Source organism: Ziziphus jujuba, chromosome 11, assembly GCF_031755915.1.
Source record: "Ziziphus jujuba cultivar Dongzao chromosome 11, ASM3175591v1".
Classification (NCBI taxonomy): Eukaryota; Viridiplantae; Streptophyta; class Magnoliopsida; order Rosales; family Rhamnaceae; genus Ziziphus; species Ziziphus jujuba.
Genome location: NC_083389.1, coordinates 17,131,916 through 17,276,094, shown reverse-complemented (window position 1 = coordinate 17,276,094; position 144,179 = coordinate 17,131,916). Strand labels below are relative to the sequence as shown.

Below are 144,179 nucleotides of genomic sequence, written 5' to 3'. Positions count from 1 at the left end.
TCTCCGGCGCACTTTCCCGGCCGTTTTCCGCCGGAAAAAATACTTTCTCTATCTCCACTAATCGATCTTTCGCTCACCGAGTTTTTCTTTTTCAGGTCCGTTTGACAAAATGCTTTTTTTTTTTCTTTTTTTTTTTTTTTTCCCACTTCTCAATGTTACAGTGCCTTAGGGTTCGGGGGTCTAAGCTTGTTTTAAGTGTTTGTTTGGTTCTTAAGAAAATAATATTTTTCATTAAAAAAATGAATAGGAACATTTTGCTATAACTAGGTTTGTAATTTTTATTTTTTATTTTTTATTTTTAATTAATATACGTTTAAACCGTACATTTTAACGTATTGGATTGTACTTACGCATGCGGAATCTCTGTTAGATTATTAACATTCTTCTATTCTCCTACATTTTCTCCTTTACCAACCACAGTGTGTAACATTAATGGTGAAATTTATAGGTGTGTGATGCTTTGGTATTTTGCTTTCTGTTTGCTAGCAGAGGACTTTTTCGTCTTGATTGGGCATTGCGAGAGATATATCTGTGTGTAAAATATTTATGTACCTGTGATTGGAAAATCAATGTGCTGTCTTTATGCAAAGAATTTTATTTTGAAGGGTGTGAATGGTTATTTACCTCGATCATTGGATTGGATAAGAAGTGGAAAAGCCTTATCGGAGGGGACTTTTGGAGTAAAGCACTAAAAATGGTATGTTTTTGAAATTTCTTCACTGGATGTGGTTGAGCTTTTCAATGTGGTTTAGGATTATGAAACTGAGTTTTTTTTTTTCTATTTTTCTTTTTTCTTTTTTCTTTTTCTCTTTCTGTTTCTGTTTTTGAAGATTCTTAGTGCCCAGTAGCTTTTAGGTTATAGAAAGTAAATAAAGTGACATTTTTTCTGGAGAATGAAAGAATGGCCAGGTGAATTTTAATGTGTTGCTGTAGATCAGGGAAGGCCAGGCTCTTGAAGTTCATGTAAACATGCTGGAAGGGATGCAAGAAATAAAAGGAAAAAAATATAATAAGCTTGTAAATTAGGAAACTGCATTCGATTATTTTCCTTCTGTTTTCTAGAAAGTAAGATCTTCAGTGAAATTTAAATAGTCCTCTGTTGGCTAAATATGTCCTTGGATTTTGTGTTTGATTAACTTTGCTAAATTCCTTATTTATTCCATAAATGCCTTTACTTTGTTTGCTCTTTTGTATAACTGTGTTTTCCAATGCAAAGATCACTGGAAGAATTCCTTAATAAAATGCTCCTTTTCCAACCTTTGAGGTCTATTGGTCAAACCCATCTACATCATTCTTGTAATCAGAAGCTTAATTATGAGCTTGTCTATATATATACATATAAGGATTTAAATCCAAGCTTTTTTCTTGTTAAGTTTATTTGGTTCAAATATGCATGGTCATCTGCTCGTGTTAAATTTACATGGTCATCTGCTCATCTGGTCGTGTATTTTTAGCTGTTCCATGTGTATATAATTACTGTATTTGGATTTGTTTTCGTCGTTTAGTAACTTTGTTAGATGGTAGGTATGAGTACTAGTAACCCAAGATGTAGATTAGTGAAGAATAATTACAAAATAAAAGATAGCTGTTAGAACTTAAATGATGCTGAGATGGCATATCATCTGTTGTTTATAATAAATTGCATAAAAGAAAATGTTGAGTTTTCTTATCGATATTAGGTTCCTTGTACCCTTTGCATAAGATTTTCATACCGCTGTGAAATAGGTTACAAAATTGCTACGAGTATGGCTATTGGACACTCCAAAGACAAGGGAAAAGTTTTGAAATAAATGATCTTCATGACTTGAAACCATTACCAGTATCTGTTTGACTGTGTCCATGTAACATACCTTATGAATATTTTGTATGCTGAAGACATTTTTCTTTTTTGATAAGAATGGTGAAGGCTCATTTCTAAATATATATTTATATATTTTTTGACAGTCTTTCCCAAATCAGGGCTTTTGGATGGCAAAAGGTAGTAATGGGTGTTTAAATGATGGTGAGATGGCATATGATAATTCTAGAATAGAGCCAAAGCGTTCTCATCAGTGGTTCATGGATGGTCCTGAGGTAGAGCTATTTCCCAACAAGAAGCAGGCTGTAGAAGTTCCAAACAACAATCTATTTTCAGCGATGTTAAACTCAAATGTTTCTCCATGGGGAGGTGGTCCCAGTTTCCACTCATTTTCTGGCCATTTCACTGAACGTCTGTTTGATTCTGAGACGGCCAGGACTATGAATTTTGATGAGAGAAACATTTCGTCAGTTGATGCAGAAAAAATGAATTTGGGGAGAAAAGTTAATGAGAATCCATTTGGAAATGATTCCTCATTTGGTTTATCTATGTCCCATACGCTTGAAGATCCTGGATCAGGTCTTGCTTATGGTGGGTTTAGAAAAGTCAAAGTTAGCGAGGTTAAGGACTCTGAGAATCTCATATCTGTATCAATGGGACATCCTTATAATAGTAATGACAACACCATGTCAACTAGTCATGCTTACAACAAGGCAGATGACAATTCAATATCCATGGGTCTCACTTATAACAAGGGGGATGATAACTTCATATCTGTGGGTGATACATATGACAGGGCAGATAACAACTTTATATCAATGGGACAGCCCTTCAACAAGGCCGATGAAAGCATATCGATTGGTCAAACATTTAAAGAGAATAACAGTACCATGTCAGCGGTGCAGACATTTAGCAAGGGGGACAACAGTGTCATTTCTGTTGGTCAAACGTACAATAAGATAGGTGACAATGCCATATCAACTGGTCAGATCTACAGTAAAGGGCAAGAGAGTACTGTATCAATAGGTCAAGCCTACAACAAGAGTGATAATAATATTTTATCAATTGGTCACTCCTATAACAAGGGAGAAAGTACTATCATATCATTTGGTGGCTGTGATGATGATGATGACACAAATACATCAGGAAGACTCTTATCCAATTATGAATTATTGATGGGTCAAACTTCCGTTAAAAAATCAGAAGTAAATGAGAGAGAGTTCGTTAACTCAAATATTGACACACTTGTAAATATTTCCCATATAACTGCTTCAGGATCTGAGACTGTTTCAAAAAAGAAAGATGATCAAAAAATGTCCAAGAAGGTTCCACCAAACAACTTCCCTTCGAATGTCCGAAGTTTGCTGTCAACTGGTATGCTGGATGGTGTTCCCGTAAAGTATACTGCCTGGTCGCGGGAGGTAAATCCTTGTTCTCATGTGTTCATCTTTTAGATTAGCTAGTGGTTGGTGACATGTCTGGTTCTTCCTACGTATGTTAGAAGGAGCTCCGAGGTGTCATAAAAGGTTCTGGATATTTATGCGGTTGTCAATCATGTAATTTCTCTAAGGTGAGTTCGTTTAGTTCTACTTTCTATATCGGAGAAAGTTATGGGCCCAAGCTGTGGAGTAGAATAATGAACTGTTTTTGTAGGTGATCAATGCGTATGAATTTGAGCGTCATGCTGGTTGCAAAACAAAACACCCAAACAATCACATATATTTTGAGAATGGAAAGACTATTTATGGAATCGTGCAAGAGCTTAGGAGCACACCTCAGAATATGTTGTTTGAAGTCATTCAGACAATAACTGGTTCACCTATCAATCAAAAGTCATTCCGACTTTGGAAAGGTGATGCGAATTACCTGATTGGTTATTGTCGCTGATTTTAGACATTTAGAGATTCCAGCATTCTCCATCTTCTTTTCACTAAACTATAATCATTATGTATATCTTCTTCTCATGTATGCTTGCGTTCCCTCTTTTCAGAATCATTTTTGGCCGCAACACGTGAACTTCAGCGAATATATGGAAAAGATGAAGGGAAGCAATTGTCCTAATCAAAACTCATTGAAATTGTGAGGTTGGATCATTCGTTGTTTTGTGCATAGAAGTGCATGTTTTTGGCTATACCATCTACTTAATGGTGGTGATTGCACAACCAACTTGTGGGTTTGGATACCCATCCGATCTGAACACGAGGAATGATGGAATCATGAAATGAGCTTTACGCTTGAGTTGGACCTGTTTATCGGGTTGTGAGATGTATGATAACAGGGCATGGTTTGTGGCCAGTAGAAGGGAAAATTGAAATCTTACATTTGTCTTGTTATCAAAGGAAATTTTCGGTCTCCTTTTTAATGCATTACAATATTTCTTATATATCTTTGATCTCCATTGGTCTTTTGCACTTTTTGACTCAACTGTTGTTGCACCAAGATGTAGATATTGAGCGTCCATTGGATTTTTCCAATCGGCCCAAGTTACAACCTTGAGGAGTAGCTAAGTAAGCTATATCACAATTCTATTTCAACCTGAAGAGTGTTGAATAGATTAGACCTAGTTGATGTAGTGTGTAGCTTAGATGGATATGTATTGCTATTATTAATCATGCTAATACATGTGTAGGCAAGCTTAACTGCATGGTATATTCACTTATATTCAACCGTTTAAAGTTCCTTGTCCTTTCTTGACTATTTTTTCTACCTGTATACAATGCGCGGTTAGCCTATTTCACTCTGTTTGAAGCCTTCTTCCAGTTTAAGTTATTAAATTCGACATCTTAGTAATTGAGCTAGGGGTTGATGTGATGTGAACTAATCTCCTTTTTCTAGTTCATTCCATGTTTTATTATTATTTTGGTGAATAATTCAATCCATGTTTTAGAACCATAGTTTTGTTTTGTTGTTATGGTGGAAGGAGAGATTCCAAATGGCTGTATGTTCTGGCTGTAAGAGATGACATGGTCATCATGAATATATAGTGCCAAGATTTGCAAAGATGGTGATAATGCAGTCATTATCCATTATTAATGATGGACAGTGGATCCATTAACATATGTGGTTATCTTTTGTGCTTCTGTTTATCCATTAACTTTAACATTTGACACTTTTGCAAATATTCTATTCTATTATTCTTCCTCATATATCCTTAGTCAAGTTCAGCGGTTTTTTTTTTTTTTTTCCATAAAATAAAATATATATCTATCAGTGTTTTATTTATTTATTTATTTTTAAAATTCAAAAAAGTAATAAGAATAATAAAAACACTTATTCAAACTTAGTTTCTTAGTTTGATTTGTTATAAATACATCCACATATATAAAATGGACATTGGATGAGATGTGAAATTTATCAGCCATCTCTATATTTTTCCTGAGAAAACTCTTGTTTCCATATGTCATACACTGGGACAAACTTTGACACTCAAGGAAATTCTTTAACAAAATTTTTACATATCATTGAAGTTTGCTCCACAGCTTGGGATGATTCAACACCGATGTTAACTAAAATTGTGGATAATGTGGGGGAGAGCAATTGAGAGAAAGTTATTTAGACAAATAATGGGTCTTTTTTTTTTTGTTTTTTGTTTTTTGTTTTTTTTTTTTTGTTTTTTTTTTTTCCCTTAAAAACCACCCATTATTTTTTCATGTTTGCTTCACTTCCTTCAACAGTTTCATCCATAGTGATGACCTCATGATTAGAATTCTCTTTTCCAATGCAACTTGCATTTAATATTTGTTTATTTGGTCCGCTTTCCTCATCAGTTATTGGGGTTGTTGATATATGGTCATTGCTTTTGCCCCACACAACAAGATATAGCCCCACAACAATGATAGTAGCTCCAATTACCCTGTAAAATATTCATCAAAATTAGCCCTTAAATTTCAGAGTTTTGTGGTTATGGTAAAAGCAAGATTTATAGATAGACATTTATATACCTTCCAAGGAACAATTGCTCTCCCAAAATGAAAGAGCTCATGATGGCAACAAAAACCATACTCAGGGGACTAAAAGCTGTAACAAAAACAGGGCCTCTTTCTTTCATAACTATTCCTTGAATGTAATAAGCTAGTCCTGAACAGACTACTCCCTGCATGCGATTTGTTGTCAGAATAATTATTAAAGAGCTAAAGATTAATGTAGTGCTTAGTGACTTAAAGACAGCTTTTTCTTTCGAAAAAAGAAAATATCTTTCATCAGTGGAGGAATAAATTTTAAAATATGTCTTGAGTTTTTTTCCAACTCTGAGAAGGATGTCTTATATGTCCCTTTTGTTGGAGAAAGATAATTACAAAACAATTTTTGGTGTCATTATAATAATAATGAAAGAAAATCAACATGGCAATGACAACCTTTGGATTGATTAAGCTCGAATAATTGGTTCATGAGAATCAACCATTCAAAAAACACAGATTCTCAAATTATCTTAAATTAAGGTTAGAATTTACTTCTATTTTATTATTATCAATGGTGTATTCTATGCTATCTCTTTCTCTTCTTCACACACCCCCAGCCCACCCCCCACTCCTTTCTCTCTATTTGATCTGATTCCAGCAGCTGACATATATCCAATAGGCCTTTGCTTTTCATAGTTCAATTAATAAATAAATTGATTTTTTTTTTTCCCCCCTCTGTTCCATTACCATCTTTAACATAACTTCATTTCCAAACGTTATTAAAATTGGTATGTAGTTTGAATATGATTTCTTACGCTGTAGAGAGATGCAGCTAATTTCATATCCCACTTTACAGCCCAAGCAGCTTGATTTCCTCTCTCCATAACAAGAGCCACAGCAGTTCCCTCCAATGTTCCCAAAAGGCATACCCAAGCTGTTAAAGAGAGCTCAGCTGGGTATGTTTTTAGTGTAATTGCCTAAATACACAAAACAACAACCATATCAATTTATTCACCCAAAAAAAAAAAAAAAAAAACAACCATATCAATTTTATTACTATGTTTATTTATTGATTAATTAATAATACAAAGATATCAAACTTTTACGTCGGAAGTAATCTACATGCACATATACGATGCCTAATTACATATAATTTGCAACTATATATAATTTGGATATTATTATGTCCTACAATGGGCGTAAGACAAAATTACCTGAAGAACCATGAAACAGGCCCAGCTAAAGCAGCCAATCGTGATCATGAGGGCACCTTTAATGGAATGAGAAAGACTAGTCCCCCCGGCGGATTGGTGTTGGTGGGTAGTTGAAACTGCTTTTGTCCAAAACAGCTCCAAAAGTGGACCTTTCATCAATGTCATAATCATGGCTCCTCCAACTGTTGCTGCTGTTCCTATAATCTTTGCTTGGCTCCTAATGCTCTTACATTTTACTTTCTCAAGTCTACACATGCATATAGACAAAAAGATTAATATTGTCTCTCTGATGATATACATATATCATCAACACCCTTTAAGACAATCATTTCAAGGGGTTTACATGCATAAATAAATATATATATATATATATATTACCTGAGAACCCAAGCCATTATAAAAGTAATGGCAGGAAGAATATTGCACATAGCAGCTGCAAACGTTGCTGTTGTATACCTCAACCCAATGAAATAAAAGTTTTGGTCAATAACTGGCCTGGTCAATTGACAACAAAGAGTCAGTAAATGAAATGAATACCAATAGAAACTCTTATATATATACATATATATCATTCAGTTCAGGTAATTACTCCAGCAAGCTGAGCACCATTAGCTTGATGAAGATTTGAAGCGTCATCTTCGGCCTTACTTTTCTGTCAAGCAAGAAGATAAGAGGAAAAACAAGTACCTTTTTAGTCATTTCTATATAATATAATATATATATATATATATATATATATAGATATACATCGCGAGAGAGAGAGAGAGAGAGAGAGAGGAGTGGGGATTAGTATTACTTATCCAGAAACACAGCAAAAGGAGTCATGACAATGGTGGCAACGGCATGGCGATAGACGACGAGTACATAATTGCTAACGCCCTCGTTCAATGCAGCCTTGCAGAGAATATCCATTCCTGAGAATCCAAACTGCAAGAAAACGACTGCAATGAATGGCTTTGCTCTTTCATATAATCCATGTCCCTTCGTCTCCATCTTTGCTTAGATATCTTTCTTTCTTTCTTTTCTTTCTTTCTAACTTGCTTTGAAACTGCTATACTTGACTGTTTATATAGGAGAGGTTGTTGTTTTTTAAATAACTATAATTTGTATATAACATTATACCCCCTACTTTTTATGTAATTTTTTTTTTTATGGGATACAAATGAAATTTATATACATATTAATTTAATTTAATTTAATTAAATCTACTTACTAATCAATGAGTGAAAGAGGTTGATCAAAAACTTGTAAACTTTTTATAAAAAAACATTTTAATGTCTCAGTTTTTTCAAAAAAACTTCTTAAAAAGTTATACTTTATTAGTTTTTTTCTAAATAATTATTAAATTTAAAAGTTATTTGTTACTTTCTAATTTTAAAAACGAAAAATAGCATTTTACAAGCCATATGTCAAATAGAATATAATTGTTCAATTCAAAAATTACGAACTACTTTTCAATTTTAAAAACAAAAATAGCATTTTAAAAATCATATCAAATTTAATGGATTCCAATCTTATGATATATTTTAGTACTTCGAATCTTCTTACAAAGCCTTTTGTGGGCACCTCTAAAGATGTTATATCTCAATAATTGCTTGGTCTCTGCATGGCCATGAAATAGTGTGCTTGAAGATTTGTCGAATATCCTTCTCATGCCCATAAACAAAAGATAGGAAAAAAGTCTCAATTATTTACTTTTCGATTCTCTTTTCATGATCAAACTAAAATTGAAAAATAATTGACATAAATCTTCAAATCTCGGTGGCCTCCAATATTTTTTAATCAATTAACTCCATTTTGGTATTTTCTTTCAAAGTTTGCAATTTAAACCCTCAGTTTTTCGATTTAGTAATTTAGGCACTTGATATTTTAATTTGTCACAATTTTGGCCTTATTTGGTTTTTGATTTCAAAGTTTAACAATCTTCTCATGTGATTGCAATTAAACTATATCAATTTTCAAATTATAAAATATTAAAGTGCAAAATTTGACATTTTGTTGTCTGGAAAAAAAAAAAAAGTTGTGCAAGTTGTGATATTATTATCCAATATCTAACTAGAAAATATTAAAAATGCATATTTTTAGAATTGGTTTTAAAATTATAGACTTTAGAAACTTATATATCAAAATTTAATGCGATTTAACATCAATTATCTAAAATGGTTGTTAAATATTATCAAGTTAAAAGCGAAAAATGTTTGAATTATAACAAATTAAAAAATTAAGAAACTAAATTACTGAGTTGATAAATCAAAAATATAAATTGCAAAACTCTAATATTGAAGGCACGAAAATGCATTAACCCTTTTTTTAATTGTATATTCGGGGTGCCTTCCGTGTGCCTTTGTGAGTTTGAAGATCATTGGCTCAGTGGAATTGATATACCTTTAATGGATTCTCTTTTTAGTTAATGATTCATGGATTCTCTTGATCAGAGTTGAAGTTGTTTTAGAATATTATTCTGGAATCATTCTCTATTTACACGCAAGTTCTGCATATTTTGGAAGACATAAGGTTATTAAATGGTTATTATTTATTATTATGATTATCTTTTTTCCAAAAAAGATACCTGTCATATTAAATTAAGGAATTGAAACTTTAACATCAGGTAGGAGTGGAACACTAAGCCAATAGGGCCTTTCTTTCATCCATATTAAAGATTATTACAAAGCAAACCATGTCTCGTTAAATTTTTATTACAAAGAAAACCACGTCTTGCTAGACCATGGGTTACCTTGTTGTGTTCTCACTCAGTGTGAAAATCACCTCAACCTTTTGAAAATAGCTTAATAGATGCAACTGTTAAAGTGAAAGGTTATTAAATGGTTATTGATTATATAGTGAAAAATATTATAAAAAAATTTTATAATGACTTCAACTATAATTCATTATTATACAAACACATATTTAAACACACAAAAAAAAAACATGTAGGAATTATAGATTTTATAGCTCTTATTTATTTTATTATTATTATTTTATAGTTTTTGTTTTTGTAACTGAAGTCCTTATAAATGCAAAGCGATCATCTGTTTAGACAATAAATTTTCTTGGCTTTGTAATAAATCATTTAATATCAAGAGCAATTAATATTATATTTTACGTAAATATAAGAATTCTTTGGTAAGGACCAAACCTAATCGCAAAACTATGAACACATTTTTTATCAATCTTCTTTAGCTTTTTTTTTAAAAATGAAATTATAAATACTCACCAGTGGTTTGTTACTTACCCAGTCTCTTATCACGTATTAGAACATCTTTAATAAGATTTCGTATTACTGAATTTTTTTTGTCACATATAAATATAAACACCTATTTTGAAAAATAATTCCCAATGCAACTGTCAAACTCTTTCAAGTTGATATGCTAAAATAAATAAACACTCTAAATGTGACAATTTTATAACAAACTTTAAAAATTAAAGGGCATCTTATATATAAACCTTTTAATTATTCATCAAAAAGCAAGCCCTTTTAACTTCTGCAGCCATATAGATAGCAATTCATATTCCCATTGTAGATGTTCTTATGCTAAATATCTATCAAATCAACTTTTCAGATTTAGTTTTAAAATAGACATAGTCCAAGCAAATTCATCAGTTGTAATTAATGACCTTAGTATAATATTATCATATACATCAAAAACTTGTTGTATTTTACACTTACAGGATTTTATCAGTAGTTTATAAAACTTGTATGGGTCACTAATTCATTGTTAAATTTTAACCATTTGAAGATATCCAAAGCTAATAAAAGGATTGAAAACAAAAGTATAAGATGCTCTGATAGGAAAATTATTTAAAAATATATGATAAATAATAATTATGAGTTTGGATATAGTTTTGCAATGTTTCTATCATTATTATCTCTTTTATCAGTTCTTGATTTGTTCAAAAGATTAAAATTTAAAAATGTATTAAAGTTATGCATTGTTAAATCTTAACTTTTAAACAATCCAAAAATTGATAAAAGAGGTTCTAATGGTATTTTGGTAGGAAAATTATGGATTATAAGGTGGTTTTGGATATGGTTTTGTAATATTTCTCATATTTTGTGTCCCTTGTATTGTAACTTAGTTAAGCTAACTGGCTAGGATAGTCAAAACAGGAAGAATGAAGTGCAGGCTCCGATAGTGAAACGTATATTAAAGGCAGACATAGAGATTTAAAAGGGAAATCATAATGCAGAATAGGAAAAAGTTAAATCTATTTGGTTGATGGAGAGTGACATATAAAGTAAAGCTGGTACTTGGCAAGCAAAAGTATGTTACGGTCAAAACTAATCTTGAAGCTCAGCACCCAAATTCCCACTATCCTAGTGTACACTTTGATATTTGCTTTTGTTTCCTTATACTTTATAATGCTAGTATAGGCTAACCCACCCTCCAATCTGGAATCCATTCATTCTTGTAGTTCTGACTGTGGGACCCATGAATAATGCAAAATGTTGCCTGTGATCATAGGGTTTATGCACCTTCTGAGGTCCCTAATTATATATTTATGCATATATAAAGTCTAATTAGCAAAAACAAAAAATAAATAAAGACTAATGTACAAAGTTTTCCGATTGCCACTTACCGGTACAGTGACAAAGTCATTATTACAAAAATTCGGAGTTTGAATGGCTCAAAAACAAAATTATGGTGTCAGCGACAAATCATATCAGCATCGGATGGTATGGTTTAAAACTCCTTGCTCTCGACCCTTAACATCAAATCACACTCTTTTGGTTCAACCCCTCCGTATATTTGATTTTATATTGATTTATTTACTTAATTTTGTTCAAGAAATGTTATTATTATTATTATCATCATCATCATCATTGAAAAAAAGAAAAAAAAAAGAAAAAAAGAAAAAGGAGTTGTATTGGGTTCAAAATAACGGTATGCATGTAGATGAAAGCATGGCCAATGGAAGAGAAACGAAAGAAACAAATTTAGAAAGAAGAAGCATATGAGAGAGCCATAATGGTGAGTCAAGTCAATTTATTTATCCAAATTCCAGAGACCAAAAAGGAAGAAAGGAGATTCCTGCTGGATAGAAAAAAATATTATTGATGGATAGGACAAGAAAATGTAGCTTTAGGACTACCGATTGGCTCTCAAAAAACTAATCAAATTGGTGACACTTACTGTCTCTTTTTCATATCGCCTTTGCACGAATGCATACTTTGATTATGGTATTATACATTAAAGGACTACTGGTTGGCTCTCACACAATTAATTTAGTTGGTGACAGTTACTGTCTATTTTTCATGTCACCTTTGTATGAATGCATTCTTTGATTATGGTATTATACATTAATTACCATTTTTTTTTTATAAATAATGTATTGATACTTAATTGTTGTGGTGGGAGATGAATTTTATTTATTAGTACTCCCCAACTATATTTTTATTTTATTTTTTTGTCAATATTAAAAAAAAAATCTAATTTAAAAAAGAGGGAGCAATGACTCGAATCCACGACTTCAAGAGTAAATGTGAGGGGAGGCGTATCACTAGGCCAACCTCATTCGTCCTTCCCAAGCTGTATTTGCTCTACCAAAATGAGAAATAAAACTGTTTTTGGAATGGATTTTGATATTTAAAAATAGCTTTTGAGTTTTTGAAATTTTATCTAAAAGAGCTTTAGATTTTCAAAAGAAAGCAACTACTATGAAATGTATCTTATAGAGATTTTTATTTTTCAGAAAAAGAAGATGCAAAAATAAAATTAACCTAAAAATTATTTGTAAAATCCCATAATTTGTGAAAAATTAATTTCAAAAAACTAATTCTCAGGAATACATAATTTTAAAATTTTGACACTTTCGAACACCATAACTTCCTCCAATATAAGAACAACTGATTCCTTCCGTGCATTTTCTTCCTCGAAAAACTTAATCACACACCCAGAAAACTTCATTTTCCCCCAAGATCTCATATTCTCACTAAATTTGACAAGATTTAAAAAGAGCCTTAAATGTAAAATTTTATTGCCTCAACATGTTGTTTGTTAGAAACTTTATACAAGAGTGAAAGGTTTATTAAATTCATGCTAGAGACGTGCTGAAACCATACTGCCTTTTTTTGTTTTTAGGGGTTGTTATTATGCTAAAGTCAACTCCACATCAGATCAACGTGATAGTTTTAATATAATATTTTTCATTATTAGTCTATTAAATATTAAAATTTAATATTTAATTATTGATCAAATATTATAGATTCAATGAGATACTAAAACCATATTTAAAAAAAGTAAACATTATAGAGATCCAAATAATTATAAATCTAATTTTAAATATTAGCTAAAAAATGAAAATCTTGATAGTAAACAGTTAGAACACCATCTTCAATGGTAATTGTGGATTGATGGTGCCTGGAACTTGGATTTTGATGCATGAATGTTCAACAAGCGAGTATCAAAATGCGACATGGAACACATCTTTAGAGCACCGATGCTTAAGCAGATGCGAAATTCTATATTGGGATGAGTATATAGAATTAAAATTGGCACTTGGTAACAATCTCTACGTTGTTCAATAAAGATCTATAAGAAATTATTAGTCATAATACTTTTCATGTCTGTATGATACAGGAATTGATATTATCTAAATTTAAATAGCATAAATATATAATTAATTTTAAAAAAGTTTTTCAACAGTAATATGCAGAAAGCTATTTATAGCTATTAATTAATTATATATATTTTATTAATTTGTTTTCCTTTTGACAAAAAAAAAAAAAAATTTAAGGGAAACGTTGCTTTTTAGGAAACTGCACAATATAAGAGCCTTTAGAAGTAGAAAATTGCCTTGACAGTGTCTAATTTTTTTTAACCATAGCAGATTAATAGGGTATTTAGATATGCTAATTAGAGAGGTTTTTTTGAATGGCTATCTATGTTTCTAATGTGGCAAAAAAATATAAGTATAGACAAAATTATTGAAAATGGTTTTAAGTCAATTTGTTGGAAGTCAAGTTATACACATATATATATATATATATAGTAAGGCTCATATCAGAACGATATAATAATTTTAACATCAGTTCTTTTTTTATTAGTATTTAGATCACATTAAAAGTTAGAATTTAAAATTTATAAAAATAGTCAAATATGATTTTAGTGACATACTAAAACTGTATTTAAGAAAAATAAACCATGTTAGAACTCACTGATTAATATATACGATTTAAAATTTTTATTTTTAATATTATCTAAGGGTTGAAAAATGAAATACTGATGCTAATCCTAATGTTAAAGACCCCATTTGAGTCCAATCATATACATATATATATATATATATATATAGTCATCCTATTAAGATATATTGATTTTGTAATGTTAGGATATAATACAAATGACCATTTTACCCTGACTAATTTGCACTATATCAATGATTTCATGAAATTAACATATTTAAGGGTGTATATATTTAAAATAATTACGATACAAAATATTATAATTTATAAAATTAAGATCTCGTCTGAATAAATTAAATTGCAATATAAATGACCAATCTACACTCTACTTTATCTAGATAGGATTAAAATTGTATATATATATATATATAATCAGTAATTCTCTTGTTTATGATTCTTACATTACATAGATGAATATTTTAATATATGGTTTAAAAAAGAAAAAAGAAAAATTGAATGTGTATACGGCAAATATTTGTTATCAATTGGATATAACAATCATTAGCACTTGCCACGTAAGTATAGCATATTTAATAAATAAAGTCAAAGATTGTCCAACAAGAGAGAAAAATCACATATATCACATAGATCATCACGTTTTCAGTTAATCACAAACACAACTATCATATACAAAAGCCGACAAGTGTTAGACAATATCTTCCCCATTATCCAAGCGGCCCCGTGAGCATATGATCAACTTGGCATGTAGTACATTACAAACCTAATTAACAATATTAAAAATACATATTTCGGATAAACATGCAATAACCTCAAAGCCAAACACGTGGCAATTTTCTTCTACTTTGTTTTTTATGATTAAAGCGTTCAGTAAAATCGAAGAAATTAATTCTACAAATAAAAAGAATCAGAAAGAGCTTATATTATTTCTCAAAATAATAATAATAATAATAATAAAGAAAGAGCTTATATTAATGGTGAGGATGGACATTTTATTTTCAGGTCTTTTGCTTTTCGTGATGCTTACTTGAAAGGATGTACAAATGACGATATTTTTAAATGAAAGAGAGAAAAGAGACTGAGACTTTAACGGCAATGCTGCAAAATGAGAATTTCTCAAAACAATAATAATAATAATAATAATAATAAAGAAAGAGCTTATATTAATGGTGAAGATGGACATTTTATTTTCAGGTCTTCTGCTTTTCGTGATGCTTACTTGAAAGGATGTACAAATGACGATATTTTTAAATGAAAGAGAGAAAAGAGACTGAGACTTTAACGGCAATGCTGCAAAATGAGAATAACCAAGGACATGTCCATACACTACTCTTATTGGAAAAATTAAAGCTACCGAGATAGCTTGAATAAATTCTTTTGGCAAAGTTTTTTGGTCTTCCACTTTTTTTTATTTTTTTTATTTTTTTATTTATTTGTAGGTTTATAACATGGAGAGGTTAAGAGTTTCGTCGACAAACACGCAACTTCTCGTGGGATTCCCACTTTGAAAATTTGTGAATACAGATTCATTTGTGAAAGAGAACTCCGACTTTTCTCTTCCTTTTTGGGAAAATATCAAGAAGGTCTTGTTAACGTGCTGTGTTGTATAATATGTAAATTGACTGGTACAATTTCAATGGGGAAAAAATAGAGGGAAAAAAAAAAAAAGGAACACCATTATTATCAATTTTCCAAATAAATTAAACTATCTATATATACACCCTTATCATCATTTTCATTTTAGCTTTATCACAAGGCTTTTTATAATGACTAGCTCGAATTGACGACAATGTGCCTCTCTCCACCATTATTAAACCAGCACCAAAGAGAAAGTAATTTTCCTTTTTGTATTAAAAACGTTTTGCTGAATCGTAAAATATTAGGCATTATTACTAACAATGACCGCTAAAATATCACACATCTTTGTTAGGCATTGATCACGATTAGGAGTTAGATAGAATTAGCGTCACTTTAATCAAACTATTCTACTTACACAACCAAAATATCTCCTAAAATTTCTTAAAGTTTGCCAGAGAAATGGACGCCTAAACTTTAGTAATTGCTGAAGCAGTGAAATCAATTCCCTTTTTTCTTTTTTCTTTTTTTTTTTTAATCTTTTTTCCTGATGCAGTGAGATCAATTCGATAATACTTTTTGGAACCCATAATTCTCCTCCTTATCAAATAAGACGGTACGACCCAAAAATTTAAAAAAAAAAAAAAATGGTAGGACAATATAACAACTATTTATCATGATTTAGGTTTGGTCCTGTTAATAACCTTTTTTCTTTTTGGTCAAAAAAGAGAAAACACCACAGAAAAAACAACCCCTTGTAACAACATCTCGACAAATGCGAGTGGAACATGTGAAACAAAGGCCTACCAATTTGGCTCTCTTTGTTTCTTTATTTTTTATTTATTATTATTATTATTATTATTTGGTGGGTTTCAATTTCATGGGATGAGAGGCTACAAATATCAAGCAAACCTTTTTGTTTTTATTTAAATTCTTTAATGCAGTAGGTTATATCAGGCGCTATTGAAGTGGAACTTTAGCACCGGCTTTTTGATGCACTATAATAATTTCTATTTTAAAAGGTAAAAGGCATTGTCTCAAAAGAGACAGGGTATGCTTTGAACAATTAACATTAAAAGTATCAATATCAATTTTTAAATCAAGCTAATCGAGCTCATGGAAGCTAATGCACTAGAGAACTTTCCATTCCAAATGAGACGAGCAAAATGCACGTTAATGGTTTCTCGTAGCAGTTCTAAGCTTTTGGCCTGAACCCGAATGGAACCAAATTTTCCAGATTTGACTATTAATGTAATGAAAGTGACAAAATAGCTCAACAGCATAATTGGTCCGTTAATGCACTAGATATTTTGAGGTTCTTTCGCACTATCAAAATCGAGATAAAGTACCATCCTTCAAATATAGGGCTAAGGACAATTAAGAAAGAAAACGTAAAAAGAAAAATTCTTCACATCTAAAAATGAGCCACCAATGCCGGCAAATTGTCTGCCTAATTCTCTATTCCAACTCTTCCAACTCTGAGTTCAGAATGCTGCTAAGCAGTATTCCACACTATCGACTTTAATTAACCTTTTTACCTACATAGTTTGGATCACAAAACAGAACTAGGGAAAGGGCAGGAATTCTTCAACTGTTTAATAAAGAAAGACAAATTATTCACTTTTTCGTCCCATTATTCGTCAATGGGAAGATGTAATAAAGTTAAGCCTTAAACAAATCATTAGCTCTCATTTATCAAGAGACATGACAACACCAGATAAAACTAAAGCAATTCGAATGAGGGTTAGCAAGTAAAGAAAGACTGCTTGGTACCTAACTTAAATACCAGAAAGGAAATGAAGGTATTGAGTTATCAAAGTCCTTTTCAAGCTCAGAAGATAAATTTCAGGGAAAATCAACTAATATATAATTAATTTTTCAGAATATGAGGATCTACCTTTCACACCCAAATGAGCAGTAACTGACAAACTGTAAAATAATGATAGCGGAAACAATATAAGCACCACTGACATAGTTGTAGCAAAATCAGTTTTTTCCCACCAAAATGGTTGCCTTGAGAAGTTACCCATTATCTTCATTTTCCAAATGGTTTGTTTAAGAACCGCAACAAGCTGATCTTTGAGTTGCTTGAGCAGCCCCTGCTCCCTGGTCTGGTTGGTTAATCCTGATTGTCTGAGGCTGCAAAAGATCCAACCAAAAAGCAGATCGGTATATGAAAAACCACAAAAGGAAATTCATATATGGACTAGGATTTGATCAAGACTCTTCCTCATGCACCCCAAAATAACTTCTTCTTTTTTTCCTTTTTTTTTTTTTTTTTTTTTTAACTATTAGTAGAGCAACAAAGAATAAGAATCATTCTAGACGAAAAATTTATCATTTAAGAGATAAAGCAAGTAACGTATACCAGGAAAAAAAAAAAAAAAAGAAAAAAAAAAAGGATGTAATAGATATTTTCACATGATAAAAGGCATTAGTATATTTGTATATTTGTATAGAAGGAGATAGCAACTTACTAAGCCTGAAAAACAAAAGTTGATAATTTAATCATACGTCCACACTGAAATATAAGTAGGAAAGAAGGCAGCAATAACTGATGAATCCAATATTCAAATAAACATGTACCTCAGTCCTCGAGTCAGTATCTGCAAGCCTTTGCTTGATATCCCTAGCTATTGAAAAGAAAACCTCCTCCACATTTAAATTTGTCTTTGCACTCTGTAATACACAGTATCTTCAGCAAATATTAAAATCCATAACGTTCTAAGTAATTACAGTTCGCAAAAACTCACAGTCTCAAAGAACTTAATGCCATATTCATCAGCAAGAGCTTGGCCCTTTGAGGTGGGTACAGCCTGAAAAAGAATACTTGTCAAGAGAACATTGAGGATCACCTGGTTGTATAACACAAAGAGATGCATGCAGTCAAAGAAATGAGGGTACAAACCCTTTTGCTTTCATCCATGTCAGCCTTGTTTCCCACAAGGATCTTGTTAACATTATCAGAAGCATGCTGTTCTATGTTACGTATCCAATTCCTGATGTCTGAATACATGAAGAAAACAGTTGTCCTACCATTAATAAGGATGTGAAACTTTAGACAATCCACCAATGGTGGATAAAACACCATATAACAACAGTAGCTCCTCAAAATTCTAAGTGTAAATTGTAAGTAATAACATCATGAAAAATAGAGTCACATAACAAACCAAAAAAGGAGCTACCAAATTCAATAGATTCAATTAAATTTAACCAATACAAGAAAACAAAAATGAACTTACTGTTGAAAGATGACTCATCAGTGACATCATACACAAGCAAAATACCCATGGCTCCACGATAGTAAGCTGAAAAGGAGGAAAAGTCAATTAGAAAAAGAATAAAAGCGTTCTAACAACATATGAGACAAGATTCCACAAAGCAATCAGCTCAATAGAGGAAACAGGATAAACTATCCTCTTCCACCCTTTATACAATACCATGATCCTAGAAAACACACACACACAAACATGGATGAGCCCACCAAATAAATGACCGTAGGTTATAACCTATAAATCAATTCCTACACATTTCAAATTGGAACCCTTATTTTTTTTTTATTTTTTTATTTTTTTATGGTAAAGTTCAATTTGAGACCCTTAGAAATGCATAGCAGACAAGGTGCGAAAGATAAGTAGGCTCACAGGGGAACGTACATATGAAGAGTGAGATAGTTAATCTTAAATTGTTAATGATTAATACTCTGTAAGAGAATCTTTAAAATACCAACACTGGAAGCATTTTAAAAACTTCACATCCAAGGATATATAAGCAACCACTACAAAAAGATATCTTGAGCTAGACCAGACAGCAGCAACAAGTTTCTGAAAAATCATTAATGTAAGCATAAGTGTAGCTATACCGATTAGCATATAACAAGACTTGGTACATCTACTTTTTGTTTTGTTTATACCTTCTGAATTGTTGTCAACATGTGTTATCATAATGTTAAAAAGTTTATCATGTATTGTAATGTAACGCGTATCAATGATATTCTTTCTAACTATAATATGTTGAAAATTATATACTTTTCTGTGCATAATGGTCATGTATAGTTATAAGCGTTTATGGTGATCCCAAAGAATCCCTCTCCCAGTACTTGAATGATATACATCTTAAACACATACAAAAACATCAAAGGGTCGAGAAACTCAACGCCATTATTCTTGAACAACTTGGAGTCGGGCCTTCTTTTCGCACTATTATGGATACGAAAATAATGGGAAAAATTAGATTCAATTGTCAACTATTCCTATCGGAAATAGGATTGACTATGGATTCGAGCTATGCAACACATATTTAAACTAAACTTAGACAATTTTACACAAGATGGCATTGTTTTGTTATATTCTCACATATCACATGAATCGGTGTATCCAATGTATCAATACAAAATGCATTGCGCATCAGATGGTACAGTGCAATTTCCAATACACTTAAGATACCTATTGTTTTCTGTTTGTAACAATACGTACCATATGTATCTTAACATACATCATACAATACTAACAACTATGTTTCTGACAGCTTCAAGATATTGGATTTTACTTCCTCTAACATTCTAAAAAACTGGAAATGCAATTTTTCCTGAAAATATGTTCATGCGAACATCAAAGTTTAAGATTAAAACAAAGGGAGGTTGAGGAGGCATAATTATTTAAGCCAATCCTAATTAACAACACCTTAAAGACAAGATACTAACCAGTTGTAATAGTTCGAAAACGCTCCTGACCAGCAGTATCCCAGATTTGCAACTTGATTCGTTTTCCGTCAAGCTCTATAGTTCTTATCTTAAAATCAATGCTGTTAAGAAAAATCCAATACTATGAGATTAGAAGCAGTTGAATAGAAAAGGCAAAGTAAACCGCTGCAAAAATAACACCTACCCAATGGTTGTAATAAAACTAGTTGTAAAGGAACCATCAGAGAAACGTAAAAGAAGGCAACTTTTACCCACACCTGCTCAGTCATTAAACCAGGAAACAAGAGTTCAGAGTCCAATTTCACAAATAGGATTGCAGTAGTGAAAAACATAGACATCTGCAGATGCACATATCAGTGTTTGAAGACATTAAATTGATCTAGTAGCGATTACAACAACCAAATTGTTTCCAGTCCCATATACGAAAACTGATTCAACTAATGTGACTTATGTTGTTGTGCAATTGTCATGCATCATGTAATTCATCGATTAATTAAGACAAGAGACTCCATATATAAAAATAAAAAAATAAAAAAATAAAAAATCAGTAATATCTTCAATATTTATCGAGAGATGCCGTCCACAATACAACAAGCACACAACGAATTAAAGTTCACATAAATCTACAAAATAACTAACTCATCAGCATGCATGCTTGCTAATCTAGTGAGAAGCGTAACCCACCAACACTTGCTAAAATGAATACAATTAAAAACGTATTTATCATCTGAAAGCCATTATTAAGAGAATTATGCAGAGTTACTAAAAATAATCAAACTTCACTTCCAATAGAACTCTATAAATACATTTCTGACAACCCAAGAACCAAACAGTTTATGATAACATGACAACAAGTCATTTAGAATGAACCTGATTCAATATTTCAACAAATGCTGTCTCAAACAAACCTCAAAATAAACAAAAACAATAGAAACAAAATCACCAAATAGCAATTCAACCACATTCATACGTCACCATATCATTCCCCAAAAAAACATAATCTATAATGCACATTGCATATCGTATCCAGCAGCAACAATTACAACTGAAAAAAAATAAATAAATAAAATAGACAAAATGTGAAAATTTAGCTCGAATAGCATAAATTGAACCGCACTTGAAAATTGCATAATCCAAATCCGAGACAATCATCCATTCATAAGCTAATAAAGAAACAAGATGACATTGTAAATTTTGTAATTCCAAAATAGATAACACAAAAGAATAAAAACGTCGAAGGATAGAAAAGTAAAATCGTACCGCTATCGCCGATCAGAAGGAGCTTTATGAGGTAATCGTAGTCGGCTCGAGCTCTTGCAGGTGGAGCAGCCATTGTTGGAAAAGCAATATCACTAAGATCCAAAAAATAAAAAACCAAATTGAACCCTAGAGATTGAAAATTCTTTTTTCCGTGAAAAAATAAACATAAAATTAAGCAAACAAAAAATTTAAGAAAAACAAATAAATGAATAAAAGAGTGAAATAGAGGGAGAGAAATACCAGATCAGCGAAGGAGAAGAGTGAGATCTGAAAGGACACGAGACAAACAGGGGAGGGAAGCTGAGTCCCTGTGCACGTCACCACCCGTCGGCCGTTGAAATTTTTTTTGTTTAAAGATTTAAAAAAAATAAAAAATAAAAAAAAGGAAGAGAAAAAAAAATTTAAGAGAGAAGGAAAAAAAAAAAAAAGTATTTTATTCAAAAAAGAAATTATTATTATTACGACGTTGTAGAGAGATATTAGCCGTTGGATCTAATGCCTCATTGTGTTCTGCGTCCATCCAATGCCTGCTATTTTAACTCTTGATAAAGCGTCGGAGATGAAATGACTTGTTTTTTAACTGCCGAGGAAAAAAATAAGAAACGGCAGCGTTTGGTGAATTCTCTTTGTCTGCGTTTCAATTTTCTTCAGGATTTCCTCAAAAAGAGGAAAAAGAAAAGAAAAAAAAAAATTTTGTTAGGATAAACCTTATATATGCCTTTTAAGGTTTCTTTCTTTTTTTTCTTTTTTTTACATTTTGAATATTGCTAAAAATACCAAGATGTTTTATAAAGGATGAAATATCATTGTTTAATTAAGTTATATTTAATTATACTTATTTTTTTAACATTTATTTATCAATATTTAAATTTTTTTAAGCAACAAAAAAAAAATTATACAATTGATTTTTCTTCAAAAAACAATTTTTTGACAGTAAAAAAAAAAAATTATAGGAAAGCTTTGTAGAGGGAATAACTTGGAACTTAGAGGCAAAACAATTATATGATAACATATTTTTTATTTATTTTTGTGGAATATATGGTAACATATACTGACTGTGGCATTTGAGCTACTTCGGTGCATAATTTGGAAGAAACCTTATGAAAACCTTCAATTATACATGTGACCAACTTTTATGGTTTTTCTTATTAATATGACTCCATTCCGATCTTTTAATGGTAATTTTCATTTTTCCACACCCCCATTGTGCATTTCACTATAAAATTAACTCAAATTTGTTTTTTATTTTTTTATTAGTAAATTCATGAATAATATGCTAATATGTGTATATTCATATTTTTTTTAAAAAAAAATTTCTGTTTTCCCTATTGATTTCAATTATACAAAAAAATATATATGTTTTTTTGAAATGAAATGTTTAAAAAAGTATTAAACGCATTGATGTATTATACAAGTGAAAAAAACATTTATTTTTACAAAATATATATATATATATATATTTAATTATTTTACAACATAAACAAATGTTTATAAAAAAGACTTCTTATTTTATTCTTTTATTCTTTTAATTATTCACTATTTTAGATATTTTTAATATATAATTAGTATATCTTTTTATTAATTATATTTTTATCATGCACATTAAAAATAACTGATTTTAATATATGTTCAACATCCATATTTTTTTATTTTATAGTATATTATATTTTTTGACTGAACTTTTCTCTACATTTTTAAATAATTAAAAATGATTTATGCAGTTGTTTATCTTTTACATATTTTTGTTATTCTGTATTTAACTAACTATGATTAATCTTTAATATTTCTTCTTTTTGGTAAAGATTTATTAATTTCTAATCTAGTGCACTTTCACTATTTGAGCACATAAGATAGAAGTATAATTCATAATTCCTTTGGTGATAACCTTTGCCACTATTTCTTGGTAATTTTCTTTAGTTATAATTTCTCCCCCAAATATAATAAAAAAAATAAATATTAGATAAATAAATATAACAGTAAAATATTATAAACCTTGAATGGCAATTGGAAATTTCCAATTCTTTTTCGGATATTGGTATTGTTGCACTCTAAACTATATCAAGTCTAGCACTTTGCACCTTTAATTTTTATTTTTATTTTTGTTTTTTTTTTTTATATTTTGCATTCTCAACTTTACTTTCTTTCTTTTTTTTAACTCCTATCTTCTTTTTTCTATTAACTTTGTAATAAAATTAGCATATGAATGGCACTTGGGGAGAAAAGTGTAATTTGTTTTTATATTTTTTTTTTTTGATATTTTGCATTCTCAACTTTACTTTCTTTCTTTTTTTTAACTCCTATCTTCTTTTTTCTATTAACTTTGTAATAAAATTAGTATATGAATGGCACTTGGGGAGAAAAGTGAGGGTTCAAAGTACAGTTATATAGTTTAGCGTGCAAAGCACAAAAATTTTTAAATAAACAATAAACTTTTTTATTAAAAATAATTATTAATAAATTAGTAAAATATTAAAAAGAAAAAATATAATTTTTCAAAAAGTAAAAATAATTAGTGATACATGTAAGAGAGTCTTTTGTACAAACCATCATTTTTGAATGTATTATTGAAAATGTTTTTTTCAAAAATTACTGTCTTTGTGATATCAGGACTCATATAATGACTATATTTATATATATATATATATTATTTTAATACTTTTTTTGGAAAAGTACAGATTTTATTTTAAAAAAATTCATACTAGAAATCTTAAAAGTATTTTTTTAAAAAAATAAATATAAAACATAAAAAATACATGTAATACATTAAAATAATATATTTTCTAAAAATAATTTATCAAATTTCTTTTAGATTTTATAAATAATTTATCACTATTTTTATAGGTCTTTATTTTTTTGTTTATTTATTCTGAATCTTTATAGTATCTACATATTATTCTTTTTATTTTTTGTAAATTACATTTTCATTTTTTTAATACTTTACTAATATATTAAAAGAATAATGATTGTCTTTAATAAAAAAAAGGTTATTATATTTCATTAATTTTTTTTTGGGAAATTTTTATACTTAATTTGCACCTTAAACTGTATAAAATTGCACATTTTACCTTTTATTGTTTGCCCTATGTACCATTCGTGTGACAATTCTCTTAAGAAGTTAACAAAAAAATATAAGAAGAGTGCAACGATGCAGAAAAAGAAAAATAAATAAAATAAAGTAATGGAAAAAAAAGTAAAGTAATGTGCAAAGTGCAAAAGGCTTGAAAAAAGTTTAAGGTACAAAATATCCAACCCCATATAATTTAGGGTGCATTAGTGTCAATTTTTTTTTTTTTTAAATGGTATCACAATTACAAAACGATAGAAATCTTCAATAAGACAAAACCTTATTTGCAAATTACATCCAAGGATATATTTATAACAATACTACTAGTCTAAATAAAAGATTAGATGACACTAACATAATATTTAGAAATTTTATGGTTTTTTATTAAGCATGTGGTATTACTATTTTTCGCTCACTCTGAAATGGATATAATATTGTTTGAGATCTTTTTATTTAATATCGTCTCCTATATGTTAAGATTTTCATTCATGATGAAAGAATTTGTTAGTGTTACCAATCTTCCTCATCTTTATGATAGTTCTCCTTTTCTCTTACTCCATTTTCATTTTGCAGTTTAGAATATTTTTTATGTTGTAAAAGGTTATAATTTATTTCAAAATTTGTATTGGTTTTTTGCTTTTTCAATTTATAGGTTGGTAATTAATCTTCTTACTTCCTTTTCTTTTTTTTAATTATTTCCTGCCTTATAGTTTCTTCATATCTTGTGTGATTTGGTTCCTCTTAATATTTTTCTTTTTAATGTTTATTATTTTCTTAGGCATTTTAGCTTGGTAGATAATATAGTAAACATGGAATTTTGAAGGCTTTGTCTAAATAACTATGATTATATAAAAATGTTGGTAATACTTTTGTTGAATTCAAAGACTTTAGATTAGCAATAGTACTCATTTGGTAGGAAAACAAGGAAAATGAAATATACATCATGATTCTAATTTTAGTATTGCATAATTATTGGTCAAGTTTGCACAATAATTTTGAGTAATATGCACTTAGTCTTTTTGCTATATGAAATTGTTGTTTACTTCTTAATTTGTTTCTTTTTAATTTAATATATTTTCTCATAATTGGTTAGCATGATACTCATATCCTTTGTTTTTGGTTAAATTGCATAAAAAGATACTTAATGGGCTAGATTTTAAATTTACAAACTTTTATGGTAAGTGCATATATATATATATATATATATGTGTGTGTGTGTGTGTGTGTGTGTGTGTGTGTGTAATTTGTTCAATATTTGGGATTTCGTTTCAGGTGTATTTAATTTTACACATTAAGAGAAAATTTGAAAGAGAATGACAAAGAAGAGAGAAAAAAAAGATATTTTTGTCAAAGCATGAAAGTTTTGTTTTAATATATTTTAATTTTCTCAAGCTTTTCAAACTTAATTATTTGATTACCTTTTGGTTTGATAACATTTTCCTTTTTCTTGAAAAAACTATGAATATAACTTCTTCTAACTTTTATATATTTAAAATTATATTTTGACAGTGAGTTGTTTAGAAAAAAAAAATTAAGAAAAAAACCAATTGTGAAAGGAATAAAAGCATGATAAATCTGCAAATTTCAGGATTGAAGTTTGTATAATATTTAACTTTTTGTATTATTTATACAAACTTTTAGTTTTGTTATTATTTTCAAAATCACACTATTTTTAGTAATTCAGTATTTTAGACTTTATTGATTATTTTAGTATATAATATATTAAGGATATTGGCTTAATAGGAAATAACTATATTTCGATAGAAGTAATCGATCTCATTTATACATGTTGGTAATGTTTCATCTATAAGGATTTTTAAATTTTAGAGAAAGATAAGATAAGGAGAGGATTTTTCTCCTTTTTATTTTTTTATTTTTTTTAAAGCTTCTATATGATGCAATTTATAGGCTTTGGGATAGATTGTGATAGAACAATGAAATACTTGCTTGTATAGTAATAGAACTACTTATGAGTTTAATTTGAGTATTTATTACCTACAGTACATTTGTAATTTTAATTTTCACCAATAATATTAATTGAATTTGTTTCATATAATTGATTAATCAACTACTAAACCTTCTTTACATTTTAAATAAATTTTAAAAATAACAAAATTAATGTGATTAAAAAATTAATTATTCCTTTACATTTTAAATAATTTTTTTAAAAATAACAAAATTAATGTGATTAAAAAAACGATTATACTTAATTGATTGTGAATGCATATTACTTTTGGTAAGAAGCATAACAATAGTGACAAATCATATCATCCTCATGATACTATGGACAAAGACACAATAACACATAATTAATCAATATTTAAGTTTTCAAGACAAATATACACACACTTAAGTTTTCAAAAGTTAATTCATTGGCATATTTTGACAAATAACATCAACTTGAGGGCAATTGCATTAACACAGTCGCTACTTTGATAATGTGCTTCTTCATAATTATTTTATTTGCATATTTAACAATTACATCCACATCATTGCAACTTGGTACACGTGCCAAGCACATTGCCGTGTCTAGTTATTCTATACATTCAAATATTTGGAAATTTTCGTTCTTGCTATCACACTTAAACTTAGATTCTTGCCTCCACAAACTTTTGTGAGGAAAACAACATGGTATTTTTGTTAAAAAGATTTTCAGGTTTCACCATGTACTATTTTAGTTTTTTATTTTTTTTATTATTATTATTTTTTTGGGTGGGGGGAGTGTCTCAGTTACTAAAACCCTGTTGTCCTCATCAATTTTCTTTAATCACCTTTACAGACCAACTTCTTCCAATGTTAAAAAAATAATAATAAAAGAAAAGAAAAGACAAACTTCTTTTTGTTATTTTGGTATTTTTTTTACTAGGATTTTTTTTTTTTTTCTTTGGGGCAGTGTCTCTTTTTAGCTAAAGAAAAAAAAAAAATCCTAGTAAAAAAAAAATCCTAGGACCGGTGACCGGTGTTGAACACCATGATGTTCGCACCTTTCCTCATTCTAGGAAATCTTCTTGTCCAGTTTCAGAACTGTGGTACCATGTTCTTCGTTCACTTTTAGTTGAACTAGAAATGGGCTCCAGTGAAATTCAACTGTGCAATTGAATTGCCGTGAGAGAAAAATTAAAACAGTATTGCAAAATTTTGGTTTAAAAAAAAAAAAAAACAAATAAACAAACAACATATTGATACAGAGCATTAAGTTATTTACCTTGGATTTTAAAACCTTATAGGAATTAATTGCTTTTTGCATAAACATGAGTCTGAGAGGGAGATAAAGAAAAGTAAAGAAGGCACGCAGAAGATTCCCATTGGTTTTTGTTCAGTGAATCTAATCTTTAATATAAGGATTAATGTTAATTCTCACTGTTAGATTATATCAAAAAGTAATAGATTTCAATAATATTTATTTTTGTTTTAATATGTAATTAAAATTATATTTTATTATTTTTAAATTTAAAATTTTAACTTTGATCATATCAAAGATTAATAAAAGAAAATTTTATATAGTCCGTATACAGGTCTATTTATATATAAGTCTAGTTATATATATATATAGTATAATATGTTATTAAAAATATATATAATATATGAATATATATATATATGTGGAATGAAGATACAAATAAAAAAAAATAAACAAAAAAGATTGGAACCTGTATTTTTCTAGATTTGATTTGCTTGTTGAAATATTGGTCTGAAGTCTGTGTGGTACCACAGTATCCTTAAGACTATTTCCGTCCCACCGGTACTAGTGTTTTCCGACGGCAGTCTCCCAGAATACAACAGATTCGAAATCTCAGATAAAACACCACCTGGATTTCCCTCGAACTTTCAGAGTACCTGATCTTTACCACACTCACTAACCAAAATCTGCAGAAAACTAATTTTTCTTTTTTTTTCTTCTTTTCAAATTGATTCTCCCATTGAGAATTATTATTCCAAAAACTTGTTTTTTACTAAAAATTCATCCATTAAGTCAAAACCCACGTTTGGAAAGTTAAAAGGCCACAAATAATGCACCTAAAGGCCCATTAAAGTCCATTAATTCAAAATCATTCGAAATCAAGAAAACATTGCAAACGTTACAATCCTCCACATAAATGATTTGACTACTATGTAAGACTCTAATGGTAAAGATCTGCAGTTGGAATCTGCATAGGATAGGTAGATGTTACTCTTTAAACCTTCCCTTGTGAGACTATATCTTCTTTACTGACTAATGGTAAATGCGATATCTTTGAACCATTTCATCGTTTCTGTAAATGACAACATAATTCACACAGAATCCTTCCTGGTACACTTCAGTTCTCACTGTTGTATTCATTTTGGCCTTGAACACCTGCCTGGTTCTACAAGAGTTTTTAGAGAATTATGCCCTTAATAATTCTCCTTTGAAGCGGCCACTCTTCTCTCTCACATAGGTGATTCATTTTCCAATGTAATCAGCATCACTATGTAAAGATTACTATACACATTTATAGGAATCATTAAAAGCATACATTATGTTTAACCTCTTTCTATCACTGTTTCATCACAGGAATGGGCAGAGGATTAACCTCCACAGTGAAACATACTAGTCTTTACAATTGCGTTGTTCTATTGAACCTAAATCTTGGGATCTCCAGTCAACTAGATTGGGTTTCCATCGTATCAACTTTACTCACGGGCTTTAATCCCATTCCTCTCGATGATTTTTCAACTAATTCTCTATTTAACCCTTTGGTTAGCGGTTCCGCAATGTTATCTTTTGACTTTATATAGTCTATCGAGATAACTCCAGTTGAGATTAGTTGTCTAATAGAATTATGTTTACGACGAATATGTCTAGACTTTCCATTATACATAATATTTTGTGCTCTGCCAATAGCAGATTGATTATCGCAATGTATACTTATTGCTGGCACAGATTTAGGCCACCTTGGAATGTCTTCCAAAAATTGCCATAGCCATTTCGCCTCTTCACCACATTTATCTAATGAGATAAACTCAGATTCCATCATGGATCGAGCTATTACTGTCTGTTTAGAGGATTTCCATGTTACGGTTGCACCCAGTAATGTAAATACGTAGCTGCTAGTGGATTTTGAATATTTGATATCTGATATCCAATTTGCATTACTGTATCCTTCTAATCCAGACGGATATCTCGTATAATGCAATCCATATTAACGAGTATATCGTAAATATCTTAATATTCTAACGATTCATTTCCAATGATCATCATTTGGATTGCTCGTGTATCTACTTAGTCTACTTATAGCGTAGGTTAAGTCTGGTCTTGTACAATTCATTAAGTACATCAAACTTCCAATCACCATTGCATACTCGACTTGAGATACACTATTTCTTTTATTCTTGGATAAGTGTAAATTCACATCTATGGATGTTCTGGCTATATTAGTATCGTCTTTACTAAACTTAGCCAATATTTTATCCACATAATGCATTTGACTAAGAATGATTCTATTCGAAGTCCTTGTGATTTTTATTTCTAAAATTACATCAGCAAGTCCCATGTCTTTCATATCAAATTTAGAATTTAATATGGCTTTCGTAGTTCGGATCATATGGTCGTCACTACCCACAATAACTATGTCATCTACATACAAACAAAGAATGACATATCCATTCTCTGTATCCTTTACATAGATACACTTGTCACACTCATTTATCTTAAATCCATCACTTAGCATGGCATTATCAAATTTTTGATACCATTGCTTAGGAGCTTGTTTAAGTCCATACAAGGACTTCACCAAACTTTCTTTTCTTATCCTAGAGCGGAAAAACCCTTGGGTTGCTCCATGTAGATCTCTTCATCTAGATCTCCATTAAGAAATGGTGTTTTCACATCCATTTAATATACTTCTAGATCTCGCAATGCAGCGATCACTAGTACCATCCTTATGGAATTTATTCTCGTTACTGGAGAATAAGTGTCAAAGTAATTAAGACCTTCTTGTTGCTTGTATCCTTCCTTTAATTACAAGCTTTGTCTTGTATTTGTCTATAGTTCCATCTGCATTCATCTTCCTTTTAAAAATCCATTTGTAACCTAAAGGTTTACAACCTAGAGGAAGATCTACTAACTCCCAAGTGTGATTTTGTAAAATAAAATCTATTTCACTTTTCACAGCTTCTTTCCATAAATTCCCTTCAGGAGAATTTATAGCCTCTTGAAAGCTTTGAGGTTCACTTTCTAGCATATACGTAAGAAAATCTGGACCATAGGATTTTTCCATTCTTACTCCCTTGCAACATCTAAGTGCAACCTCCGTCTCAACATCAGTTTCTTGTTCTTGATCACTATCAGTTTCGAACTCAGTCCTTCTTCCACTTTATAAGGAAAAATATGTTCGAAAAATGATGCATTTCTCGATTCCATAATCGTATTCTTGTGTATATCAGAAATTTCTGATCTATACACGAGAAACCGATATGCATTACTATTTTGTGCATATCCTATGAAAATGCAATCAACTGTTTTAGGACCTATCTTCACTCTCTTTGGAGTGGGTACTACAACTTTAGCTAGACACCCCCACACTCATATCTAAGTTATAGGAAGGTTGTCTTCCTTTCCATAATTCATAGGGTGTCTTTACTTGGTCCTTTCAGGACATCTTATTTAAAAGGTCGTTTGCCGATAAAACGGCTTCCCCCACAAGTTCTGAGGTACTCCAGAACTTATCAATATTGCATTCATCATTTCTTTTAAAGTTCTATTTTTCCGTTCAGCCACACCATTTGATTGTAGTGAGTATGGTGGAGTAACTTCATGTATTATGCCATGTTGAGCACAATACACTCCAAATGGAGTCACATACTCTCCACCACGATCACTTCTGATTACTTTAATTTTTCGTGTGAGTTGATTTTCAACTTCCATTTTATAGAGAATAAATTTCACTATAGCCTCATCCTTGCTCTTAAGCAAGTACATATAGCAATATTTTGTGCTATCATCAATAAAGGTGATAAAATACTTATTACCACCTCTAGTTGGTGTAAACTTTAAATCACATACATCACTATGTATTAAATCCAAAGATTCATTATTATTTTTAATTGTTTGATATGATAATCTCGTTAATTTTGCCTCTATACAAGTTTCACACTTCTGTGTGGTATCAGTGGGAATATGATTCAAGTTAATTAACTTTCACAGAGAATTATAATTAACATGACCTAGTCTACCATGCTACAAAATAGAAGACTCAAGCAAGTAAACGGAAGAAGTACTAGCTTTATTATTAATATTCTTTGGCATTATAGTCATTATATTCGATTTGAACATACCATTGACTACATAGCCCTTTCCCACAAACATCCCATACTTGGACAAGATAACCTTGTCTGACTCAAACACTAAGCGATAACCATGTTTGCTTAGCAACGATCCAGATACCAAATTCTTACAAATATTTGGAACATATAGTACATTATTCAAAGTCAGATCCTTCCCAGAGTTTATCTTCAGGACAATCTTGCCTTCCCCTTGGATTTCTAAATATGCAGAATTCCCCATAAACAATTTTTCCCCATTTGCCTTTGGTTCGAAGGAGGTGAACATGCTTCTATCTACACACACGTGATGGGTTGTACCTGTGTCTATCCACCACTCTCTTGGGTTAGAACCCACTAGGTTCACCTCAGAGACAACAGCGCTTAGGTCAATTTCATCAACCTCTCTTGTGATGTACTCCATCATCGTTATCTCTATGTTCCTCTTTCTCTTCGGCAGTCTACAATCCGCTGCTCTGTGACCCATCTTGTCACAATTGAAACATTTTCCCTGGAACTTGGCCTTCTTGGCGATGCCTCCTTTAGGCCCTAACTTGGAACTCTTTCCAGGTTTCTTCTTATTCTTGGAGCTACTACCATGTTCTACAACATTAGCCCTTATTCCAGCCTTCATGGATCTTCTATCAGACCTCCTATTGTCATCTTCTATTCGAAGCTTTCTAATTAAAGCCTCCATATCCGTTTCCTTTCTCTTGTGCTTAAGATAATTTCTGAAGTCTCCCCAATTAGGAGACAGCTTCTCAATCATTGCAGCAACTTGAAAGGCTTCATTAATGAACATCCCTTCGGCAAGAAGTTCTTGGATGAGCATTTGCAGCTCATGTACTTGACTCATCAGTGGCTTGGTATCCACCATCATATAGTCCAAGAATTTGCCTACCCCAAACTTTTCGGACCCTGCATTCTCAGTCTTGTATTTCCGATCCAGAGTTTATCACAGCTCTTTTGCTGATTTCGTGCCACAATACACTCCGTACAAGGCATCAAATAGGCCATTCAGGACATAATTCCGACATAAATAATCAAAATTCTTCCACGCATCCATCGCCATCAGAGTTTCTTTGTCACTCTTTTCATCACTTGGTGGTTCGTCCTCAATTAGGAACCTCGCAAGGCCCAGAGTAGTTAAGTAGAACAGCATTTTCTGTTGCCACCTCTTAAAATTTACTCCATCGAACTTCTCAGGTCTTTCTACATGGCCTGCAGGTGGAGGCACTTGAAAAACAGGAGTTTATGAAGGCACTTGTGCAGCAGGCACATCTTCACTAGCCATTCCTGTATTTTTCACAAAAACAGAAGTCAATTAGTTGTTATTTCTATTTTAACAAACTAATTTAAACCAATTTCCAAAAGGAAATTACACAAAAATATGATTTTTAAGATTTTTGTATACACCACAAAAATTATTGTATACACCCACAAAATTACTGTTCACGTGTCGCTATTCACGCGTACTGTTCATTGTCGCTGTTCACTACCACATGTCACCATGTCATATTGCCATCTATCGCACTGAAGACCGACACGTGCCACACTCTTGAACGACCACGTGTCATCTGTTACAGATCGACACGTGGATCATCCTTAGCATAACATGTGGCTTGCTTTGAATGTGACACGTGTTACCTGGAACAGGTCGACATGTGGCACTAGCAAAGGCCAACACGTGGAGATGTGGTGACCGACACGTGGCATCATTACTGTACGACACGTGGCCTCGCCGCGGTGAGCCATGTGTTGTCGTTTCATATTGCCACGTGGAGCTCTCTTACAGAGACACGTGGCATATCTAGTCGGGTCGAATTCCATTGGGCCTGGGTCTAGACTGGGCTTAGACTAAACAATAGCTTGTTCTAACCACGGGCTGGGCTTTGAAACTGGGCCAGGTCCATTAAAATTTAAAATTCAGGCCCACTGACCCAGAAACCTATCCAAACCCCTTTTTCTGACCCATCTTCAACCTTCAGTGGGTTTTTTCAATCCGTTTCAATGGTAAACGGATTTTTTGATCCGGTTCACTATTTTTCTTGCTTTTTACACTATTCCAGCACCGGAAAATTGCCGGAAAAACAACAAAAGGTTTAGAATTTCATGGGCAACTCAATTTTACGAAAAAATTTTGATTTAAAGCAAAACTAAACATTGCCCAAAAAATTCCAAACCCACGAGAAACAAATTTTTTTTTTTTCCATTTTTCAAACCCAATACACAAAAATTTGAAAACCAAGCAACATATATCAAAAATATACATAATATATGAATATATATGTGGAATGAACATACAAATAAAAATACAGAAACATGATCAAATAAAAAAAATAAATAAATAAAAAAGATTGGGAACCTGTATTTTTCTAGATTTGATCTGCTTGTTGAAATATTAGTCTGAGGCCTGTGTAGTACCACAATGTTCTTAAGACTATTTCCGTCCCACCGGTACTGATGTTTTCCGATGGCAGTCTCCCAGGATACAACAGATTCAAAATCTCAGACAAAACACCACCTGGATTTCCCTCGAACTTTCAGAGTACCTGATCTTTACCACACTCACTAATCAAAATGTGCAGAAAACTAATTTTTCTCTTTTTCTTCTTTCCAATTTGATTCTCCCATTGGGAATTCTTATTCCAAAAACTTATTTTTTACTAAAAATTCATCCATCAAGTCAAAACCCACATTTGGAAAGTTAAAAGGCCACAAATAATGCACATAAAGGCCCATTAAAGTCCATTAATTCAAAATCATTCAAAATCAAAAAAATGTTGCAAACGTTACAATACCCCACATGAATGATTTGACTACTATACAAGACTCTGGTGGTAAAGCTCTGCAGTTGAAACCTATATAGGATAGGTAGATGTTACTCTTTGAACATTCTCTTGTGAGATTATATCTTCTTTATTGACTAATGGTAGATGCGATATCTTTGAACCATTTCGTCGTTTCTGTAAATGACAACATAGTTCACACAGAATCCTTCCTAGTACACTTCAGTTCTCACTGTTGTGTTCATTTTGGCCTTGAACACCTGTCTGGTTCTGCGAGAGTTTTTAGAGAATTGTGCCCTTAATAATTCTCCTTTGCAGCAGCCACTCTTCTCTCTTACATAGATAATTCCTTTTCCAATGTAATCAGCATCACTATGCAAAAATTACTATACACACACTTATAGAAATCATTAAAAGCATACTTTATGCTTAACCTCTTTCTATCACTGTTTCATCACAGGAATTGGTAGAGGATTAACCCCCACAGTAAAACATACTAGTCTTTACAATTGCGTTGTCCCATTGAACCTAGATCTTAGGATCTCCAGTCAACTAGATTGGGTTTCCATCGTATCAACTTTACTCACGAGCTTTAATCCCATTCCTCTCGATGATTTTTCAACTAATTCTCTATTTAACCCTTTGGTTAGCGAATCCGCAATGTTATCTTTTGACTTTATATAGTCTATCGAGATAACTCCAGTTGAGATTAGTTGTCTAATAGAATTATGTTTACGACGAATATGTCTAGACTTTCCATTATACATAATATTTTGTGCTCTGCCAATAGCAGATTGACTATCACAATGTATACTTATTGCTGGCACAGGTTTAGGCCACCTTGGAATGTCTTCCAAAAATTGGCGTAGCCATTCCACCTCTTCACCATATTTATCTAATGCGATGAACTCAGATTTTATCGTGGATCAAGCTATTACTGTCTATTTAGAGGATTTCCATGTTATAGCTGCACCCACTAATGTAAATACATAGCCGCTAGTGGATTTTGAATCATTGATATCTGATATTCAATTTGCATCACTGTATCATTCTAATACAGACGGATATCTCATATAGTGCAATCCATATTCACGAGTATATCGTAAGTATCTTAATACTCTAACGATTACTTTCCAATGATTATCATTTGGATTACTCGTGTATCTACTTAGTCTACTTATAGCATAGGCTAAGTCTGGTCTTGTACAATTCATTAAGTACATCAGACTTACAATCACCTTTGTATACTCAACTTCAGATACACTATCTCCTTTATTCTTGGATAAGTGTAAACTCACATCTATGGGTGTTCTGGCTATATTAGTATCGTCTTTACTAAACTTAACCAATATTTTATCCACATAATGCGTTTGACTAAGAATGATTCCATTCGAAGTCCTTGTGATTTTTATTTCTAAAATTACAGCAACAAGTCCCATGTCTTTCATATCAAATTTAGAATTTAACATGCCTTTTGTAGTTCGGATCATATGGTCGTCACTACCCACAATGAGTATGTCATCTACATACAAATAAAGAATGACATATCCATTCTTTGTATCCTTTACGTAGATGCACTTGTCACACTCATTTATCTTAAATCCATCACGTAGCATGGCATTATCAAATTTTTGATGCCATTGCTTTGGAGTATGTTTAAGTCTATACATGAACTTCACCAATCTACAGACTTTCTTTTCTTGTCCTAAAGTGGAGAAGCCCTTGGGTTGCTCCATATAGATCTCTTCATCTAGATCTCCATTAAGAAATGTTGTTTTCACATCCATTTGATGTACTTCTAGATCCCGCAGTGCAACAATCGCTAATACCATCCTTATGGAATTTATTCTCGTTACTGGAGAATAAGTGTCAGAGTAATCAAGACCTTCTTGTTGTTAATATCCTTTCATTACAAGCCTTGCCTTGTATTTGTCTATAGTTCCATCTGTGTTCATCTTCCTTTTAAAAATCCATTTGTAACCTAAAGGTTTACAACCTGGAGGAAGATCTACTAACTCCCAAGTGTGATTTTGTAAAATAGAATCTATATCACTTTTCACAGCTTCTTTCCATAAATTCCCTTAAGAAGAATTTATAGCCTCTTGGAAGTTTTGAGGTTCACTTTCTAGCATATACGTAAGAAAATTCGGACCATAGGATTTTTCCATTCTTACTCTCTTGCTACGTCTAAGTGCAACCTCTGTCTTAACATCAGTTTCTTGTTCTTAATCACTATCATGATTATCTTCATCAATAGTATCATAAGTTCGATTGTAACGTGTGCAACGTTTTTTTGATTTTGAATGATTTTGAATTAATGGACTTTAATGGGCCTTTATGTGCATTATTTGTGGCCTTTTAACTTTCCAAACATGGGTTTTGACTTGATGAATGAATTTTTAGTAAAAACAAGTTTTTGGAATAAGAATTCCCAACGGAAGAATCAAATTGGAAAGAAGAAAAAGAGAAAAATTAATTTTCTGCACATTTTGATTAGTGAGTGGTATATTAAAAAAAAAACAAAAACAAATGCACATAAAGGCCCATTAAAGTCCATTAATTCAAAATCATTCAAAATTAAAAAAACGTTGCAAACGTTACATAATATAATATGTATAAATATGTATATATATATATGCATGCACCTGGTGGATCCAGAAAAAAATTTTCAATTGAGGGCATTCATTGTATAGTGGCTAAGTTTGCCAGTTCGTACGAAGGTTCCAAGTGAAAATTTCCATATATATAATTAAGAAAACATAAAATAAACTCTTGATAAAATACATAAATAATAATCAACAAAAAAATCAATATTTGTCTATATTGTTTGAGGTTTTTCTTTTCATATTGATTTTCTTTTTAAAAGACTATTTTCAATGAAAATTCGCAACGAATTTAAACCAAAAAATATGTATACACAAAATGGTTAATTTTGTCAGCAATTTTCACTTAAATAATGAATTAATTATGAAATATGTTTGGTTTTATTTGAAACTATTCTTTCAAACCATAAAATTATCTAAACAATCTAAACTAATAAAAAAAAATTTAAATTTTACTCAGTAATATTTGTTAGTTATAATTTTATTCTTAGTTAGTAAAATTAGTGAATAATACAAGAATAATATGCATACGTGCATAATTTTTCTTTCAATTTCATTGTTAGTATTCATTTCAAATGTATTGAAAAATACTTTTTTTAAAAAAAGAAAAAAGTTTAAAATCACGGACTAGACATATTATCATATTGTACAAGTGAAAAAAAAAAAAAACGTATTTTTGAAAAATAGATCATTTTAATTTGTTTTTCTCTTTTACAACAATATAAAAAATATGTATAGGAAAGATTTTTTTTTTATTTTATTCTTTTAGTTTATTACTATTTTTATTTTTAGATATATTAAACTATTATTATGATACTAATAGTTATATATTTATCATATATATTAAACATAGCTAATTTTACTGTATATTTAATATCCATATTTTTTTCTGTATTTTTTAATTTATAATGTATTATACATGCGTATGTGTCAAATTTATAAACTCTTTGTTTATGTATTTTTTGGCTGAATTTTTTCCAAAATTTTAAATAAATATAACTATTTATATACATATGTATTGTTTACTGTTTACGTACTTTTACTATCTCGTATTTAACTAACTATGATTTTATTTATTAAAAAAAAGTTGTAGCTTTAAAACAAATTAAAATAAGAAGAATTAATTAAGATGATGAAATTTTAATGAGAGAGAAAGGCAAAAATATTTCAATGAAAAGTTAATAAGAGATTTAGGGGGGGCGCTTTAGTATTCTTGAGGGTTGAAAAGTAAAGAAGTAAACGAAAACATTAATATTTTTTATTTTTTATTTTTTGGACTGTGAAAATATTAAAAAGTTAAACAAAAGAAATTGAGGGGCGGCACATGCTCCCCCATGTCCTATCTGGTTCCATTAGTGTATGTATAGCTTAATTTAACTTGGAATCTCACACTTCCCAACTCCTTTTCCAATAGTTAGAATCGAATCTGGACGTTCATTTCTTTGGCAGTTAACTTGGTCATGAGAAATGGACATTGTGCTTCATCATATAAAGGACTTCCTTTTGGATCATAAGCCCATTTTCCTTCAAATATGTTGCAGTTGCCTTTTTCTTTTTTCTTTTTTTCTTGGTAATGTGGGTTGGAGAATTCCAACGTAGCCTCTTTGATCCATTTTGCATTTTCAAAGAATTGACTGGATGGTAAGATAAGACTAATTATGTGTTGTAATTATCTCAGAATCTACATTGATAGGATCTTTAAAAGATTTGATATGCACATTTATTATCCGAGAGATGTACCAACCATAAATGGTAAAATGGTTTCTAAGAACAAGTCTCCCAAGAACGATAAAGAAAGGATGGTGATGAAAGATATCCATTATTTATCTACAATTGGTAGTTTAATGTATGCTTAGTAAATTTATGAGCAAATTCGATTCTATTTATTACCAAGTAGTTAAAAAGTCTTTAAGTACCTTTAGAATACTAAAAATTATATGTTGACATATTAATTGCACCAACTATCTTGATATAGTTGGATATAGTGATGCAAATTATAAATGTTGTGTGAATGATAAGAAATCTATCACTAATTATATTTATCATACATGTTAGTAGGAGTTGTGTCTTTGTAGAGTGCTAGGCAATATATGACAGTATCCTCAAATATAGAGGCAAAATATGTGTGGTATGTTATAAGACAACTTGTCATACAATTTAGCTTTGGAATTTTATTCCTGATTTGAGAGTGATTTAACTCCATTGAGAGTCTTATCATGATATACTGTGATAATCTTGTAGGAGGATTTTCTCCAACAATTTAAAAGGTATCTCTGGAACAAAATAAATCAATGTAAAATATTTTATAGTAAATGAAAAAGTTGAAGAGAACCTCTCATTACTATTATTTACATGCCGACAGATCTATTAACCAAGACCTTACTAATAGGTATATTTGAGGTGCATATATCTCTCATAGGATTGTTGAGTAGTTAAGACTATTGTGGATCAATGAGAGTTTAATATGTAATATGCAATAATGTCCATATTAAGTATATTTCTTTAAGTATTGTATTGTTTAGCAATACATTAATGTATGTGGATCATTATTTATTTATAAGGTATTTATTACAAATATTGTTTATCCTTAAATGTACAAGCTTATTCTGAGATTCTTAGTCTATATATGTGTATATTGATCCACAGATATCAAGATAAGTCCTTACTACCTTATTTGAGTATGTTATTATATTAAGTCTATATACAGGCTGCTAAAATAAAATAGTATCATGTATTGGGAGACTATAAGTGATAAGGTAAATCTCTACTAATTAGAATGAGTTTATGGTATGCAAAGTACTCATTTGAAATTGTATATTATTGTGTCATATCAACATGCTATATATTTAGATAAAATGGTATTTTATTTTGGGAGATTCTATAGTAAATAGGTCTATTGTTATATGTGATAATTATATGGTCCAAGTAGAAGAAAGTTAGATGTATTATATGGACTAGCCATAATTAATAACTCATTTATATAATTTATTTATGCCAGTAATGAAACTAATTTATTTATCAAGTTATGTAGTAAAACTTTTAAATCACTTTATGTATTTAGTTGAATTGTTGGTTTAGAGGATCAATTCTTTTTAAAAGCTTATTTAACTTATCCATATTTTATGATTATTATATAATATTATTAAATTATTATTTTGTTGTGTGTTAAAATAAATATATAAGCCATGTGAATTTCAGCTATTAAAAGAGTGAGGCTTTGTTAATAGAGAAAGTTTGTGAGAATACATACAATCTACGGGAAAGTTTACGTTTGAAAACAATGAAACGGTATCCGGGGAATTGTTCTTTAACATGAATTTGATTCAGAACAAAGTACTTTTAAAAAATTCTTGCTAAACAAATTTTAGTTGACACCAAATCAAACTTTCTTTTTTTTTTTTTTTTTTTGGGGATGCATATAACAGTATATTAACTCGATATTGTAATAAACTGAAAATAAAATAATATTTTTTTATAATAAATAAAAAAAAGAAAAGAAAATGGGCGTCGCTTGCACTACACTGCTGCGATATTCCCCAGTAGGAGGCCTGTCACCTTCTCCAAGATGGGCATGCAACGCATGGCTTGAAATCTTTCTTATTATATATATTATATGCATAAATATATACATATATATAATTGTAAGTTGTATATATATATATATATTTATTTATTTATTGTTATAGAATTTAAAAACAAATTATATAAAAGTGATTAAGATACTTCGTCTAAAATTAGAAATGATACAAATGTCAGTCAGTTGCGGTATATACAGGTTGTCTTCAGACATAAGGCACATATGGTCGATCTGTCATATTTATTCTATGTTTTTGTCACGTATAATTTACATGTTCCTCTAAAAAATCCAACCAAAAAAACAAGATTTACAAGACAAAGGGTATAAAAGAAACATTTTGTCAACTTTTTTTCTAGATCAACCAAAGTAGCTAGCTTTATTAGTGTTTTCATTTTTATTTATACTAGGATAGAAAATTTAAATTATTGTCTAAACAAACCTAGTACAAATGAGTTATCATCCGTTTAAATGGTAATAACCATTATGTTAATTTCGTGTTCGATCAGATTGATCGAATCTGGCATGCCGGATTAAAAATCCGATTATTGTTTTTAAAGAATTCCCATTGCAAAGGAGGAATGCCTTGAAAAACAAGGGAGCAACCAAATCATGAGCGGTTTTTACCCCCCAAAAAAAAAAAACAAAATCAAAAATCAGAAATAAATAAATAAATCATGAGTGGTTATGTTAATCTATTTTACATTTTATTTAAATAGTATTTATAGGGATGAAGGCCAAGAGAGACCCTTTTTTTCTTATTAATTTTTTATAATAATAGAATGCCAAGAAAGTCTTGTTCACTTTTACTTCCTACTCTAAGCTCAATTATGGGTTTTCTGAGTGGTTTTGGTGGGTTTGAATTTGAGTTTGGGGCTTGATTTTAGTTTGAAAATAGGAATTTGTGCAAATTATTGTTGGTTTTGCAGCCTCACCACCGTAAAAAATGGCATTTAGTGTCATCAGTGAGTTTTGAAGGAAGGAGAAGGAGATTAAAACTATTTCCCTTTTTCTTTTTTTAAACCCTTCTAATCTTTGTTGGACAGACCCCACTCTCAATTGAAATTTTAAAGGCGATAATCATGGAATCCTACTAAAAAGAAAGTCCACAGTTTTAAGGAAAATAGTAGAGAATAATGAAAAGAAAAAAAAAATGTTTTACATCATATATATTAAAATTTTAAAATTCAAACTTACAAATGAAGACATGTTTTCTGGAATAAATTATTTATCATGTTAATATGAGGGTTGAGAGAAATTTGGATCTTTTCTCTTATTTTAATTTGTTTTTTGTTTGTCTATATTTGTTTTTTTGAATACTTAAAATATATGTTTAATTTACATTATTATATTTAAAAGTTTTTTGCTGAGATAAATTTAATATTCAATAGCTATTTTAAAACAGATTAATTTAATGATAGTTTTCGTGTCCTTATTCCTTGTTGGGAGATATAAAGTAATAAATTTTTTATCAAATATTATTTTATTGATTTGTATTCCATTCCATTTATTTTCACTTTTATATAATTAGTTTGTATTAATTTTTAACCAATAAAATAATGTACATAATTTCTCATGCCCTTGGTAGAAAAATTCCGTGCATGTATCCCTACTATTTAATAATTTTTTTTATTAGAGCTTTTAAAAAAAGAAAGGGTAGAAAAATTCCGTGCATGTATCCCTACGATTTAATAATTTTTTGATTAGAGCTTTAAAAAAAAATGTATTGACAAATACAAATAAAAACAAAAGGATATCATAATTTATAATTAAAAAATTAAAATATAAACAAATAAATAAAATTTATAGAAAAATAAAGCAAAATAGTTCCTGTCCAATCGGCATAATAAATTTACTATTTTTTCAATAATAATCTCGAGGTGGTATCTCCATATCATTAATATATATATATATATATATATATATATATATATATATATATATATATTTAAAAAAATTATTATTTACCATAGTTAATAATAATCATTATCATTTTATATATATTATATTTTAATTAAAATATTTAATTTTATTATTTTTTAATTTAAAATTTTAAAATAAAATTTTTAATAATATTTATTTAAATTGTCAGATATGTAGATTCTTAACTATCACCATCACTGTAAACAAGTAAAAAAATTGATATGTAAATCTAACCACCGAAACAAAAAAAATACTTATTACTATTGATAAATGGCCATCAATAAAATATATATATTGAATAATAATTTAAATAATTATAATTAAATTGTTCAGTTTTTAAATTTTTATATAAAAATATAATTAAAAGTTTTGATTAAAAATTTATTATATAAATGAATGATAACGACAAATAATGACAAATAATTAAATTCAAAGAAGATTGCAGGAATTAAGCATCATCTTTTCTCATTCGTGGTGACATGGTAATTTCAAAAAGGAAAGCAAGGTATCTTCCCAGAATTTTTCTTTACTTTTTTTTTTTTTTCTTTTTAAGATACAAAGATACTATATTTATTCTCTCCCCTTTTTAGTCGGTGCCTAACAAAAGTTAAATCATCCGGAAAAAAAATAATATAATCATTAAATTATTATTATTATCAAAATCATGCATACAGATTGTCTTAACAGAAACCCAAAAAACAAAAAAGAACAAATCTATAAAATATTTTCAGTAAGCTTTTAAAAAAGCAAAAATGGCGAAGAAGATTTTGAAAGAATCATAGGGAAGTGGGTGGCCACGAAAAAGTCCATAATTTGACAATTGACAGTTGACATGGTCAATTTCATTTTCATGAACCACCCGGACCGGTTCGACTTCGACCCACTTGACAATCCCCACAATATTCTTTCCGGGTCAATCAGGACGAAAATTCATTCACACCCACCGCTCATGCCTGACGGAGACCAAGCATATTCAAAACAACGCGTGTCTTCTAATTAAATTACTTTACTAAATACTAATTTTTTTCTACGTTCAAAAAGTCCTAACGTCATTTAATTTTGGTCCATGAAATGAGACGAAGAAGCTTCATGGAACCAAGCAAGACTGGTAGGTTTTTCCAACTCCAAAAAAAATTAAAAAAATATGTGCCAGCTGAGATTTTGACTTTTGAGTAATGAAAGGATAGGCAATATTAGTCATTGCCACATCACATGCTCATATACTATTTCGTATTTTATCATTACACCGCACGTTATTGGTTAATGTTTCTTCAATCTCACTTTTTCTGAAGCTAGAAACCCACATTGTCTCTGCCCTCTAGACATTCCAACAGTACAATTTTTCTGAGTTTACATCTTCAATTTCTCTGTTTTATATTGATTTTCGATCTTCATTTCCATTATAAGTTGAAACTCATTCCATAAGTATGTTATTCTCATGTTAAAATATCCATCTCACATGACTAAAACAACAAGTAGATAATTTTTTGAAAAATAAGTACAGCCGAGCTCCAATTAAAAAACCACTGTTTTCAGTACAATAATTATGAATTCAAATACCTCAATCTCAGATTAAAAAAAAATAAAAAAATGAAGAACACAATCCATTAATCTTTAGACATTATACTTCAATTAAAAATAATAGTAATCAAGGAATTTTTTTCCATTAAAAAATTTAAAACCAATAAAAAATAAAACCGACTTGCACGAATGATGACATGGCAAAATTTGATTGGACATTTGGATTAAAAAGCACACGAGAAGAGTGTGATGAATCACATCCCACACGCACCATCCATACCATGAGTTATATTTTTATACCGTAATGAACAGTAACGTAGACCTCTCGCCATCCCAGTCAGCGATCAACCCAAAAAAAAAAAAAAAAAAAACTGTAAAGAAACTGCAACCATACGACCGTTAGGAACTCCGTCTCTCTCCCTATGTGGGTCCCAATCTATCTCACCTGATATATCCAATCAGAAGCGCACACGTATCGAAAGCAAAAACAGCTGGAGCCAAGCCACTATATATTCGCTTCGGAAGAATATACGGATTTTCCAAAAAGCATATTTTACAGTTTTTGGCAAACGAATTTCAATTCCTCTCTGCTTTTTTATCTTAATATTTTATTATTTTTAATTTTCGAGAATTTTCATTATTTATTTATTTATTTACTCTTTTTTGGCCCAAATTTATGTGAGGTGGGTTTTCTTTAAATAGCAAATGGCAAAGCAGGAAAGTAAGCGGGAACACGCATTAGCTCTCTTGCTTTTACCTGTCTGAGCGCCTTATTCCAGCTTCTCTCTCTCTCTCCTCGAGATCTGTTTCGTTCCGTCTTCGTTAAGCTTTGTCGCCGACGGCTTTGTTCGGAATCGGAACTCCGGTGACTTTCAGGTGAGCTTCAGGTTTCGGTTCCTGAGTCGTACAATTTCATTTTCTCTGATTTTGTTTTGCATTTTCTAGTTGATTTCTTGCTCATGCATTTTTTGCCCACTTTTTTTATTTTTTGTTTTTGGATCTCTTTTTTCCTCTTCGTGACCACTGTGGTGAGTTTCTTTTTTTGAGTTTGTGTACTGTGCACTCTTGTTTGTAAGCCGTTGATTTTTTGGAATTTGTGTTGACGGCGAAAATCATGCCGTTTGATGTTGATTGATATGCTTATGAACTGGTTTTTCACTTTGTGATTGTTCATGGAGACTGTGTATAATGAATGATTTTGCTGCATGTGTTGGATCTGCAAGCTTGAATTTAGTTTTCCGTACCGTTTCTTTCCTTTTTTTTTTTTTTTTTAAACTCGGATTTTAGTGCTTATTTATTTCCTTATAAACGTTTCGAAACGTATATATATCTCGACGAAACGTTATAATTGGGGCGCTTTTGCAAAGCTTTTTATAGGTATTTAATAATTTTATTTTGGTCCTCAAAAAAATATCTGACTTTTCCAAAATTTGTAGCTATTGGGCATTCTAGGTTAGGTTCGAGAAATTAAATATTTTTTTTTCTCTGTTTTTAGTCAAATTTTTTCTGTTTGTTTTTTATTATTTTAGTCAAAACGCACCGATTTCTAAGAGTCATCTGGATCTAATTGCTCAGAACCTTTACCTGTAGTTGTATTTTAACCTGGTCTCGATGTTTCCATTGTTTTTAAAGTCTTTATACAAGCGACATTGCTTATTGTAGTCAAAGCTTAAAAGAAAAGAAAAGTCCAGGCAATTTTACTTTTCATAGTCGAGAAAAGTATTTTTAGAAATGGGTGACAAATAATTCTCCACATTTTCATAAAAATCTAGAATCTTATTGGATACTGCGTAAATGCATGTGTTTGTGTCAATTTTTGTACATGTTTAAATGAAAATTGTGTTGGTTTCTTTCTATTGGTTTCATGGCTCCTTTTATTTAGGGAGTAAAGTGCTGACCTTATAAGGAGCCTCAGGGAAGTAAATAAATCAGATTATTAACAATTTTATCTATCATTAAAAAAATAATAATAAAAAAAAAATAATGCTTACATTGATTGAAGATTTAGACAGACAAACACTGTCTGCACAAATGTGTTTACAAGCATTTAGCACAAATGTCTTTACAAGTATTATCTCGTTCTAAATCACTTTGTGTTTACCTTTCAGTTATGGCTCCACCCATTGAGACTCCTAACAAGGCCGCTGAGACATATCATTCCACACATCCACATCCACCTCCAGTGATGGCTCCACCCATTGAGACTCCTAACAAGGCCACTGAGACATATCATTCCACACATCCACATCCACATCCACCTCTTAATGAGAGGATTCTTTCATCCATGACCAGGAGGTCTGTTGCAGCTCATCCTTGGCATGATCTGGAGATAGGTATGCAACATAATTGCAGTTCTTTTATGCTTTCCTTGAATAATTGTTAGGTTACATCCTTTTATCCCAGTTTCTTTGGCATTGATATAAAGAGCTTAAATTCAACCTTTTTGTCATTACAATGCAGGACCTGGTGCTCCAACAGTTTTCAACTGTGTAAGTATTCTGAACCGTTGCTATGATTTAATCTGGAGCAATACTTGGATTATTATGTATTATTTTGTTTCTGCTGTGCTTTCTGGAGGAATGATTCTGTGCTTTGCATGTCTAAATGTATACAAATATTGAAAATATATTCTGCAGAAAGTAACCATATCTTCACAAGGCTGACTCAATAAAATTCTAGGCCCAAGCTGGGGCTCTTTTAAAATTTATTATATATTTATCCTTACTTTTTAGGGTTCAGTCCTCAGAATTTATGATAATTAAGTATGAGCCTTTTAAATGTAGCCAAAATAAAAGTGAAAAAAAGAAGAAGAAACTGAAGTGGTTTTAATTGGTAATGTATTTCTACAAATATAGTTCACCTGACCGTAAATAAAAGTATTTCTGTTAAGTTTGACTGAATATTCTTTGGCATGGAATAAAAATTCCTTCATTTGTAATTTAGTGTTCCAATGGTACACTTCTTTTAAGCATAAGATCCAGAGCAAATTTATCCATGGAATAAAAAGATTCATTTGAACTTTCCTAAATACATTATTGTAGGAAGCAAAAGAACATGTATTTTATGCACTAATCAAAGCACGAAGACTGAAATGTCATGGTTTTCTTCACGGTATTTTAAGTGACACTATATGACCTGTTCTACAATATTCTCTCTGTTTCAACCTTCTATAAAACTTTAATTTTCTTAAAAAAGGAAACAGTTTTTTTTGTCTTTTTGTTTTATTTTTGGCCAGTTGATATGGTTGGTTAAAGTTTGGATATTTCTTAAATGCCTTTATGGCGGGAAGCTAATGAACTTTGTTTGCATTAACCAAAGTTTAAAGATTGATATGTCATGGTTCAGTACCCCTGACAACATGTGTGTTAAGTTGTTGTTGTGTTAAATTTTGTATATCCAAACTTGATTGCAAAGCTTAACATGATAAACTTCATAAGTCTAAACTGAGTGTTGTTTTATCATTTACTGGACATGATCTGTTAATAAATTTTCTTTTCATTTTAAAGTAAGATATTGCGTAATATTAAGCTACCATTTAATGTGATAAGCGAGCAACACTAAATAAAGTAAATGTCATTTTAATATCAAGTTATGAATTATGTTTTTATTTAAAAAAAAAAAAGAATAAAAATTATCAGGTCTTAATTGTTTAGTTTGTGAACACTTGTATGACCAGTTATCTTAATAAGTCTTAGAATTTTTTTAATGTAGGAGGGTGTCTTTGAAATTTTAACAAAGCTGGTCTTGATGGACTATAGAAAAATCCTGCAGTACTTTAGTCTCCTACTAAATTCTGATCGTACTGTTATGAAAATATAATGAAGTTCACTAGTTTTCCATTGTCAAATAATATTTTCAGTATAGCTCATATATTTATATGCATGCAATAACCTGTGATGGCAGAGGCTATTCAATATAGTATGAAACAATAACTGTGGTGCATTTTTCATTCTGTCTGACTTTTGTTCTTGTTTAAATATGGTTAATTCATGCAGGTAATTGAAATAAGCAAGGGAAGCAAAGTGAAGTATGAACTTGACAAAAAAACTGGACTAATTAAGGTAGTTACGTGAGCCAAGCTAATCTTCTTGGTAAACCTTAGCATGTTAAATTTGGATTGCTAAATGGTGCATGTTTGTGTAGGTTGATCGTGTACTTTACTCATCAGTTGTGTACCCTCACAACTATGGCTTCATCCCACGTACTCTTTGTGAGGATAGTGACCCCTTGGATGTTCTGATTATCATGCAGGTAGATTTGATGGACATATTTCTTGCAAATTTCATATTTTCTTATATTTGTTCGAGGATTATGCATCATGTTTGGAAGCACTTTTGTCTCAAATCTGACAATCTCCTATAACCAGTAGGTTACTTACTGCTTACAACCATAATCGTGTGGGTCACTTAGACAAAGGTGTTCATCTTAAGTTGTATATTTTGACAAATCTCCTGACTATTGCCATGGAAGACTGGAAGTTAAATTCACAACTAATTTATAAAAAAAGATTTAGATATAAAGAGGCTGCAATGGATTTTTCCTGATGATCATTTCTGCTTTTGGAGGACTGGATCATCTTTAAAAATTTGTAATAATCATTTATTTAGGTATCCTTGGACATTTGTTTTTGGAGGGTTTCATTTGTGCTCGAAATGGGGGCCTATTTAGCTAGCAGAATTTTGGTGTTGTCATTCAGTAATTAAAGATTTGTGGAGCTGTGGACAAGTTTGCCATGTGGAAATATTATAACTTCAAACTGTCAAGTGCATTTTGAAATGTAGTTTTTGGTCCTGACTTTTTAACTTTTCAGTTTGCTGCTTGTATGTGTACCTCAATTTAAAATATTTGACTGCAATAATGGCAGGAGCCAGTTCTACCTGGATGCTTTCTTCGTGCTAAAGCTATTGGTGTGATGCCTATGATTGATCAGGTACATCTCCAGACAGAAAGAGTTGTTTTTGTTGTCCTTCAAAAGATATAAGATATAATTCTTATTTGGTTTCTTGTAAAATGAACACAGGGCGAGAAAGATGACAAGATCATTGCTGTTTGTGCTGATGATCCTGAGTACCGTCACTATAATGATATCAAGGAACTCCCACCACATCGTTTGGCTGAGATCCGTCGCTTCTTTGAAGACTGTATCCTTCCAGAAATGTCTAGATTTTAGTATTGCATAGAACATGATGTCTGCAAACATGGTTTTATATTTTTAGTGGTCCTCTTCACAGTTGACAAAATCAAATATTTTCTTTAACAAAATTATCAGACAAGAAAAATGAGAACAAGGAAGTTGCAGTTAATGATTTTCTGCCTGCTTCAACTGCCTATGAAGTAATCCAGCATTCCATGTAAGTCTTCAGTCCTCTTACATCCTTGCCCAACACATAGATGACCAATTAATTTGTTCCTAGTTTTTGTCTATAACTGCAATTAGTCATCCTTTTTGGACATTAAACTGCAATTAGTCTTGTCAGTCCAAAACTTAAAAAGAGTATTGATACACAAATATACATCCTAGATTGGAGGTAATAGCACAGCAATCTCTATGTGAAATAAGATATAAAATTTTATATTTTGTAACTTTAATTCATGAATTGCATTCTTTGGCATATATTAATTCGGCATACCTCTCTGAGTCTAAGTAAATTTGCATCAATCAACGATTGCCAACATGAACTGCTGTTGAATAAATGAACTTACCTTAAGGTTATCTATAACATGTTTGCTTAAACATTGTCGATCATAATCTCATGAATCTTTCTTCTTTGTGAAGGGATCTTTATGCTGACTACATTGTGGAATGTCTGAGGCGGTAGTCGGATCAGTGATGGATCCTGATTCTATCCTGCTGTTATATAGGACAGACGGCTATGATATATATGTTTAATACTATAATGACGAAAAGAAGAAATAGATATATGTTATTTTGTTGCTTATGCATGCATGGTCTAAAACCAATGCTTGCTTATACTTCGACCTCTGGACGGATCGGTTGGCACTATACTTATTAGTAGTGTTGGACGATGATCTTTATAGCTATGAATGTTGAAAATGAGAGTTGCAAAAAGACTTTGGGGCGAGTTCATTTGTTTGCTTATATATATATATATATATATATATATATATATATATATATATATTTTTTTTTTTCCCCTGTCATACCCAATATTGATTTTCCTTTTGATTGATTTTGTTTATTTATTTTTTTCTCAGAAGAAAATGTATTCTTTGCTATAATTGCAAACAGTTTATAGATGGAGTTTGTGAAATCATTATATCTTTATTACAAATATTTGGTTTTTAATTTATTATCGTGATGTAAGGGTTTAATATTTTACTAAATTATTTTATTTTTTCGAATATTTCAGAGCTAAAGAAAAGAAAAATCTCTGAATTCAGTAACCTTTTTACTCCGTATATTTTTCTTTCATTGAAGTTTCTTTTGCAAAAAATAAAATGATAATAATAATAATTTCAGGTTTTTCTTAATTTAATTACATTCTAATCTCGGTGCCTGTAAATGGGGTTTTACTTGTGGTTGTAGGCACCTCATATACATGTAGATGTCAAAAATGTAATCTTCCATAAAAATGAGTATAACCAAAATGCATAAGATCAAAAATGGGCTAATCTCTTTCTTTAAACTATCTCTGAACTCTGATCATTCCGTATATTTTCTTTAACCGCATATGTTAGCATAATCTGTAAAAAATTTGCTGTAATTTGACAGAAATTTATATAAATCTGTAAAAAATTTGGCTATAATTTCAGATTATAACCACATACCTGCTGCGTGTCTGTGAGAGATCTTTGTTTAGTTAAGCGGGACACAACAGGAACAGTTTCCTGAAAAAAGCATTCACTCATTTTGGTAAGTAATGACAGATGATAAGTACCAATGCATTCTATTCTTGAAGAGAATCTGATCAAGAAAGTTGGAAAATACCTTTTAGTTCTTTAAATCTCTTCCTCTATTTGATTCCCATCCTCAAGACTCTTAAAAAAAAAAAAAAAAAAAAAAAAAAAAAAAAGAAATTGTGTAAGTAATGACAGAAAACAAGAAACTGTTCTTGAAGAGAATTTAGAAAAAAAGTTGGAAAATACCTTGGTTCTTTGAATTTTCTTCTTCTGTTGGATTCCCATTCCCAAGACTCTTGTAGAAAAGATTGACTTACTGACGTGATTAAAGATGCGAAGTATCTATTTGATAGTAATCTGTTCTCGAAGACCATCTAGTTAAAATATTAGGAAAATACTTTAGGTCTTTGATTCTCTTACTCTGTTGGATTCCCATTCTCAAGGCTCTGTATCAAACATAGAATGTCATCGACAAAATTTGTTTAGACAAGTAAATGTCATTAACTAATAATGAAGTAGTACAAACTCAAAAAGACAATTTAAATTATTTTACCTTGACAGGTAAATTCTCAGAAGTAGTTTTGTGCTCAATAACTACAACCTTGTTGTGGAGTAACTCATTTTCTGATTCCAAATCTTGGATCTTACTCTTTTAAGCTGGACAAAAATAAATAGTTCAGAACTATGCTCGGACAACCATTTTTAACAGTAGCAAATTTGCAATATTATTGGAGAGTTATTAAATACTTGAATAGTTCCCAAGTCAAATTGAGTTAATAGAATTCTGAATCAAACATCAGATTGTACTATGTTGTGGATTCTTACATTTTCAATTCTTCAGAGACTGCTTCATTCATTGATGCACCAAGAGCCTGTTGGCGTAGCACCTGATTTTCAGATTCGAGGTTGGACGAGTTTGATTAGTCCGAGAATACAAAATAGTTAGTCAAGCACAGGTTATAGTGACCTCGATGTTTGTGATAAAGCTGTTCTTTCTTTACCTTCCAATTGTTTCTTGAAGCTGCATTGTTTTCGGCCTCGCATCTTCTGCCTCTTGAAGTCTCTCTTGGCTTTTGTTTCTCTACTTGAGAAAACTTCACTTCAAATTCCTCAACTTTCTTCTTCAGTTCACTTAGCTCACCCTACATATTCACAATCTATATTTAGATACGTGCCATCAAATTAGTGGCATATGCATGGAAAATGAAATTTTTGTTAGGAGGATTTAGTTTCCTTCTTGAATCTATCAGTTCCTTTACAATGCCGCAGAAAGGACCCAAATGATCTCAGATACTGGACTAACGACCAATAGTGGATAGTACTCTTCTTGAGTACTGTTTTACCGAAATTGTTTAGTAGAATGGTTAATAGACGTTTACATGCCAAATGGCTAACAATCGATTTTTCCACTTTTTGATGATTTCTAACTAAGGTGTTCTATGAAAACATAAATTATTATATTCCTAAATGCATGAACTTGGTGACCAAGTTTGTAGCCATTACCCGAATTCGTGCAAGTGTGTCCACACCCCCAAACTGACTCTTATCAGTTATTGAGGTAACATGTAGGGTGGCTTTGTTGAAATACATTACCTCTAGCTCCTTGTGATTTCTGAGTATTTCCAGCTTGGTTTCATCCACAACTAGTACCTCTTTGATTACTGGTGGAGCTTGTTCAATGGCTGTCTTGGCTGCTTCTTTCTCATCGATAATTGCAGCATGAGCTTCATCTAGCTGACCTTGCATTTCTTGCAAAGTATTTTGTAACTTTACAATTTCTTCAAGATAGATCTGCAAAAAATTCTGTTTTAAGATAAACATGCATGGACCACTCTATGCATTCAGCATCAAGGTTTGTCATGTCTAACTGGTCTCTTCGTTTGACGTTGCTAGCTGAGCAATCTTAACTGCAAGTTAGGATAGATGCACCTTTTATATAATTAATATACACTGTGCCTATTCTTTGTTGTTCATATTACTTAATGTAATTGAACTCCTAGCCTAATGAATGCTTATATTTGTCAAAGAAGTTGGTGGAAAATATACCCTCAAGTGCTTTTCAAATTCTAGTTGCAATGTTAGCTACTCGACAAGCTTCTCCAGCTTGTACTTTGCTTCCTTGAGAGCACCTGTTTCTCTTGCAGCCTAGATTTGGAAGCAATTATTATTATTATTATTATTATTATAATTACGATACATCTTCTAGTTTAGGTGCTTCCATTGGAAAAGTTCAAAATGGTACTTCTGGAATTGAAATAAATTATTTTGTATAAATAGTAAAATCTCACCATCCTGAGCTTTCTAAGCTCCTTCCTCACCACCTTTGATCTCCAGAGATATTGAAGTGCAAGAGTCGCTTTCTTCTGCTTGTTATAAGAACAAAGAGCTTGGAATCTTCACCATCGAGTCTGTAGGATGAAATATTTGTAATGTTATCAAAACTCATCAGCTTGAAATTATTCAATATCGATGGATTACACAGCAAAAACTAAACCTTTCTCAATGTAACTTGTACACAATTTGTATCTTATTTTCATGTACATATCAATATTCTGGAAACATTTCCCCAATACTTTTTCCAAGTCATTATCAATATAGAAAGAAAACCTTTACAATTTTCTTGACAAGGATTTCTTTTAAGCCAAACAGATAAGAAATTGTTGTACTTATACCAGTAAATGCTGCAGACTTTAAAATCCTAGAACTTTCTCTATGCACCCCTGATTTTTGTGAGAAATCTCTACAGAAAAGTAATTACCCGAGCAATGGTTGCAGCCTTGGTTCTTCTCCTTTATCTGTATTCATTTTGGGTAGCCCTTGCTCGTAACCCAGTCTGGATAGCTATTGCAGATGGCTGTAGTTGAGTGTAAGATTGTTGTGCTATGTGAGCATGGAGGTGTTTTTGGATTCGGATTGAAGCAGCTTCTTCCACCAATCATAATGTAACTTAGCAACCCCATAACACAACGCCAAAAGCTTTCATAAACAACATATTTGTAACACCTCCACTTTGTTAAGCCCGCATTTGATTATAACACATATTGAGCCAAAACTTTAGTTTTAAGAAGCCTGCGCTTTTAAAAAAAATAAATTTCAATTTCAACTTCTTTTTAGAAAATATTTCCTGTCAATGTTTTTGTAGAACACACTTTTTTTTTAAAAAAAAAAGAAAAGAAACTTGGATATGTTTTGTCCTTCTCCAATGTAACAAAACATAGGACAATAGAGTTCTTCATCAAATCTCCATCAAAACTTGCAACTTTACAATAAAAAAATGACGCTCTCAATGATTCTCTTTCTTAAAACCCTAGTGCATGTAGGAGAGCAGTTGGTTTTAAGAAGGTGTACTTGAGTTCTATTCATTTTATAAGCTCTAAGGTAACATTATAGTATTTAGTGTTATTCATCTATACATTTTGACCGTGTACATGCAGATTTTGAAGCATTTATTTTGGATTTTTGGAGGTTTTATCTGAAATTATTTTGTGAAAAATGGGTTTGTGCACCATAGTTTTATACCCTCCCCTCCTTGTAAGGCGACAAATGGCAGATAATGAATTGGTAATTTCTGGCACCTAGTGGCTTTAACTTATTTTTAGGGGGTATAATATAACTTGTCATTTTCTATAGGTTCCCACGAAGGTCTGGAAGTGACAGAAAATGCAGTTTCCTGCTACTTAGATGCTTGAGATGTTGCTACGGTTTTGATTGTGGTTTTGTTTTGGGTTATGTAAGTTACTACAGTCAATTATTGCCAAAAGGTGGAGATTTAGGCTAGCCATGGTGAAAGAAGGGGATGAGTATGCAAAGATGCGGGCCACACATGTCAAGTTTCAGAACAGATTTACCAAATTGTATATTGGCCATGCTTTCAAAGTTTAGGATTGCTAGTTTTTAAAAATTGTTTATAAGACTCTATTGACACTGAGGTAAAAATTAGGTGGCTAGAAATGTTGCATCTATTGTAGTTCCTACCTACTAACCATAAGAAGCTTTGGATAAGTACCATGGTGGAGACAAAAATAAAATCCAAATCAACCCATAAATTGCTAGAAAGAGCAAGTACCCAATAACATAAGACGAAAAAAATTAAGCATTACCCTTGAGCCATTATGGTGACTGTATCCGCAAGGCTCATTGTTCTGCTCTGGCAGGCAGAGAAACAAGAAGCAAGAAATGAAGTTCAAAGGGTGGCTCGTGTAAAGTCATATGCACCATCAGCAATATCTTCTTAATCGATCCCGTTACACCATGAAGTTCTTGCTGTGTGCTCAAGAACCAGATGAATCCAATATGATGCACCAGCATCGTTAAGAGTTTGTGGATCTGCTAACAAGATCAAACTCTCTGCAAGCTCCAAATCATGGGAATATACCGCACCTTGACAGAAGCGGCTGATTCAATCCTATCTTGTCTACTGAGTTTCTTTTCATGCACAAATTTCTCCTTTTTCCCAGGCTCAGAATCTGTTGCAGCCACCCTAGACTTGAGTTTCTTGGCACTGCAACTACAACCACCTGATATTCTAGACTCTTTTGTTATGAGCGGTCCTTCTCTAGAAAATAAAATATCATCACATCCATCCCCTTTTGCTGATGCAAAACCTTGAATTCCACTCCCTTGACTGTCAATTCCACTGTTGCAATTCACAGTCGTTTGGCTATTTGAATCTATAAGATGAGGTGTTTGTTGTATCAGGCTATGTACGAAGCTCATCCAGCATCTCTGGAGACTGACTCACACCACAATTTTGATCAAGAAAACAGCTACACTTTCAACAAGCTGACAAATTAAAACAGAAATATATGTAAGAAGGTAATATAGGATAAATATGATGTAGGAGTACGAAAGCTTATAAGAAATCATTACAACTTAATACCTGTCTGTCCTCATACTGAAGAAGATTGCACAATATGGAAACAGCCTCCATAAAAGGTGATGAGCATTCAGAAGGAAGTTTCTTACATACATAAACCACAATGGAAAGAGTAAATCTTTGATACAGATAAAATAAATAATTTGAAGATCATTCCTCGGGCGTCTTAACAATTAGACATTTATAAACATAATCTAAAAATTAATAACAAGCAGAAAAAAATTAACAAAATCAGAGAATTATATTATGAAAGGAACTGTCTATAATTTTACATAGACATGAGTTTTATATTTCCAAATGAATGTTGCTTTATACAAGTCATGATCAAAACAATTTACAGTTCTTTTGAAGCTAAGATTGCTTCAATTTGTCATTTGAACCAGAAATAATCAAATCTCCAAAAAATATACAGGAGCAAAAATAAGAATCTAAACTGTAAGTCACTTCTGAAGATCCTCCTTCTTGGGGTCTCTATGCCACTTCCACACGGTCAGCATACCAGTACAATCCCCAGTGAAGAAAAGCCCGTCATCATTAGCAGATGTCTGAATGGCTCGAATGTCTTGTTTGGCAAAAAGCCTTCCCTTCTCCAAAAAAGATGGCAGTTCATACAACCGCACAGAATTATCTTCACAAGAGCAGAATAAGATGGGTTTGTCATTGGCATCGTGGATCCCGAAAAGTGAAAGCACACCAAATTCTTCTTCATGGGTGTAAATTACTTCCACACTCCCATCTTTTTTGGTTGTTGACCAAACCCTGATTGATTTGTCCATGGAACAAGATATGAAGACACAATTCCAACAAATCACAGACATAATAGGAGCAGAATGCCCATTCAGTGTCCCAATACACCGCAAACTACAAGTATCCCAAATTCTAATGGTGTGATCCATGGACCCAGAAAACAACCTTTTGTCACCAACAACAAGCGAAGTCACAACACAAGTATGGCCCTCTAGAGACCCAGTTAATGGAAAACCAAGACTATCTGTATCTGACAGCTTCCAGGAGCTTATGATTCCATTCTGTGCTCCACCAAAAAGGGTATCTTGACCAACAGCAAGAGCATAAACCTGACCAACAGGTCCGTTGAGACTGAAATCCAAATGGGTTTCGAAATTCCATGCCTTAACGCAATCCACAGTACCCACAAAAATCCACGAATCTTTACAGATCAAACACCCAATTTCAGTTCCAAGGTCGAACTTTTGGGTGCATTTACCAGAACGGTAATCCCAAACCCTTAAATTGCCATCTCTATCCCCCGTGAAGAGCTTATCGGAACCTTGAGGAAGGGCTATGCCAGTGATACCATTCTTGTGACCGGCGAGTTTGGCCGAAATCGAGAAATCGTCGCCGCGGAACCACGAATGTAAGTTGCGGCAGCGATCGCCGTAGAAGCAATTGCCGGAGTTCCAGTACTCACAGGGCCTGAGAGAGGAGGAAGAAGAAGAAGAAACCAGCGATGGCCGTTTGGTGGATTTGTGCAGATGGGCATCAGAAACCGCAAGGGGGCCTTTATTTGGGATTAGAGGAGGTGGGGAAGGAGATTGAGAAAGTGGATGGAAGAAGCTACAAGGGTTTCTGGTGCATCGTCCGGCCAGCCAGTAGGAACAAATTGTAGTTGCTCTTCTTCGTTGCTTTCGCTCAACAATGCCCACTCTCGTCGCTGCCAAAACGGCCATTCTCAACAACGACGAAGATGAAATCAGAACCACAACAAAGATGATTGGAGAGAAAATCAAGAACGAAGAGAGAATGAGATCAGGGAAAATCAGAGAGAGAGAGAGAGAGAGAGAGAGGTAGAGTTGCTTGGCGACTAAGAATGAGAGGTTGGGAAACCTTTTATAGGGTTTCAGATTTACCGTTGATACGAGGATTCCAGGTAAGCTTCGCGCTGCTGACCGTTGCACTCTGGTTTTGATTTTTGAATTTTTTTTTTCTTATATATTTATATATATATATATATATATATATATATGATTTATGAATTATGATTTTGCAAATATACCATTTATTTAATTCTTTTCTTTTGTTCAATTTGATTTTTATATTAGAGTTTACAATTATTTAATTAATAATTATCATATTCGTTTACATATTCTGATCAGACCCGAAATTAAAAAATTTTTAAAAAAAATTTGGTTCTTCTTAGCCCAATTTTTTTTCTTAGCCGTTGTTTTTTTTTTTTTTCATTTTCTTGTTCTTTTTTGATATATATATATATGATTTATGATTATGTAATTTTCACATTAATCCTTATTTTATTTTTATTATTTTTTATAAAAGTTTCGATTATGTAAGCAATAATTATTAAATTTTTTGTCTGCATCTTTTTTTATTTTAAATTTTCTTTTATAATACCTTAAAAATAAAACTAAAATTTTTTAACTCATATTAATTATTTAAAAATGTTAAAATATACACCCAAAAAAAAAAAGTTATCACGCTTCTCTTTTTTTTTTTTAATCATCCAATTTATATATATATTTTTTAAGCCAATAACTCAAAATACCACGAAGTTATTTGTAATATTTCTATTTGTTTTATTTTGTTAACTAACCAACACTGGGTGAGATGATTTCTTTGTGTTTTTCGTTTGACTGTGTGTTTGGTGTTTGTAAAAATGAATGAGATGAAGAGAGTATCAGGGTCTTGATTTTTTTGTTTCGAAAAATTACATAAATGGTTGATCTTGTTTTGGTCTCTATGATTCAATCAGAGAAAAAAAAAAAATATATATATATATATATATATATATAATATTATAACGTTTTTCAATAAAAACATTATAAATTTAAGTTCATTACAATGGAAAATTTTTAAAAATTTAAATATTATATTCTGTCTCAGAATAACAATTGTTTATCTTTTTCTATAATGTTTTTAGTAAAATATATTTTTGTGTTTTTAAATAATTTATATGTTTTCTTTTTACAAATTATTGCCAAATAAATATTTTTTATATATCATTCATCTAATTTTGTTCCGAAATCGTTTATGAAGAAATGATTAGATTTATTTGTACACATTTAATTTTTTTAAATTTTTGGTACCAAATGTTTTTGCAGTCCTTTTTTAGTATCAATAATCAATTTCTTTTTATAATTTTTTTTTTGTTGACAAAAACAATTTTAGATATATATTTTTTGGAACTTTGATGTTATTGCTCCATAAACTGCATTAAGTTTGGATTTTGGCCCCTCTCAATAAGCCTGCAAAGGAAAATGACTAACAATGCCCATTTCACATGTCTTGCACATGCATTTTTCATCAAAGATTCTTACATTGCAATACATATTTGAGTTTAAAGCCAAATAAAAAATAAAATCACAAACCAAAATGCATGAGGCAATAAAGTTTACAGACCTTCGTGCTAATTACTTTTATTTTAACGGTAACTACTTAATTTTCAATCTTTCTACTATAAAATTATTATACATTTTAATATAAATTTTACATTAAAAAAATACTAAATTTATTTTCTTTTGTTAAGGTAAATATATAAATTATGTTATTATGGTCCTTATTTGTAACTTTTTTCACTAGGTTTAGGCTAATTAGACAAGTGAAATGCATATGTGGTGTAAAATTATTGAAAAACTTATCAGATTTTCGTTGTTCATAGTCAATGGAAAATGTAGGAAAATGGTCAAAAAATATGTGAACCAAAGTTTTCTAACATAATTTTTAAAAATCAATTTTGTAAAATAAAAATGATAAACTGGATTTCATAATTTTAGAATTTAAAAACAGATGATAAATGTTAAATATATTATAATACCTATATAAAAAAAAAAATCTTTGTTATTAAAAATGATAAGTATTATCCATATTTATGCCTACTATACATATTAAATGTATTATATATCTTAAGGAGAATGATATATACATTCTTTCATATCTATATGTATAATGTATAACGACTTTGAACATTTTTACAATCTATATGTATTTTAGAAAATATTTTCAATGTTTTTGAAATCCCATGGGCCTTAATTTTATACAACTTCCCTTAGTTTCTAACAGATTCCAACCATTTCCTTTTTCATCCATTCGGTGGTATCTTACCATTTCTCATGGATTTTTATATAATAACTACATATGCATATAGGAGTGGATTTCGGTTTGATTCAGTCAGCTTTTTTGTGTTTTTTTTGGGCAAACCAAACCACGAAATAAAACCAAATAGAAGATTGTAGCTCCAATTTCGATTGGTTTGGTTGGATTGAATTTTTATTATTTTATTATTTTTTAATATTTTAATAATTTTGTTAAAAAAATATTATTATTTTTTTATGATTTGAATTTAATATTATTAATATATTTGATTAATTACTTTCAAAGCATAAAAAAATTAGCAATATGTTCAAATTATCAATTATTTTTAGAATTTACTAATATATTTTTATTGATTTATATTAGATTTTATAACTGTTCAACCAAAATTTTGTTTTATTTGTATTTTCAATAAATGTACTATATATAAAAGAAATAAATAAACAAAAACTATTGGTGTTTCTTGAACCTTAAACACCGATTCTAAGGATAATAGTGTTATAGGGATCAAAATTGATTTTCTTTATTTACTATCCATTTGAGATTCACTTATTTATTTTTAAATTATATTAATATTTTATTAATAATATATTGATATATGTTATTTAATAAATATTTTTTATGAACATTTTGATATCTATAATATTTTTAAATATTGTTATGTGAGATTCCATATCAGTTGGAAATAAAAAAGAAACATACCTTATAAAAGAGTGTAGGTATATTTTCTTTAAGAGGCCTTTTAAAATCGTACAGGCTAAATCCAAAGTGGCCAATATTTCATGTGGGTGGTCTAGACTGTTACAGTTGGTATCAGAACCAGTATCCGAATCGGTGTGGTAGCGAGGATGCTGGACCCACATCAGTTGAAAATGAAAACGAAAGTGTAGTAGTGAGGGCATTGGATCCACATCGGTTAAAATGAGAACAAAGCATGACTTATAAAAAGGCCTTGAGAGGTTTTTTAAAACCGTACAAACTAGGTCTAAAGCCCTAGAGGATAATATCTCATGCAGTGGTTTGGATTTTTACAGTAATATCATTTATCATATATATATATATATATATATTATTTTACATCATTCGTAATATTATTTGATAAATAAATTTCAATAAACATTTTGACAATTTGGTATTGTTGTTATGAGAAATATTAAGTATATTATAAATTTATATGATACAGTGAGCATAACATTACTCATTCGGTTATTCCACTAATTTTTCATTCCCTTAAATGTAAAAAAAAAAAAAAAAAATACCAATTTTTTTTTTTTTGGGTAATAAAAATTATCTGTTACTTACAGATTAACATAGCATGCAGTACTCATTCCCCTAAATTTTCATTTCCATAAATTTAGGCAAAAATTACATACAACATAAATCGAGAAAGAGTTATAAGATTTTTTTTTCCCCCGAAAAAGAATGACTTATATGATTATTGGCAAACCACTTATAATATCTATTCTTTTGCTGAGAACCTAACCATTTATAATTATGCACAATGTTAAAATAAAACATGCCTTTTTTTTCTTATTTTTTTTTTCTATGAGAATAGAATGTTTGTTTAAAATATTTTATTGAGTATTTAATCATTGCAACATATAATTTAAGCAACTGTTGTATTTGTAATTAACCAGAAAACAAAAAAGTTGTTGTATATATAAATAATTTTTTCTCCTAATCTTGTATGAACAAGAAAAATCACTTGCACTTAGAATATTTGAATAAAGTAACAACAGTCGCCCATAAAATTTGATACATAAAAGGGAAAATGTATACAACTATTGTACCCATGTGATATGGCAAAATGTAAGAACATTTATGATTCGACATTTAATAAATATTATAAAGTATTTATATATTTAATTTGAGTTTTATTATTTATAACCGACAGAATTATTGCTACTGGTTTTATGGTTGTTGATACATATTATATGATATACAGGTCCTATTAATTTTTTTTATCATGACAAATAAGTTTATATCTTTTTTTTTTTTTTTTTTTTTTTGGGCTTTGAATAAACCTAAGCTTATATCGAGAAGTAGATTGTACAAACCAATCATCATCCACCAAACCAAGCAAAAAAAAAAAAAATTCATCACCCACCAAAAAAAACATCAATCACATCCCAAAAATCCGAAAGCCAAAAAATAAAAATAAAAACCCAAAAACGAAGAAGCATAAACCCTCCTCAACAAGTACTCTATTTGTTTCCCAATCTCCAAAACCCTTCTCTTGCTCACTTTCTCTCTCTCCTTTTGGAGGTTCTGAAAACCTTTTCTTCACTCTTCTCAAACCAAAATCAAACAACCATGAACTCCTTCGCCAACACCGCCGGTTTCGACAACCTCCTCCTTCAAACCCTAATGGGTAGGCTCCAAATCCGACCACCCAACAACAACAACAACAACAACAAACCCTTTCTCTCTCAATCCCTCGAAGACTTCCTCCTCAATTTCTCTGACAACGACGGCGACGATGACAACGACGAGAACAAAACCCAGCTCGCCAAGGAAGAATCCAAGCTCGAGAAGGAGATCATCCGGGTCATCCTCAGCGGCAGAATCGATTCCCTCAAGCCCAATTCGGGTCAGGCGGTGACTATCGGAGAGCACCACATTTGCATCGGGTTCCACGAGGAGAAGGGTTCGGATTATCGGGTCTGGGAGTGGCACGGCCACATCATGCTTTTCGATGAAGAAAACGGGTATACCCCAGAGTATATATATGGGAATTACTTCGAGAGGCTGCAGGGTAAGGCTCGTGGTGGTGATGCTGGTCGTGCTGTTGAGGAGGAAGAAGAAGAGGAGGAGGAGGAGGAGGAGAAGGAGGAAAAAGTGGGTAATTTAGGGCTGAGGGAATTGATCGACGGTGGAGATTCTGCACAGGGTCGGATTCTTCATCGGAGCTTGAATGCTGGCTCTGCAAGGTTTTATATGCAAAAACCCCTTTTGCCTTTTTTTTTTTTTTTTACCCCCCTGTTTGGTGCTTTTTGTTTTGGTTTTATTGACATTATTTTTTAGCATTTCTTACCTTTTAGTCACTCACTCGTAATTTTATTTTTGTGCCAGTATTTGCTGGTTCTGTTGAGTTGTGTTTAAAACTTAAGAATGAGTTTTGCAATTGCTGCTTGGCTAAGCAGTCAGAGCTGTCCTAATGGTGTGATAGTTGATAGGTATTCTATTTAATTTAACTAGCAGTTTATTATGCGTATAGGGTTCGGAGTGCTGTATCCATTAGTTGGGTTTTGTGGGTTGAACTTGAATATTTAAAAGATGGAAGATGGGAAGAAATATTGTCTATCCATTAGGATCATTTTTTTTATGGGGGGTAGTATTGTTGACTTTTAAGATTGCAGGAGCTGCACTGTAGATAACTTATACTGTGGTGTTGCATAGGTAGTGTTAGACAATATTTTATAAGAAAGATATTTCAGCAAAGAGTGACGATGGAAAAATATTGTCTAAAAGAGTTGGACAATATTTTTGAAGAAAGCTAAGTTTTTTCCACTCCTCAGTGATGATGGAAAAACATTATAGCTAGAAAGAGCCAATTGTATGCACGAATTTCCTCGTAGGCTAAGTAATATGCAAGGCAAGTAGCCATTTGGATACCTCTGATCTGTCAGTCCAAATTTTGGTAATTGAATATGGATGGTTTGTCAATTCAGGGGGAACTTGATAGAAATTTTGGTTTCTTCTTGGGCTTGGTTCAAGATTTCATATCATAGACTTTTATTTTTGGTGTAAGCGTGGTATTAGCTTGAAAGAGAAGCTATTTATGTCAGGAACTAATATATAGATGATGTAGTTTTGTTTTGACTACAAAGAACAATTGTAGCTCTTTAAGAGTAAAGATGCCCAAACTTACTCCATGGCACCATCACCTTCCTCACTTTCCTCTTACCACCAAAGGAATCAATGTGAGAGGTACTAATTTTTAGTTGAGACCTTAGTATGTTCGTCCTTGAAGTAAAGAATAACAAGATTAAGATGTCTATTTCCGCTTTTTCACGGCATTATCTGCTTGGTATGTAGACCTTGCATCTCCAATTTATCTCTGTATTAACTTAAATTTCTGTGGTATCTTATCATGAAGCTACAACATAAGATGAAAGCGGTGGAACTTGAATTCACCTTTTTTTAATATATCTTCTATTTATTAATAGCTAATTACTTAAAATTCGCCAAGGAAACATAACCAAATTAAAGCTACTGTGTTTTAATTTAATTTAATTTAATTTTTAATTTTTTATTATTATTTTTTTGCTATTGGTGTTTATTCTTTTTTATGCCTTGAAGTGGCATTTTCAAGCGCGCACACACACCCAAAAAAAAGTAAAAAAAAAAAAAAAAAAGAAAAGACAGACAACTTGACATGTCATATCTGAGTGCTGATGTTGTTTATTCTTGGCATTTTTATTATTTCATGTTACAGGACTAATTAAAGATGATCGGGCTTCAGTTTGCAAAAGGTATTTCTAGCATAAAGAAAGGGAGAGGAGGTCATTTGGGTTGTTACATTATATGTGGTATGTTCCGTTCTTATTTTGAACTTCAAATGCTTGTTTTGGAAAGTATAAAAGAAGAGGAAGAAAAAGAAGGAGGACTGCATTGTAAGACATATTTCTGTTTCTTTAAGTAGTTTTAAAATTTTTTCTTTTTAATTGGAATATGCATTTTTTTTTTTTATCAAAATCTGTTAATTTACTTGTTTGCTGTAAAATTTAGCATGGAGAAGTTGGCTGGTGATGGTATATGCACATCTATTATTGAAATCACTTGGTTTAACTCACTCAACAATTTTATTTGAGTTGAAATGTAGTAGAGGAAATTAAGTTTGAATGTTGATGATAATGTCTATCATTTCTGAGCATCTAATATTTGATGCTAGACTTGTAAGATATGAAATGTTTTAAAACTTATCTAGTTTACAAGAAAAATATAAAAGGAGTATTTTTCTTTGTTTAATTAAGCATTGAAAAATGGATGTTTTGCTGAGTTTATATCTTTTAACATTAATCAAATATTTGTGAGTTCGATTTTGTTAAGAATATATGTGAATTCTTAGTAGAGAAACGACCCCCTTAAACTCTTCATATTAAACAAATCTAAATTGCAAAACATTTCTTCTTAATATAGGGTTCTAAACCAACTATATATCGTTGAGGGGCAATGCCACAGCTGTACGAACCTTTTTAAATTTAAGCATTTTGTTATTAAATTGCATAATTCTAATATTATTATCCCTCCATAGTTCATACCTATACAAAAATAATTACAGTAAAAAGGGGGGAAAACAATAGCCTCCATACTTAATTTAGTGTTAATTACAAAAGCTTTCCTTCCAATTTTATTTTTTTAATTTCTTTTTTTTTTTTTTAACGTTGCTAATTTGCAAAATCTCCCTCAAATATGACATCATTTTAAATTATATGTATTAAAAAAATGAAAAAAGATAAACTGTGATAAATATTTATTAGAATTAAAATATATTAATGTTTTGATTGGCAGGTGACTGTGTAAAATTTGTTTTTTCAAAAAACGAATTTATTTATTTATTTTGGAGGAAGCGGAAAACAAAATTAAAAATTAGAGAAGATTTTGTATTTTTGCTCTTTATCTTTGGGAAAGCGTCATCTGAAGGTAAATCGCACGTGCGATGGAGACCAACTAAAATTTCAACTCGCTTATCACTAAAATCCATTGGAAAAAGTAAAATGTAATCGCAACCGCAAATCTACACCTATCCAAATCCAACGGCTAGGTATTCGACACGTCAACGATCCGCGTGAAAACCTTATCGACCAATGAGAATCAATCCCAGCGCTCTATATAAAGAATTCGTCTCTACTAAACTTTCCCTCACATCGCTCTTTCTTTCTCTTGGAGAATCCCCATTTTCCAATACGAAGTAGCTTCGTTTCTTTCTTCCAAATTTTCTCGAGAAAATTCCGATAAGTAATGGCTCCGACGAAGGGAGAGAAGAGGCCGGCGGAGAAGAAACCGGCAGAAAAAGCTCCGGCGGAGAAGAAGCCGAAGGCCGAGAAGAAGGTGGCCAAAGAAGGAGGCGTAGAGAAGAAGAAGAAGAGGGTCAAAAAGAGCACCGAGACCTACAAAATTTACATCTTCAAGGTTCTCAAGCAGGTTCACCCTGACATCGGGATCTCGAGCAAGGCTATGGGGATCATGAACAGCTTCATCAACGACATCTTTGAGAAGCTCGCTCAGGAGGCTTCCAGATTGGCTCGTTACAACAAGAAGCCCACCATTACCTCCAGGGAGATCCAGACCGCCGTCCGATTGGTCCTTCCCGGTGAATTGGCCAAGCACGCCGTTTCTGAAGGCACAAAGGCCGTCACCAAGTTTACCAGTTCTTGAATTTCTAATTTTTTATTTTTATTTTTTTCTTCTTTGAGATCGGATTCCGAAAAACGTTTCTGTGTTGGGAATCTAGGGTTTTCTGCAAATTATATCGGTTTAGATTTGTTCCTTTTCCTTTCTGGGTGATAGGTGTAATATCTTTGATACATTTAAAACGAAGTTGATCATTGGGTTTTCTACTGGAAGGTGTTTGATCCGAATGTTAATATACCATCTGATCTGGATAATTTAATGCAGATGCGTGCGATTAGAAATTAGAAATCTTAGGAGTTAGATTTTAAGCAATTTGTTAAAATTATTATTTGGGTTGGCTCTCAGAAAGTTTGGTAGGAAGTGGGTTTGGAAACTGAAACAAAACAACTGTGGGTCTTTTAGATGAAGAGGAATGCCAATTGAGTTTTGATACTCGTTTTGCTGACTTATCAACCTAGAAGGTAGGCATTGGTACTATTGATATAAAATTCCAACAAAAAAAGATGGATTTATGGTACGTGCACGTCCTCTCAGCTGTTCCAAAGAGCATGCTACTATTTGCTAAGCCCTTCCTAATGCTATTGAAACATAATTATGGTACTAAAGAAATGTCACATTGCCATTATTATATCCAAGTATAAATTTGCCTATTCTTTAATGAAAAGCATTAAAGCAAGTGCGTACTGTTATAATGCCATTCATGGAAATGGGTTTTCATATTATTTTAGGTGTTTGAAGGGCTTTTCATATTATTTTAGAGGTCAAACTTGGTTTTGGTACACTTAAGACACTTGAAAATGCAAGGAGTAATGCCACTGATAGCTTCCGTTTCATTACTTTAAATTTCCTTTTTTAAGTCTTTCTCCTACGTGTCCTGGTGTTTGGTATTTCTTTAAATCAAATAAGTGTCGAATGAATAGCAAAATTGCAAATCAGGTTAAATATTGCAAATTTATAATTTGTTTGTGCCTGTTACAAGATTCAGAATCATGTGAAGTAAACAAAGGTGGGATATCAAGATGGCGTCCAAATTACTAAAATCTGTCTCCATAAACCGTATATAGATATGCCACAGCAAGATGAATAAATCTATTGTAAGGAATGAGATTACCATAAACTTTACCAAGTGCAGAGACGTCACCATTATTTCTCAAATGGAAGAGGGTTGCACAGAATGGTAAGCATATGGGGGCCGTTTGCGGAGACTTTTTTTTTTTTCTCCGACTTGTAGTAAAAGGGAACAAAAATGATGTACATGGCACCGAATTGTTCAGGATAGCTCATATGACAATCCAAGTGTCTACTTGAATTGGAAAATAATATGAGGAAGTAATTTTCACATAACAAGCAGTCAAGCACTTTTAAGGGTGTTGCAAAGTGACAAATTCCGGAATCCTAAGATTAAATTGAAAGGGAGGCAAACCATTGTGGAATAACCATCTTGGTAACCCTCTTTTCCTTGATAATAACCGACGCAAAAATTTTGAGAAAATTATTGATAGCGTTGAACTGTCTAGCTGGCAATGGAGTTTATTATTAAGAGCCTGAAGGACAAATTTTATTGAAAGTGTTGTTTCTTGAATTCGTTTTTATGCTATGTCTACTATGAAAATTCATGTGAAAATGGTTGTGTTTGAGAGTAACTGACCATATTTAGTTTCTTGGGATTCTATATGCAGACCCAAATATGTTTGAGGTCTTGGATTTAAAAAAATTGCTTATATGAATCTTCTTTTACTTTCTAAACCTGGATGGATAGCAGCTGCCAAAGTAGATAAACCTTGGGTGAATATTTTATTGTCCAAACATTGTAGATTCTCTGGTTTTCTAAATTGCTTTGAGTCCCCAAAAGATTCTCCTACATAGAGAGTTTTTGGCATCTCAAGAATTAGTCAAAAAACATGCTTGCTTATTATTTGGAATTGTTCACAAGTGGATATATGGAGGGATCCTAGGATACCTCACTTGCCCGGTTTTGTTCCTATACCCAGACGAGCTTTGGAAAATCCTCTCCCTTAATCTGTTAAAGCACTTAAATCTGATCATGGCAAATGTTGGCTGTCCTTTCTGAACTTCTTCTCAAGAAGATATTTTACCTATTTTTGTTAATTGTTATATTATACTACAGCTCTTTGCTTTGCAAACAAGTAGTCTATCAGAATCAACTCTTTTTAATTTTCGATTACTTTGGATTTGATTGATTTCATTGTTAATCCTCCTGATCAATTAAGAATGCTTCCTGATGGAGATAATTTTTGTTTATTTGGGGCATTGTTGTTGGATTTTATTTGAAGGAAAAGAAACTTAATCCTTTATGGCTCATTCTCCTTGGGAGATTCTAAATCTATGGCAGATGATGTAAAGCTTTTAGAGAAAATATTTGAGAAATTTGAAAATAGTTTTTTGTTGGATAAACAGATTCCTAACTCTGATAAAACAAATGTTGCTATTTGTTGGAAAGCTCCTCCCTCTAGTGTAAATAAGCTAAACTTATATGCTCCTTTCTTTGAAAATTCTTGTTGCATTGCTATTGTTGCTAGAGATTCATCTTATATGTTGTTGGGTTTATGGTCCAGAATTGTGCTTTTCCAGTAGAGCTAGCTGAAACTCTAGCTTCGATTTGGGCTTTAGAATGTGTTAAGCAAGAATGGTAGACTCATATTATACGTGTGGAAGATACTTTAGCTGTTATTAGTGGTTGTATTGGGAAATGTTCTAAGCTTTGTCGGGAAAACTCTCTGATTATGAACCATGCACATGTCTTGGTTTCTGGTTTCATAAATTGCCCTTTCACTTGGGTGCCAAGAACCTGCAATCAAGTTGTTCATGAAGTATGGACGCTTCAACTTGTTTCTCCGCTAAATATCTTTAGCAATATCTTTGGTCCAGGTGCCTGAATGTAGCCTTATTACATGATCAGTGTCTTTCTTCCTGGTGCTAATGGTTTTGTTAGAGGCTTTTTGCCTACGCAAGGTGGATGTGGCTGATGCTTTCTTCCTTCGTATTTATGCTTTTCTTTTCTTTTCAGCATCGTAGCATTAAAAAAAAAATAATAATAATAATACTTTAAACAATTTTTAATTAGCTATGACTTGGTTTAATATACAAATAATTTACAAATGAACAAAAGATTCTATCAACAAAACCAGTAAACAGATTGCTTGGCTCTGTTTAGCATGATTTAACCAAAAGACAACAACATTTCTCAGTAATCTCATTTTTGTTTTTTCTTCTTCTTCTTTCCTTTTTTTTTTAAGATATTTGGAAAACACTTACGTGTTGAGTGGACCTGAAAATGGAATTATCACCGAAATTTTATTTTTTTTGCCATCAACTTCTATTTAAGTTAAACATGACGACCTCTAATAACTAATGGCAAAATTATTGCTTTACAAAACTATTATTTTTTCAAAACTTTATTTTTTTTCAAGTATCTATCTTAGCTCAAATCTCGCATCCTAGGTTACAAAACAAGAAAAGAACCATCACACTTTAGGAGATACATGATAATAATAACAAATTATCAAAAAGCGATTAACAATCTCTATACATCACATCATCATAATAGCAAATCATCTTTATACATCACATCATCATAATATACCAAGTAACAAATCACCCAAGAGACGAAAAATTATATACTACAAAAAAAAAAAAAAAAAAACAGAAAAAGAGAAAGAAAACCTGCTGATTGACTTTGACCTTTTATAAAATTCATAGAATTAGAGAATCTTAATAACTATTAAGACTATTCTTTCCGAACACTCGAACAAAATGAATCACATTAGCCTAAAAGAAAACCGAGGCAAAACAAAGCACAATGATCATAAATAAGTATATAAACACTGTTTACTGAAATTAAAAACTAAGCAAATTTCATTTCATTCATATGAAACAAAGGATTGTATCTACGACCCATATGGAAAAGAAAGGAGTACAATGATCCTAATTCTTAAGCAAATGAAGCTTTTCCTACAAGCCAAAATACAAGTAGGAATTTTTACATACAGAGAGAGATACATTGACATTTTTTTTTTTTTTTGGTTAAAGAGGCTTGAAAAGAGAGAAACTACGCCTTCCTAGGAGACTTTGTGGCTTTAGATGGGGATTTGACCTCTTTTGCAGCTGCTTTCTCAGTTTTCTTTGGCAAAAGCACAGGGTTGATATTTGGAAGAACACCGCCATGGGCAATGGTCACACCAGCAAGAAGCTTTCCAAGTTCTTCATCGTTCCTCACAGCCAAAAGCACATGCCTTGGTATAATTCGATTCTTCTTGTTGTCTCTCGCAGCATTACCAGCCAACTCCAAAACCTAAAGAAAACGCATACCCATATGTTAAAACCTGAATTATTATGGAAATTTCTTCAACACCATTTGGTATTTTTACCAGAAATGTCAACGGGCAAATCGAAAATTTTGAAAATTCATTTGAAATTTTTGCCTCTGATTGACTAGCAAAATTGATGTAACACAATGAAAAAAGGGACAGTATTAGGATGCCAACAAAGCATGAGAATTAGACGAGAAAATGAAGCAGCAGACTGAACTTGGAAGTTTTTGAGTCATAACAAGTCCAACCGAAAACCTAGCTGAATTCATTTTACCATTTTTCTCTCAGTCTAACTAACCAAAGAGACGTCAAGCAAGATATTAAACTGAGCAGCAAATTCGCAAACCCTAGAAAAAAATGGAAAACCAAATGCAATTCCATCAAACAGAGTTCAAAATCTTACCTCCGCAGCAAGGTATTCGAGGACGGCAGCGAGGTAAACAGGAGCTCCAGTTCCGACCCGCTGAGAGTAGCGTCCCTTCTTCAAGTACCGGCCGATTCTTCCAACCGGGAACTGCAGACCGGCTTTGACGGACCGCGACACCGGTTTCTTCTTCGGACCGCCACCTTTCCTCCCTCCTGCACCCTTCTTCAGCTTTCCACCAGTTTCCATTACTACCTCGGTCTCAGAATTTAAAAAAAAAAAATTGTTTTCTCGAGAAACAAACAGAAAAAATTATTTTACTAAGAAAAAACAAATAAATAAAAACGGAACGGAGAATTGGAGATAGGTGGAGTGGAAAAGCGTGGCTGCGTGGTGAGGATTTTTATATTGTTGGGGGCCTGAAAGGCATCGAAGAGTTGAAAAGAGGACCTTGGCCCCGGACAGCTTGATGATGACCGTTGATGAGATTTTGATCGACGGTTGTGAAATGATAAGGTGGCAATCCGTGAGATTGTGAATCGGGCCAATGGGTTTTCAAGTCTGGAGGAGACAGCGTGGCATAAAAACACACAAACACACACACCAGTCATGTGATCAAAATTTATGTCTAACATGTTTTGGGGACAGAGTCTTATGGTGTGTTCAAATTAAACAGGTCGAATTTAGTTTTTTTTTTTTTTTTAAACAAATTACTTAATTGCAAATTTTAAAATTTTTTTGAATTCCGTGTGTTTACGTTCAAACATATGTTTTCGTGGGCACAGATAAAAATGTTCAACAACTGAAACTAATTTTCTTCATCGATCATCGATCGAATTTAATTTTAGTTTGAAATAATTTTTACTTTTTTTTTGTGTTTTTTTATTATTAAAAAAAAAAAAAAGCTTTGCTCTTTTTTTGGATAAATAAGAAAAAATAATATGGTAGAGATTAATATAACTTTGCAACTCGGTAAATTTAATATGTCGATTTAAAATAATATAAAAATATATAATATATATATGTATTATAAACAATAACATAAAAGTATATTTGGTAACGTGGTAATGTTTTTTCCTTATAAGTATTTAAATTGATTATCTAAGTATTTCATAAAGAAATCGTTAGATATTTGGTTAGAAATTGTTAGATATTTGGTTAGAAAGTATTAATCTGAAGTATATTTTATTGGATAGTTGAAATTTACCCTAATTGGTATTTTAAAGTCTTCAACAAAGCCGGCCTTTATTATGGACTTGGTATGTAATGGCACGAGGCCCCACTTTTGTTTAAGGTCCCAAAATATAGTTTTTAACTATTTTTTAGTTTTTAAATTTAAAATAGTTTGAAAAATTAAAATATTAAATGTTTTTAGTAAAAAGAGATGGACCTTTTTACTATTTTAAGTTTACTTATTAAATAGTAAGTAACATCTTTAAATGATATTGTAATTTTTCAGAACAAATTACAACCATAATTATCTTTTTTTCCCTCTCCAATAAAACTATAATTTTTCTGAATGAGGTTTATTTTTTGGATATATACAATACATAAATCTCTTTCATGTCTTTACCTTTCTAATTTATTATTTTCTAAATATTTCTATCCATCTCCTATTTTTTCCCATATGAAATCCAACCTTACTATTGTAAGATCTCCATTTTTTTTTTTTTTATGAATTATACTGAAATCAACTCCTAATTTTACTTCTTTCAAGACCCCATAGGAAACGTATACATATATAGCATGTATGGCTTTTTTTTTTTTTTTTTTTTTTGCCTTGAATTGGAAACTCATTGAAACCAAAAAAAAAAAAAAAAAAAAAAAAAAAAAAAAAAAAAAGGACCAAAACAATAAACCTAGAGTCAGAGGGCTTCCTTAGTTACATCCTCCTTAGTCATACAAATAATACACAAGGCAGACAAAACGGACATATGGGCCAGCCTATTGGCATTTCTAGAGCCCAAACAAAACTAATAATATTAAAACTAGAAATAAATAAAAATATGTTATCAAAAAAAAGAATCAAACGTCCAAGGAAGAAGACTTCAATCTTTTGTAGTTAGAACTTTAACAACCGTGGGTGCATCCAATTCAATGACCACCTTTGACCAACCTTGAGCCATAGCATGTATGGTTTTTATTTTTCTAGTACTTTAGTATTAATTATAAAAATGGTGTTTCAAGAATTACGCTATTCAACATGTGACCAGTTTGCCTAAGGCCCCCAAAATCCTAGGGCTGACCTGGGTCTTCAAATTTTGAAACTTATACGTTAGATGCCTTACTAGTAAAATTGTGGCATGATTTTATTTTATTGGGTTCTTTTTCCATGCAATCAAGGGTATAATATTTTGTTAATAACTAACATCGTTACACCATTTTGATAAACAAATTTAGTGAGTCCATCTTTGCCCATACTATAATATCCACACATAATGAGAAAATATTTATTACTAAGTGATATAAATATTAAAAAATTAATAATAATTAATAAAAAATTGATTTACCAAAATAAAACATATATATTTAAACATTTTTCCATCAAACACACGTTAATTTAAGATTTTAAGATAGCTCATATGTGATTATTGCACAAAAAATATTCAATAGCTCATATGTAATTATTGCATAAAAAATATTCAAGTTTACATTATTGAAAAAAATAATAGTTAAGGTGAATCTCAATATTTTCAAAGCATCTTCAATGGTGAATATCAATTGCTCTCTATGTGGTATAAAAATTAACATTAATAAAATTTATGTAGTGTAAATATATAATCAATTCTAAAATTGTTTATTAATGGTAATACATACAAATTATTTATGGTTATTAATTAATTATATATTTTATTAAATTTTTCTATTTTTGAAAAAATTATAAATTTAAGAAAGTTTCATTTTTTTACAAACTTTATAATATCTATAGAGCATTTGTAATGAAAATATAGATTTTGAAAATAAATATGACACATAAACAATATAAATGGTATTTTAATAAAATTGCTCTTCAATGACAATATCTAAAATAAATATTAAACCGATATCTCTATTAATATTATAAAATTTTCTAAAAGGCAAAATTTTCCTTAATTTTTTTTTTAAAAAAAAGCATGTAGTTAATTAATAACTACAAATAACTTTTATGCATATTACTATTAGAGCATAATAATTTTAAAATTAAAAGTACATTTATGCTACTTCTATTTAAATAATATCAATTTTTATATTACTTAGAAAACAATCTACATTCACTATTGGGTATATTTTTAGAAGTATGTTTTCACCTTAACAATGTTTATACCATATGAGCTTGACTTTCATTTTATACATTATTATTGCAGAACAATTTTTTTTAAACATTATTTACATTGCTTATCTATCATGTTTATTTTTACAATTTATATTTACATTGAAAATGCTCTTATGATTTAAAAAGGATAAAAATTTAGTATTATGTTAGTCACCTCCTTGTAGGACACAATTTTAGTTTCTAGGTTTTAATTTTGTGCATACCGTCATAGTTTGGGAATTTTATGTTGTTTATTTTCTTCAAGGGGTAATTATGTTGAAAAAAAAATGGCATAATATTTCTAGTTATAGGTGGGATATTTTGAGTAATTTATCTCATTTTAAATGAGACTAAACTTGAAAATTTTAATGAAAATCTACCGTTATTGAAACTTTTGACAAATTATATTTCTGCCAGATTATTTGCCACTAAACAAAGGCCAAAAGTTAATTTGAAAAAAAAAATCATAAATTGACAAAATATAATTTTTAAATTGAAATATATATATATATTTTTTTCACTAATGCACTTTTAAAATTCATCCAATTTTGAATTTTATCTCTACCATAAGCCCTTAAAATTTTCAAACACAATGAGGCTGCAATCTGAATCTTTAAAGGCCTGTTCCATATCATTTTTACAGAACTGTTTTTTTATTTTTATTTTACAAATTGATAAATAATCAAAAATGTGTTTAGCAATTATATTTGAAATATAGGGTTTGAAAATTTTTGAAACAGTCTTTAAAATATATAATAATTTAGAAAAGATTACTAAGGCCTTTTAATGTGTATTTGAAAAAGTTTAGAAACAAAGATTAGCGATACAAATACATATAATGTTTATGATTTTAGATAAAAAAAAATATTACTGGAAATATTAAATATTATCTATATTTGTGTCTAATATACATTAATTATGATATAAATCCATATGAAATAAATATTTGGTAAATAATAAATATGGTAAATATTTTATTTGATAAATATTAAGTATGGAATACATCTATATGAAAAAAAAAAAAAATTGTTATTGGAAATGTTAAATTATCCATATTTGTATTTGATATATATTAAGTATGATATTATAATCAAATATATTCACATCATGATTACCTAATATTTTTAATATCGACATTTCCTTTATTAGCTATTGAATTACATAAAAAGTTATGATTTAAAATTAAAAAATGATAAAATATGGTTATAATGATATACTAAAACTCTATTTAGGAAAATTGAATATTGTTAAAACATAGAGATTAATACATATAATTTTAAATCTAATATTTCATACGATCGAAGAACTGAAAAAAAAAAATCTTAATATTAAATACCTAATGTAAACCTGATTGATGTTATATAGACTAGTGGGCTCAGATTAAATTCTAAAATTTAAAAATCTATTAGTGATCAAATATGAATTTAATTACAATAAATTAGAAATTTATTTTTAATCTTAACCTAATTGATTTAGGGATGATAAAGGAATTGATGATTTTGATGGTAAAACCACCAATTCAACCTAATATGAGTTTGGTTGTATATATTACAATCTAGGGCATGTTCTATATTGTTTTATAGAATAGGTTTCGTGCAAGTATGGATTCCGGGCAACAAGAAATAGTTTCACCACTTCATGGATTTCCTACATATCTTTAAAAAATTATGGAATCAAGTCAAAGCAGCTTCAAAGGCAATCAAACAGGTGGTGTGCACACAAGGGAGAAAGATGGCATGTTTCACTGTATTGCTTGCTGGTTTTACTGTATTTTGCTAAGTTGACTTTTTCTCTTTGATCCAAACAAAGGCAACATGTGGGACTCCATGATAATCCTATTTAACATCCTACAAAGCATATGGAAGCTAATTTAGAGCTTAAATTGATCAAAGACAACTTAATCAAAAAGATAGTTATTTAGTTTCCTAATTTGATTTCTACTTTTTATTTTAAAAAATTACTTTTTTATTTATTTTTTATTTATTTATTTTCTGGACAAATCAACTTAGGAAATTTATTATTTTATTATTTTCATTGTAAATTAATTAATTCCTATTTCAAAATTAAAGAATCAATTAATCCAAATTAGATTAGGAAATGAAATGATTTTTGGCCAATCCTAGGTTTCCTATTTTATGTAGCCGGTTTTACCTTTTTTTTTTTAGGGTTTATTATTTTGTAACTCTAGCCTATTTAAGGGCTTATTTTTTAGGAAGAACACATCTTCAATAATATGCAGAATTTATTTTGTGAGATTAAATTTCTCTGTGTTCTTTTTTAACACTTAAAACATCATTAAAGAGTGAATGTCTTAGTTTTAACTTATCAATAGGATATCCATCACCTATTGTGGCATCTTCACTAAACCAAGATTTCTAATCATAGGTTGGTTGGGGGTAGAGGTCATTCCATTAAAATCTGAATTTAATTGAGATCCGAGCTAATATAATATGGGTTTAGGCATGTGTCAACCTAGTTTCGTATTAGAGGAAACCTATTCAATTTCATGCAGTCATTTTGTTGGGTTGATGGGAGCAAAATGGTGGTTCCCTTGGATATTTTGGATAGATGGTTCAAGAAGTTGTGGAGAGGAGAGAGAAAGCAAAGAGGAAGATGAGCAGAATTCTCCCTAACCATTATTTCAACATTTTTTTGAATTTTAATAATTTTTTATTCCCAACGGTTATATCAACTAATAAAACAAGAGTATTAATTTCATTGCAATATGCCACGTAGAAAAAAATAATAAAAAATTTGAATGGATAAATCACTCCATAAGAGTGGTGATTGAAATTTTACAAACTTTAAGATCTATTTTATATTTTTTCTTAATCTGAAAGGGTCTAGCTAGAATTTTTCCTTTATTTAATTTTAACTGTGCTAAATAATAGGAAACTAGGAAACTAGTTTAGTATTAAAATATTTGATTTTTTTACACCCATGTCCCCTGTATTGAATTAACACCAATATCCCATGAAGTTTGTAAATATTGAAACAATATCATTCCAAAACTTTTCATACTGGTTACAAATGTAAGTGGGTGCATTGGTACAAATTTGAAATACATCAAGAAAAGTTCAAAGAGATTGAAATTTTAACAAGCATTGATGTCAAAAATCCTCAAATATTTTGTATAATAAAAGTACAAAAAGAAACAAATAGACCATTTATCTTTAATAATCATAATTAATTATTTTTGAAGTCTTAATAAAATTTTAATTTAAATTAAAAGACGATGGAATACTTTTAAATTTCTTGTATTCTAGAGAATGCATGAGATATACAATTCTTCCTTCTTCTTTTTTCTTTTTTTTCTTTTTTGGCTGAAAAGATAGATATGCGGTTCTTATGTATGAAATTTTAATTAATAGTTATTTTATCTCAAACAATTAAGATTAATATTTCTTTCAAGTTTATCTAAAAGAGTATAAAAATTAATTTGATAAGTAAATTTAATTTTTCTTATACAAAAAACAATAATAATGGTGTAACATACAGTAAAACCCCTATAAATGGATACCCATAAGACTATAAAAAATTATTAATTATAAGAAGTTATTTGTTTATTGATAAATGAATATTTATTAGTTTAATAAGAATTTTATATTTTTTTAAGAAATAATTTTATTAATTATATATGCATTTTTCATTTTAGCTAAACATATGTATAATTTATGAATAATAAAAACGGAGTAAAAATTCAATATGTATCGTGTAAAATCTTAGAAGTTATTATGTATATAAATAAAGGGTAATATTAATCTAGATTTACAAAAGCCAAAAAGAATATTGTTGTATATATGTAAGCACATATATACTTTCTATAGTTATTTGATACAAAATGAAAAAAAAAAAAAAAAAAAAAAAAAGGCCTCCAATGGGCCATATGCATTACGAAAGATTAAAGATGGGACTGAATTTGGTTTAGGTATAAAGAAAAAAACTTTAAATTTATATTTTTGAAAAAAAAAAACAAATTGAAAAAAAAAATTTGTTTTTAGCATGTATTGTAAATTTATATATATTATTATTTTTATTTTTATTTTTTACAAGACTAATCAAATATTAAATTATATATTCATGGATTCTAAAACATTTTTAAAGAAATTTTTATTTTATGTATTTAATGAGGTTATTTATTTAGTGCATCAATCTAAATTGAAACTAAACACTGTTATTTATCGAGTAAAATCATTCATTTATCAAAATTTTAATGTAATATTTAGTTATTTTTTATGTCCAGAAAATGTCCTTACAGCTATGTCTCAGCTGCATAGTTCGGAAGTTCAAAGTTATGATGCTAGTATTAAAAGATAAAGGGCAAAGTGAAAATAAGATAAAATTCATAAACTATTAGTATAAAAAAAAATCTTATAAATTTTTTTTAAAAAAAGGTTATTTGTCAAAATTGATGACCTTTATCATATGTCAAGTGATAATTTAATTAACTATCTTAAAAATATTCACTGTTCTGTATTAGGGTTTTAATATAAAAATCAGAATATAATTAAATGCATATAATAAACATTTACTATCTGAGTAATGGTTTCAATTATTTGTTAGGGGTGTTTATCATATCAAAATCAATCTACATTATCATATATTATGTGACAGTTTGATAGACTATCTTAAAAATATTCATTATTCTATATTGGGGTTTTAATATAAAAATCAAAATATCATTAAATGCATATAATAAATATTTATTATCTGAGTAATGGTTTCTATTATTAATTAGGGGTGTTTATTAAATCAAAATCAATCTACATTATCATATATTATGTGACAGTTTATTTGACTATCTTAAAAATATTCATTATTCTATATTGGTGTTTTAATATAAAAATCAAAATATCATTAAATGCATATAATAAATATTTATTATCTGAGTAATGGTTTCTATTATTAATTAGGGGTGTTTATCAAATCAAAATCAATCTATTTTATTAATAAAAAATCATATTCAATTACTAATAGGTTTGGTAATTTTTACTCTAATACAAATTGATTTCATCGTCAAATCCAATCCAATAATACTATGCTGAGGATTGTGATCGGACTTAGGTTCATAAACTTTAGGTTCTATAATTTTAGATATTAGATAGTTGAAACTTTGAATTTTGATATTTTTTACTTGTATAAAATAGCCAAAAGTTTTATTAAAATCTCTTAATACTTTTTTTTTAAAAAAATAGTGATAATATTTATTTTTAGAATAAAAGATAAATAAAACATAATTGATTAAAATAATTCGTCACTTGTAACTAATTTTTTAACTTAATAACCCAAATCAATATAGTATTCGAAGAATTGGCTAAGTGGTAAAACCAATAAAAATACATCTACAAATCATGAATTCGATTAAATCTAAGGTGAAATCCCTTCTCTCATTTAGTTTATACTATATTGTAATCCTGTTTGGACCATAAATTAGTTTGGATTTTTATTAATTTAATATTTGATTATTTAGATATTATTTTAAGTATTGGTCAAAAAAGGTCAAATATTGGAGAAAAATGAATTGTCCCACATAGTTTTGAAGTGAAAAACTTTGAATAGTCACTAATATAAATGGAATTTGTTAAAGTAATGTAAAGTGAAAAGTCTCACATCGAAAATACAACAAATATATTGAGAAGCTCTCCACTGAAGCATCTTCAACATTTAAGAAGACAACACATCTATATACAACTACAAGACTCAAAGACTATTTAGTTTATTCTTATTAGAATTTACTTTCAATAGTCTATTGTTCTTAGTTGAAATTTTATTTTTGAAGTCTTTTAATCATTAAAGCAATTGGACCTTATAGATTATTTTAATCTAAAATAATCAATACAATTGTCTGAAAAATTTGATTAAATTGGCACACATTTTTGTTATAGGTTTGAAGTGGCACGCTCACATATTTATGAAACAACAGATTATTGAAAATTTTCTTTACTTATTCCATTATATCTTTTTGACACACCCAATGGAACACAAGATTTCAACTGAGGACAATGATAAAGACTCAATCAATGTCTCAAGAGTCTAACACCCGTGACAACAATAAAGAAGAATGAACTAGCAAGACTCAAGACCCAACGGAGATGTCCACCTAGAAGTCGATCTATGAGTTGTCTTGGGATCTGAAAGAAAGTCAAAGAAGATAGAAGCATTCTAGGAGACCCAGTAACGGATGATGGAAGGCATTACAAATTTGTTGTATCAATAACTGCAGGTTAGTCAAGCCTCGTTGAGTGGTGCAAGGCTATTTACTGTCCAGGAAGAACAAATGCAAGCCTTTTCGACCTTACATGAAGATAATACGTCAATGACTGATGCACCAGCAGTTCTAGTTAGAACAAACAAAAGTGAAGGAAGGATGGGCATGCCAAAAAGACAATTCCAACCTTATATTGCCCCATTAGCTCAGAAACCAGTTCATGGTGGAGGACCAACTGAGAACCAAGGTCAAAACGTCAAAAATGGCCGAGAATAGCAGATTGTATAGGCCCCTCAAACTATACCTCATGCAGTGTGGGCTTTTCAAGCCGCACCTTATGGCATGTAGGGCTTTTAGGCCATAAATAATGTTCATTAAAGAAGGACATATTTTCAACCCCAATTTCCTCACCAATCCAAAATTAAGGTCATGGTGGGGGGTATGCTAAACAATATGGCCGAAATTTTTCATATGGTTAGAATGAAGACCATCACTATCAGGCCACTACCATAGCCCAGCATGGAGACGTGGACATAATATCTGTAATTGGATGAATAACGGCCATGGCATAGATAAGGATGCCATTGAGACCATTATCTAGTAGATGATCGGCCCTACATTCAGAAGAGTTGGTCGACCATCTTACAAAAAGCCCTATCCTAAGGCTATTGATTGAATAGAATTTTCAAGGGAATTCAGGCTTCCTAATTCACCTTCTTTTTTAGTGAAGAAAATTAGTCCATTGTGAAGCATATAGGCCACTTCACTATCCAGTGTGGAGAAGCTGTGGTTAATGACTTTTTAAAACTTTGTTTGTTTGTAAATTCTTTGACAAGTTCTACTTTCTCCTAATATATCAATCTGAAACCAAATTCAATTCATACTTAATAAGAGTTAGAGTAGAAATTCAATGAACAATTATATAGGATTGAGCCGGATGTATTCATGGCTGACTTGTCACGTTTGCATCAGATAAAAAGAGAATCAATGGAGAATATTAATCACCTAATAAAAAAGAGCAAGGATCAAATATCATTTGGACATATCAAAAAGAGAGTCTGTCAAGCTAACTCAAAGTGAACAAAGCTATAAGCTTTGAAAGGAGTTTGAGGAGATGAAGGTCCACGATTTGTTCGAGTTAGTCTCTCAAGCATCTAGGTACAAAAGCATTTTAAGGGAAGAGTATCAGAGGAAGAACTCATCTCAGGGTTCATACTACAAAGATCCTAATACTAAAATTTGTTCAATCAAGATCGAAGATCAAGGAATCAAGGATGCCGCCATCAAAGTCGATGCAGCTGAAGTAGTGGCCACTAGGCCATACATATGCAAAACTTTAGCTAGACCAACAAGGAACTAGAGGATTCCTCAATTAATTATGGATGTAAAAAAGAATCGGCTCAAGCCAGAGAAAGTCTATAGTTTCGACATCTCCAAGGTTGACCAAATTTTTAACCATCTGTTAGCCAACAAGATAATTAAATTACCTAATGTCATATTTTACCAACAGCTGAAGAAATGAAAAAGAAACCATACTGTAAGTGGTATAGTATGTGAATGCATCAAATTGTTCACTGTGTGGTGTTTGGAAATGCAATCCAGGTACTAATTGACAAGGGCACCTTGAAGTTCTCAGAAAAAGGGAAAGATGTAATGGAAGCTGACAGTAATTCTTTTTTATCGGCTAAAGCATACATGGTTTCGGACAACATTTCATATTTGACCAAACATAGAATGAGGGAGACTAAACCTAAAAGGGAGTATTCGGCCAAAAGAGCCAAATCACTCGCTAAGGTGCTTTGTACTCGTTGCAAACATGAGGTTGAATTTGAGAATAAGCAACCCAGAGAGCTATGTGAGAATGAATATGTTAAAGTCTCCACAAAAGAACTACATACCTCATAGTTCCAAATCAGTGTTCTAATGCTAGGACCAAAAGTACGAGATGGGCATTGGAAGCTAAACCGTCAACATCAGGGGATGCAATTTAAGTCGAAGCTCCAGGTCACCTTTTGTATGGATAATCGGACAAAACTGATTTTTCAAAAAATTGAGAAGCCAAGAACATTCAGGCTACCAGTCATAAAAATAGGTAGGATATAAGTATTATCAACCGCTTACTAGGATTCAGAACAAACTAATGCAACGATAAGGAGATGGGTAGAAGAAGCAAAGGCTCATGAGAAAGCCGTCAAAAAAAGGTCAGTGACAATACTAATCCGGCATGAAAATAAGAAAAACAATAATATATTGAAAGAATTGAAGTCACATGTATGCAGTGCAAAGGGAAGACCAGAAAACTTAAAGAAGTTGGCCGCAACCATTACCAAGAAAATGGTCATCTCATTTAAAGCTTTTACTTTTAGGATGAAAAAAATCTACAAAAAGATGGGTAAAAAAGCAAAATGTTAAAGTTCGATCATGCTTAAATGATATGAACAACAATCTAATAGAGAAAGACATGATTGTTTCCTCAATCGACAAGTCTTCAATGGTCAAATTTAGAACTATGGAAGAAATGATGGTCAACATGGTTGTCGTTTTACCTTTATCATTGGGATCCTGACCTGGTCAGGAGAGCATGATAGGAAAAGATGGCCATTCAGTGGGAGTTATAGCCTTGATGGATGCTCGAAAATGTTGCAAGATGTTGGATCAATTGTTGGAGCTAGGAGGCATGGCCCTGCACATGTACATCAATAAGTTAATAAAATTAAGCCAAAAATTTACATGGCCACTCAATTCATTTTATGCTAATAATTTAAAGCCAAAAATTTACATGGCCACTTAATTCATTTTATGCTAATAATTTAAAACTAGCCAATTTTGGCTGCTTTTCAAAGTAGAGTCTCAAGAATTCAGGCTTATATCAAATTTTACAACCTTTATTAAATAGAAAGGTTGAATTCATCACTTTCAAGATCAATCGAATACAGTTGGGTCATAGCCATAATGATAGAAGCCGAATATGCAGGGTCAGATCCATGCTTTTGGCCAGGTTGGACAAGATGGATATGAGGTTGGACAGGCTGGATAGTTGGTGGGATAGCTAGGATCTACGTTGGTAGCCATGGCAATTGTGATGACAAAAATAATACACTAATATTTGCTTTGTAATTTTTACATTCCACTTCAAAATTACAAAGTAAGGAGGTAATGTTTGGACCATAAATTAATTTGGATTTTTATTAATTTAATATTTGTTTATTCAAATATTATTTTAATCATTTGTTAAAAAAATGTCAAATATATGGAGAAGATTGGATTGTCCTACATGGTTTAGAAGTTAAAAGTTTTGAATAGTTACAAGTACAAATGGAACTTGTTAAAGTAATGCAAAGTGAAAAGTCCACAGCAGAAATATAAGAAGTATATTGAGAATCTCTCCACCTATATATTGAAGCATCTTTAAAATTTAAGGAGACACAAAGCTCTACATGCAACTAAAAGACTCTAAACTATTTAACTTATTCTTATTAGAATTTACTTTTATTAGTTTATTGTTCTTAGTTGAAATTTTATTTTTGAAATCCTTTAATCATTAAGACAATTGGATTTTATAGATTATTTTGTTCCCCAATAATCAATAATATTATTGGAGTAGTTTGATTTAATCGACACATATTTTTTCTTGTTTTGAATTGTTACAGGTTTAAAGTGGTACGGCCCCATATTTAGAAGATAATACATTGTTAGAAAATTTTCCAACTTATTCCAACAAATCCCTATAAATATATACAACCAGCCGATTAATGGTTTTGAATTTGCAAAACCAATTCAATTCACTAAGCATGAAATAATTAAGAATAAAAAAATAAAAATTAAATAGATCAAACCAAGTTTATATTTGCACACCTTTATGATTGGTGCTTCTTAGCATCACCGACAATAGATAGCAAAATAACAAGTTGGGTTTGATTTGGTCAATTAATCGTGCTTTTTTATTATTATTATTATGGTTGCTTGCATATATCAATTATTGGTGCTCATCATCATCACCAATAATAAATAATAAAATTTAAAATTAAAATGTGAAAGGATAAATTATAATTTTTAAGATGCATAATCTCTATACCCTAATATATAAAAGAAAAAAAATATATCATAAAGAAGCATGTAGAAAAATGAAATATATATATACACACACACAAAAATAGAAAGGGCTATTTTGAAATTTATCCAACTAAACAAATATTAAATTTTTTTTTTTTAACGAAAATTTTAAGAGTAAATTTTACTATAAATACGTTTGGCCCTTCTTGAACTATTACAAGTTTTACACTTTATCACTTAAAATATTAAAAAAAAAATCATACTATTCTTTAAACTATTGGTTTTTATTATTTTAATTTAATTATGCATTTTCAATATTTAAATTTTATGAAATTAATCATACATAATTAATGTAACCTTATTAAAAACTATTTTATTATATTTTCATTTCATTTTTAAGTGGTGTAGTATGCTTAATTTTTATAAAGTTATTAGATAAAATGGAAGAATTGAACTAAAATAATAAAACAATAATAATTTAAAAGGCGATACGGCACTTCATGAAATTTGAGGCGTAAAATGCTAAGCTTATAGGAGCTAAAGTGGTAAATGTATTTAATCCTTATGTTAAAAAAAAAAACAAAAAACAAAAAAAAAAAAAAAAACAAAAATAATTATCTAAAAAAAAAGCACGCAAGGAGGATTTGGATAAGTTCGAAGTTGGGGCCCACTATGTTTTGGGTCAGTGGATTTGGTTGTTATAGGATGAGATAAGCCCCAGGTGGCAATATAGCTGCTGTTACCGTATTTATCACACAAGTCAAACCAAAAAAGGTACAAATAAAATAATAATAAAAGAAAATACAAACGGCGCCATTTGGTAGATTATAGTGTTGAACCGGATTTGATCGTACAAAGAAGATCTAGATCTGTCAAAGAAGTAGGAAGAAATAGTACAGTTTTGTATTTGGCAAAATTTCAAATTGGAGGATTATGAAGTGGGAAGAAATAATACAGTTTTGTATTTGGTAAAGTTTCAAATTGGAGGATTGATTAGTTATATATATTTGATGCACGATATAATTGAATGGACTAGTTTATAATTATTTTAGAATAATTATTTTTTAAAAATAAAATAGTTCAATCATATATTTATATTTAAAATATTATATTTAATTAAATTTATAAATTTATAAATTTATATTTATATATAAAATTTTAATAAGTTTTTCACATCTATAAATTATATTAATATATTTTATATTCATAAATTATATTAATATATTGTTTTAAAATTAAATTATAACATGGTATTTAATAAAAAAAAAACAATTATCTAAAAACAAAAATAGTTTAACTTCCTATATAAGTAAAATTACAAAGAGAAAGAGAAAAAGCTGGGACAGCGTGACCAAGGGTTGACACGGGTCAATCGAGTTCTCTTCGAGTTCGAGTGGGATAAGCTATGCATGCCACTTGGATAAGTTAGTCTCATTCGTTATTTTTGCTTCCTAAACACCCAAGTGGAACTGTGTCAACCCTGACCTAACCAGTTCGGTGAAACAAATACACTTTAAAAAGAAGAAAACCAGAAAAAACCCCACAATAACAAAGACGAGAAAGATAATATATATATATATATATATATATATAAAGTGAGATTCTACAGGATCATCTGGATGGAATTGTATGTGGGTCAAAGTAAAATCGATACAAAATCTAAACAAAACCAATATTTTTAAAAAACCTAATGTTTTTTTTTTTTTTTTAGCATTGGTTTTTCTGAGTGAAAAATTGATATTTTTTTCTTGTATAGTGTTGATTTTTTTTTAGTCCGTATACAATTTTATCCGAACGATCCTAACTGTAAAAAAATATATATTTATTAAATTTTATTTATTTTGTAATAATGATAAAATTATCAAAATATTTATTAAATTTAAAATAATTAATTTAATTTTTAATTATTTTTATTTAAAAATTTATGTATCTATACTTAAATTAATCATACTACTGTTTATTTTATTTTTTGGCTTCCTTCATTTTTTTTATTTTTTATTTCTATTTCTGTTTTCACAGTAAATTCAATATGCACCCTCCATTCACAAAGTAAAATACATCTTTTCCCTTCATTTCCCTTTTTGGAACTTTTATCATGTTCTCAAAACAGATAAGAAAGCTATCAAAAATCTATTAAATATTAAAAGTAAAAATCTTCATCATAGATCCACCGTCCGTCGCCATATGTCAATACTTTTCTTCGTCTTTTTTTCAATAATGGAATTTTTTTTTCTATGCTTTCATTAAAAAATTTGTTTTGTTTTGTTTTTTAGTAATGATGATCAAGTTGAGAATTATTTAAACAGGAAAATCTCAGGTCATCTTTGATTCTTTTTTAGGCTAATTGACAATCGACGAGAATATAAACTTATTTATGTTGGCTTTTTTGGGGAAACTTTTTTTTTTTGTTTTTTTTTAAATAAAAGGGAAAAAAAAATTTGACTACCTTGATAGCCAGTCGGATAAAAGAAACAAGAGCAATGACACATATTAAACTGTTTCTCAAATAATATATAAATGATATGATAATATATTCATAGTGAGAAATTCATTTACCATAAATATGTAAATGATGTAATAATATATTAATAATTGAGAAATTCATGTAATATAAATGTCAATAAATAATGTTATAGGTATTATTCTATTAATATATTTATCAAAAGTATTGATTTATGTTTAATAATATTTATTTTTTCAAAGATTCAATTATCTAATATATGAACTAATTAAATAATAATATATATATTTTTAGTATACTAAATTGTGCTTGTAACATTATTAAATATAATAAGTGAGTTCTTTTAATAGATTAATAAAATTCAACCCAAACCAATTACATATCATTATATTTTTTAATACATAAATTTAATACTGTAGTATTAGTAAAAATCTAGGACTTCCTTTTTCGATGAAAAGGCAAACATTACTAGTAAATTTTTTGTTTTGGTGGATACATTACTCGTAAATTGTCTTTTTTGCATGAACTTTTGTATAACATAATCTAAGTATATTAATCCATACATCTAAAACAGCTTCAATGGCATGCCATTTTAGTGTGCCATTGCTTAAAGATGGCATAAGTATCTTTTTTCGCTATTTTGGTGTGAAATAATCAATTTTATCAATTGTATTTTTAATATCAAATTTGATCATATTATTTTTTAATATTTATTATTAAAATAAAATAATATAAAATTTAACGTTGGATTTAACATTTATTATTGAAAAAGAATGTTAATAGAGAAGTTGGTAAAAACTTTAAATTTCAATCACGAAAGATCACTCCAAATTTTAAGGGCATGTCAGCCTCAATTTTTCAACCTTTTTTTTATATATATAAAAAAAATGTAAACATCAATGTTATAATTTTTTATTTTTTATTTTTGGTATTAGAAAAATAAAAATTGTTATATAATTTTAAAAAATATGTTATATATCGAAGAATTATTGGGCCGGCCCAGCCAAAAAGAACTAGAGAGCTTGCCAATAAAAATCTTGGACAGGGAATAAGAGGTAGACGTGGAAAGTTCGATACGTGTACGATCCTGATACGGCATTGGACCCCTGAGACTCATTGACCCTCTAATCTCTCTCTCTCCCTCTCTCTCTCTCTCTCTCATTCTTTTCTCTTTCCGCATATAAATACGAAAATATTCTACGGAAAAATTCCACATCGTTTACCTCTTCATCTATCTTCATCGTCGGCTTCTTCTTCATCTTCTCTCATCTTTCTTCTCTCTGATCTCTCGGAATCGCTCTCTGACTCTGTCCCAGCGGACATATATTTTCTTCTCCACAATGATCCTCTTTTAACACTCGCTCATCTTTTGGGCGTTTCTTGTTTTTCGCAATTTTTATTTTTTATTTTTTTGATATCAGATTTCTGGGTCTTGGATCGCTTTTTTCATTTTTGTTCAATCAGAAGCTAGGTTGTTGTGTTCGTCGTTTTGTATCCGTACGGTTTTTAAAAATATTTTGGGGGGTTTCGAAGAGCATTCAATAATGCCTTCGGTACCCATTCAGCTCCTTCTTTGCCCTCTGGTTCCTTCCGTCACTTCCTTCCATGGCCGCTCCTGCTCTCATCGTCTGAAACATCTCGAGAAGGGTGATCGGCGTGGTAATCTTAGTTAACATTAGGCTTTTCTTTCTCTGTTCCTTATTAAAAAAATCAGTTTTTCTTCTTTTTTTTTCGATTTATTAGGGTTCTTTTTTTCTGGGGCTCTTATCGTTTCGTGATCCGTACGAGATAGAAAGGGGTTTTGTTTTTTGGTTTTAGAAATTGGAAACTTGGGTCAAGGATTATAGTTTGAGAGACAAAGCTTGGTTAGCGTTTTGGAAACACTTTTTCTGAGGTTGTTGCAGCACTGAACGTTGTACAAGGTATATTTATTTATGGATTTGTATCAACTTGTAGTTAATTATAATAAATGGGTCATAGAAAATGTGATCCAGAAGCTGTAAATTTAAGTGCTTTTTTTTTTTTAATCTATTAATTTGAATATGAATTCGATGCTCAATTGTTGCTGAGATGTTAAATGTATTTGGGCACTTTGTAGAATCTGAGTCTGTAGATGGACGTTAGCTCTCATTGGGATAAGTTGAAGTCACAATCTGTAGACAGCTTTGAAGGTTTGCAGTCATTTGTGAACCAAGAACAATGGCCTGATGATACTGAGCATGATGGTTTGGTTAATGAACTTGAAAATGCTCTAGCTGAGACTTTATGCATTCAAGAAGCTGAAGAAATGGAACATGCTTCTAATGGGGTTAATATCAGCAACATGGATGAGAGAAATGAATGTGGAAGCTCTACAACTGAGTTGGGAAAGTCCTCTCAAAAGTTGCTGTTGAAATCTGCAACCTTTCCATGTCCTAATATGACTCTGCCACGTCATTCTTCTTCAGGTGAGAAACCTGAAAATGCAACGAAGGGGCTCTTCTCCGGGGACTCTCCTCACAATGCCTGCACGCGCTCCATATCTTTGCCTGTAAGAGTTGTATAATCCTTTCACCAATAGATTGCAATTATGATTTCTAGAAATGCTGCAATATGGAAATTTACTGTGAATTTAACTAGTTGGTCAATATGAAATAAAATGTTGTGATTCTTTACTTGTTTTAGCTTTCTGGATCTCTTGATTGACATGCTATGTATCTGTTGGTGTTTATGCCGTGAACAGACTCCTTCGGAACTTGTATCTGCCATGAAAGGTAGCCGTGAGAAACGAGGTGCACCGCCGAAGAAACTAACTGTGAGTTGGGCTCCAGATGTGTATGATCCTACTCCTAATTCGATGTCACACACCGTGAAGGGGGGCAAGAAGCAGCAGAAGCATAAGAACAACAGGAAGAATTGGAAGAAAGATGGAAAGAAAGGGCAAAGGGGGAACTCTTCACGAGGTAAAGACAAGAAGCAACAAAGAAAACCAGTTGGGAGTTCTGATAGGTCTTCTAAGCCATTCGATGCCTGTGTGAGAATAGTAGAGGCTAATAATGGATTTGATGATATAACAGTTGGTAGTCCAGACCCACAGTCATATTGTGGGAGTTCCTTCTTGAAGAAATCGCTTGCTAACATGCACTACCCTGTTGCAGAAGCCCTGTGAGGGGGGGGTATCCGAGGGAAATGCCTGCTTGTGTATAAATAAGTAAAATTCTAAATGGTTTGGTTTATTAGTGGATTTGCTTTTAAATGGGTTTTGTTGACTAGTGGTAGTAGAACCTTAAATGATCTTTGCTTGCTACTAGTAATGTGGGTGCACAGAGTGCAGTGATTGTTTTCCATGATATAATGATGTTTTCTTTGTAAATAGAATTTTACCGGTATCTGGTTTGTGAGGCAATTTAAAGATTTTGGCCTTCCGGCATTCTTGTCTATTGGTGTTCTTCATCTGTTCACACACACACGACTGGCTGAGCTCTGTTTAGTGCTTGATGAAGTGTTAAAGCTTCTTGTTTTCAAATTTCCCTGAGGACTGAATTGGAATTAGAAACAGATTGAAACTATTAAAGGCACTGCCAAGGCAAAAATGTAGGTTTTTTTTTTTTTTTTTTTTTTTTTTTCTCTTTCGGTTGCCTTTTTGTAGTTTTTAGGTGAATAACAGAAAAGTGTTGTGTTTGGCAAAAAAAAGCACCAAATGAAAAAAAAAAAAAAAAAAAAAAAAAAAGTGCGTGCTTAGATAGGTGCTTCTCCGATAAATGTTGCACTTGGTGCATTAATTGAAAATTTAAAGTACAATAAAGTACTTTTAGTAGTTTTAATCAAATATTTTGTTGTTTCTTTGTGATGAAAAGCACCACTAAATAACATTTCTGATTCCAAAAGCAGTACCATATACACCTTCAAGAAACCTAGCAGCCATAATAGATTACCATTTAGTTTTAGGTACGACGCAAATGATGCTTTGTGGTTTCCCTTTAGACTCCCCATGTGGCCGAGAATAATTGATGGAGGATGGATCATATAAAGATTTTGGCCTTTTGCATTGCTGCATTGGTGTTCTTTCTCTACGTTCTCACATAACTCGCTGAGCCATTTTCAGTGTTTAAAGAAATCTGAGTTTTGTTTTTCTTAAATCAGATTTTTTGTTGTTTCTTTGTGAAGAAAAAGCACTACTAAATGAAATTTCTAATTACGAAGCACTACCATACACACCTTCAAGAAGCCTAGCAACCACAACAAAGTAGATTATCATTTAGTTTTAGGTATATAACACAAATGATGCTTTGTGGTTTACCTTTAGACTCTCCACTTGGCCGCGAATAATTGATGGAGGATGGATCACATAAAGATTTCGGCCTTTTGCATTGCTGCATTGGTGCTCTTTCCCTACGTTCTCACATAACTCGCTGAGCCATTTTCAGTGTTTAATGAAATCTTACTACTGCTTTTCTTAATCAGATAGGAATTGCAAGTAGGAGGACTGATTTGTAGGCCTCTAAGATAATTTAAGCAATACATACCACAAAGTGTGGCCAAACCGGACAAGGTTTTTATTGGATAATTAGCAGTTTGATTCAAGGTTTATAGCATCCCTAAAGGGTGGGAATTAGGTTACAGAAAAATCAAGAGTGCCCCAATAAGGTACTCCTATGTTGTGTACTCTGCATTTATTTTAACATAATCATAGCTTAAATCACAGCCCCATGCTTGCCCGCGTCCTGGTCCATCACCTGTTGAAAAGTGGACAAAGACCATCAAAATATGATCAAAGAACAAATAAGGGTGTACAAAGCCAGTAGAGAGATCCCCATTAAGTGGTTTACACTTATTTTCAACAGGTTAATTCCATTGTCTCTCTGTATTAAACATTATCTCTTTGTATTTGCACGAAGAAAATTTATCTACTTAAAAAGCCTAAAATGCTGCTTGGTGCCTGCAATTTTGAGTACGCTTTGTGATAGCGTAAGAAACTTACCTACAGACACATTAATTTCAACGGTTCCATGGGTCTCACCAGCCTTCTTGAGATAGTTACTAGCTTCAGCCCTGAAAAAGTTTCAAGCTCACATAAGACACTAGATCAAGGATAGAAGTCTATGAGAAGGCATACAGACAAGGGAAAAACTGACATGCCAATGGGTAAAGGGGCTTGACAAATGTTTTCTGTATCAAAATTGAACACCAGCTTAACACCACCATTCTAAACTAGTATACAAGTCAATCTCTCATTTAATTTCCACTTTCAGAATAAAAATGAACAACAGTGGACATAACTTCACTCAAACGAAACCAGACAGCCTAGGTTGGTGATCTCTTGAGGAAAAGATTTGAGTATTGGATTGGCAAGTAATTAACGACTGTTATGTAGTGAACATCTGGAACTTCAACAGAAGGTAAGGTTGAGCAAAGCTTTCTTAACAGAAGGGAGTACATTCATAATTTACAAACCACAAAACATTTTAAGTGAAACAAGCTAAAGAATTGACAACAAAAGTTGTAACAGATTAATGATTGCAGTGATACAGAAAATTGTTGGATGGAAATTTAACAGTAATATTTAATATTGAATTGAAATTTTTTTAACAGTAAGAAATGAATTGAAAGTTTTCTTAACAGTGAGGTTTCTCAAGATATCAAGAATTTGATTGGGTTTCTAGTATACCTATCCTTCCTAAAAATGGTAAAGTAAAAATCTTGCAAATTGTCATTGAGTTATGGCCGCACTCTCCAAAGATGGTTTTAGGCAGCAAAAGAAGTTGAGTCTCTAGCGGCAGTATATCAGTAACTAAAATAAAAGAGTGGGAATTCTACTGTAAAAAAAAATAGAAAAAGAAGAAAGAAAGAAAAAGGATTACTGATTCTTTGTGACTTTTGTAAATTGCAAAAGGAGTTATAAATACCTGTCAAATGGTTGTGGCTCCCCACCCTCCATGAGCAAAATGTTCCCAAGCACTACTTGAAGCTTGGTTTGGTCAAAGGAGATTCCTGCAGAGCCTGCAGCAGCAGCAATGCGACCCCAATTTGGATCTCTGCCATATACTGCGGCCTGGTTAATATTGCCAGAAGTGCATCAGAAATTGCTAAACTAAAGCATCAGAAATGCTAGTAAACATTGGATATCATACCTTTACAAGTGAAGAAGATGCGATAGAGCGTGCTATCTTTGCTGCTTCACCCTCGCTATCTGCACCTGACACTGTGACCTAAAGATCCAAGTTAGAATTAGATGAATATTTCAGTGAATTTTTTAATGTAATTGCTCAAGCACAAGTTCATAAGTACTATGCAAAGACTACCTAGGTATCACATTGAGTCATTGGGCAAGATAATGCTTGATTTGCAAATCATAGAACAATTAGTAGTTTTTCTACAATCATAAATAAGAGGGAACATTACAAGGCAAGTTTTCTAAAATTGCTTTGTGATACAAAAATTTATATTAGAAAAGCAACAAAGACTGCAGGAATATTATCCAACATGTCTAAAGAAGCTGTTCTAGGACAACATGTATCAAATGATAAGCTCAGCAATTCTACTTCTGTATAAATTTAGAGCAATTACTAAGCTTTGTATTAATCTTTAAAATAAGACACAAACCTCAACCAGGCATGTTGCTCCTTCTCCATCCCATGCTATTGATTTGGCAAGACCTTGCATTACCTGGTATTTGGAAAATAAATATGTAGAGTATTAAATAACTTGAACCGAACATCTGGCTTAAGATAAGAAAAAGTTGTGGTGTTTAAACAAGTATAATGCATATAATACAATGACTAGGTTTCATCACTTGCATTATTCTGAAAAAGTTGTTGCAAGTAGATTTTCTGTATGCATATATGTGTTAAGTGTAAGTAAAGATATGTTAGCTGTATAAACAAACTTGTGATTTTTCAGTCCTAATTCCAGAAGTTGAAAAGTCTCAAGAAAAGTTTGAAACTCAAGTAATAGGCACATTACATAGATCTCAACTCCTTAAACTAACAGGATAAATAGATGTACTTTTTTAATGTCAGAAAGTACAGAAACTTGTTGATACTTTAGAACCTAGAGACCACCTATTGAATGTTTCATTTTATCACCCCAGTCATCCCTTTTGCATATTGAAGTTATAAATATGGGAATTTTGAAATTTGCATGCGGTAGGGAGGATGTGGAACAAAAATGAAAATTAAGGAGAAGTATCTGTAATCTCTGAAGATATAGAGGCACATCTGCAAAACTTGTGAAATAGTGAGGATGCTATAGTTTACCCTAAAAATATATAAGTTGAATGTCAGTTTAGCTTACCACATCAAGGCATGCTTGAAGATGAATTGCCTCGTGATTGTTCAAGGAAGATATTCTGGTGGATCCAGATAATCCACTGGCCAAAGCAATGACAGTATCATTAGTACTGGTATCTCCATCAACCTGCAATAAAATCCCCTTTCAACCATGAAAAAGAAAAAGAAGATTGAAGGGCCAAGCATCTTATCTACAGTTATGGTGAGCCAGAAAAAGTAATATTAAGGATATGTGCTTTTAAGTAAGATACACCAGATCTAATCCTTTTAAGCTAAAAATGGTGCCGAATGAGAAGAAGATTGAAGGATCAAGCACCTCATATACAGTTAGGATCAGCCAGAAAAATTAGCATGAAGGATCATATGTGCTTTTAAGTAGGACACACTAGTTCTAATCCTTCTAAGCTAAAAACATGGCCAATGCTAAGTATCAGGAACATTTTAGAAACGAATGAAACATTTTGACATACAGTTATCTGGTTGAAGCTTCGGTTTACAGCAACCTGAACCATTTTTCTCCAAACGTCACTGCTAACCAGGGCATCAGTTGTTATCACCTAGAACATACATTGTCATTAAAAGTTAGGATTATATATTGTGCTTTTCTAAACATCAAAAGAGGATCATCAGAAGATACATACACCAAGTAAGGTAGCCATATTTGGGTGGATCATCCCAGAACCCTTTGCCATTCCCCCAATTCTTACAGTTTTGCCTCCAACCTGTGTAATTCACAAATCTTAGACTAGGCTAGCAGCTGGAGTTCTAATATCTAACAGTTTCGATCACAAGAAGCCAAGAACTTTAATTTTATAGAGCTTAAGATCTTTAGACATGATATGAAGCTATTATATGAACTGGCCACACCCATCTTTGCCCCACATACAGACACCCCCTCCACCCAAAATATATATAGATATATAGATGAATAAGGGAAAAGCAATAAAAAAAAGGTGTCAAAATTGATAGCATCAGCAGCTTATTTAAGAAAATTATACATTACAGAGACCATGGCCTGATTTTTACACACAATTTTGGCACCAATACTTTTGCTTAAAGCAATCACCAACCATTTTAACCAAAAGAATTTCCAAGCCAATAACCATATGTCAAAGTCATGACACTGCAAAAATGATATAGGAAACAAGTTCATGCACACCTGAGATTCAATTGCTACACTCTTGCTAACAAGGTCGGTTGTTGTTATTGCCACTGCTGCAGCATCTGCCCTGCATATGCGCTAATAAGATTCAAGAATGTTCAAACAAAAAGGGAAAAAAAAATAAAAATAAATAAAAGACACCTACTATGAGATAAAAAGAAATGAAAAACAATAGGAAAAAAATTAATGTGGAAAGAATAATAACGATAGAAAATAGAAAACACAAAAATTAAATGTTTCCAACAAAAAAACAGAAAGGGAAAAATATAAAACAAGAAAACAATTATAACAGGTAGGAAACATGAACAGTGTAAATACAAATTGTTACCCCTCAGTTGATGATGAAAGTGAATTAACCAGTTTTGGGAGTGATTGTAGCAGTGGCCCCTGCATAAGAGAGCAAAATTGTGAATTAATTTTATAACAAAAATATAACTGAGCAAATTACATAACTGGTTAATGTTCATCCACACAGCTTTTAAGGTAAAAGCCAATCTTTTAGACTTCAGAGTGCACATAAGTTTTGACAAGCATAAGAGAAAACAAATTAACATTTATTGGCGCTGTGTCACCTTTTTTATCCTTTGACCAATCACACCAGTGGATTCAATCAGCACATCTTCTGACTTTAACTGAAGTAGCTGCAGTATAAAGATAACCACAAATAATCAGTATCCAGACTACTCAAAGCCTCCTAGAACAAAAACATGCCAAAGGTTGTGCACCTTAGCCAAGGCATTGCTACATTCTATCACATCTTGATAACCTGCATCACCCTGGGCATCATTTGGAAGGTCTCTCAGCCACAAAACACTAAGTTACAGTAACATAACATTATGACACCTTACCGTGGCAGCATTGGCTTGACCAGCATTTATCAAAACTGCACGTGCCTAACAAGTGTCTCAACAGTTATTAGCAAATGACAACAAAAATTAAAACATAACTAAGAATCTAAAATGTTATCCAAAGAGATCACTAACTAAACACAAACAAGTTGGTCTACCATACCGTTTTTGAAATGTTCAAAACATTTTTACAGTATAAAACTGGTGCAGCTGCAACCACATTTGTAGTAAATGCCCCTGAAACAAATGAACAATAAAATCAGTTATCCATTATCTATGATAAAATCATCTCCAACAAAAATTTGTCAGCTACATGCAACTTAACAACAATTTAAATCAACTTCCACAGCATAGCTGCGAAAATGATTGTGAAGGTGAAAGCTAACCAGCAGATGTGGCATCAACATCGCAGGTGACGAGTGCAAGATCAGGTTTCTCGCCTTTGGCACGCAATCCACCATACATGCCTGCAGCTTTGAATCCTTCTGCAGCTGTAACTCCTCCAGGAATCTACACACTCTCAGCTCACAATAGTTACTATAAATTATATATTTAACAGTAAATGTGAATTACACAACAAATCATACATAAGAAATTATTATATATCTCACACTCTCAGCTCATACTCGATTCTTTGTGCTAGATCAAAATCAAAACAATCCCAAAGAGCAAGAGGAATGTTTCAAAATTTCTAACCAATAATCCACTAGCAATTTCGTTATAGTCAGGAATTTCAAAATGTGAACTTTACGATAGCAAATCAAGCAAACACTCAAAAAGAAAAAAAAAATAAATAAATGAATTAAATGGTGGCCGACCTGATTCCAAGGTCCTTGAGGTAGAAAAATGGGTGCTGCTGGAATGAGATTGGACACATCACTTCCACTCACCGAAACGGCACGAATTCTCATATCCCACTGATACCGAACCAAGCAAGCCGGAGGTTAAAAAAAAAAAAAAAAAATTCATCAGCTCCCTCTGAACCAATACTGGTTTCGGCAGCTTTTAAAAAAAAATTATTAAAAATAAAATAAAAACTTTTTCTTTGAACAAAGAAGCTTAACAAACTTCAAGTGAAATCAGTTCTTTTATTAGTTTGTTCTAATTAATGAAAAAGAAAAAAGGAGAAATTTGTTTAATTTCGAAAATATTTTCTGGACAACCAAACGGGAAGTTTTAAGATACTGACCTTGAAGGACTGCATTGCAGTGAATTTTCCACAGACGTAGTGAGGAAGACATTGATACATTTCTCTGCCGCTGGTTTTTAGGGTTTCGTGGTCGTAACGTTGAATTGCTGTCTGAGGTGAGTGGCACTGAGAGAGACCAGAAGGAAGAAGAAGGCTTTTGAGTTTTTGACTGACTTTACTGTAGAACCACGTGCGGCCCAAAATTTTGACGAAGATGAAGAATGTTGTGGTAAATACGGTAAATATGTTTGTAAAGCTAATGAGAATGCAATCATGCTAATTATTTACCAAAATTTTTAACATATTTATTTGGGTCAGGCTACAGCCCAACCTCCATTTTGGAATATGGACACTATTACATACTTTATTGATCAAGTTAGGGATTAGATTAAAAAAAAAAAAAAAAAAAAAAAACTCTCAACTTCAAATGATTTTCCAAATAATGTGATTATATTTTATTGATTTGTTTTTACTTTTTAAATTTACTTAAAAGTTAACTTGTACATATTTTAGATCATATAAATATACAAAATGTCATTTCATAAACATCTTGGAACATGACAGAAATCCTGGGCATGACAGAACTTAAGGAAGATGCAAAGTACCTAGGCAATAGGGGTGGGCTCGGTTCGGTTCGGTTCGGTTTTGTGAACTTTTTTAAACCGAACCGACCGATTCGGTTTGGGTTGGGTACAAAACCGAACCGAACCGACCGTTACATTCAACCCAAACCGAACCGAACCGAATGAATATTTTTCGGTTTGGGTTGGGTTCACGGGTTGGGCCGGGTTGGGCTTTCTGATGGGCTTCGGTCCAAATTTTTTTATTTTTAGTTTAGGCCGGTTTGGACCTTATGATGAGCTTCACTTTCAGCCCAATTTTTTTTATTTTTGGTTTGGGCCAGTTTGGATCTCATGATGGATTTCGGCCCAAATTTTTTTTTTTTTACTATTTTGAGATATGGGTCGGTTCGGTTTGGGTTGGGTAAATTTTTTACCCACCCGTAACCCGAACCGAAAACCACAGGTTCAATCCATATGTAACCGAACCGACCCGCTTAACAATTAAAAACCAACCCAACCCGACCCAAATAGTTCGGTTCGGACGGGTTGGTCGGTCCGAGTAGGGTTTTGCCCAGCCCTACTAGGCAATCCTTTGTTTTCTGGGCGTAATCATTATAAAGCCTATGAGGAGCTGAAACAGAAAATTGAGGCCAAGCTTCAGGGGTGGAAATCTAAGTTACTCTCCCAAGCAGGAAGATGCACCCTAATTAAATCCGTGATTAATTCCATTCATATTTATGCTATGTCAGCTCAAAAGTTTCCCACTCATTGGTGCTATGATATTGACTCCCTTGCGAGAAAATTCATTTGGAGCAGAGGCGTAAATGATGGAAGTTTTACTCCTATATTATGGTCAAGAATCTGCAGACCAAAAGAATCGGGAGGACTAGGTGTTAGAAGAACGCAAGACTTGAATTTGGCACTCCTCAGTAAACTAGCCTGGATGCTGGCCTCAGAGAAAGATAGATTTTGGGTGCAGGCGATTAAAGCTAAATATTTTGCTGGTTGTTCCTTCCTGAAATGCTCGAAGAAGAAAAATTGCTCTTCTTCATGGAACGGCATTTATCAGGCTAGGAATATTCTGTTAAAAGGACTCTGTTACAGGGTAGGAAAAGGAGATAGAATCAGTATATGGGAGGATTCATGGGTTCCTAATAACCCTCATTTCAAACCAACTCCAATCTCAGAAGCTGTATCCCAAGAATTTGGTATGGTAAACTCTCTAAGGAACAGGGATGGCAGCTGGAATAAAGATAGACTTGACCATCTTTTTGATGCAGCCACTGTGAGGAATATTTGTAAAATCCCTTCTTCAAATTCTCATCTAGAGGATAAACTAATCTGGTGCGGCAACACAAATGGGAAATTCACGGTTAAATCAGCTTTCTTGATGGAATTCTGGAGAAATCACTTAGCCTCTCAATGGTGGAAGTATCTATGGTCCTCCAAGATCCATGAAAGACTCAAGTTCTTTCTTTGGAAGCTTTACAATGGAGGACTTCCAACAGCAGAGAACCTCATGCATAGAAATATACATGTCACTAGTAATGAATGCATTCATGGCTGTGGTGTGCTAAAATCGGACAACCACATCTTTTTTCATTGCCAAGTTGCAAGGGCCGTGTGGTATGGCCTCCCGTGGTGTATTAAAAGGGAGACGTTTACAGATTATCCAGTGAAAGAAAAACTCTGTCTGATCTCTAACCCCCTTGGTTCTCTTCCAGTGCTCCTGTCTGACAGGGATTTCTTCTTTCTTTTTGCTGCCCTTGTGATGGACCAACTATGGAAGGAAAGAAACTCCCGTATCTTTGAAAATAAAACTAACCCTCTCGATAGTATCATGGATGTGCTGAATTTCAGGTTTAGAGAGGCCAAAGCCATCTTGCTAAAGGAGGAGAAGGGTGTTCTACTCTATAGAGAACCCAGGAGGATAGCAAGAATGTGGGATACGCAGAGCATAAGAATTAATTCTGATGCAGTTGTTAAAAATGGAGTTAGCTTCATTGGACTGGTGGCAAGGGACTATGAGGGCAAAGTTATAAAGATAAAGTCTATTCGCACCCAGACAGATATCCCTGAGCTAGCTGAAGCTGTGGGAGTCCTGCAAGGATTAATTTTAGCTCAAGAGGAAGGCTGGCAAAAAATATGGTGTGATTCTGACGCCAAAAACATTGTATCAGCTCTCAACAGTCAAGACACCCACAATTCTCACTGGGCAGTAGAAGGTATTTTGGAGGAGATCAGTTCTAAGAAAATAGGCTTCCAGAAGGTGTGTTTTAACTGGATCCCGAGGGAACAAAACTTTTTGGCTCACTATGTGTGCAACTGGTGTATTAGAAATGATGTTACTGGTTTTTTGACAGTTAATTCTCTTCCCAGCAATTTTAGTTATTTTGCAACCTAGGAGATGGGCCTTGTGCCATCATCCTTTGATGGCTTAGTCATCGGGTTTTTTGGGTTTTACACCTCACCTTGTAAGCAAAAAAAAAAAAAAAAAAAACCTCTAACAGTAAACAGCAATTCTTTCGGTGGTAATATAATTGAGTTTACCTGGTCAACATATAGGTCAAGCACAAAAGAAATACAAAGGTTAAGCACAAAAGAAACAATGGTCCAAAAGAAGTCAAATCAAACCAAGTACATAAATAACAGATTCTTCAGTCCGGTGATATTCCAACACAATAAATTCATTGGATTTTCCCTCTGTTCCAAATTGATATTCAGTCTTTCAAATACATTAATGTGACACCTATATTTGAATTAATAAATAGGGATAACATAGCCTTTAAGTCTATGGTTACATCAAAATGAGATTAACTGAAGCATCTTACAAAATCATCCACACCATCCAATAGTCTTGTTCGATGTGAAACCAGTTTCAGAAGATGCAGACTGAGGTTGAGGAGGAGGTCTGGGCTCTCTTGGTTTGGCAGGATCAACAAAAATAACCCATCCATCTAAGAATTTTGCGTTCATTCCTTCTCTTGCCTTCTCAGCTTCTTCAATGGATGTATATGTAACAAAACCAAACCCCTTTGATCTTCCAGAGACCCTATCAGCAATAACTTTAGCTGTAGAGGATTACAAACAGTTAGTCAAGATGAAAACAGGCTAAGAAAGAATTTTGGGAGAATACAGTTGCTAAAAGAATTTTTAACCATCAACAATCTGTCCAAAAGAAGAAAATGCCTCCCTGAGCTTTTCGTCTGTCGTTAATCTTGAAAGACCTGTTCATTGCATGAGGACAACATTCAGCTTTTAAAACCAAAAAATTTAATAAAACTAGCTATACAGTTAGTGGCTAAAATCTTCAGTTGTAGAAAGCAACTTCATCACCTAAGCAAAAGCTGTATTTTACTAAATATATTATTACACATTACATACTTCTTTTAGTTTCTTGGGCAAGCAAAAACCTTTTGTCAAAATTCTGATTCAAATGATGGCGTGAAGGTGAATGGCCATAACTTTTTCTCTTTCAACACCATAAATAGGCACCCTGCCATTCAAAATACTTCTTATTTTCAAACACAATTTTACTCACATATCAGGCAAACACCGTGTAAGAAATTTTGCACCGCTCGCTAATGTTTTTTTCCGTTTCTTCTCAAATGGGGCAAGTTAATAATAATCTATTATTATAGTGTCATCTCAAACTAATCACAAAGCCAACTAAAATACACCGGTCATACATCTTTTACATCAGTATAATCAATAGTGCTAAATATATGGTAAGTATCTCACAATTGCAAATGCAAGCGTATCCTTCTCTACAGGTTCGAACAATACATCAAACAGCATATCTCCATAGATGCATTCTCCTACTAGATCACCAGAAGATAAACTGGACAGTGACCAAAGTTTCTTAATTATCATTTCTATTTGTATTTTTGAAGCTATTTTACGACCAGGTTACAAGAATGGTACCCAAATCGTAATAGCCCAGCAACCAAAAGTTTTCGCCACCATCCAGTCAAAAAATTTAATTTCTAATTACAAATATTTTTCTATTAATGTCAGTATTACCATAAACACCAATCCATTTCAGCTCTGCGAAAAAATTTTGATTTTATGAAACAAAAATTTGATGGATTTGCGGAACCCAATGGAGGAGAAGTTGAAGACATACCGCTAATGAACAGTTTTGGGGATGTGAGGGTTGAGCTGTGACGAATCGATGCCAGATGGGATTGAAGAAACGGCGATGAAGAAGATGATCCGCCCAGAACGCGTCGAAAGCTCGAGAAGAACGCCATCTGGTAATGGATGCAAGGTAACGAAGGACTAGCTCTCTCTCTTTGGGTTTTGTGGGGGGGGGGGTTTAGGGACCAGCAAAAACCCTAATAATCCATTAAAAACTCTTTTTCTTTTTTTTACTTTTTATATGGAAATACTAAATGGGCTTATTGGGCCGCACAATGTTTAGCTTGGTCCACCCAAATCATCTTCTGTCCAATAATTTTGCATTTATAGTGAATGTTGATACTATTTGATTATAATATATTTTATGAAAGAAGTATACATGCATTATCAAAATTAAAGTAATGCTACATAAAGAATTTTTTTAATTAAATGATATATCAATATATTAATTATTAAAAAATAATATATAAACTAAATACAGATAAATAAATTTTTCAATAAACAATTGAAACTAATTACAAACTAATAAATATATTATCACATCCTTTATCATAAAAAAATCAATAAACAATTAATATTTGTATATATATATATATATATATTTTTGCAATATATATTTTTATCATTTGGATGACCTGTAATATATATTGCAATTAGGCTATTCCACATGAACAATATGTTTTTATTACTTATTATTTGCTGGTTTGTAATTTTTAAAAAAACATATATTATTGGCCAATACTTGTGATAAAAACTATCAATATTAACCTTTTTTTTTTTTTTTGGAGGCTAAAGTTATAAAATCTTCTTCTCTTTTGCATTTTTAATTTCATTTTTGTTATGTCTCATTTTTGTGTAAGCAACCATAGCACTGTATATGCATTAACTACTTTATTTTTCACTATCACTTTATGATCAAAACAAGTTGTTCTACATGAACTTAACCAAAAAAGTAAAAAGAAAAAGTTCTTCTGCATAATTCCTTGTATTGGCTTAAAGCTGTAATTGTTGACTCAATTGTCGACGGAGAAAAAAAAAATATATATATATATACCTTAAATTTCATCCTTTGAATTCCTGTATAGTAAGGGTGGACAAAATCCAATCCAACCCGTTTAATCCGTCCAATCCAATCTAATTTTAATAGTTTTGATTGGATTTTAACATCAATTAAATTGGATTGGGTTCAAAATATTGCTTATAGATTGGAAATATAAATCCAATCCAATCCAAATAATATATTATATAATTAAAAAAGTATATATTTTTTTTATTTTTTTCATTTTTATATATAAATTTTAATATTTTTTTCATTTTTATATATTAATTTTTAACTTTTTTTTCCATTTTTATATATTAATTTTTAATATATATATATTTTTTACATCTCCAAATCCCAAATCGATTTTTGAGTGAATGAATTTTGATGAATGTATTATTTTATATTATTTGTTTTAATAATTTAAATTTGATTTTGTAGGAGTGAGATGATGACATTAATGCTTGCTACGTGATAAGTGCATGATGTGTATCATTTGCTACATTTTTTTTTTATTTTCCATTGTAAATTATGTTGTATTATTCTTATTGTATTTTATGTTTAGATAATTATAATTTATTATTTATATTTTATATTTAGAAATTTTTTTATTTGTATTATATATTTATAAATTAGTAAGTTTCAAATCGATCAACCAATTCAAACCAAACCATTAATCAATAAGTATGGATTGGATTATATTTCAGTCCAAAACTGAACCAACCCAATCCATGCCCACCCCTACTGTATAGTACTATTATCTAAATTCAATCAACTCCATTAATTATTTTGTTAGTCGCTTTCTGTGCATTTTAATTTATTTGTTATATTTATGATTTTCTTATGATAATTAATTAACATTCAATAGATGTCTTACATTATTTGAGGAAAAAAAAAAAACTAATTCAATTAATATGGTAAAGAGTTTTAATAACAATTTTTGAATTTTAAAACAAAAACAGGTCATATCGTTTTTATTAATATATTTAATATTTGTATAATTAAAGACTCACATCAACTTGATTTAATGGTTTTACTATTAATTAGGAACCTTTTATATTAGTCACCAGTCTTATCTTGCTTAAGCTACTAATGTAGGTATTTTTCAAATCAAAGTTTTTTAAGTGATCAAGTGAAAATAAAGAGATCTGTATGCTTAAATCATCTGGTTGATATTTGATATGAATATGTATATATAATATATATTATTAATATTCCACAAAAATATTAGCGATATTTGTATCCTGATGAACATTTTCATCTTTAATTAAGTACAACTTGTTTAGCATTTTCATAAATTAGTTTGGAAAAAATGCAGATTAACTGGGACGTTGATATATTACATAAAGTCATGCATAAAAGCATTGTTATTATTTCACTCAAAACTCAAAAGCTCCAAAATTACACAAAAACTAACAGCAGCAGAAACACATACACCAGACAGGCGCCTCCGCCACACACTTATTCGGAAATGTCTTAAAACTGTGCTTCAAACTACACTACACAATATATATATATATATATATATATACTATATATGCACAACTTTTCTAACACTTCTAAAGTAGAATTATTGAGTTTTGAACTAAAAATTTTTTAAATTTCTGACTCTGATATCATAATAAATTATCATTTAAGTTTAAAAATTTAAACAGATAATTTTTATTTTATTTATATTTTTCTTTAATATTTCACCAAATTAATACTTAAGCTTAAGCTTGGCAGATGGAAAGTACTGTAAATGAAATAAATATCAATTAAATAATAAATTAAAAATATATTAGTTAATTAATTAAGTAAATAAAATTAACATTTTTAATAAATCCCTGCATGCAGATTAATATCACCTTTTCGATGAGGGAGAGATTGTATGGCTTCACTTCTTCATGGTTGATCCTAACCATGCTTTTACTATAAAGGTCGTACTTGCTGCAACACACCAGCATTATTTTTATAATTACCAAAAAGAAAAACAACAATGTATTTATTTTTATTCAACCAAAACTAATGTTTTCTATATTCCACAAAAAAAAAAAAAAAGAAAAAAAAAGAAAAAAAAAAGACTAATATATTCTATTTGTATATATAAATTTATATAACATAATATATATACTTGAACACGTGGAGCCACTTCAGCATTCCCTTGTCATCTTCATTCATCAGGAACGTGTAAGCTCCAGCTCGGTGCAAAGCTGTCCACAACAATACCAAAAAGCATTGCATAAACAAACAATTAGCAAAACCCATACATATATATATATAGATATATACACACACTTCATCATCATCACAATCACACACGCCTTGATCAGCTGTTCTTCACCGTCGGATGAATGATTATTCAATGCTCACCGCAAAAGGAATGGAAGCGGATGATGAAGAGAGCTGCGGGTGGGAGAGTGGTGTTATTACCCTTTGCCACCTGCATGTCATGTCAAAGTTGCAATTAATTGCATATTAATATCAATTTAAGCTTAAATAATAATATAAATAAAAAAGCTTACGAAAATCATATACCGTGTACATGTACTCGTCGTGGCCCCAAGACATGGTGACGTTATCAAGTCCACAGTTCTCAGCGTAGATCCCCAACTTGGTGTTGAAACCCGGGTTATGGTGATCTGGGTTTTCCTTGAAATACTGCAATCAAAAATCATTTAACTAATTTCTAATTCACTCACTTTTGTTTTTAGAAAAAAAATAAATTATACAATGAATCTATTTACTTGATGATGCACAATGGCAGTGTCAAAAGCACATCCCAGAGGAAAAGTGCCACCTGAAACATGAATTAACATTAAAATTAAAATTTTTAAAAAATTAATTAATTAATTCTCTGCATGCACGCAAAGATTAAAGTATTAAGAACATGAAGCTGGGCCCACGATAGAGGAGACCTTGTCCTTACCTACGACACGCCACTGGGGCTCCTCACCAAATGCTGGGTTGTGTGCAGCATAACTTTTTCTAGATCTGCAAACACAGACACACGCACGCCCCCGCACGTGTGAGATGACGTAAGACCAAAAATTGAATAATCATTAATTTTTGGTTCAGACCAGAAATTAGTTTACATGCAAAATAAATTTATGTACATGTGTGAATATATATATATATATATATAGAGAGAGAGAGAGAGAGAGAGAGAGATGGTAAGCTATCGTGGATGAGAGCCGTGAGATGGAGCCAATCCTGATCGGGGTAGTCCCTCCGGATGGACTCGGCCGTCTGGAGGAGATGCTCGATCTGAGGTTCATCCAGGTCTGGGTCGCTTTCGTACACGTATTCGTTCAGAAGCTCGCAACATTCCCATATGCTCATCTCCGCCTTCTCAAGCTTTCCGTACTCTTCCTTCTTCTTCCTCGCCTGTGTTCAAATCTCTCTCATATAGATTCTCATATTTATATATTTATATGTATAACTTTTCTATAATACACTCCACGCTTAAATTACAGTAGGCATTGCTGTGCAAATTCACTCTAACAAAACTATATATATATATATATATATATATAAAATATTCAAAGCAAGTGAGTGAGAAGAAGAGATTTACAAATTCGTAGGTTTGGTTGATGTGGTTTTTCCGGTAGAAGTCCTGCACGCCTGATTTTCTCTCCTTTTTCCTCGTTCTCGTAGTCCCTGTATATGTATATAAACGAAGTTAACGCATACAGAAAATATAATATATATATATATATACAATGCAGAACAAATTAAGAAACAAGCAGAGATTAGTGTAAAAAAATAGAAACGTGAAGGAAATGCCAAAGGCATTGCTTTCCGGGACGATGAAACCGCCGTCCAGCTTGAGGTCATGTCTTTCTTCTCCTTGCTCCATAACCTTCTCGCTCTCATGGCTGTTTCTGCTTTCCACATTGTTGTGGTTGTTGTTCTCCACTGTCAGAACCGGCTCTGAATATCGATTCATCAACAATTAGCTAAAGATATAAAAACAATGCCATATATATATATATATATATATATATATGGAACGTACATGTATATGAATGATTATAAGGAGGATGAGAAGAGAATGGAGAAGATGGAGCAGAGTACCGGGAACGATGATAGTCATGGTGGAAGAGAGAGATGGATTGTGAGGTTATGGGTGTAATGGAAAGGTTGAGAGGAAGAGCAATGGTGGACACAACAAACTTGAGGGCCCCATTTTATAAAGGGATACACGCTGGATTTTTGACGGTGCTCACTGTTCCATGCCGTTGCTCATGACTACCATCGAAATAAGAGAAAAGCCTTCCATTTGTGATAAAATTACAACCTTGCCATTTTCTTCGTTTTCAAAACGGATTTAAAACTTCGTTTTTTTTTGGGTCCCATTTATATAAGCAAGTAAATAAGTTTAATAGTTTTTTAAATTAGGTAAAATTGTGTCATTAATAGGATATATATAGCAACAGATATGGAAAAAAATGTGACATAAGATATCTTCTCCCTTTCAAAACAATGATGAAAGTATGGCATCTAAACTAAATTTGGAATAAATCATAAGAAGTAATAGTAAAAAAAAAAAAAAAATTCCAATTCAAATTTCAGAATAAGTTTTATTAATTAAGTATCCATGTAATTATATATTCAAGATTATGAAAAAAAATATGAGATGGATTATTAATTTCTTTATTAAGATGATTATATTGCATGCTAACATATATAATATTCATTTTATTAATCAATATTATTAATTAATAGATAACCCTGTCAAGACACTCAATGATAAAAGTTAATACTTTCTCAAGAAATTAATAATCCTAATTCAAATTCTCATACCTTAATCATAAATATATATATATATATATATATATATATATATATATATATTTACAAATTATAAAGTTGATATCATCTTAGTTGAATATAACAATATGTTTTGCACTCTACCATCAAAACCATAACAATTCCTGTATCATCTAAATTATTGTTTTCTTGTTAATTTTAGTTTTATCATGCATTTTAAAGGAATAAATTTGATAAAATTAATTATATACAACTCGTTTAACTTTGTTTGAGAATTATATATATTCCTTAAAAAAAATACAATATTAACTTTTCTTATATAAATAAAACAATGTTAACTTTAGGAAATTTATTAAACAATTTAAAATGTATAGTGGAAATTTACAAAATTTCACAATTTGAAAAAGAAATATCAATGCAAATTACTGGAATTTATTTCTTTTTTTTTGTAAAAAAAAGGAAATTTCATAAAATAATTTTTTATCAAAATTTTAGTAGGAATTTTGAGTATTTCTCAAATTTCTGAATTTTGAAAAAATTAATTCGTTTTAGGATTAGAAAAAATAATTCAAGAATTTTTATGAAATTTTAATTGATAATTTTTTTATTTTTAACAAAAAACACTCTCCATAATTCCAAACAATTTTTTTTTCAATAAAATTCCCAACAAAAATTATTAAGACCCTGTTTGAGGAGGGGTCATTTTTTTTATTTTTTTTTGGGAAACTTATAACCAAATTCAGTTTTTTGAAAATTGGTTTTTTAGAAATTGGTTTTCCTTTTGTAGTTTTTGAATCAGAATTTAGGATTTCAAAATGAATATTACTACAATTACCAAATAAGTATCCCAAGATGTATATTAAGTAATAAGTGACAATATTTAATGTTCACTTATTCATAATTAAATTATAATAATATGTTAATTAATAATTAACACAAGACACTTGGTATATATCTTGATATATTAATTTGGTATCCCTTACATTATTCTTTAAAAATACTTAAACTAAGGCTCTGTTTGATAACAAATTTATTTTTTATTTTTTGTTTTTGTTTTTTATTTGAAATTTTATGTAATTTACTTACTTCAGTAATAAGTTAATGTTTGTTAATGATAGTTAGAAATCTTTATTAACTATAAATGTAAAGAGAAAAAATAAATAGAAAATAAAATACAATTTAAAATTGTATTGGTTGTTATTTATTTATTTATTTATCTTCCTTAACATTTATAGTTACTTGATATATTTAATAAACTCTAATTATCATTAGCAAGCAACTAAAATAATAAGCAAACTATACACAAATCATAAGTAAAATAAATAAATAAATTTGTTATCAAATAAAACTTAATTTTATGTTACAATTTAAAAATAAAATCCTTCCTTTCATAAAATTGGACGATTAAAAACTATCCAAACATATAAAGGTTATCACTTTTTCATAAAATTTAAGTTCTCATTCACCTTTTTTGTTTATCAAATAGGATCTAAAATCCACAGCAAAAACAGTTGTGATGGTACAATGAAAATTTAAAGACAAACTGAAGGTTAAAATGGAGAAACAACAAAGAGTTGTCGTTATCGACGTGCATTTAAGATGAGGGGTGGAAATTACACGTAACAACTTTGTTGGTTTGCTATGACCCAATGATCCGGTCAGAGTCTACATGTCTGTATCTAGAACTGAATTTCTACAAATTAATTATTAGTATTTATCTCTGTACACGACATATATAACTATAATAGATATAATAGATAGATTTTAAAAATAATTTATAATAATTAATTATATTTAAATATTTATTTAAAAGTTTTATTGTTAATAAATATTTTTGGATCATTTTTTTTTCTAATTTATACTATAAAAATTTGTTAATACCTATAAATTTAATCTTTATATATAATATTATTCAATTATAATCAAAATATTTACTTATCTATTTTTTTCCATTTATGAAATTTTCCTATCAAATTTTTTCTATCTAAAAAATTTTAATTCAAATTCAAATATATTTATATAATTAAATTTAAAGTCAAATGTTTTCCATTTATAGAATTCAAATTCAAATACATTTTTTAATTCCTTGCAAATAATTAATTTTCATATATTAAATATTCATAATGTACTTTAATTATTTTTTATTTAATTTTTAGTATTATTATTATTGTTATTATTATTATGATTTATCTTATAAACACATTTTTACCTTATAAGATAAATTATTTATGAAATTCAAACTATAAAATGTTTATCTATTTAATTTTTTCCTTCTATAAAATTTAACTCAAATTCAAATGAATTAATAATTTTTTTTAGATATAAATATTATTTTGCTATGGTTAACAACTATTATTTATGATATTATATTTTTTATATCCAAATAAAAAGATATCTTTATTAATTTTCATATATTTTTATTATCTAAAAATGAAGGAATGGTGAACAATATATATGTAAAATCATGGATCACACTCACTGTCACATGCTTGTAATCTTGGAAACTTGCAAAGTATCGAATACTATGTTATATTTACATATACACATATTTACTTGATTATCTAATAAATTATTCCCTATTTCTATGAATTTGAAAAAGTAAAAAATATATAGAATATTTTTTACTCGTTGACCAAACACAAAGTTCTTAAAAAACTAATATGGCGAAAATCTCAAAATGATTTTGATTTTTTAATGACATCTTAATAAGGAAAAAAAAAAATCAATAAAACTAACTATTATATATTTGGAGAAATCTATGTAGCAATAAATTTATGTGACAAACAATACTCTCAAATTATCATAATCATGGAAAGAGGTTATTTATGAGATAAATTGATATTTATCCTCAAGTAAAATAATTAAAATTTAAATAGTTTTAGGATTGATTAAATAGGTCAATATTTTCCTTATTAGTAGTTAAATTTTTTTTATTTTTATTCTTTTATATTTTTAAAAAAATTATGTATTCTAAAAAGGAAAGAAAATAAAAAGAAGAATAATATGTTATATATACATATAAGTAACGGTAAACAATATATATATATATATTGTTATATACATGGTAAAAATATCAAAATGGTTATGATTCTTCAATGATATCCTAATAAGGAAAAATACAAAAATAAAAAAAGCCAATAAAAGTAACTATTGTAATATTATTAAAATTAGGAAAGATTAATCTATATAATATGGTAAACCAAATATTATTTCAATGGTATGTTATCAAAATACTCTAAAAAATAGAAGAGAAAAAATTAGATTTGCTTATCATGGACGATAGAGTTGGGTAGAGAATTTTTTAGGATAAATTATTTATTGAATTCAAATTAAAAAATATTGACATATTTAATTAATTCTTTGAAACTAATTAATTTCTTTAATTAATTTTTTATTTTATTTATGTTTAGGATTTAGGGTTTAGGTTAAATATGTATTTTCAGAATGTTTATTTATTTATTCGTGGAGATTATATTTAATTTTTTTTTTATCTTATTTGAAACCTGTACAAATGGTTTTATAAAAACTAAAATTAAATTTATTAGTTTATGTATTATTTTAATTTATAATTGGTATAAAAAAAAATTACAAGTATAGTAACAATTAGAATTTAGAGATTACTCCTATTTTGGTAAGCGATTATCCAATTAGTTAATTCCGAGGTTTGTAATTTGAGAGAGTCCTTTCCCAAAAAATAGAAAAAAAAAATTTCAAAAAGTTGAAACATATATAGTATGATCAAATTGTGAATGGTATTGGATAATCCCCTGTTTCAGCACTTAATTAAAATAAATATAATTGGTGATATCATAATATCTACACAACACATCTTACCAACTGGATGCGACTAAGAATTATCTATAGAATAATAAAAAAATTATTTGTTCTTATTTCCACTACTTTCTTCTTAAAAAATTAAGTTACCGAATGGAGGGAAATTAAGCTAAAACAACAAAAACAAACCACAAAATATTGAATACCGAAATAATTATATTAACCAACTACAAAAGCAAAAATATTGTCTACGTCAAAAAAACTATGTTATAATTTATACTAACTAAGATAAAAATATATTTTTTTTAAATTTCAATCCCAATAAAAAAAGCATAATAAGAAAAAAAAATCGCTATAATATCTAGGACAAATGCTTAATATCCTTAAATTGCTTCTTATTCAATGAAGTTATCTCAAAGTCAGAAAATTTCAGCACCCCTTGATTGCTTGAAAGATCATATTGCTCTTTCTTTCATGCCCTCGATCTAAATAATCTCTTACGTCATCTCCTTTTTATCATTTTCTTCTTCATCGTCTTGAAAAAATTGATAGATAAAGGTGAATCAATAATCAATAATTCTTCATCAGAAGCACCTTTTTATTTTTATTTTTTATTATCATGTCTTGATTCAGGATCTTCAATTTCAATCAAAATCCATAGCATGCCTCATGTCCATGTTTATGATTAACATGATCATGTTTATGATACATTAAAAAAAAAAAATAAAATTAAAGAATAAAAAAAAAAACTTTAACAACTAAAACATAATATGAGAGACTAAAAACTAACAAATATTGAATATCGAAATTTTCAATAATCCGAATGTGTCACATACATATTTATAGCCAAATATGTTTAACTTATTTGGTAAATAAAATAAAATCAAATATTAAATGTGAAAGTGCATCTTAGTATACATTATTATAATATATATTAGACCATAATTTGGCTATAATTCAGTTATTATACATATATATATATATATATTATATAATATATAGTTAGCCAAAGGAGCCACAATACCTTCTTGTGAATCAACCACGGTAATATAATCGAATATTATAATAATAATTGAAATATATATAATTTTAAAAGGATAAAAATATATATTTAGTAAATAAGATAAAATGAAATATTTTAATTATTTTAAATTTATTTTAAAATTATTACAATATATAATAATATCAATTGTTTGATAGTTATGAAAAGTTATATCAAAAATTAATTTAATATATATTTGATTTTATCCATAAAATATATGATAATGAATAATAAATAAATAAAATAAAATAAAAAATATATTTTTGGATGGAATTTGAAAAAAACATATGCTGACACACGTGTTACATATGTTTCTTCTTTTATATATTATATAGATTATTGTTCCCAGGCCATGTTGCCACTATCACTAACAGCTGGCAACCATTTTTATGGTTTGGCCGTTGGGTGCATTAGTTATCCATAAAAACATTTTTATTTTATTTTTTTAACTATTTTTGCAAATCGAAAAACTTCACCTAATTTTGATTCTGTTTTCACTAATAAATTTGTATTTATGTTTTGACAAGAAATATATTTCCTATATATTTTGCTTGAATCAAATGGAGGTTACTTAGAGTTGGTATGATAATTTGGATAAGGTTAGAGTTTAAGACTATGTCTACACTACATAAAGTTGCACATTCCATTTTATTTTTTATGGTTAATTGCATTTTAGGGTTTTGTATTTTGACTTGATTATGTTTCATAATTTAAGATTTCAATTTACAAATTATTTCATATTAATAAAAATTAATTAATTGATTAATAAAAATTAGTTAATATTTTTATTTTTAAAATTTTATTTTGGTCAATTAAGAATTGGATTAATATAAAATAATTTGCCCAAATTAAATATAGGGTACTAAATGTAATTGACCAATGTTTATTTATTTATTTTCTTTTCCAATTACTATTTTAGTCATATTTGTAAAAGATAATTATATCTAGGATATCCTTGATATAGCACTTCAAAAAAAATAAAAATAAAAATCAACACTTTGTTTTATTATGTTCAAAACTATTACTAAGTAGATCTTTTTTAATTGCACATTTCTATTCAATAACGATCACTCTGAGACACTGTTGCTAAGTTTATGTTAAGCAATAGTAATCTAGCACACTATATTTTTAACTTAAATTTGGACTTTTTTTCATATTTTTTGTTATTCTCGCAAGCGCTTTTCTTTAGGAAATAAATAAATAAATAAATAAATAATTTTATCGTTATTATTCTCGCAAGCTAATAATGAACACAATGTTGCTTATCGTTTTCATTTTTTATTTATTTTGGGTAAATTGGGTCCCCCCCTTGTTTTGTGGCCACTGTAGTGCTGTTTATGCTTGGGATGCTTTCACAACAGAAATTCTAATTTTTTATTGGAATAATTTTACAAACTTTCTCTTTAGTTTAAAACTTCGATCTGCATAACTTTTTCTGTAGTTTAAAACTTTTGCACACTTACCTCGTATAAAACTTCCTTTGTAGTTCTATTTTTATTTTTTATTTTTTTTTTTGCATACTTCGGTTTTTTTTTTTTTTTTTTTACAATTTTTTTTTTTTTTTTTTTTGCAGAATTAAAATCTAAAGTTGGATTAAAATTTTAAGTGTAAAAAAGAACATAATAAATAAAGACAAAATAAAATTCATCATCTCATTAATAAATTTGAACAAACTAATTAGACTTTATAAAGATAACATTTAAATTATAATGTCTTGATTGAGAGTTTAATGACTTGATTAAGAGTAATTTAATGACCACACATCAGTTACTCCCATATAAGTCTTAACTCATGTACATATATATATATATATATTTAAAAAATAGTTAATATCATTCACCTTTTCTAAAGTTTTATTTGAATTCAATCAGTAGGGCTTGTTGAAAATGATAAAATTATCTAATCCCTTTAATTGATAAATTAACTAATCCAATTTTACAAGTAATCTTTTTATAGAATCTTTAATGTACATATATATATATATATATTATAAAAAAATGAGTATATCATTCACATTTTCTAAAGTTTCATTTGAATTTAATCAGTAGGGGCTTGTTGAAAATGATAAAATTATCTAATCCATTTTCATTTTAATTGATAAAATTAACTAATCCAATTTTACAAGTAATCTTCTTATTTAACCTTTAATGTACATATATATATATATATATATATATATATTTTTTAAAATGAGCATATCATTCACATTTTCTAAAGTTTCATTTAAATTCAATCCACAGAGGCTTGTTCAAATGATAAAATTATCTAATCCAATTTAACAAAACAATCTTTTTACATAATCCTTAACATATATATACATATATATTTATATAAAACAAAAGTTAATATCCTCACCTTTTCTAAAGTTTCATTTGAATCCAATTAGAAGAGGCTTATTGAAATAAGATCACAATCCTTAACAAAATCAATATATCTTCAACATATAATTCTTATGTACAAAAAAAAAATAAAAATCAATAACTTATATTTTTCTTTTGTTAATTTTTTTTTAAAATTATTATAGGATGCTTTGAATCCAAGAGCTCACAAATAGAGGAAAGTGGACATTGTCAGAGACTTATTTTATTAACATTTGCTTAAAAAAAAAAAACCTATAATTTATACATTCATTTTCTTTTATAGAGATTTGAATTATGTATCAATATTATTTTATTTATTTATTTATTTTTATGAAACGGTGCCTTTACCACTCTACTATTTTGTTTATTTATTTTTTTGCCATTACCACTCTACTATTTTGTTTATTTATTTTTTTGCCATTACCACTCTACTACTTTATAAAGGACAATATGAATATATTAATCGCCATGTAAATCAAACACTTAGTATCTTCAACGAACATTTATGACCATACGGAATCAAAACTTAATGTTGAGCAAGAAATTGTTGAACAAGTAATATCATTTACTAAAAACTCACTAATAAAACAAAAATCCTCCCACTGTTTCTTCAGAGAAATTGATTTATTGTAAGAATAAATAACATATTACAAATTATAACAAGAGGTATTGCAAATTAGAAAACATATTTTATTTTCAAACAAAAAATTATACTACCGCCATCAAATTTGTTTACACATTTTAAATAAGCAACTAATTAGAATTTGAGTTTTCATCTGGCTACTTTGGCCCAAGACTTATATCCAAAATTAATAATTTAAATGGTATCGTGATTTTTGTTTTTTTTTTTGGGTTAAATATATCAAATTGCAACTCATTACATCCAAATTGGCATCTTATGTTGGTAGTGCAACAAACATTTAAGTTGTTTACTAACTTGTTTGCTAATATAGTAAAAGAGATATTCACTGGAAAAAATAATAAAAGTTATGTGTTGTTATTTTACTAATTGAACAATTAATATGATTTATATGTGGTTAATTATATTTTTTAAAATGATAATTGAAATTAAATATAAATTAAAATAAAAATAATATTAGGTGTAAAGGAAGCCTACAAGATGTTAACAAAATTTATATTTTTTATTTTATTTGTTAAAAAATTAATATAATTTAATTATGGATAAATAAATTTTTAAAGAATAAATATAATTAAGTATAAAATATAGAATAATAATTCTTACTTTTCATAATTTTAACGTTAGTTGTAAATTAATCTCACTTCTATTTACCACATCACTTGTCAACTTGGTGCCCATGGCATTTTTGGCAGACATTAATGCATGTTTTAATTAATTTTCAAAAAAAATTAATAAGAAAGAAAATTAGTTTTTTTTTTTTAGTTCTTTTTGAAATCTTAAATTTAAACACATATTAAATAAATTAAATATATAATGACATTCTCATCCAGAAAATAACGCGTTTAGTTACACAAAAGAGCGCATACTGTCAATTCCAGCGAGCATTTGACGAACCAAATAAAAGATTGTTCTATTTTTGGGGGTGCTGCAACTTGGGAGGACTACATGTCAGTTGGAAAAAAACATGCAAGTTGGGGGAGGGTTTATGACGTGGCGAAAAGAACAACGTCCATTTCTCTAACCACTTTTGAGTTTTATTTATTTATTTTTTATTTTTTAAAGATGTTGCTTCAACAAGGGTTTTTGTAATCCAATTAAACTTACACCTCAGCCGTTGATTTTTTTTTTTTTTTTTTATGATGTTGCTTCATCAAGGATTTTTGTGATCCAATTAAACTCACAGCTCAGCCGTTGATATTTTACAAAACCCAAAGAAACCGATGTTCAAAAATTAGTCTGTATATTACAAGGCCATGACTAGATTCCGCGTCAGTAGGCCCCACCTAAAAAAATGAAAAACGTTTAGATAATGATTATCCTACGCATAGCTGACTCATGCGTTTACTAGGACTCCAATTGAGGCAGATTCTTCTGTACTCATCCCCACCGATTGCTTACCAACTATTTCCTTCCACGACCATCCAGTTTAAGCAACATGGTAATTTCACAGTGTTTTTACACGTGGCTTTTTTTATTGGTTGAATACTCATGTAGATATATACTATTAGTTGTACATAGGTATATTTTATCCCACATGTTATTTGTTCGTTTTGAACGTTTCCTTTTGGATATATTATGATTGGATAAAAAAAATAAATAAATAAAAAAGGAAAAAACAAACCAACTCAGATTTTTTTTTTCAGTTAAGGACTCCTAAAGCTTCCAAATTTTCAGGCAAGGACTTTTTAATAGGACTATATAAGCAGCCAAACTTTAGAAAAATATCCAGTGCCACAGCCAAATACAAGCTTTTCATATTTCTTTTGCTTTTTTATTATCTTTGGGGTTTGTGTTTTCCTTATTGGAGAGTCAAGTATGACCATTCTCATTGGGCAGCCTGCTGATCATCAGCTTGGTACGGCATTATACCTTTCTTTTTTTTCTTTTTTTTGGGTTTCTGGTTTTGATTTCTGCATTAGGGTCTTCAATATTTAATGGTGAAAATTTTGCTGCTTTTTTTGTTTTTATTAATAGTGTCACAAGTTGAGGATCAGAACCTTTCTTCAAAGGCAATTGAAACCAATGAATTGGTTTTGGATGGTGGATTTGTTGTGCCTAAAGATATTATATCAAGCAATGAGTTTATTGCCCCTGAAATCAATTCATTTGGCCACACATTCAGGTCTTTTTTTATTATTTTTTATTTATTTCCAAGTTTAATCAATGTGGGAAATTTTTGTAGATAACATGACTGATGAAATGCATGTACAATTTGCAGAGATTACAATGCAGAAAGCGAAAGGCAAAAAACAGTGGAGGAATTCTACCGGTTGAACCACATTAATCAGACCTACGATTTTGTAAGCCAAAAAAAAAAAAAAAAACCTTAATTTATTGGAAGCTTTATATCTTAGAGAGAAAATATATATGAGAATCATGGTTTCTGATATTTAAACCTTGCAAAAAAATGCAGGTAAAGAAAATGAGGGAGGAGTATGGAAAGTTGGATAAAGTGGAGATGAGTATATGGGAATGCTGCGAGCTACTGAATGAGGTTGTGGATGACAGTGATCCTGATTTGGATGAACCCCAAATCGAGCATTTGTTGCAAACTGCTGAAGCTATTAGGAAAGACTATCCAGATGAAGATTGGTTGCACTTGACTGCTCTTATTCATGGTATACATACATATACATATCCAAAAAATTCTCTGTTTTTGTACTATAAAATTAGAGTCTGCCATACCTATTAATAGGAGTTAGTGCATTTTGATATTAAGAGAAGAATACTGATGAAGTTAATTTTGCATGGCTTTCAGATCTTGGAAAGGTTCTTCTTCTTCCTAGCTTTGGAGGGCTTCCCCAATGGGCTGTTGTTGGTAAGAACCCTGTTTTCTGGCCCAATAAGATTGAATTTGGTTTGTAATTTAAAAACATATATATTTTGTTTTTTCTTTGGGTTTGTTAAATTGGTACTTTCTGTTTGATGTATAGAATTTGAAAAGTTTTTTAAAACTTAAAAAGGTAATCACGTCAAAACGGAGAAAAGATGGAGAAGCAATTGGTGGAAAGAAAAATAGATAAAATGACAGGATAATGGGTCCCATAACTTTGTTGGTTTATTAAAATTTGATATTGAGATAGAGAAATGATGTTTGATTTTCTTATTATTCCTTTTGTCTTTTTGTATGAAAAAAAAAAAAAAAAAGATTCTATAAAAGCAATCCAAATCAATTACTTCTTTCTGTCTCAAAAATATCTCAAAGTGAGAAAAAAATGTTGAATTTCTGTGTTACAGGAGACACTCATCCTCTAGGGTGTGCTTTTGATGAATCCATTGTCCATCACAAGGTATTAATTAATTTCTTAACAATAATTACTGTGTTAGATTCTATATTAATCGATCAACCAACTGAAAAATAAATTTCCTTTTGTGTGAGTTAATTTTACAGTATTTCAAGGATAACCCAGATTTCCATAATTCTGACTATAACACCAAGTATGGAATATACCCAAAAGAATGTGGACTAGACAATGTAGTCATTTCTTGGGGACATGATGACTATATGTATTTGGTGAGTTCTTAATCTCTGCATATTTCCAAATATAGACTTAATGTTACTACTGTTATAACCACAATATGGAGGCCAATTCTAACTGGTTTTTCTGTACCTAATCTGCAGGTGGCAAAGGAAAATGGAACAACTTTGCCTTCGGCTGCGTTGTTCATTATCCGATATCACTCATTCTATCGTAAGCATCTTTGCCAAAATCTTTTATATATATATATATATATACACATATCAGCAAGATTAATGATAATGTATATGATCAATCATCTCGCAGCTTTGCATAGATCAGGAGCATATACACATCTTATGAACAAGGAAGACAGAGAGAATTTGAAGTGGCTCAAAATATTCAAGTGAGCTTTGTTTTAAACTTCAAAACTCAATATAAACATTGTATTTTTCAGCACTGATTGGATCAAAACCAAAACTTTTAAACCGAAATTACTTCATTGCTATATATCCTTTTGCAGCAAATATGACCTCTACAGCAAGAGCAAAGTTCGTATCGATGTAGAAAAAGTTAAGCCATATTATTTGTCCCTCATTGAGAAGGTACATAAGTCTTGCAATGAATAAGAATTGGGGGATTTTAGAAGTTTCATTGTTTGGTTTTCTAAATTGGATATGTATGGATTGTGATGCAGTATTTCCCAGCAAAGCTCAGATGGTGAGAATTGGAGGGAAGCTTTTTCAAGGCATATAGTGGAATAAATAATAGAGAATGCAAACAGTTTGGGGTTTTTGACAGTCAATCCCTTCACATATTCTTGAGTGATATGCAGAATCGTTCTTATGGAAGAGGGCAGTCCTCCACTCCTCCTCCAGTTAGTTATTGATAAATAATTGTATCTTTATTATTTATTTATTTTTTTTTTTTTTTTTTTTTTTGGGTATCAAATGTTTGTTATATTTACCATAAAGATGTAAATCTGCATCATTTATTCCTTTTCATCAATTTAATCCATTTGGTCCAAATACTTTTGGCTTCCAATTAGGAAGTCCTTTAATAAATGATGGGTTGTAACGAAATCACTATATATATATATATATATTTTTTTTTTTTTTTCCTTCCAAACAATATAACATTGTGTATGATCTGAAAAATCAAAAGGTGATGGTGAGTCAGTTGAAGTTAGCCCAGTGGCACTGCACCTCATGCCCACACCATAAGGTTTTGGGTTTGTGACCGACCTCTATTTTATTTTATTTTTTTCTTTTTTCCAGAGTACACGTCATTATAACTTATTTAAAAAAAAAAAAAAAAAAAAGGGTGGTGCCATGGGGTCTTTAATAAGACTCCAAAACATAAAATATTCTGGCTATCAACCACTATCATAGATCATCAAACAGTAATAATATCATGGTGAAATTTTTTATTTTCTATTTTTTCCACCTTGTCATTCAGATGTCTTGGAAGACAACTCAAAAGCCTACCTGCATGACCTATTGATTTGCTGCAAAATTTTGTTAGATCCTTCCTGATGATCTTAACTATCTGATCCTTGCTTGGATAATTGTATGTTGAAGTAAAACTTTAATTTTTATTTATTTATTTTTATATTTGGTATATTTAAATTCAAATTTGGAATAGTTATCCGAACATACAGTAATCAAAACCATTCAATCATCAGACAGTAATTTCTAATTTCTAATTTCCAATAATTTTCACAAGATATATCATAAAGTATTTGTACGAAGGTATATTAGCTTGTAAAGTGGGAAAAAGCGATATATGTTGCTTCCAATGACACACCCATCTTAAGACCAACAGAAACTCACTTTTGCTAGCAAAATATCTGCTTTCCACAAATCATTAGTGCTAGTATTGCTGGAAAAACATATATAAAAGAAAAAGACGGTTATGTTGTCATACTCTTTTGGATGAGAATAAAAGAAAGCTTAATCTGGCAGACAATATTCCTGAAATATTTGCAGTATATTATCTCCTAGGAATCACTTTCAAAAATGACTTTTTGTCAAAAAAATAAAATAAAAATACTAATAATAAATTTGACATTTTCTGTCAGTGGCTGCTGCTCGCTGAACTAAATTGAATTTCAAATTTATTTGGATCATTGTGAGAATGATTATGTAAAAAGCTCTTCTTTAGATAAATAGATGCTTGTTCTAAAATCACCCAAAATAGATAATATGCTGAGAATAAGGAATAATTAAAATTAAAAAAAAAAACCGCTTTTATATTTTAGGGAGTGTCCAATAAAATCAATGTCTTCCACAAAGAATCTTTCACAGACCATCTTGGTTAATAATAAATCCAATGGTACACAAAGTTATGGCAATTAAAGCCTTAGATTAAAAAATAATACTAGAAGTTTCAAATAAACCTATTAAAATGTATACTAAATGGATTGCTTTATATTTAATTATAGTTAACTTTTTAAAGGCTTACTTATTTATTTATCACAGTGTTATATTAATATTTTAACAAATAAAATATTAACATATGATATTTAATATAATTCTGTATCATATAAGATATGAATAGATAATAATATGAGATCCATATGGCATCTTTTATGTTAAAAATGGATATATATATTTTTTTTCTTAACAAGCTATAAAAATTGGAGATAACGTAGATCATTATGCTTTTAAATTAATTTATAATTATATTCTAATATAATATTTTATAGTCAAACATATAAATTTATCCTTAAAGAATACATCTAAAATTACTAGGAAAACGTATCCATATCTACATTTGGATCCTTTTAAGTCTATCCCCATTTTATAAAATAAAGGACTTAACTCCTAGATATGCATCCATATCCAACAACATAATCTCTAGTTATTCATTGATTTAAATGTTATTAAATTTATCCATTCAATAATTAAGATAATATAGTGATATATAAAACTTGTTTATATATTTTTAATTAAAAAACTAATATAAAAAAACATTTACATGCTTTTAAAAATGATTTTAAATAGAGTGATTTTAAATGTTTAAAATCACTTTTGTAAAAGATAAAAGCCTTTCCTTTAATGTTTAACAATATATATATAAGTGCATCTTCATGATTTTCGTTTCTAGAGGGAATTGCGACTCTGGTGATTTTGGAAAAAAAAAAAGAAAATATCAATTATATGAATATTTTGGAAACCAATGAATAAGGGAAAAATGATTTCTACAAGATCATGCTTATTCTAATCCTGTCATGCAAATTTTATTTTATTTTTTTTTGGAGGTAAATCTAATCCTGCCATGTCATAGTATATATAAAGGTGTTTATACTACGAAATATATATACACACACACATTAAGAGCACCATAGCTTGGACCAAAAAGACCAAAAAAAGCTTGTATAAAATAAATAAATAACTTTTGCTAAGATATTCCTCCATCCTCCCTCTGGCTAACCAAGGTTCAATGCAAGTGTCAAAGCTTGCAAAAAGTTCATGAAAAGGGAAACAAAACGCTCTTTGTTTCTGTTTCTGTCTCTCATTTCAACAAATGGCAATGGCAACACGTTACCTGGTTTTTTTCTATTTCTAGGCTTTCAACACGTCACTTCTACCCTCCTTCCTACACTTGGCTTTTGAACTTTATATAATATCTCTTTCAATTTCCCTCTCTTTAATAAATATTAATTTCAATTTCAATTTTTTTTTTTTGGCTAAGAAATTTCAATTTCTTTCACGTAATTGAGCAAAACATCATAGATTGAGCCAACATTATCCATGTGGAGCCACATTACAAGTTTATTTAACACAAAAAATTAAAATGGGAGGTTTGAAAAAACCAATCATCCATTTGTCATATATGTAACATTTGATTATTCCTATTTATTTATTTATTCACAAAGTAAGGTGATGATTGCCAAAACGTGGATATATTATCTAACACCTGTACTTTTACTGTATAATTTCGAAGATAGATTAATTGGTGATGATAGAATTTGATAATAATGTATCATAATTTGTCACTTTCTTTATTACTAAATCATGTCACCTACATAAAAAAAAAAAATAAAGAAGAAGGTAGAGTTATGTAGAAAATTTAATTGATAGTGACAAAATAGTTAATTACCTGGATCTTTTTTATTTTCTATTTTTAAATTTATCTTGTTTCATGATATGAGTAGACGTTCCAAAAATCATATTATATATATTTTTATTTTGATTCTTGATATGAGTAGACATTCTAAAAATCATATTATATTTATTTCTATCAAAGGACAAAAAAAAAAAAAAAACTTTGAATTTAAAAACTAAAATTTAATAGAAAGACATGTATAGAAAGTAATGTAAACACAAGAAAACCAAATATAGAAAGGAATAAAGAATTTCAGATTCTTTTCCTATTGCACTTGAGATTACAGTGGTTCTTCTACTATGACTTTTTGATATTAAAAATCGTCATGCCCTCCTCATCTCAATATAAAAATATATTAGTAAACTGTATAAATAAATACAGTAAAAAAATATAGTAAAATATTAAATTAAAATAAACCAAACTTGCTTTAAGAGGCCATGTTCGAAATATCCTTTATATATAAATATCTTTTTACACTATGTTCGATATTTTGTAATATAGAATTGAATAATTTAAAAATTTTCGACTGAAAAAGGCAAAAAAAAAAAAAAAAACTAACAGTAAAACTAATTATATTGGTTTTATTGAATTGGTAATTATGGACATCATTCTTTTTTATAAATTCCTTTATTATATTAAATTGTAAGTTTTAGAGATAATTAATTGGTAGAGTCATTGTTATTATTATTGTTATTATTTTTTTTTTTATGATAATCATTCCGATGTAATTAATTAGATGATGATGTTTAAGCCCCAGGGCTTGACAGCCCAAAAACACAGAAAGAGAAAAAGCCATAGAAATGAACACGTGCCGTGCACACTTGGTTTGCTTAGTCTGTGTGTCTTTCTCTGTGTCCTCCTCCCCTACCAGTGTGCTCTTTTGCCTCATTCCGCTTCTCTGTCACGTATGATAACGCCACCTTCACCATTATTCTTCCATAAAACATTTTTTTAGTCCAATCAAAATTTTCTTCAAAATTTTTTTTTTTCCTTTTTTTTCCCCCTTAAACCTCCTCTGCTTCCTACTATTTACTCGTTTCCCCTCCTTTTTCACTACCCAATTCCTCATTCAGCTCTCTTTCTTTCTCTGTCTCTCGTTCACACACACACACACACACACACACACACACAGTCTCTGATCCAATAAACCGCTCGTTCCTGTCCTCCGGCGAAATTTTCCAGACCCATGTCCTAAAACCCACCTAAAAAGAAAAGCTTTCACTTTTTGAAAGCCGACCCAATTCAATTACCAATCTTCCCCAAATTGGGTCTCTCTCTCTCTCTCTCTCTCTCTCTCTCTCTGATGAGTCTCACCTCTTTGAATGGCTCAAGGTTTCCCATATCTTCTCCGCTTTTACGTACTTTACCTATTCACTCTTTTCTGCGTGACCCTTTGCTCGAGTGGTGGTGTTGAATTTAATGATGATGAATTCTCGATCATGGGTTTCGATGTGGATGCGTTCCATGGAGATTATACACCTCCGTCTCCGCCTCATCCGTCACCGCCGCCTCATCCTCCGTCGGTTTCGTGCGAGGAGGGTCTTAAGGGATATGGGTCTCTCAACACCTTGTGCGAGCTGAATTCTAGTTTGAGTTTCGAAGAGGATATGTATATAGAAGGGAAAGGAAGTTTGTATATACTTCCTGGTGTTAATTTGAACTGCCCTTTATTGGGTTGCTCAATTTTGATCAATGTTAGTGGGGAGTTTAGTTTAGGTAGAAATTCAATGATTGTTGCTGGGTTGGTGTCTGTGAATGCTTGGAATGCGAGTTTTCTGGATGGGTCGGTGGTGAATGTGACGGGTTTGGCTGGTCAGCCTCCGGCGCAGACGAGTGGCACGCCGAGTGGTGTTCAGGGTGCGGGTGGAGGGCATGGTGGGAGAGGAGCTAGTTGTGTTACGGATAATACTAAGCTTCCGGATGATATTTGGGGTGGGGATGCGTATTCATGGTCGTCTTTGGATGAGCCGGCAAGTTATGGAAGCAAAGGAGGTACGACTAGTAAAGAAGAGAAGTATGGTGGGGAAGGAGGTGGGAGGATTTGGTTGGAGATGAACAGCACTATTGATATTTCTGGAAATCTGTTCGCGGATGGAGGGAATGGTGGTACGAAGGGTGGAGGAGGGTCTGGAGGCAGCATTTATATCAAAGCTCAAAGAATGTAATTGCTTTCTTCTATATTTATATTTATATATATATATATATTTTTTTTTTTTGTAAATTTTTTTCTTTTCTTTTTGGAACTTAAAACCAACTATTTCTCGTGCATATAATTTTGTGTAACCAAACATGAATTGTGATGTTAGTATTTAATGCTTGTTGGGTGGTGGTGGTTGTCATAACTTTTCCATTTTATAACATGTGCCTTGCATTTCATCAATTTACTGGGGATGGTGCACTTAGGGGGAATTTTCTTCCCGGGCCCCTACTTTAGTGGGGAGTTGTCCGGGTATTACAAATTGACCTTTTTATTTTTTATTTTTTGGAATTTTAGGCATAATAAAGGGGTAGATATATGCTTTCCTTTTGTTACCAGTGCAATGTTCGGAAGCTTTGTGCCATGCCATATTATGGCCTTTTAGTTTAGACTACGTGTTTAGATTAAAATGCAAAGAGAATATAAAATCTGGTTGATTCATGTAGTCTTGACTCTTGAGTACATTGTGGGCAGAAGTAGAATCTCATGAGATGGCGAGTAGTGCGCAAATTTATACTCTTTGTCTATCATGATCAAATCAGTCAGCTCATCTAGATAGTTAATGAACACTGATCCTCCATAACATAATTTTAACTAATGGGATTAATTATGGTTGGAATGTGAAAATGACTTTACAAATCAAAACATGTAGAGAATGTGGATCAAGATATAAATTGTATGGCCATGTTGTGATACCAAAATATAGGATAAGAGTATATGGCCATGATGGGATACTGAAACATAGGACTTGTCTCTTTACCCTCCTGTGTCAAGAAGACCACTTCAATTATGGTCCATTTTCTAGACAGTGAGTGATTATTTAATCATAACTGGATTAGCATTAGGAAACTGCAACAACTGGCCTTTTGGGGGGTGGGGGTGGAAAGGAGGGTGTTGATGCTAGAATGAATTTTTTGTCTAATAAGGAAATAAATACTAATGTATCAATTTGTGTGTCCTAAAAGAATTGCCCTTTCATGTGATTCAGTTGCTTTTTTCGGCATTTCAGTTGTCTCTTTTATGTTAGTGTTGCAAGAATAGTCAGACTAGCAAATGTTCATAATGAGGAAAGAATATTCTTGATTAAGATGATGATGAATGGAGTCTCTGTGTTTTCTTAGCATTTAAAAACATGTAAGTCAATATGTTGAATTGCCCTTGATTGTTTGGCTGTTAGGTATGAAGAATGAATTGAGAAACAGTGGTATTTTCAAATTTGAGCTTTGTATCTATAAATGGGACTTCTTATAATGGTGGTGAGGAGTTAAAAAGTATGGTTTTATAATATAGCTTTAGATTGGCTGGAGTACTTGTGATAAATTGTAAATCATAAATGTTATAAGTTTTTATGGATAATCTCAATATTATGCTGTTTAAAACTGGCTTAGAAATTTTCATGGCAAACAATTTCTTCTTCTGTGAGGAGCAGGACTGGAAGTGGTATGATAAGTGCAGCTGGGGGTAATGGATTTGCTGGAGGTGGTGGTGGAAGAATTTCCATCAATGTTTTCAGCAGGCATGATGATACACAGTTCTTTATTCATGGTAAGTTTATATTCTTATCTTAAGAACAAGAAAGTTAGTAGCAGTTTTGTTTGACCACTGGGTTGTTGTCTTGTTCGCAGGAGGAAGGAGTTTAGGGTGTCCTGAGAATTCAGGTGGTGCTGGGACATATTATGATGCTGTACCCCGGAGTCTTACTGTCAGTAACCACAACCTGTCCACACAGACTGACACGCTTCTGATGGAGTTTCCTAAACAGCCACTTTGGACAAACGTTTATATTGAAAATCATGCCAAGGCTTTGGTTCCTCTGTTCTGGAGCCGTGTTCAGGTTATTGAAGAACTGAGATCTATGCGCTCCTAATTGACTTTAATTAGTGATTTATCCTTTACTTAAGGCCCTGATAGTTTTGTTCAGTTTGTGCACGAGTTGGTGGGAATTTGAGATTTTTAGGAAAAGTGCAGTTTTCAGGTGCTTTGATAAACTTTTTGAAGGTGGAAATGTGGGCCACAATTAATTTCATTCTTAATATTTGAGAAAGTTAGGAGGAAAGTAGTTCCCTAGTAATAGTTCATTGTTAGATTCCTTAGACAATTAGTTTATATTTATTTTAGTGACAATCTTACCCATAGTTTAAAAATTCACAATTTTTAGTTACATTCAAATCCTGTATTTTCCTGTTTTTGACTAACTGCAAAAAGGGAAACTGATTTGCAAAACTTAATTAGAAAGCAGATTTCCTCAAAACTTTACCGGGAATCAAAACAAACAGGATCTATAATGAAAATGCTTCTTTTGCTAGTTGATTTTATGATTATTTATTTGCTTTGTTTCAGTTCTTTTTTTTTCTTCTGTTTTGTTTGCGGAAGGGGTTGTGGGTGATTAAATCATTATACACTAATACACTTGATGGTTCCGATGAAGGTTGTAGTTTTTTATGATGAAAATGTGAAAGATTTTTGTTTGATAGTTGTATTAATTTCTAGACACCTATAGAAATGTTGTATATTGATGGAAATAGTAAAAGTTTATCAGTTAGTAAAAATCTGAGGAACAATAACTTCAGGAGAAAAATATGAAATTTCAATGAAACTAAAGAAATGTTAATGTAAGCAATTGTTCACCATCTTTATCATAAAAATGTAGAAAAACTTGGTTGTGCCTAAGGTTTTGTGATTTAGGTAGATTAAATTCCATTTATACTTATAAATTGTTTGTTTAATGAAATTTGACTCATGCATCCTTTCAACTATAATGGTATGATTTACTCAAAGAAAAACTATAATGATAGGACACCAATCTACAAACTCTTTAGCTCTAAACATTATAATTGAGGTTAATTGCAAGTTTGTTAGTTTTAGTTTCTATTTATGTGATTGTGTTGATAGTTCAAAAAAATTGTGTCTGGATATTAATATTTTCTTAAAAAAGTTGACAATAAGAGACTGAAATCTATATATTCAAGCTTATATATTAGAGTTTTCTGAAATGAAATTTACCTAAATACATTAATACCCTTACGAGCTGAATATAATACAGTTTCAGCAAAATTATGAAAAAAATGTTTCTTAGAAGAACCTGTGAAATTCAAAGATCTTATCTTGATTCATTTTTAGCAAGGAAATGCCACCACCTGCTGATGATGTCTTATCTCAAAGTTACAAAGTAGAAGATTTTTAAAATTGGTATAAGCAAGCATTGTGTCTTTTAAAAGAGATACCTTTCTGGAATTTTATATAAGTGCAATATGAAGAGGTTGGAAATGCAGAGGCATTGAAGAAGGTGACAATGTGGTTAGGGGCATTTTGGTCAGGGGTTGATTTGAAGAACTGTTGAAGCATAAATCTCGGGTGAAATTCTTGGAGTAACTTTCTTAGGATAGAGTTGTGCAAAATAGAGATCGAAATATTGATAGATTTCAATATTTGATGGCAACTTATAGAAAAGTTTACATGGTTCATTTTAAGTACTATGAGTTCCAAGTGAGGCATATTTTTGAAGCTATGTTATGGTAGTTTTGAGATATAAATATGTTGTTTTGCCATGGTAGGTATGCTTGTGTTTTAATTATTAATGCTTGTACAGGTTCGAGGACAAATTCGTTTATCATGTGGTGCAGTTTTGAGTTTTGGGCTTGCACATTTTGCTACATCAGAGTTCGAGCTAATGGCAGAAGAGCTTTTGATGAGTGACTCTGTTGTTAAGGCAAGTTGCTGGATTCCTTTTCTTTTGTTCTCTCTCTTTCTTTTTTTCCTGATATAGAATATTTCATGACAACCTGTTATTCTATATCCATTTCTTGCATTAATGACCTGTTAAGGCATAGATCCAAGTAATGTTATCCATACTTTTCATAGGACTAATAATCGCTGTGGCTTCCCAAAAATGCACACACACACACACACACACACATATATATGTATATAAAATTGCATATTCTCAAAGTAATTTTCTTTGAATTAAAAATTCAATTGATGTTTTTACAATCTTCTACAAATAGCACAACCCATATTTTATTTTATTGTATTATTATTATTATTATTTTTTTCTTTCTAATTTCCTCAAAGTTGTCTTCACTATTGCTGCAAGGGTAAGTACCTCTTATTGTTTTTGTTTTTTGTTTTGTTTTCTTTGCTCCCTTTAAGGTATGATATACTGTAATCTTCTTCAGACATTTCAATGTAGCCTTAATTTTGTATTGTCGCCTCTGGTACTGTATGTGAATAGCTTTAAAATATTTTTTATTTCCCTTCTCTCTGTTACATGCTTATTTTCGATAATTATCAGTGAGATTGATTGTAGTTTTCATTAGTACTACTTTAAAACTAAATTCAGATATTTGGGGCACTTCGTATGTCTGTCAAAATTCACTTGATGTTGAACTCCGAAATGCTCATAGATGGTGGCAATGACGCAATTGTTGCAACATCCTTGCTTGAGGTCAGCAATTTATTGGTTCTCAAGGTATGAATCTTCCTCATTTCTACATGGTATAAACAGGACCTTTATTTATGATATTTTCAAGTTTGAAATCTTTTTCAATTTTTTTTTTTAATAATTTTTTTTAGATCTCTAATGTTTGAAATCATGTTTCTGTATTTGGTCATCAGGAATCGTCTAAGATACATTCTAATGCAAATTTGGGAGTTCATGGACAAGGTTCCTTGAATTTGACCGGAGCAGGAAACCTGATTGAAGCACAACGACTTGTTCTGTCATTATTTTTTAGTATCAGTGTAAGTTGAAGGCTTATCATATAGTGTTTAATTTCGCATCTTTTCTTTTCTTGTTTTTCCCTTTAATTGAATTTATGGCATCTAATATTGTTTAGAATAGCCTGATGGTTTCTCATGTGAAAAAGCATTCAATTTTAAATCTTTTCAAACCACTTTATTGGGCATGCTTCTTCGCTTCTAAGTCTGAATTTTGCATGCTGACATATTGAAGAGCCACCTTGAGATGATAATTCGCCAGACACAGAATATTTTACTTTAGATGGCTTCTAATATGGTTCATGCAACATAATGTTGAATAACTCACTGAAGGCCTCACGCAACATGGATTTCCAACGACTAGCTTTTTGAATCTAGCTTCTACATTTAATTTTCAGTTTTGTTTAACTATCGCTAGAAAGTGGATATATAAATATATTATATATATATATATACACACTACGTGAAGATATCAGATATCTATATGCATATGATGATATGCATCGGACATGTATTCGTTTTATGCGTATTATTATGGATATGTTATACTTAAAGTGTATGTCAGCTTTATCTTTCTTAACTCCTATATAGGCTTCTGGCTCCTGCATTTCTTGTCATAATTTCATAGTTGGAATTCTGAATTTGATTTTTGCTCCAAACAAATTTTATCATGTGTTACCACTCCAAGTGCATATGCTGAGTCTTCTCTTTATAACATGAAGGTTGGGCCTAAATCTTTTCTGCGAGGTCCCTTGGAGAGTTCCAGTAGCAATTACACGTAAGTTACAAATTGTCATCACTCAATACTGCCTATTCTTTTTCTTTAATACTTACTTTTTGGGATGTCAGGAAGCCACAGCTCTACTGTGATCTCCCAGATTGTCCCATGGAATTACTTCACCCACCAGAAGACTGTAATGTGAATTCCACATTATCTTTCACTCTTCAGGTGTTCTATTGATCCACATTGTCAACTAAGTACTTATCTTGGTCAGTTTGGTAAATGTCTATTGTGCTTGAGGGGTGCCTGTGTCCTTTTGATAAATTTCTGGCTTGGTTTGCTGCTTCAGATCTGTCGAGTTGAAGTGGTCATTGTTGAAGGCATCATGAAAGGATCTGTTATTCATTTCCACTGGGTTAGGACTATAACAGTCCCCTCTTCTGGAGTAATTAGTGCATCTGGACTGGGTATGGCTTCTGCCTCTTTGCTGTTACAAGAATTTTTTGAAATAATCATGCAACTCCCAAGTTCATGTGGATTTGAATAAGTAATTGGAATGATTCTCTTAGATCATGCTTCATGTGACTTTACTTGGACTTTGTTCAGGCTGCATCGGTGGGGCAGGTAGAGGGCAGTTTTTTGAAAATGGTCTTGGCGGTGGTGGTGGGCATGGTGGCAGTGGCGGGGATGGATATTATAATGGGTCATTTGTTGAGGGTGGTGTTACTTATGGAGATGCTGATTTACCTTGTGAACTTGGCAGTGGTAGTGGAAATGATAGCCTAGCTGGTGCAACTGCCGGTGGTGGTATTATAGGTAAGCTTTACATGTGACTTAAATAAATAATTCTTGTTGGTATATAATGATCTTATGGAATATTAGTCTTGTTGGTATATAATGATCTTATGGAATATTAGTCTTTTTATTTATTTTCGGGGAGCCTTATAGAAGCTTATGCAATTGCATCTCTATCACTACGTCATATACTTTAATATTTCAATGTGGTGGTTCTAGGAGATCAAATCCTGCAAGCCAATTAACAAACAACTCTTGCTGTAATTTCAAATGGGATTTCTAAAGCAATCTTAAAAAGAAATTTGATAGTTCAGCTTTGTGAGAGCTACTATTTAACAATCCACAGTAAAAAATTAATTTGACCTGATTTTACAAGTGGCTAAAATCCTGTTTGATCAGACTTATTCTTGCAATTTTAATAGCTTAGGTTATTTGCCTAACCTGATGCTGCTGTCTTTTTGTTGTGACCTTGATGCTTTCGTTTATTGGCTTTTTGACTCTTTTATATTGATGCTTTTGAACTAAATCTAGTGTTGCATGTTGCTAAAAGGTTTCATATCAGAGGAGAGGTGAGTTTTTAAGTTTTATAGTATTTGAACTGGGGAAAATTTTCATAGAGATATCTTAATAGTTGTTTTTGAGCCCTTATTTTAACTCCACACTTTTGTTGTATCCATTTTGTATCATTAGATCAATTGAGTGACATAGCATAAATATGAGCTAAAACAAGGATGCATTTTTTTTTTCCTCCTTTTAATCGGAAAAAAAATAATTTTTTGCAAATTTGGAGAAGCTTTGGAAATAAACAAGTAAAATAAATTGAGAATACTATTTAATGCCAATATCCCCTTGTAAAATAGGTTTAATGAAAAGGGACAAAAAAAATCAGAGTAGGCTTATTTATATCTAAAATTGTGTTAGTGTTGCCTGATCAGAATTTGTGTTAAAATCAAGGTTAAAACCTTGATTAAAAAGAACCATGGGCATCATTTCCTGGGCAAAGGTATTTAACGAAGATTTTTTGACAAATCATCTAGGCCCTTGAACAGGTGTATCCAAGGTCTACAAGTCAAAGTCTTTAACTCCCTGACTTCTCATTTTTTGTTTTAAGGGCCAAGGTGATTAGCCAAGAAATCATTGTCAAATACCTTTATTTATGGAACACTCCTATAATTTTGACGTTTTTCATGTTTATTTAGTCTCCTTTAATTTGATACCATGATGAGTGAGGACTATATCAAATATATTTCGCTCAATAATCTGGAGTCACCAATTTTGTTTTAGCAAACTAAATATTTAAGCGTGTAGCAATTTCCTATTTGCCAAAATTAAATCACGTTCATAAGTGGGTTCAAATGAGAATGAACCACATTAGTTTGCATTCAAAAGTGGGTTTTAGTTGGTTTTTGTAATGTTACCCTATGGTGTTTTCGACACCTTGAGCTTTCAATAAGCATGCTAATATTAAACATATTAGGTATTGGGTTCACGGGTAGGTACAGGGACTGAAATTTTTTATTTTTATTTTTTAAAACTTTATTGACTTTTTGCTTATCGTTTCTTTTCATGCTTCTAACTTTGGATATTTCAAATCAAGGTACCATCTTATTCAACTATTTTGGCCAAGTTTTTCTGTTATATCTTTTAAACTTGTAATGGATGACCATTATATTACATTATCTTCTTTCCTTGGACAGTGATGGGTTCAATGGAGCATGCATTGTCAAGTTTGTCTCTTGATGGTTCACTTACAGCTGATGGAGAAAGCTTTGGAGAAGATTTCTCAAAGCAAAATGGTAGAGCAATTTCGAACATAGGTCCAGGAGGTGGCTCTGGTGGAACTATTCTTTTGTTTGTTCATTTATTGGCACTTGGTGATTCTTCTACAATCTCAACTGTCGGAGGACATGGTAGTCCCAGTGGTGGCGGAGGTGGTGGTGGTGGAAGGGTTCATTTTCATTGGTCAGAAATTCCAGTTGGAGATGCATATCTGCCTATAGCAAGTGTGAAAGGAAGCATTCTTACTGGGTTTGTATTCTTTCAATACACTGTACTATTCACTAGTGGTGACACATTACTTCTTCATAGACCTATTTTCCAATCGATTAATAGGTTCATTTATTTTGCAATGCTTTATGAACAATATATCAGTTACTGTTGCTTACTCGAATTTGAATGAGTGGTTTGTTCAAGGCTTATATCGTGTGTTGAATTTCCTAGTCCATGAGGTTTTTATACTGTTATTTCCAACCATGGCTTGTACTATAAGCAACCTTGTGTTTCCCGTCAGCCCAATCCTTTCTTATAACTCAGCCCAATCCTTTCCAACCATGGCATGTACTATAAGCAACCTTGTGTTTCCCGTCAGCCCAATTCATTCTTATAACTCGGGATTAAATAGCATTGGCTAGCAGTATATGTGGACATAACAGGGGTCAGGTGATGTAGGTTTTAGCAATTAGTTTGCCATCAAACATCATTGGAGCTTCTTTGTTGCTTGCATCTATATCCAAGTAAATGAACGTAAGTGAATTAGATATAATATAATTTTTTTAGTGTAAATACCAGTGAGACAAGTGGACATACGACCTTGCTTTTTTTTTTTCCCCAAACTAATTCAATATTATAAGATGTTGCTATTTCAGTTTTAATTTCCCCATCTATGTTTTGCATAAATCTTGTTTCCCTCAAGTAGAGAATAATTTTGTTGTGGAGAGATCTTTGAAATGGTTCTGGAGTTAAGTTCATTATCGAGAGTTCTTTTATTTAGAAAATTATTATTATATTTTTATATAAAAAGGTGGGAAGAACAAAAGGAAGCACATGTCCCTTTTTTTTTTTTTCTCCCTTTTTTTTAATTTTGTTTTTTATTTTTGGTAATTAGGCAAGGACAAGGTTGAGTTGTAGAATTTAAGAACATCCTTCTATCTTTTTTTGTCTTATGTCATGGTATTTGTTAACTAAAGGCACTTTCAGTTATTTTGCTTGCTTAATGAACTTCCACAAGGGTAGATAATTGGATTCTGCTAATGTAAGTGAAGACTGGCATATCTTGATTCTCCATAACCACATCCTCCTCATCCTGTTTCTCATCAGGGTTAACAGATTTTGTCTTTATTCACCAAAAGAACTGTTTTCTTCTTTAGTTTTTTGCTAACTTAATATTTTCTCCTGGTGATTATTGCTTATTACTGGTGCTTGAGAAATTAATGAGGATTATAGCCTTTTTATTTCCACTCCATGGCAGGGGAGGATTTGGTAGAGGTAATGGGCGTGGTGGGAAAAATGGGACTATTACTGGAAAGGCCTGTCCGAAAGGGCTTTATGGTATCTTCTGTAAGGTAAGCTTTTCAGATTATCATGTCATGTGAATCTTTGACTTTGACATCCATGTGCTTTCAGGTATTATAAAGCATGTAGTTCATAAAGTTGCTGTTGGTTAATTTGAAATGTTAACCGTACATGGCATATTTTGAGATTTTTTTTTCCTCCATTTTTTTGGGCTTCCAGCATATTTTGAGAAATCTTTGTTGACTGAATGTTGGAAATTTCTTTGCATGTGAGCATTTTCCAACATATTTGCAACGTTTTGAGTCATTTGTGCATATACTTTTGATGTATATGCTCTGAGAGACGTGATGACCAAGTTTAGATGCTATTTTTAACTAGCTGTTCTTTTGAACATCTATTTGTTTACTTTATCAAATACATAGTAGCGACACTATTGGCATTTCTCAGAATGTCATTAGATCTGATACATCTATTTGTTTACTTTTATTTTAGTTGCTCCTGTTTTGTGTATCTATTTGTTTAATATGAAATGCAATGCAGGAATGCCCTGTAGGCACTTATAAGAATGTCACTGGATCTGATAGAGTGCTGTGTCAAGAGTGCCATTCTTCCAAGCTTCCTCGACGTGCTGTATATATCACTGTTCGAGGTATCTACAAATTTTGCATGCCTTCTCCTTTATGTTGAAGATAAATGAGTTGTTGCTGGGTGGCTCATTTAAAAATTTTCTTTCAATGCAATACTTTTTTTAGCTTGAAAACTGTTGTTGGCTAGGGATCATATTTTCTTTTACCATCTTAGTGCTGAGTGTTATGACGTAATAAAGGTTGCAACTATTTTGTTTTAGTTTTATTTGGATAAGCTAGTTACTTGAGAACATTCAAAATTTTAAACAGGAGGCGTTACTGAAACTCCTTGTCCATACAAGTGCATCTCCGACAGATATCACATGCCAAACTGTTATACAGCACTTGAAGAGTTGGTGGACACTTTTGGTGGGCCATGGTTATTTGGTCTTGTTCTGTTAGCTCTCCTCATCCTGTTAGCTCTAGTGCTTAGTGTTGCAAGAACGAAATATGTTAGTGCTGATGAGGTACCAGCCCTTGTGCCTCCTCAGCATGGCTCTCGGATTGATCATTCTTTCCCTTTTCTGGAGTCACTTAATGAGGTCCACCTCCAATTTCATCCTTCTGCTATTCATTTTTCTTTATCTGGAACAGGAATAAATACGGATCAAATTATTTTCCTTCTAGAAACTGTTCTATATCGTCTTGAACTCATCAAGATGACTATCCTGCTCTTTTTCAGGTTATGGAAACAAATAGAAATGAGGAGTCACAAAGTCATGTGCACAGAATGTATTTTATGGGGCCAAACACTTTTAGTGAACCTTGGTATCTTCCCCATTCTCCTCCAGAACAAGTTATAGAACTTGTGTGAGCTCTCTCTCTCTCTCTCTCTCTCTCTCTCTCTCTATGTGATGTAGAAGATATTAGTCCCTTCTCTCTCATTTTGGTGGTTTGATATTCACTGCAATACTAATTGGCACAACTTATGATTGGTTATGCACATTCTTCTGTAGGAGAAGCTTCTGGAACTATAATTTGGATTCTACATTCATATATCAGAGTGATTGGAGTTATAATATTATTTTTCTGAATTATTTCTCTTACATGGCAGATATGAGGATGCGTTCAATAGATTTGTGGATGAGATAAATGGTTTAGCTGCTTACCAGTGGTGGGAAGGATCAGTCTACAGTATTCTATCTGTTCTAGCATATCCACTTGCATGGTCATGGTTACAGCAGTGTCGGAAAAGGAAGTTACAGCAACTTCGTGAATATGTTCGCTCAGGATATGATCATGCTTGCTTGCGTTCTTGCCGTTCACGTGCTCTCTATGAAGGACTTAAGGTTTATTTCTTCAGAAAATATTTCAGAAGTGTTCCCTTAATTTGACATCTGTATTTTATTTCGACTTTATAGATTTTTGGATGTTGATATCTTTTTTAGTGATGCGTACGTGTACTCTCTCTCTCTCTCTCTCTCACACACACACACACACACACACACACACACAGAGACAACAGATGTGGAGATGAAAAATAAATTTGTGCAGCATGTGTTTTCCTGCATGCATGCAAAGAAGCAGACATGCTTATATGAATGTTATGAGTGTGTTTCTGTGTGCAGACATTTTCCTGTCATTTGTGATGTCAACCATGTTAGCTGCTTGCAAATAAGTAGTTTCTTATCTTAATGCTTGGGTTTTTGACCCTTTTTTAAAGCATTTGCTTCTATTTATTTAATGTTTGGGTTAGAGAGGAAGCTAAAAGCCCAGAAAACTACCTGGTTACTTTAGTTGTTTAATTGGCATTTGCTGCAAATGATAATTAGGCTCCTTTGCTAACTACAAGCTTACAGGAAAAGAAAAGAGAAAACAGAAACACTAAATTGAAAACTATCTTGAAACTGTTTATAAAATAAGGTTTGTTTTGATAAGACATCTTTTTCCTTCTGTCATTAGAAATGGCTATCATAATATTCATTAATCATTAATATACACTTGATGATAAACAGAAAACCTAAAACATATACATTATGAAACAAGTTATTAGGTACTGATGTTAGTTTCCATCGTGTAGAGGTAACACAATTTCTATTGCCTAGAGGTTTCTTTCAGTCTCTTATGTCAGTTAAAGTACAAGGGTTGAGGGTGTCGTACATGGAATTTTAACTACTCAAGTCAATGGTGGATCCCTTCATTATTTGTTTAGTTTTGGAGAGAGGTAGTGAATAGAGCAGATGGTGATAGAAGAACACAAGTACTAGAGGCAGTAATATCTTTAAACGGATTTGGTTCAATTTGATTTAGTTCTCTTATTTAACTATGTTTCACTTTTTCCAAAGAAATAGGGCTCTCTAGAATCCTAAATGGTGGAATATTATTGAGGATATTATTGATATTGAAATTTAAGGAGTTTATTTTCTTTGTTAATTCTGCTGTTTTTTTCTTTAGTTTATGTTCCTTCTTTATCTTGCATCATTTTTCTATGAATCTTTCCTCCTCTTCTGGAGAGTACACAGAAGGTAGATACTCTTTAACTGTTCTAAAAGATGTTTCCCGTATGCTAAGGTGAAATATTAGCAGTTCCTATAGTTAATATTACTTGAAAACCTAATAGAATTTATTTGGGATCGGTTATCCTGCTTAAGATGGATGAAGAAAACTATTACAGAAAATTAAAGAGGAGGATAAGTCCTTAAAAGAAAAAAATGATTAATTACATAGCATTCTCTCAATTCAAGAAAATTGCTTGTCCATAAACATGACAGATTTTACGCAAAAGAAAATCACCACTTAGCATCCATACTGCTGCTGTTCCCACATTGACTTGTTTGTTTTGCCTTACTGGAGTTGTTGCTTGTTTGATTTTAATGGTTTGGAGAGTTTTATAAGTTATTATGTTTTTGTTCCTCTTTGTTCCAGGTGGCTGCAACTGCTGATCTAATGCTAGCATATGTGGATTTCTTCCTTGGTGGCGATGAAAAGAGAGCTGATCTTCCTCCTAGTCTTCATCAACGATTTCCATTATCTTTGGTTTTTGGAGGAGATGGAAGTTACATGGCTCCTTTCTCTCTCCACAACGATAACATTCTTACGAGCCTTATGAGTCAGGTTTGCTATTAATGATTGTTTAAGGTTGTTGGTATGCAGTTGTATTGCTCTAGTTGGTATTTCTTATGGAATGAAGTTTTTGATTATATGTTTTACCACCTTTCAGTCTATTCCACCTACCATATGGCATCGGCTTGTAGCTGGTCTAAATGCTCAACTGCGCTTAGTACGCCGTGGACACTTAAAAATAACTTTTGGCCATGTTGTCAGCTGGCTTGAAACACATGCCAACCCAGCATTATGTGCATATGGTGTACATGTTGATCTTGCTTGGTTTCAGCCTACAGCTTCTGGATATTCCCAGTTTGGACTTGTGATATGTGCTATTGAAAGTACAACTGTGCGGCAATCACTGGAGAATCAAAATACCTCATTGTTACCTGTGCAACAGTCTCGGTAATAATCTGATCATAAGTTCCTTTTTTTTTTTTTTTTTTTTTTTTTTTTCCCCTCAAAGTTTTACGCAATTGGACTGACATTTTCCTCCCATCTGTTTTGCAGCATGCCAATAATTAATAGGGATACTTCACAGGACCATTTGAGAGTCGGCGAACGTCTAATGGCACGGAAGAGGTTATTTGGAGGGATTTTACATACAAAGAGCTTAAGAGTGCTTAAAGAGAAGAGGGCTATATGTTTTCCTTTTTCATTCGTAGTTTATAATGCTAAACCTGTAGGACATCAGGTACTTAACCTGTCTGAAGTACATGCGCTGCTGCTACTTTCATTTTCTAATTTTGATATCTGGTTACAGTTCTTAAATCATATTCCAACTCTTTCTATGTCATTTTTGTAGGATCTCGTTGGTTTGATCGTCTCTATACTGCTGCTTGGAGATTTTAGTTTAGTCTTGATCAATTTGCTTCAACTGTATTCTATTTCGCTGCTTAACTTCTTTCTAGTTTTGTTTATCCTTCCTCTTGGCCTCCTATTTCCATTTCCAGCTGGAATCAGCGCTTTGTTTAGTCATGGACCTAAACGATCAGCTGGTCTTGCGCGTGTATATGCTTTATGGAATATCACATCCTTGATCAATGTTGTAAGTTGTCCTCAGCTCAATTGTTTTATGCTATATATATATATATATATGTATATATATATTTTTTTCTAAATTGGTAATACCAAGTATCCCTGGGCTTATCTTTTTATGTCATCACAGTTGGTTGCTTTCATATGTGGATTGATTAATTATACAACCCACTCAAGCAAAAAGCATTCAAACTTTCAGTCCTGGAATTTTAGCATGTAAGCCGTTCTTTATTTGTTGATGTGGCAATTATCTTTTTATGGTTACATCAACCTATTGTAAATTAGTGACCATTTTGGTGTAATTTGGAATGCATTCAGGGATGAAAGTGAATGGTGGGTGCTTCCTTCTGGGTTGGCCCTCTGTAAAATTATCCAGGCGCGACTCATCGATTGCCATATAGCTAACCAGGAGATTCAGGATCACTCTCTATATAGCAGTGACCCCGACCTGTTCTGGCAAACGTGAAAGCGTCCGTTGATTATGTACAGCCCTACCTAGACACCTCCCCCTTTTTACTTTTTTTTTCCCTTTTGATCTTTATCCTAATGATTTTTTCATACATGTTTTGGGAAAGCAGGTTAGTGGTGCATAGAAATAGATAGATTGAGATAGAAAATATATAAATATAGAGATAGAGAGATGTAAAGAGTGTGATCAAATGGTGTAACCCCTGATAACATGACACAGGTTTTCAATATATATAAGTAGGTTGTGCCTACACTTCTATACTTTTTGGTGTATTTTATTTCATCCCTTTAATTTATCGATGTATTTGCATTTGTTAGGATCTGAATAGGAGGAAACAGAAATTCCAGTTATTTATTTATTTTTTTTTTTTGGTGAATAGATTTTCCAGTGACTTGCTATCAAATCTGTCCTCCATTTGGCGTAAAGTTCAATATCAATTGGGCTTGCTTATGCAATTATACATGTATGTGTATGTTACGATATTTTTGGAAACGTATTACCAATACATGGTTGTTTCCAATATGTGGTGGGAACATCTTGACTTAGATGGGTATCAACCAAATGTCTTTTAAAAGGTGAAGATGCAAGACCTTTTGAGAATTTGAATTTAATGTAATATATTAAAATTTATTAAAAGTAAGTATAAATTTGACAAATAACCTTTATTATTATTATTATTATTTTTGGTGATGAAATTTGATAAGTAACTTAAATTTTTTCCAACCTATGAAATACAATCTTAGGCAAGAAAGCAATTTACCAAGACATAATCTGAAAGTGTATTTTTTTTTTTTTTTTGGGTGATAATTAAGAGATAAAGTTGATCATGAACCATACATAAAACCGGTAATACATAAAAGAGATGCATAGTGATATTGTTAATATTATAAAGTTTTTTCATATTATATTATATTCCAATATTATTCTTGCCAGACTACTAAGCTAATATTAATCTAAACTGAAAAAGAAGCCCTTTACTAAAGTTTCCTGTGTAAAGTTAACAATACACATGGCCGCATGACTACGAGTTATCTAGAAGGTTTCTAAGTCATTGATAAAATTATTCCATAAGCATATGAACATTATCGTCCTTTAATTACTGATTAGACCACTAAGCCGACCCTAGAACTTGAAACTAGTCAATGTGAACAGAATCTTTTTAACATGCTGCGATTTGATAGTGTTTGCATAGCAAATTTTATTAATACTTATTTGTTTGCATCAAATTTTACAGTTCAAAACCGAAATGGTAACAGTTGGGTATTATCACAAATCACAATATGGATTTGGAAAACAATGGATTAGTCAGTGGTCTTATACATCACTGTTATAACATAAACAGTCCATTGAAATGAAAAGGAAATTTTTTTTACACCATTTGAACTTTGAAGCGTGATCATATTCATACTACAGTAAAATTATTTCAAAATAGAAAGAAAAGGAAGATTACCAACCAGAGGATAAATTCGACTCCTTAATAGCACTACATAATTGAGAATTATTCAATTCCCTTATACTACAGCATAATTAAAAGTTTATTCGATTCCTTTATACTACATAATTAAAAATTCCGGGTAAATTCAACAATGTGAAGCATTGATTTCAACCTAGCCATTAAAAAATAAAAAAGAGAATTTTCAATTACTAGGACAACATACTATCATATAAAAGGAATCGAGGAACTTTTTCCAATTGAAGAGGATAAGAGTCAGAATCACCAAAATAACAAGGTTAACCTCAACTTACTAAGGAAAAAAAAGAGTCAGGCAAGGTTACACTTAATAAAATAAAAGTATAAAAATAATAAAAAAAATTTAAAAAATAAATGGTTAATTACAGTTTAATATCCTAAATTTTCAAACTTGTACAATTTCAGCTTTGAAATTTAAATTGTGAGATTTAGGTTTGAAGTTTTAAATTTTGTGCAAATTGGTTCAATTGTAAACAAATTGTTAATGTTTGTCTATGTGTAACACGTATGATATATTTTAATTATATTTTGGTATCCTAAATTTTTAGGTTTGTACAATTTAGATCTTCAACTTCTTAATGTTTAATTTATGTTTTAGATTTTTTAAATTGTATCATGTAAACATTTAATTTTTCAGATGATATAATATATAAATAAAATAATAATTATTAAAAATAACTATAGTCAATAATAAAAAATGTATAAATAGGTTTAAATTCTATTTAAAAGTATTTTAGCAAGAAAAAATATATTTTTTCAAAAAAATTAAAATAATATTTTTTTCGTGAATAAGTTTAGATTAATATTTTTATCTTAATTTAAAATTTTATAATATTATAAAATAAACATAAAAGAATAAGGAAAAAAAAATCAATAAAAGCATTTTTGGGAAAAAAAATAATAATAGAAGAAATAAAAGACAAAATATTTTAAATATATTACAAGTTATATACAAAAAACTAATTTTCTTTTCTAAACTCGTTAAGGCAAAAAGGAAGAATAATTATTTTCATCTATATATAACTTTTTCTTTTAATAAATTTATAAATATTTTAACTTTTATTTCATCTATTATTATTTTTTTACCCAAAAATGCTTTTATTGATTTTTGTTATTCTTATTATTTTATGGTTAATTTTATTATGTTGTAAAATTTTACTTGAAAATAAAAATATTAATTTAAACTTATTCACCAACAAAATTTTTATTTCAATTATTAATCAAATTTTTTCTTGGTAAAATGTTTTTAAATATAATTTAAACATATTTTATAAATTTTGTACTACTGATTGTTAATTATTTTTTAATAAGTATTAATTTATTTATAAATTATATTATCCGGAAAAATAAAGAAGATGATAATTTTTAGGCGCGATTAAAATTTCCCGTTTGAGTTTTATTTTTTGCTTTTTTATTTTCATTTCATGTATATTATATTGATTTTTTTTTGTTGTTGTTCTTCTTCTTCTTCTTCTTATTATTATTTCTGGGTACTGGTCATGGAGATACCTACTTGAGAATTTTCTGATTATGGTCTATTTTTCAGCCAGCAATTTCAGATTATTATTAAAAAAATTCTTGGAAAAAATATTTTTTTCTTGCTAAAATGCTTTTAAATAGAATATAAACCTATTTGTACATTTTGCATTATTGATTATTAATTTTTTAATAAGTATTATTTTATTTATAAATTATGTTATCCCAAAAATTGAAGATTTAAATTGCACATTAAAAGATTAAAAATTTAAATTGTACAAATCTAAAAAATAAAAAATATTAAAGTATAATTAAAATATATATTTAATGATCCATTTATAATTGGATCAATTTTCATAAAATTTAAATCCTAAATTCAGAATGTTAAAAGTTAAAAGTTAAAAAATAAATACTGTTGCACGCAAACTTTATTTGAACTGTTATTTTGCATTTTAAATTGTTTTTTCTATTATTTTGCACCTGAGCTGACACGTTCCTTGCATCAATTTGTAAATCTGTCAAAAACCCAAACAAAATCAATCCTATGCACGTCATGTCATGCATCATCAGGGGCATCTAATTTATTCACTAGCCTTTCATATTCATATTCACATTCATATATATATATATATATATACACACATACATATTTTGGTTAAAGTTGCGGGGACTCTTCTTTTGGCAGTATTTATATACGCTAGGTTTTGCAGAAGTAAGAAGGCGATTGAAATATCATAGCTGATTCTGGCAGCATCCGGCAACCAGTATATTCAACTTACA

The 144,179-nt window shown here is 30.8% G+C and overlaps 14 protein-coding genes and 1 long non-coding RNA gene across 19 annotated transcripts in view; 7 read left to right on the top strand and 8 right to left on the bottom strand.

Annotated features, from left to right (window-relative positions):
- The window catches only part of LOC107432788 (uncharacterized), a 4,305-nt gene extending 124 nt beyond the window's left edge, over window positions 1-4,181 (top strand). Inside the window, exons 1-6 of one of the 4 annotated variants that reach the window (XM_016043981.4) lie at window positions 1-95; window positions 606-697; window positions 1,945-3,219; window positions 3,300-3,368; window positions 3,452-3,650; window positions 3,789-4,181. The exon at window positions 1-95 is cut by the window's left edge and continues 124 nt beyond it. In XM_016043981.4, the coding sequence (XP_015899467.2) occupies window positions 695-697; window positions 1,945-3,219; window positions 3,300-3,368; window positions 3,452-3,650; window positions 3,789-3,859 (1,617 nt within the window). In that variant the 5' untranslated portion in view covers window positions 1-95; window positions 606-694 and the 3' untranslated portion in view covers window positions 3,860-4,181. Of the gene's footprint in view, window positions 96-448; window positions 698-1,944; window positions 3,220-3,299; window positions 3,369-3,451; window positions 3,651-3,788 lie in introns of all 4 variants that reach the window. The other 3 variants (XM_025066747.3, XM_016043979.4, XM_016043978.4) reach the window with 3 other exon arrangements.
- An 869-nt stretch (window positions 4,182-5,050) lies between these two features.
- LOC107432806 (WAT1-related protein At2g37460) lies at window positions 5,051-7,967 on the bottom strand. Its single transcript, XM_016044002.4, has 7 exons — window positions 7,708-7,967; window positions 7,501-7,563; window positions 7,290-7,406; window positions 6,912-7,158; window positions 6,513-6,674; window positions 5,740-5,891; window positions 5,051-5,651 (listed from the first exon to the last, which is right to left on the bottom strand). The coding sequence occupies exons 1-7, from the start codon at window positions 7,902-7,904 to the stop codon at window positions 5,438-5,440; spliced, it is 1,152 nt and encodes a 383-aa protein (XP_015899488.2). The 5' UTR covers window positions 7,905-7,967; the 3' UTR covers window positions 5,051-5,437.
- A 9,503-nt stretch (window positions 7,968-17,470) lies between these two features.
- LOC107432831 (ras-related protein RABE1a) lies at window positions 17,471-21,989 on the bottom strand. The gene is made up of 9 exons (XM_016044033.4): window positions 21,830-21,989; window positions 21,590-21,681; window positions 20,514-20,586; window positions 20,330-20,430; window positions 18,870-18,935; window positions 18,536-18,633; window positions 18,381-18,443; window positions 18,214-18,306; window positions 17,471-17,766 (listed from the first exon to the last, which is right to left on the bottom strand). Exons 2-9 carry the CDS (start codon window positions 21,660-21,662, stop codon window positions 17,683-17,685), a joined length of 651 nt encoding a protein of 216 aa, XP_015899519.1. The 5' UTR covers window positions 21,663-21,681; window positions 21,830-21,989; the 3' UTR covers window positions 17,471-17,682.
- Window positions 21,990-45,021: 23,032 nt separating this feature from the next.
- LOC107432828 (soluble inorganic pyrophosphatase 4) lies at window positions 45,022-50,432 on the top strand. The gene is made up of 9 exons (XM_048465671.2): window positions 45,022-45,220; window positions 46,453-46,677; window positions 46,805-46,833; window positions 48,340-48,405; window positions 48,488-48,595; window positions 49,209-49,274; window positions 49,365-49,485; window positions 49,614-49,695; window positions 50,121-50,432. Exons 2-9 carry the CDS (start codon window positions 46,455-46,457, stop codon window positions 50,161-50,163), a joined length of 738 nt encoding a protein of 245 aa, XP_048321628.1. The 5' UTR covers window positions 45,022-45,220; window positions 46,453-46,454; the 3' UTR covers window positions 50,164-50,432.
- A 22-nt stretch (window positions 50,433-50,454) lies between these two features.
- On the bottom strand, window positions 50,455-53,244 carry LOC112488949 (uncharacterized). 2 transcript variants are annotated; one of them, XR_009634913.1, is made up of 5 exons: window positions 52,799-53,244; window positions 51,759-52,347; window positions 51,452-51,651; window positions 51,294-51,343; window positions 50,455-51,193 (listed from the first exon to the last, which is right to left on the bottom strand). It is a non-coding gene; the product is annotated as an uncharacterized LOC112488949 (long non-coding RNA). The 2 variants fall into 2 exon arrangements; XR_009634912.1 differs by having other exon boundaries at window positions 50,455-51,343.
- A 3,277-nt stretch (window positions 53,245-56,521) lies between these two features.
- LOC132800029 (zinc finger CCCH domain-containing protein 48-like) lies at window positions 56,522-57,769 on the bottom strand. Its single transcript, XM_060812919.1, has one exon. It carries the CDS (start codon window positions 57,767-57,769, stop codon window positions 56,522-56,524), a length of 1,248 nt encoding a protein of 415 aa, XP_060668902.1.
- A 4,465-nt stretch (window positions 57,770-62,234) lies between these two features.
- LOC132799968 (uncharacterized) lies at window positions 62,235-65,118 on the top strand. The gene is made up of 2 exons (XM_060812727.1): window positions 62,235-63,073; window positions 64,582-65,118. Exons 1-2 carry the CDS (start codon window positions 62,457-62,459, stop codon window positions 64,589-64,591), a joined length of 627 nt encoding a protein of 208 aa, XP_060668710.1. The 5' UTR covers window positions 62,235-62,456; the 3' UTR covers window positions 64,592-65,118.
- Window positions 65,119-66,002: 884 nt separating this feature from the next.
- Window positions 66,003-66,706, top strand: LOC132799969 (probable histone H2B.3). Its single transcript, XM_060812728.1, has one exon. The coding sequence runs from the start codon at window positions 66,108-66,110 to the stop codon at window positions 66,522-66,524; it is 417 nt and encodes a 138-aa protein (XP_060668711.1). The 5' UTR covers window positions 66,003-66,107; the 3' UTR covers window positions 66,525-66,706.
- A 3,642-nt stretch (window positions 66,707-70,348) lies between these two features.
- LOC132799805 (histone H2A-like) lies at window positions 70,349-71,601 on the bottom strand. Its single transcript, XM_060812482.1, has 2 exons — window positions 71,235-71,601; window positions 70,349-70,812 (listed from the first exon to the last, which is right to left on the bottom strand). The coding sequence occupies exons 1-2, from the start codon at window positions 71,442-71,444 to the stop codon at window positions 70,570-70,572; spliced, it is 453 nt and encodes a 150-aa protein (XP_060668465.1). The 5' UTR covers window positions 71,445-71,601; the 3' UTR covers window positions 70,349-70,569.
- Window positions 71,602-88,403: 16,802 nt separating this feature from the next.
- Window positions 88,404-90,628, top strand: LOC107432829 (uncharacterized). The gene is made up of 3 exons (XM_016044031.4): window positions 88,404-89,131; window positions 89,308-89,739; window positions 89,932-90,628. Exons 2-3 carry the CDS (start codon window positions 89,323-89,325, stop codon window positions 90,355-90,357), a joined length of 843 nt encoding a protein of 280 aa, XP_015899517.3. The 5' UTR covers window positions 88,404-89,131; window positions 89,308-89,322; the 3' UTR covers window positions 90,358-90,628.
- A 1,070-nt stretch (window positions 90,629-91,698) lies between these two features.
- LOC107432802 (arginine biosynthesis bifunctional protein ArgJ, chloroplastic) lies at window positions 91,699-97,873 on the bottom strand. Its single transcript, XM_016043995.4, has 17 exons — window positions 97,677-97,873; window positions 97,306-97,404; window positions 96,874-96,997; window positions 96,651-96,724; window positions 96,488-96,532; window positions 96,365-96,415; window positions 96,212-96,280; window positions 95,968-96,026; window positions 95,637-95,706; window positions 95,119-95,199; window positions 94,948-95,034; window positions 94,482-94,604; window positions 93,792-93,854; window positions 93,320-93,397; window positions 93,095-93,240; window positions 92,170-92,240; window positions 91,699-91,924 (listed from the first exon to the last, which is right to left on the bottom strand). Exons 1-17 carry the CDS (start codon window positions 97,734-97,736, stop codon window positions 91,842-91,844), a joined length of 1,383 nt encoding a protein of 460 aa, XP_015899481.3. The 5' UTR covers window positions 97,737-97,873; the 3' UTR covers window positions 91,699-91,841.
- Window positions 97,874-100,848: 2,975 nt separating this feature from the next.
- LOC107432809 (organelle RRM domain-containing protein 2, mitochondrial) lies at window positions 100,849-102,590 on the bottom strand. Its single transcript, XM_016044004.4, has 3 exons — window positions 102,366-102,590; window positions 101,398-101,466; window positions 100,849-101,310 (listed from the first exon to the last, which is right to left on the bottom strand). Exons 1-3 carry the CDS (start codon window positions 102,490-102,492, stop codon window positions 101,075-101,077), a joined length of 432 nt encoding a protein of 143 aa, XP_015899490.1. The 5' UTR covers window positions 102,493-102,590; the 3' UTR covers window positions 100,849-101,074.
- Window positions 102,591-105,117: 2,527 nt separating this feature from the next.
- On the bottom strand, window positions 105,118-107,493 carry LOC107432774 (inositol oxygenase 1-like). Its single transcript, XM_060812918.1, has 11 exons — window positions 107,475-107,493; window positions 107,171-107,330; window positions 106,972-107,041; window positions 106,578-106,784; window positions 106,327-106,384; window positions 106,145-106,197; window positions 105,936-106,058; window positions 105,771-105,840; window positions 105,532-105,610; window positions 105,266-105,347; window positions 105,118-105,153 (listed from the first exon to the last, which is right to left on the bottom strand). The coding sequence occupies exons 1-11, from the start codon at window positions 107,491-107,493 to the stop codon at window positions 105,118-105,120; spliced, it is 957 nt and encodes a 318-aa protein (XP_060668901.1).
- A 10,191-nt stretch (window positions 107,494-117,684) lies between these two features.
- On the top strand, window positions 117,685-120,526 carry LOC107432793 (inositol oxygenase 4). Its single transcript, XM_016043986.4, has 11 exons — window positions 117,685-117,841; window positions 117,961-118,108; window positions 118,205-118,286; window positions 118,400-118,604; window positions 118,745-118,804; window positions 119,224-119,276; window positions 119,378-119,500; window positions 119,609-119,678; window positions 119,772-119,850; window positions 119,968-120,049; window positions 120,142-120,526. The coding sequence occupies exons 1-11, from the start codon at window positions 117,802-117,804 to the stop codon at window positions 120,166-120,168; spliced, it is 969 nt and encodes a 322-aa protein (XP_015899472.3). The 5' UTR covers window positions 117,685-117,801; the 3' UTR covers window positions 120,169-120,526.
- A 3,854-nt stretch (window positions 120,527-124,380) lies between these two features.
- Window positions 124,381-140,712, top strand: LOC107432822 (uncharacterized). Its single transcript, XM_016044020.4, has 22 exons — window positions 124,381-125,715; window positions 127,181-127,296; window positions 127,377-127,585; window positions 129,341-129,460; window positions 130,091-130,219; window positions 130,366-130,491; window positions 131,190-131,245; window positions 131,317-131,416; window positions 131,538-131,655; window positions 131,795-132,004; window positions 133,681-134,011; window positions 135,231-135,324; window positions 135,815-135,923; window positions 136,171-136,442; window positions 136,583-136,710; window positions 136,955-137,189; window positions 138,766-138,954; window positions 139,061-139,350; window positions 139,456-139,639; window positions 139,751-139,993; window positions 140,114-140,199; window positions 140,302-140,712. The coding sequence occupies exons 1-22, from the start codon at window positions 124,877-124,879 to the stop codon at window positions 140,447-140,449; spliced, it is 4,332 nt and encodes a 1,443-aa protein (XP_015899506.2). The 5' UTR covers window positions 124,381-124,876; the 3' UTR covers window positions 140,450-140,712.
- Window positions 140,713-144,179: the final 3,467 nt, after the last annotated feature.

Excerpts from the sequence above, each read along its gene's own strand:
- LOC107432806 (XM_016044002.4), bottom strand. The coding sequence starts at position 7,904 with ATGGAGACGAAGGGACATGGATTATATGAAAGAGCAAAGCCATTCATT. Across the intron at positions 7,159-7,289 it reads ATAATGGCTTGGGTTCTCAG|ACTTGAGAAAGTAAAATGTA; the intron begins GTAATATATATA and ends ATGCATGTGTAG. Across the intron at positions 6,675-6,911 it reads CCTGTTTCATGGTTCTTCAG|GCAATTACACTAAAAACATA; the intron begins GTAATTTTGTCT and ends TTGTGTATTTAG.
- LOC107432831 (XM_016044033.4), bottom strand. The coding sequence starts at position 21,662 with ATGGCTGCTCCACCTGCAAGAGCTCGAGCCGACTACGATTACCTCATA. Across the intron at positions 20,431-20,513 it reads AGTTTTATTACAACCATTGG|CATTGATTTTAAGATAAGAA; the intron begins GTAGGTGTTATT and ends TTTTCTTAACAG. Across the intron at positions 18,936-20,329 it reads TTTTCGAACTATTACAACTG|CTTACTATCGTGGAGCCATG; the intron begins GTTAGTATCTTG and ends CCTCCTTTTCAG.
- LOC107432828 (XM_048465671.2), top strand. The coding sequence starts at position 46,455 with ATGGCTCCACCCATTGAGACTCCTAACAAGGCCGCTGAGACATATCAT. Across the intron at positions 46,834-48,339 it reads CTCCAACAGTTTTCAACTGT|GTAATTGAAATAAGCAAGGG; the intron begins GTAAGTATTCTG and ends TAATTCATGCAG. Across the intron at positions 49,275-49,364 it reads TGATGCCTATGATTGATCAG|GGCGAGAAAGATGACAAGAT; the intron begins GTACATCTCCAG and ends AAATGAACACAG.
- LOC132800029 (XM_060812919.1), bottom strand. The coding sequence starts at position 57,769 with ATGGCCGTTTTGGCAGCGACGAGAGTGGGCATTGTTGAGCGAAAGCAA.
- LOC132799968 (XM_060812727.1), top strand. The coding sequence starts at position 62,457 with ATGAACTCCTTCGCCAACACCGCCGGTTTCGACAACCTCCTCCTTCAA.
- LOC132799969 (XM_060812728.1), top strand. The coding sequence starts at position 66,108 with ATGGCTCCGACGAAGGGAGAGAAGAGGCCGGCGGAGAAGAAACCGGCA.
- LOC132799805 (XM_060812482.1), bottom strand. The coding sequence starts at position 71,444 with ATGGAAACTGGTGGAAAGCTGAAGAAGGGTGCAGGAGGGAGGAAAGGT. Across the intron at positions 70,813-71,234 it reads TCGAATACCTTGCTGCGGAG|GTTTTGGAGTTGGCTGGTAA; the intron begins GTAAGATTTTGA and ends CGTTTTCTTTAG.
- LOC107432829 (XM_016044031.4), top strand. The coding sequence starts at position 89,323 with ATGGACGTTAGCTCTCATTGGGATAAGTTGAAGTCACAATCTGTAGAC. Across the intron at positions 89,740-89,931 it reads CGCGCTCCATATCTTTGCCT|ACTCCTTCGGAACTTGTATC; the intron begins GTAAGAGTTGTA and ends TGCCGTGAACAG.
- LOC107432802 (XM_016043995.4), bottom strand. The coding sequence starts at position 97,736 with ATGTATCAATGTCTTCCTCACTACGTCTGTGGAAAATTCACTGCAATG. Across the intron at positions 96,027-96,211 it reads TTGGTCAAAGGATAAAAAAG|GGGCCACTGCTACAATCACT; the intron begins GTGACACAGCGC and ends TCTCTTATGCAG. Across the intron at positions 92,241-93,094 it reads GAGCCACAACCATTTGACAG|GGCTGAAGCTAGTAACTATC; the intron begins GTATTTATAACT and ends AAACTTTTTCAG.
- LOC107432809 (XM_016044004.4), bottom strand. The coding sequence starts at position 102,492 with ATGGCGTTCTTCTCGAGCTTTCGACGCGTTCTGGGCGGATCATCTTCT. Across the intron at positions 101,467-102,365 it reads CCCAAAACTGTTCATTAGCG|GTCTTTCAAGATTAACGACA; the intron begins GTATGTCTTCAA and ends TGCAATGAACAG. Across the intron at positions 101,311-101,397 it reads TTTTGGACAGATTGTTGATG|CTAAAGTTATTGCTGATAGG; the intron begins GTTAAAAATTCT and ends AATCCTCTACAG.
- LOC107432774 (XM_060812918.1), bottom strand. Across the intron at positions 107,042-107,170 it reads GCCTTTGGCATTTCCTTCAC|GAAAAAGGAGAGAAAATCAG; the intron begins GTTTCTATTTTT and ends TACGAGAACGAG. Across the intron at positions 105,841-105,935 it reads ACGACGAGTACATGTACACG|GTGGCAAAGGGTAATAACAC; the intron begins GTATATGATTTT and ends CATGACATGCAG.
- LOC107432793 (XM_016043986.4), top strand. The coding sequence starts at position 117,802 with ATGACCATTCTCATTGGGCAGCCTGCTGATCATCAGCTTG. Across the intron at positions 117,842-117,960 it reads GCCTGCTGATCATCAGCTTG|TGTCACAAGTTGAGGATCAG; the intron begins GTACGGCATTAT and ends TTTTATTAATAG. Across the intron at positions 119,501-119,608 it reads ATGATGACTATATGTATTTG|GTGGCAAAGGAAAATGGAAC; the intron begins GTGAGTTCTTAA and ends CCTAATCTGCAG.
- LOC107432822 (XM_016044020.4), top strand. The coding sequence starts at position 124,877 with ATGGCTCAAGGTTTCCCATATCTTCTCCGCTTTTACGTACTTTACCTA. Across the intron at positions 127,297-127,376 it reads TACACAGTTCTTTATTCATG|GAGGAAGGAGTTTAGGGTGT; the intron begins GTAAGTTTATAT and ends TCTTGTTCGCAG. Across the intron at positions 131,417-131,537 it reads CATTATCTTTCACTCTTCAG|ATCTGTCGAGTTGAAGTGGT; the intron begins GTGTTCTATTGA and ends TTGCTGCTTCAG.